The sequence below is a fragment of the Staurois parvus genome, unplaced genomic scaffold (genome assembly GCF_062004578.1).
Source record: "Staurois parvus isolate SC_StPar_1 unplaced genomic scaffold, SC_StPar_1.0 ptg000581l, whole genome shotgun sequence".
In the NCBI taxonomy this organism is placed as follows: domain Eukaryota; kingdom Metazoa; phylum Chordata; class Amphibia; order Anura; family Ranidae; genus Staurois; species Staurois parvus.
The window spans coordinates 9,374,971-9,504,903 of record NW_028318377.1 but is presented as its reverse complement, the minus strand read 5'-3'; the positions used below and the strand labels follow the sequence as shown (position 1 = coordinate 9,504,903).

Genomic DNA, 129,933 nt, shown 5'->3' with positions numbered 1-129,933 from the left:
CAGTCCACTAGTCACTTAAATGATATATTGCTCACACAAGCCATGGGTATATGTGGAATTACACCCCAAAATACATTCTGTTACTTCTACCGAGTATGGGGATACCACATGTGTGAGACTTTTTGGGAGCCTAGCCACATACAGGAGCCTGAAATCCAATGACCACTTGAAAGCTTGACAGTGCGTAACTTCCTCATTTCACTTCCTCAATACCTATCACAGTTTCGAGGCCCTGAAATGCCAGGATAGCACCAAACCCCCCCCCCCCCAATAACCCCTTTTTGGAAAGTAGACACCCCGAGGAATTTAAAAAGAGGCATGGTGAGTATTTTGCCGATCTAATTTTTTCTCACAAGGTTTTGAAATATAAAAAAAACAAAAAAATATGTTTTTGTTTTCTTCTTCATTTTCCAAAAACTTGTGGCAACAAATGAGATCTGCAAAATACTAACCATGCTTCTTATCAAATTTCTTAGGGTGTCTACTTTCCAAAAAGGGATCATTGGGGGGGGGATTGGTGCTATCCTGGCATTTCAGGGGCCTCCTAAATTGTGATAGGTAGTCAGGAAGTGTAATGAGTAAATAAAGCCCTTTAAACGCCTGAAGGAGCATATTGGCTTTTGGGGTCCTGTACTTGGCTAGACTGCTAAAGTCTCTCACATGTGGTACCCCCATACTCGGGAGAAGTAGCAGAATGTATTTTGTATATGTAATTCCACATATACCCATGGCTTGTGTGAGCAATATATCATTTAAGTGACAACTTTGTGTAAAAAAAAAAAAATGTTTTTGTCATTTTCCAGAAACTTGTGGAGAAAAAAATAAATCTTTAATGGAGTTTAACCACCTCCCGTCCGCCATATAGTAATATTACGGGCGCAAGGTGGTTCTCTCGTTCTGGGAGGACATCATATGGCGTCCTCCCATTCTCACTACGCATGCGCGGCTCAGGGGGCACGTGGCGATCGACGGTGCGTTGTGTACCTCGGACACAGCGGATCACCGATCACGGAAAGAGCTGAAGATGTCGGCTCGGTCATGTGATAAGCTGTGTCCAATCACAGCTGATCATATGTAAACAGGGAAATGCGGTTATCAAATCTATGGTTAGCTGGCAGAAACACCGGCTGCATTCTCAGGTTCCCCCAATGGCACGGGAAAGCCTGAGAAGGCCGTTGAAGGCAGCGGGGGGGGGGGGGGGGATCTTATCCCGCTGCATGTAAAAGCAATCCTGCAGCTAATTAGCCACTAGGATTTCTTTTACATGAAAACCGATCAGGCATCATCCTGATATAACCACTCAAAGTTTTGTGATGTACCAGTATGTCACTGGTCCTTGTTGGGTATGTGATGTACCAGTACGTCGCTTGTTGGGTATATATGCTATGTTCTTTTTTTCTTTTATGCAGCCTGTGTACTGAATGAAAAAAAGAGAAGAAATCTCTGCCAGAAAAAGTGTGTGGTATGCCTACTACTAGAATATACCTCCTTCCATCCACCCACTTTTAATGGTGGGCACACATGAAACGTTCTTTTATTGTCATTCAGCCCATGGGCTGAACGAAGAAAAAATAAACTAACAGATTCCTCTATTCACATCGGTCTATGTGGATGAAGAAATCTCGGCCAACAATTTTTTTTTTAAATATATACCGAAGCATGGGGGCCATCCACCCACTGGCCACCCCAGGCCCCCATGCTTCGGCATATACCGTATGCTCTTTTTTAACTGCGGATGAAAAATCTCATCCAACAGCACTGCCCACACTGACTAATGTATATTCTGGGAGCAAGTTCCTGTTGCTGTCAGAATAAACAGGTCGGTGCTGCAGCTGAATGACAGAAATATATATATATATATATATATTTTATTTTTTTTTTTTTTTAAAGCATAAAATATTATAACTACTTCAAGCCAGAACACATCTTAAAATATATCATCCTAATAATATTAATATAAAATAACAATATTTTTTTGTATTTGTTTTTAAATTATTAACTACTATGAGCAGAACATATCTTCAAATATATAATATTATTAAATAATAATAACAATAAATATAATAACAATAAAAGCGTCATCCCCCCGCCCCCTTAGCATTATTCCCCCCCTGCTCCCTTAGCATTTCCCCCCCCCGCCCCCTTAGCATTATTCCCCCCATCCCCTTAGTGTTATTCCCCCCTTCCCCTTAGTGTTATTCCCCCCCTGCCCCCTTAGTGTTACCCCCCCCCACCTGCCCCCTCATACCAATAATGGTATAATTTGTTTTGTTTTTTTAATTTTTGGGTTTTTCTTTTAAATTATTAACTACTACAAAAAGAAAATAGCTGTACCCAAACAAAATTTTCTTCCTTTTTTTCCACACAAACAGAGCTTTCTTTCAGTGGTATTTGATCACCTGTGCGCTTTTAATTTTTTTGTGCTATTTTTCTGCTACATGTTTTTGATAAAAAAAAATCCCAGTAAGTGAATATTGATTGCTATGTGTGAAAGTTATAGTATCTACAAACTATGGTATAGAGAATGGAATTTACACAGCTTTTACTTTCTTACTGCCCTTCACTTTTCTTGAGGTGCTAAAATACCAGTCACTAGTCACTTAAATGATATATTGCTCACACAAGCCATGGGTATATGTGGAATTACACCCCAAAATACATTCTGTTACTTCTACCGAGTATGGGGATACCACATGTGTGAGACTTTTTGGGAGCCTAGCCACATACAGGAGCCTGAAATCCAATGACCACTTTGAAAGCTTGACAGTGCGTAACTTCCTCATTTCACTTCCTCAATACCTATCACAGTTTCGGAGGCCCTGAAATGCCAGGATAGCACCAAACCCCCCCCCCCCCCCCAAATAACCCCTTTTTGGAAAGTAGACACCCCGAGGAATTTAAAAAGAGGCATGGTGAGTATTTTGCCGATCTAATTTTTTCTCACAAGGTTTTGAAATATAAAAAAAACAAAAAAAATATGTTTTTGTTTTCTTTCTTCATTTTCCAAAAACTTGTGGCAACAAATGAGATCTGCAAAATACTAACCATGCTTCTTATCAAATTTCTTAGGGTGTCTACTTTCCAAAAAGGGATCATTGGGGGGGGGATTGGTGCTATCCTGGCATTTCAGGGCCTCCTAAATTGTGATAGGTAGTCAGGAAGTGTAATGAGTAAATAAAGCCCTTTAAACGCCTGAAGGAGCATATTGGCTTTTGGGGTCCTGTACTTGGCTAGACTGCTAAAGTCTCTCACATGTGGTACCCCCATACTCGGGAGAAGTAGCAGAATGTATTTTGTATATGTAATTCCACATATACCCATGGCTTGTGTGAGCAATATATCATTTAAGTGACAACTTTGTGTAAAAAAAAAAAAATGTTTTTGTCATTTTCCAGAAACTTGTGGAGAAAAAAATAAATCTTTAATGGAGTTTAACCACCTCCCGTCCGCCATATAGTAATATTACGGGCGCAAGGTGGTTCTCTCGTTCTGGGAGGACATCATATGGCGTCCTCCCATTCTCACTACGCATGCGCGGCTCAGGGGGCACGTGGCGATCGACGGTGCGTTGTGTACCTCGGACACAGCGGATCACCGATCACGGAAAGAGCTGAAGATGTCGGCTCGGTCATGTGATAAGCTGTGTCCAATCACAGCTGATCATATGTAAACAGGGAAATGCCGGTTATCAAATCTATGGTTAGCTGGCAGAAACACCGGCTGCATTCTCAGGTTCCCCCAATGGCACGGGAAAGCCTGAGAAGGCCGTAGAAGGCAGCGGGGGGGGGGGGGGGATCTTATCCCGCTGCATGTAAAAGCAATCCTGCAGCTAATTAGCCACTAGGATTTCTTTTACATGAAAACCGATCAGGCATCATCCTGATATAACCACTCAAAGTTTTGTGATGTACCAGTATGTCACTGGTCCTTGTTGGGTATGTGATGTACCAGTACGTCGCTTGTTGGGTATATATGCTATGTTCTTTTTTTCTTTTATGCAGCCTGTGTACTGAATGAAAAAAAGAGAAGAAATCTCTGCCAGAAAAAGTGTGTGGTATGCCTACTACTAGAATATACCTCCTTCCATCCACCCACTTTTAATGGTGGGCACACATGAAACGTTCTTTTATTGTCATTCAGCCCATGGGCTGAACGAAGAAAAAATAAACTAACAGATTCCTCTATTCACATCGGTCGATGTGGATGAAGAAATCTCGGCCAACAATTTTTTTTTTAAATATATACCGAAGCATGGGGGCCATCCACCCACTGGCCACCCCAGGCCCCCATGCTTCGGCATATACCGTATGCTCTTTTTTAACTGCGGATGAAAAATCTCATCCAACAGCACTGCCCACACTGACTAATGTATATTCTGGGAGCAAGTTCCTGTTGCTGTCAGAATAAACAGGTCGGTGCTGCAGCTGAATGACAGAAATATATATATATATATATATATATATATTTTTTTTTTTTTAAAGCATAAAATATTATAACTACTTCAAGCCAGAACACATCTTAAAATATATCATCCTAATAATATTAATATAAAATAACAATATTTTTTTGTATTTGTTTTTAAATTATTAACTACTATGAGCAGAACATATCTTAAAATATATAATATTATTAAATAATAATAACAATAAATATAATAACAATAAAAGCGTCATCCCCCCGCCCCCTTAGCATTATTCCCCCCCTGCTCCCTTAGTATTTCCCCCCCCCGCCCCCTTAGCATTATTCCCCCCATCCCCTTAGTGTTATTCCCCCCTTCCCCTTAGTGTTATTCCCCCCCTGCCCCCTTAGTGTTACCCCCCCCCCACCTGCCCCCTCATACCAATAATGGTATAATTTGTTTTGTTTTTTTAATTTTTGGGTTTTTCTTTTAAATTATTAACTACTACAAAAAGAAAATAGCTGTACCCAAACAAAATTTTCTTCCTTTTTTTCCACACAAACAGAGCTTTCTTTCAGTGGTATTTGATCACCTGTGCGCTTTTAATATTTTTTGTGCTATTTTTCTGCTACATGTTTTTGATAAAAAAAAATTCCCAGTAAGTGAATATTGATTGCTATGTGTGAAAGTTATAGTATCTACAAACTATGGTATAGAGAATGGAATTTACACAGCTTTTACTTTCTTACTGCCCTTCACTTTTCTTGAGGTGCTAAAATACCAGGTCACTAGTCACTTAAATGATATATTGCTCACACAAGCCATGGGTATATGTGGAATTACACCCCAAAATACATTCTGTTACTTCTACCGAGTATGGGGATACCACATGTGTGAGACTTTTTGGGAGCCTAGCCACATACAGGAGCCTGAAATCCAATGACCACTTTGAAAGCTTGACAGTGCGTAACTCCTCATTTCACTTCCTCAATACCTATCACAGTTTCGGAGGCCCTGAAATGCCAGGATAGCACCAAACCCCCCCCCCCCCAAATAACCCCTTTTTGGAAAGTAGACACCCCGAGGAATTTAAAAAGAGGCATGGTGAGTATTTTGCCGATCTAATTTTTTCTCACAAGGTTTTGAAATATAAAAAAACAAAAAAAATATGTTTTTGTTTTCTTTCTTCATTTTCCAAAAACTTGTGGCAACAAATGAGATCTGCAAAATACTAACCATGCTTCTTATCAAATTTCTTAGGGTGTCTACTTCCAAAAGGGATCATTGGGGGGGGGATTGGTGCTATCCTGGCATTTCAGGGCCTCCTAAATTGTGATAGGTAGTCAGGAAGTGTAATGAGTAAATAAAGCCCTTTAAACGCCTGAAGGAGCATATTGGCTTTTGGGGTCCTGTACTTGGCTAGACTGCTAAAGTCTCTCACATGTGGTACCCCCATACTCGGGAGAAGTAGCAGAATGTATTTTGTATATGTAATTCCACATATACCCATGGCTTGTGTGAGCAATATATCATTTAAGTGACAACTTTGTGTAAAAAAAAAAAATGTTTTTGTCATTTTCCAGAAACTTGTGGAGAAAAAAATAAATCTTTAATGGAGTTAACCACCTCCCGTCCGCCATATAGTAATATTACGGGCGCAAGGTGGTTCTCTCGTTCTGGGAGGACATCATATGGCGTCCTCCCATTCTCACTACGCATGCGCGGCTCAGGGGGCACGTGGCGATCGACGGTGCGTTGTGTACCTCGGACACAGCGGATCACCGATCACGGAAAGAGCTGAAGATGTCGGCTCGGTCATGTGATAAGCTGTGTCCAATCACAGCTGATCATATGTAAACAGGGAAATGCCGGTTATCAAATCTATGGTTAGCTGGCAGAAACACCGGCTGCATTCTCAGGTTCCCCCAATGGCACGGGAAAGCCTGAGAAGGCCGTTGAAGGCAGCGGGGGGGGGGGATCTTATCCCGCTGCATGTAAAAGCAATCCTGCAGCTAATTAGCCACTAGATTTCTTTTACATGAAAACCGATCAGGCATCATCCTGATATAACCACTCAAAGTTTTGTGATGTACCAGTATGTCACTGATCCTTGTTGGGTATGTGATGTACCAGTACGTCGCTTGTTGGGTATATATGCTATGTTCTTTTTTCTTTTATGCAGCCTGTGTACTGAATGAAAAAAAGAGAAGAAATCTCTGCCAGAAAAAGTGTGTGGTATGCCTACTACTAGAATATACCTCCCTTCCATCCACCCACTTTTAATGGTGGGCACACATGAAACGTTCTTTTATTGTCATTCAGCCCATGGCTGAACGAAGAAAAATAAAACTAACAGATTCCTCTATTCACATCGGTCTATGTGGATGAAGAAATCTCGGCCAACAATTTTTTTTTTAAATATATACCGAAGCATGGGGGCCATCCACCCACTGGCCACCCCAGGCCCCCCATGCTTCGGCATATACCGTATGCTCTTTTTTAACTGCGGATGAAAAATCTCATCCAACAGCACTGCCCACACTGACTAATGTATATTCTGGGAGCAAGTTCCTGTTGCTGTCAGAATAAACAGGTCGGTGCTGCAGCTGAATGACAGAAATATATATATATATATATATATATATATATATTTTTTTTTTTTAAAGCATAAAATATTATAACTACTTCAAGCCAGAACACATCTTAAAATATATCATCCTAATAATATTAATATAAAATAACAATATTTTTTTGTATTTGTTTTTAAATTATTAACTACTATGAGCAGAACATATCTTCAAATATATAATATTATTAAATAATAATAACAATAAATATAATAACAATAAAAGCGTCATCCCCCCGCCCCCTTAGCATTATTCCCCCCCTGCTCCCTTAGCATTTCCCCCCCCCGCCCCCTTAGCATTATTCCCCCCATCCCCTTAGTGTTATTCCCCCCTTCCCCTTAGTGTTATTCCCCCCCTGCCCCCTTAGTGTTACCCCCCCCACCTGCCCCCTCATACCAATAATGGTATAATTTGTTTTGTTTTTTTAATTTTTGGGTTTTTCTTTTAAATTATTAACTACTACAAAAAGAAAATAGCTGTACCCAAACAAAATTTTCTTCCTTTTTTTCCACACAAACAGAGCTTTCTTTCAGTGGTATTTGATCACCTGTGCGCTTTTAATTTTTTTGTGCTATTTTTCTGCTACATGTTTTTGATAAAAAAAAATCCCAGTAAGTGAATATTGATTGCTATGTGTGAAAGTTATAGTATCTACAAACTATGGTATAGAGAATGGAATTTACACAGCTTTTACTTTCTTACTGCCCTTCACTTTTCTTGAGGTGCTAAAATACCAGTCACTAGTCACTTAAATGATATATTGCTCACACAAGCCATGGGTATATGTGGAATTACACCCCAAAATACATTCTGTTACTTCTACCAAGTATGGGGATACCACATGTGTGAGACTTTTTGGGAGCCTAGCCACATACAGGAGCCTGAAATCCAATGACCACTTTGAAAGCTTGACAGTGCGTAACTTCCTCATTTCACTTCCTCAATACCTATCACAGTTTCGGAGGCCCTGAAATGCCAGGATAGCACCAAACCCCCCCCCCCCCAAATAACCCCTTTTTGGAAAGTAGACACCCCGAGGAATTTAAAAAGAGGCATGGTGAGTATTTTGCCGATCTAATTTTTTCTCACAAGGTTTTGAAATATAAAAAAAACAAAAAAATATGTTTTTGTTTTCTTTCTTCATTTTCCAAAAACTTGTGGCAACAAATGAGATCTGCAAAATACTAACCATGCTTCTTATCAAATTTCTTAGGGTGTCTACTTTCCAAAAAGGGATCATTGGGGGGGGGATTGGTGCTATCCTGGCATTTCAGGGCCTCCTAAATTGTGATAGGTAGTCAGGAAGTGTAATGAGTAAATAAAGCCCTTTAAACGCCTGAAGGAGCATATTGGCTTTTGGGGTCCTGTACTTGGCTAGACTGCTAAAGTCTCTCACATGTGGTACCCCCATACTCGGGAGAAGTAGCAGAATGTATTTTGTATATGTAATTCCACATATACCCATGGCTTGTGTGAGCAATATATCATTTAAGTGACAACTTTGTGTAAAAAAAAAAAAATGTTTTTGTCATTTTCCAGAAACTTGTGGAGAAAAAAATAAATCTTTAATGGAGTTTAACCACCTCCCGTCCGCCATATAGTAATATTACGGGCGCAAGGTGGTTCTCTCGTTCTGGGAGGACATCATATGGCGTCCTCCCATTCTCACTACGCATGCGCGGCTCAGGGGGCACGTGGCGATCGACGGTGCGTTGTGTACCTCGGACACAGCGGATCACCGATCACGGAAAGAGCTGAAGATGTCGGCTCGGTTATGTGATAAGCTGTGTCCAATCACAGCTGATCATATGTAAACAGGGAAATGCCGGTTATCAAATCTATGGTTAGCTGGCAGAAACACCGGCTGCATTCTCAGGTTCCCCCAATGGCACGGGAAAGCCTGAGAAGGCCGTAGAAGGCAGCGGGGGGGGGGGGGATCTTATCCCGCTGCATGTAAAAGCAATCCTGCAGCTAATTAGCCACTAGGATTTCTTTTACATGAAAACCGATCAGGCATCATCCTGATATAACCACTCAAAGTTTTGTGATGTACCAGTATGTCACTGGTCCTTGTTGGGTATGTGATGTACCAGTACGTCGCTTGTTGGGTATATATGCTATGTTCTTTTTTTCTTTTATGCAGCCTGTGTACTGAATGAAAAAAAGAGAAGAAATCTCTGCCAGAAAAAGTGTGTGGTATGCCTACTACTAGAATATACCTCCTTCCATCCACCCACTTTTAATGGTGGGCACACATGAAACGTTCTTTTATTGTCATTCAGCCCATGGGCTGAACGAAGAAAAAATAAACTAACAGATTCCTCTATTCACATCGGTCGATGTGGATGAAGAAATCTCGGCCAACAATTTTTTTTTTAAATATATACCGAAGCATGGGGGCCATCCACCCACTGGCCACCCCAGGCCCCCATGCTTCGGCATATACCGTATGCTCTTTTTTAACTGCGGATGAAAAATCTCATCCAACAGCACTGCCCACACTGACTAATGTATATTCTGGGAGCAAGTTCCTGTTGCTGTCAGAATAAACAGGTCGGTGCTGCAGCTGAATGACCGAAATATATATATATATATATATATTTTTTTTTTTTTTTAAAGCATATAATATTATAACTACTTCAAGCCAGAACACATCTTAAAATATATCATCCTAATAATATTAATATAAAATAACAATATTTTTTTGTATTTGTTTTTAAATTATTAACTACTATGAGCAGAACATATCTTAAAATATATAATATTATTAAATAATAATAACAATAAATATAATAACAATAAAAGCGTCATCCCCCCGCCCCCTTAGCATTATTCCCCCCCTGCTCCCTTAGCATTTCCCCCCCCGCCCCCTTAGCATTATTCCCCCCATCCCCTTAGTGTTATTCCCCCCTTCCCCTTAGTGTTATTCCCCCCCTGCCCCCTTAGTGTTACCCCCCCCCCCCACCTGCCCCCTCATACCAATAATGGTATAATTTGTTTTGTTTTTTTAATTTTTGGGTTTTTCTTTTAAATTATTAACTACTACAAAAAGAAAATAGCTGTACCCAAACAAAATTTTCTTCCTTTTTTTCCACACAAACAGAGCTTTCTTTCAGTGGTATTTGATCACCTGTGCGCTTTTAATTTTTTTGTGCTATTTTTCTGCTACATGTTTTTGATAAAAAAAAATCCCAGTAAGTGAATATTGATTGCTATGTGTGAAAGTTATAGTATCTACAAACTATGGTATAGAGAATGGAATTTACACAGCTTTTACTTTCTTACTGCCCTTCACTTTTCTTGAGGTGCTAAAATACCAGTCACTAGTCACTTAAATGATATATTGCTCACACAAGCCATGGGTATATGTGGAATTACACCCCAAAATACATTCTGTTACTTCTACCGAGTATGGGGATACCACATGTGTGAGACTTTTTGGGAGCCTAGCCACATACAGGAGCCTGAAATCCAATGACCACTTTGAAAGCTTGACAGTGCGTAACTTCCTCATTTCACTTCCTCAATACCTATCACAGTTTCGGAGGCCCTGAAATGCCAGGATAGCACCAAACCCCCCCCCCAAATAACCCCTTTTTGGAAAGTAGACACCCCGAGGAATTTAAAAAGAGGCATGGTGAGTATTTTGCCGATCTAATTTTTTCTCACAAGGTTTTGAAATATAAAAAAAACAAAAAAAATATGTTTTTGTTTTCTTTCTTCATTTTCCAAAAACTTGTGGCAACAAATGAGATCTGCAAAATACTAACCATGCTTCTTATCAAATTTCTTAGGGTGTCTACTTTCCAAAAAGGGATCATTAGGGGGGGGGATTGGTGCTATCCTGGCATTTCAGGGCCTCCTAAATTGTGATAGGTAGTCAGGAAGTGTAATGAGTAAATAAAGCCCTTTAAACGCCTGAAGGAGCATATTGGCTTTTGGGGTCCTGTACTTGGCTAGACTGCTAAAGTCTCTCACATGTGGTACCCCCATACTCGGGAGACGTAGCAGAATGTATTTTGTATATGTAATTCCACATATACCCATGGCTTGTGTGAGCAATATATCATTTAAGTGACAACTTTGTGTAAAAAAAAAAAAATGTTTTTGTCATTTTCCAGAAACTTGTGGAGAAAAAAATAAATCTTTAATGGAGTTTAACCACCTCCCGTCCGCCATATAGTAATATTACGGGCGCAAGGTGGTTCTCTCGTTCTGGGAGGACATCATATGGCGTCCTCCCATTCTCACTACGCATGCGCGGCTCAGGGGGCACGTGGCGATCGACGGTGCGTTGTGTACCTCGGACACAGCGGATCACCGATCACGGAAAGAGCTGAAGATGATAAGCTGTGTCCAATCACAGCTGATCATATGTAAACAGGGAAATGCCGGTTATCAAATCTATGGTTAGCTGGCAGAAACACCGGCTGCATTCTCAGGTTCCCCCAATGGCACGGGAAAGCCTGAGAAGGCCGTTGAAGGCAGCGGGGGGGGGGGGGGGGGATCTTATCCCGCTGCATGTAAAAGCAATCCTGCAGCTAATTAGCCACTAGGATTTCTTTTACATGAAAACCGATCAGGCATCATCCTGATATAACCACTCAAAGTTTTGTGATGTACCAGTATGTCACTGGTCCTTGTTGGGTATGTGATGTACCAGTACGTCGCTTGTTGGGTATATATGCTATGTTCTTTTTTTCTTTTATGCAGCCTGTGTACTGAATGAAAAAAAGAGAAGAAATCTCTGCCAGAAAAAGTGTGTGGTATGCCTACTACTAGAATATACCTCCTTCCATCCACCCACTTTTAATGGTGGGCACACATGAAACGTTCTTTTATTGTCATTCAGCCCATGGGCTGAACGAAGAAAAAATAAACTAACAGATTCCTCTATTCACATCGGTCGATGTGGATGAAGAAATCTCGGCCAACAATTTTTTTTTTAAATATATACCGAAGCATGGGGGCCATCCACCCACTGGCCACCCCAGGCCCCCATGCTTCGGCATATACCGTATGCTCTTTTTTAACTGCGGATGAAAAATCTCATCCAACAGCACTGCCCACACTGACTAATGTATATTCTGGGAGCAAGTTCCTGTTGCTGTCAGAATAAACAGGTCGGTGCTGCAGCTGAATGACCGAAATATATATATATATATATATATTTATTTTTTTTAAAGCATAAAATATTATAACTACTTCAAGCCAGAACACATCTTAAAATATATCATCCTAATAATATTAATATAAAATAGCAATATTTTTTTGTATTTGTTTTTAAATTATTAACTACTATGAGCAGAACATATCTTAAAATATATAATATTATTAAATAATAATAACAATAAATATAATAACAATAAAAGCGTCATCCCCCCGCCCCCTTAGCATTATTCCCCCCCTGCTCCCTTAGCATTTCCCCCCCCCGCCCCCTTAGCATTATTCCCCCCATCCCCTTAGTGTTATTCCCCCCTTCCCCTTAGTGTTATTCCCCCCCTGCCCCCTTAGTGTTACCCCCCCCACCTGCCCCCTCATACCAATAATGATATAATTTTTTTTCTTTTTTTAATTTTTGGGTTTTTCTTTTAAATTATTAACTACTACAAAAAGAAAATAGCTGTACCCAAACAAAATTTTCTTCCTTTTTTTCCACACAAACAGAGCTTTCTTTCAGTGGTATTTGATCACCTGTGCGCTTTTAATTTTTTTGTGCTATTTTTCTGCTTCATGTTTTTGGTAAAAAAAATCCCAGTAAGTGAATATTGATTGCTATGTGTAAAAGTTATAGTATCTACAAACTATGGTATAGAGAATGGAATTTACACAGCTTTTACTTTCTGACTGCCCATCACATTTCTTGAGGCGCTAAAATACCAGTCACTAGTCACTTAAATGATATATTTCTCACACAAGCCATGGGTATATGTGGAATTACACCCCAAAATACATTCTGTTACTTCTACCGAGTATGGGGATACCACATGTGTGAGACTTTTTGGGAGCCTACCCACATACAGGAGCCTGAAATTCAATGACTACTTTGAAAGCTTGACGGTGCGTAACTTCCTCATTATACTTCCTTAATACCTATCACAGTTTTGGAGGCCCTGAATTGTCAGCATAGCACCAAACCCCCACCCCCCCCAAATAAACCCTTTTTGGAAAGTAGACACCCCAAGGAATTTAAAAAGAGGCATGGTGAGTATTTTGCTGATCTAATTTTTTCTCACAAGGTTTTGAAATATAAAAAAAAACAAAAAAAATATGTTTTTGTTTTCTTTCTTCATTTTCCAAAAACTTGTGGCAACAAATGAGATCTGCAAAATACTAACCATGCTTCTTATCAAATTTCTTAGGGTGTCTACTTTCCAAAAAGCGATCATTGGGGGGGGATTGGTGCTATCCTGGCATTTCAGGGCCTCCTAAATTGTGATAGGTAGTCAGGAAGTGTAATGAGTAAATAAAGCCCTTTAAACGCCTGAAGGAGCATATTGGCTTTTGGGGTCCTGTACTTGGCTAGACTGCTAAAGTCTCTCACATGTGGTACCCCCATACTCGGGAGAAGTAGCAGAATGTATTTTGTATATGTAATTCCACATATACCCATGGCTTGTGTGAGCAATATATCATTTAAGTGACAACTTTGTGTAAAAAAAAAAAAATGTTTTTGTCATTTTCCAGAAACTTGTGGAGAAAAAAATAAATCTTTAATGGAGTTTAACCACCTCCCGTCCGCCATATAGTAATATTACGGGCGCAAGGTGGTTCTCTCGTTCTGGGAGGACATCATATGGCGTCCTCCCATTCTCACTACGCATGCGCGGCTCAGGGGGCACGTGGCGATCGACGGTGCGTTGTGTACCTCGGACACAGCGGATCACCGATCACGGAAAGAGCTGAAGATGTCGGCTCGGTCATGTGATAAGCTGTGTCCAATCACAGCTGATCATATGTAAACAGGGAAATGCCGGTTATCAAATCTATGGTTAGCTGGCAGAAACACCGGCTGCATTCTCAGGTTCCCCCAATGGCACGGGAAAGCCTGAGAAGGCCGTGGAAGGCAGGGGGGGGGGGGGGGGTTCTTATCCCGCTGCATGTAAAAGCAATCCTGCAGCTAATTAGCCACTAGGATTTCTTTTACACGAAAACCGATCAGGCATCATCCTGATATAACCACTCAAAGTTTTGTGATGTACCAGTATGTCACTGGTCCTTGTTGGGTATGTGATGTACCAGTACGTCGCTTGTTGGGTATATATGCTATGTTCTTTTTTTCTTTTATGCAGCCTGTGTACTGAATGAAAAAAAGAGAAGAAACCTCTGCCAGAAAAAGTGTGTGGTATGCCTACTACTAGAATATACCTCCTTCCATCCACCCACTTTTAATGGTGGGCACACATGAAACGTTCTTTTATTGTCATTCAGCCCATGGGCTGAACGAAGAAAAAATAAACTAACAGATTCCTCTATTCACATCGGTCGATGTGGATGAAGAAATCTCGGCCAACAATTTTTTTTTTAAATATATACCGAAGCATGGGGGCCATCCACCCACTGGCCACCCCAGGCCCCCATGCTTCGGCATATACCGTATGCTCTTTTTTAACTGCGGATGAAAAATCTCATCCAACAGCACTGCCCACACTGACTAATGTATATTCTGGGAGCAAGTTCCTGTTGCTGTCAGAGTAAACAGGTCGGTGATGCAGCTGAATGACAGAAATATATATATATATATATTTTTTTTTTTAAAGCATAAAATATTATAACTACTTCAAGCCAGAACACATCTTAAAATATATCATCCTAATAATATTAATATAAAATAACAATATTTTTTTGTATTTGTTTTTAAATTATTAACTACTATGAGCAGAACATATCTTCAAATATATAATATTATTAAATAATAATAACAATACATATAATAACAATAAAAGCGTCACCCCCCCGCCCCCTTAGCATTATTCCCCCCCTGCTCCCTTAGCATTTTCCCCCCCCGCCCCCTTAGCATTATTCCCCCCATCCCCTTAGTGTTATTCCCCCCTTCCCCTTAGTGTTATTCCCCCCCCTGCCCCCTTAGTGTTCCCCCCCCCCCACCTGCCCCCTCATACCAATAATGGTATAATTTGTTTTGTTTTTTTAATTTTTGGGTTTTTCTTTTAAATTATTAACTACTACAAAAAGAAAATAGCTGTACCCAAACAAAATTTTCTTCCTTTTTTTCCACACAAACAGAGCTTTCTTTCAGTGGTATTTGATCACCTGTGCGCTTTTTATTTTTTTGTGCTATTTTTCTGCTTCATGTTTTTGGTAAAAAAAATCCCAGTAAGTGAATATTGATTGCTATGTGTGAAAGTTATAGTATCTACAAACTATGGTATAGAGAATGGAATTTACACAGCTTTTACTTTCTGACTGCCCATCACATTTCTTGAGGCGCTAAAATACCAGTCACTAGTCACTTAAATGATATATTTCTCACACAAGCCATGGGTATATGTGGAATTACACCCCAAAATACATTCTGCTACTTCTACCGAGTATGGGGATACCACATGTGTCAGACTTTTTGGGAGCCTACCCACATACAGGAGCCTGAAAGTCAATGACTACTTTGAAAGCTTGACGGTGCGTAACTTCCTCATTATACTTCCTTAATACCTATCACAGTTTTGGAGGCCCTGAATTGTCAGCATAGCACCAACCCCCCCCCCCCCCCCAAATAAACCCTTTTTGGAAAGTAGACACCCCAAGGAATTTAAAAAGAGGCATGGTGAGTATTTTGCCGATCTAATTTTTTCTCACAAGGTTTTGAAATATAAAAAAACAAAAAAAATATGTTTTTGTTTTCTTTCTTCATTTTCCAAAAACTTGTGGCAACAAATGAGATCTGCAAAATACTAACCATGCTTCTTATCAAATTTCTTAGGGTGTCTACTTTCCAAAAACGGATCATTAGGGGGGGGATTGGTGCTATCCTGGCATTTCAGGGCCTCCTAAATTGTGATAGGTAGTCAGGAAGTGTAATGAGTAAATAAAGCCCTTTAAATGCCTGAAGGAGCATATTGGATTTTGGGGTCCTGTACTTGGCTAGACTGCTAAAGTCTCTCACATGTGGTACCCCCATACTCGGGAGAAGTAGCAGAATGTATTTTGTATATGTAATTCCACATATACCCATGGCTTGTGTGAGCAATATATCATTTAAGTGACAACTTTGTGTAAAAAAAAATGTTTTTGTCATTTTCCAGAAACTTGTGGAGAAAAAAATAAATCTTTAATGGAGTTTCAAGTTATTTTGATTTTTTAAATTATTTTTACACTGTCCCTTTCATTTTTTTTATCGCTTTTAATGCTATGTCAGGGAATGCAAATATCCCCTATAACTGCGATGGGCATTGTCATACATTCATTTTTGAGAAATCTGGGGTCTGTCAGACTCTAGATATCTCCTCTGCTCTTACATTATCTAATCTCACCAAAATCGGTGTGATCAGATACTTTCCCAATTTACAAATGGCGCTGTTTATATCCTGCGGAACTGAAGTGATCAAATTCTGGTAAGCTTCCGATTTCTTAGACTATAGAGATGATTGGCTCCATTCCGGTCTCCAGTCAAATCTATGGTCAGCTGGCAGAAACACCGGCTGCATTCTCAGGTTCCCCCGATGGCACGGGAAAGCCTGAGAAAGCCGTGGAAGGCAGCAAGGGGGGGGGGGGGGGCATCTTCTCCCGCTGCTTGTAAAAGCAATCCTGCAGCTAATTAGTCACTAGGATTGCTTTTACATGAAAATCGATCGCCGGCTGAATAAAATTATACTAGGATTATGCCTGCAGCTGTGTGTGGTATGCCTACCATTAGAATTTACCTCCCTGTATCCACCCACTTCTAATGGTGGGCACACATGAAACGTTCTGTTTTTGTCGTTCAGTCCAACTAACAGATTCCTCTATTCACATCTTAAAATATATCATTATAATGATATTAATATAAAATAACAATATTTTTTTGTATTTTTTTTTAATCATTAACTACTATGAGAAGAAAATATCTTAAAATAAATATTAATAATAATAATAACAATAATAAATATAATAACAATAAATGTGATTTTTAAGCATAACTCACAACTCCTCCACCTAACCTCCTCTTTTGCACTCGCACAGTGCATACAGTCCTCCACCCACTCCGATGGGAACACCCTGGACCTTGTTTTCTGTCATCTCTGCACCCCCCACAACCTCACAAACACCCCTTTTCCCCTCTCTGACCACAACCTCATCACCTTCTCTGTATCCTCGTCCTCTTACACCTACCCACCCCAAACGTCAAACCTTCACCAGCCGAAATCTCCGCAACCTGAACCCTGCCCCCTTCCACTCTGCAGCTGACCAACTCTACGACAGTATCCTTCCCCTGTCCTGCCCTGACTTGGCCACTACTGTTTAGAACAACTCGCTGTCTGCCGCCCTTGATTCCTTAGCACCCCTAACCACACAAAACATTAGACCCCGACCGTTTCAACCCTGGCAGAATGACCATTCCAAAAACCTCAAGTGATGCTAGAGCGACTATGGCGCAAAACCAGATCCCAGCAAGCGTTCAACCGATATAAATCCGCCTTCCTCACCTACACTACCTCCCTCCATGCTGCCAAGCAAGCCTACTTTGTAACCCTCATCAATACCCTCTCCGCCAGCCCTCGCCAGCTCTTTTCCACCTTCAACTCCCTGCTCTCTCCTCCCCCACCTCCACCCAGTACCTCACTCGCCGCCCACAAGATTGGGCCAAATCACTAGCCTTCTGAATGAAATATCAGACTGGATGTCACTCCACTTCCTCAAATTAAACCTTTCCAAAACCGAGCTCCTAGTTTTCCCCCCAGCCCACGCCCCCCCCCCCCTGACCTCTCCATCACGACCAACAACACCACCACCATCAGCCCCACCCCGCAAGCCAGAGTACTTGGTGTCATTCTAGACTCCAATCTGTCTTTCAAGCCCCAGATCCAATCGCTGACAAATTCATGCAGACTCCACCTCCGCAACATCTCCAAAATACGCCCATTCCTAACCCCGGAAACTACAAAGCAACTCATTCACTCCCTTATCATATCACGACTTGACTACTGCAACTCCCTCCGCGCAGGCCTACCCCAACACAGGCTATCCCCGCTTCAGTCTACCCTGAATTCTGCGGCCAGACTCACCCACCTTATTAACTGCTCCGTATCCTCCACCCCCCTCTGCCATTCCCTCCACTGGCTTCCGATTGCCCAACGCATAAAATTCAAAATACTAACATTGACGTACAAAGCTGTTCATAACATTGCCTCAAAATACCACCCAAAATGTACTCTCCGCTCCTCACAAGACCTCCTACTCTCTAGTTCCCTGGTCTCCTCCTCCCATGCCCGCCTCCAGGACTTCTCCAGGGCTTCCCCATCCTCTGGAACTCACTACCCCAATCCATCAGACTGTCACCTACCCTCCTCACCTTTAGGCGCACCCTGAAAACCCATCTCTACAGAGAAGCCTACCCCGCCCTTACCTAACTGCTGATCTCCTCCGCTCCCCCCACCACTCCATCCCCCACAGCTATTTCCTCCTGTACCACTATCCCCTCCCTCCTAGATTGTAAGCTCCAAGGAGCAGGGGCCTCGAACCGCTCGTGTATTTTATTGTATTGTTACTGTACTGTCTCATGTATTGTCTCCCATTGTAATGTACAGCGCTGAGCTAACTGTTGGCGCTATATAAATACTGTGTAATAATAATAATGTTAGACTACTACAATAAAGAACATATTTTAAAATATTTAATACTTAGAATAATATTCAATAACTATATATTTTTTTTGGTTTTTTTTGTTTTGTTTTTTTTTTTTGTTGTTTTTTTTTTTTAAGCATTAAATACTAGAAATTCTACAAGACAGGAAAACTCTTAAAATATATAATACTTATAATAATATTCAATAACTATATATATATATATTTTTTTTTTTTTTTTTTTAAAGCATTAAATACTATAACTTCTACAAGACAGGAAAACTCTTAAAATATATAATACTTATAATAATATTCAATAACTATATATTTTTTTTGTTTTTTTTTGTTTTGTTTTTTTTTTTTTTTTTTTTTTTTTTTTTAAAGCATTAAATACTATAACTTCTACAAGACAGGAAAACTCTTAAAATATATAATGCAATAAATACTTCTAAGCTGGTAATATTAATAATAGATCTCTATAATACCATGCTCCTCATCGATCACGTAGTCGATTCCATTTTCATCAAGAAACTCTCTCATACGGTTGAAATCCTGGTGCCCTCGCAGGACAGGAATGTTCGCCCGGCACATGGGACAGGTAGCACTCTCTTCAACCCATTGTTGGAGGCAGCGGGTGTGGAATTGGTGATCGCAGGGTAGGGTAGTATTGGCGTCTCCATCGTCACAATCTGCCAAACAAATGGTACAGATTACCTGCTCGTCGCCGCGTGGCTCCATGGCCGGTGCTCCCTGTGGCTCCATGGCCGGTGCTCCCTGTGGCTCCATGGCCGGTGCTCCCTGTGGCTCCATGGCCGGTGCTCCCTGTAGCTCTATGGCCGGTGCTCGCTGTGGTTCCATGGCTGGTGCTTCCTGTGGCTCCATGGCCGGAGCTCGCTGTGGCTCCATGGCTGGTGCTCCCTGTGGCTCCATGGCCGGTGCTCCCTGTGGCTCCATGGCCGGTGCTCCCAGTGGCTCTGGGTGGTGCTCAGCAGCCCTGTTGCGGTCTCTTGGAGATCGGCTGCGGCTGATGGCGGCGTCCTCCCGTCTCTGCCGTTGTTGCGCTCTGGCCCTCGTCCGATGGGCTATGGGAGACTCTCCGCCCTCCTGACGTGATGGCCTTCCACGAGATGGACGTCGTGAAGATCGCGGCATCCTGGTAGTAATTGATGCCGGAGTACCTGAAAACAGCTTAAAAATATCTAATAATAATAATGTTATCAAGAAAACTAGTATGGTAAACGCAATGTAATAGAAAGGAGAAGAATTGCAGTCAGTCGCAGGAGATGCAGTCAGTCGCAGGAGACACAGTCTGAGGATGCAATCACCTCGGTTACCAGCGCAGGCCTCAGGCAGACTCAGCACCAACTGTCACCAACTGTCACCAACTGTCACTTTTCCGGCCTTGTCACTCTGACTGGCAATATGGCACTCATGTAACACTACAACCAAATCCATCTTCTATCATTTTATAGATTTAACATAGAATTACACAGGATTGGGGCCATTTATTGGTTATTCTAGAATTCCGCCACAAGATGGCATTCTCAGGTGTAATACCGCTCATCGCCATAGATGTCTCCCTTCCCAGTCGGCTCCATACAGAGAAAACGGCGGCCATCTTTAGCTATGTAAAGTCTATGGGAGGCGGAGGAGAGGAGCAGCTGACGGGGGAACAGCAAAGGAACGGCTGGGGCGGGGATGATGGCCTCCGAGGGGGGAGCAGAGCTGAGCAGGTGAGGAGGACAGAGGGCAGGAGAGCCGGGGAGGTGGATGGAGGAGGCCGGGGGGTGCATAGAGGAGGTCGGGGGGCTTTGTGGAGAAGGCTGGGGGGATTGTCTGTATAGAAAGGCTGATAGGTTATGTCTGGAGAAGGTGGGGGGGGGGGGGTAAAAGGGGCAGACATAGCTGGGGCTCCCCCACCTGCCCCCCAGTGTCCCTCCCCCACCTGCCCCCCCCCCTCAGTGTCATTCCCCCCCCTCAGCGTCATTCCCCCCAACCCCCACTCTTCAGCGTCATTCCCCCCCGCCCCCTCAGCGTCATTCCCCCCCCCCCTCGTCATTCCCCCCCCCCTCAGCGTCATTTTCCCCCCCCCTCAGCGTCATTCCCCCCATGCGTCATTTCCCCCCCCCCCCCCCCGTCCCCTCAGCGTCATTTCCCCCCCCGTCCCCGTCCCCTCAGCGTCATTTCCCCCCCCGTCCCCTCAGCATCATTCCCCCCCCCACCGCCCACTCTTCAGCGTCATTCCCCCCCGCCCCCTCAGCGTCATTTCCCCCCCCCCCGCCCCCTCAGCATCATTTCCCCCCCCCCTCAGCGTCATCTCCCCCCCCCGCCCCCTCAGCGTCATCTCCCCCCCCCGCCCCCTCAGCGTCATCCCCCCCCCCCCTCAGCGTCATCCCCCCCCCTCAGCGTCATTCCCCCCCCCCTCAGCGTCATTCCCCCCACCGCCCACTCTTCAGCGTCATTCCCCCCCCGCCCCCTCAGCGTCATTTCCCCCCCCCCCCGTCCCCTCAGCGTCATTTCCCCCCCCCGCCCCCTCAGCGTCATTTCCCCCCCCCCCGTCCCCTCAGCGTCATTTCCCCCGTCCCCTCAGCATCATTTCCCCCGTCCCCTCAGCGTCATTTCCCCCGTCCCCTCAGCGTCATTTCCCCCGTCCCCTCAGCGTCATTTCCCCCGTCCCCTCAGCGTCATTTCCCCCGCCCCCTCAGCGTCATTCCCCCCCGCCCCCTCAGCGTCATTCCCCCCCGCCCCCTCAGCGTCATTCCCCCCCGTCCCCTCAGCGTCATTTCCCCCGTCCCCTCAGCGTCATTTCCCCCGCCCCCTCAGCGTCATTCCCCCCCGCCCCCTCAGCGTCATCCCCCCCCTCCAGCGTCATTCCCCCCCCCAGCTCTTCAGCATCATTCCCCCCCCCCCTCAGCGTCATTTCCCCCCCTCAGCGTCATTCTCCCCCCCCCCGCTCTTCAGCGTCATTCCCCCCCTCCCCCTCAGCGTCATTTCCCCCCCGCCCCCTCAGCGTTTCCCCACCTGCCCCCCCAGTGTTCCCCCAGAACACTGGGGAGGCAGACTGTGGCTGACCCCCCCAGGCCTGCAGAGGGTACATGTTATGATAGGTGAACTTATCCTTTAACCCCTCCCTACCGAGGACTTATACCCCCTTCCTGCCCAGGACAGTTTTCAGCTTTCAGCGCTGGCGCAGTTTGAATGACAATTGCGCGGTCATGCAACACTGCACCCATATGACATTTTTATCATTTTTTTCACACAGATTTCCTTTTGGTGGTATTTAATCCCCTCTGGGTGTTTTATTTTTTGCACTATAAACAAAAAAATAGCAAAAAATCAAAATAAAAAGTCTTTCTTTGCAAAATGTTATAATAGAAACAAACAGGTAATTGTTCTCCTTCACTGATGTGCGTTGATGAGGCGTCACTGATGAGTCGGCACTGATGACGCTACACTAATGGGCAGCACTGCTGGGCACTGACTGGCGCCACTGCTGGGCACCACAGATGGGAAGCACTGCTGGGCACATGTGGGCGGCACTGCTGGGCACATGTGGGCGGCACTGCTGGGCACATGTGGGCGGCACTGCTGGGCACATGTGGGCGGCACTGCTGGGCACATGTGGGCGGCACTGCTGGGCACATGTGGGCGGCACTGATCATCAGTGCCAATCTGTTTTCAGACAATTGCCGGTTATCAGCAGGACTTTCCTCACACTGTGGCAGCGTGAGGAAGGTGAAGCCGACGACCAGCAACTGCATTTACCAAGCGATCTGCTGTGTGATTGGACACAGCTGATCATGTGGTAAAAGGCTGCTATGATTGCCCTTTTACCACATCACGTGATCAGCTGTGTCCATAGGACACAGCAATCACGGAGATTGCCGGATGCGCGCCGCTGGGGGCACGCGGGAGGGCGCGGTCTAGGAGGATGTTTGTATGACGCCCTCCCAGAACTGGACAACCGCGCTGTGGCCTTCGTTCGGCTATAGGCTGGTTGTCAAGTGGTTAAGAAGCGAGTACCTGATGACGTCCTTAACAACCAGCTATTCACCAATATGCTTTGTAATGCAACACATCTAACACACCACAAAACGCACAGCAACCGCGGTATAAACGTGTGAAATATGCATATGTGTTTTTGCCGCAGGTCAGCGTGAAAGTAGCCTAAGTGATGACACAGCCCCTGTGATGTTGCTTGTCACATGGTGTTTCAGGGAAGTAAACAGAGGAAGGCTTGTGAGAATGAGAACCTATACTGGAGATCTGTGATCATGTCATTAGAGCAAAGGTGTCTTCACATCGCAGCATATCAGGATACTGAGAATATTGGTTAGAATGCACATGTGCCAGAGGTGTCACCAGGAAGGTAAACATCAGTATTGTATTAACCGCTTCCCGTCCGCCCTATAGCAGAAGTACTGCTACAAGGCGGCACGGGTGCACAAAATCACGTGTATATACCTGATTGTGCATTGCCAGGTAGGGGACGCACGTGTGCCCTACCTGCGCCACCATTCACGGCCGTGGCTATCAGTCACCGGGTCCCGGTCGGTGATTGCCGAACATCTCCGACGGGGGGAAAGAATGGTTTGTAAACAAAACAGTTCTCTCCCCTGTCAGCTCCTGCACACTGCTTTGCATGGCTGTGCATAGCACAGCCATGCAAAGCAGTGTGCTTACAGTGAAGCACTAACACACAGCCCCATAGTAACACAGCACACAGGTTAACCCTTTGATCGCCCCACATGTTAACCCCTTCCTCCCCACTGCCATTAGTACAGTGTCAGTGGTTTTTATTAGCACTGATCACTGTATTGGTGTCCCTAGGGATGTCAGTTCCACCCAGTGTCAGAATGCCCACCGCAGTCCCGCTATAAGTTGCTGATCGCCTTCATTACTAGTAAAAAAAAAAAAAAACCCAGTATATATACCGCCATTTGTAAACACTATAAATATCACGTAAGCCAATTAATTTACACATATTGTCTTATAGCAAAGACATGTCACAGAATACATTTTGGATTAACCATTAGCTGCCCGGCCAGTGGCGGCCGGCCAAATCCCTTAGCGTTCCGGGTGGACGCCATATGGTGTCATCCCGGGCATGCGCAGTTTGCGCGCCTGCAGAGCCGCGCAGCGGCGCGATCTGTCACCGGCCGTGTACCTCGGACACGGCCGATGACAGATCTTAGTACCGGCTCGTTGCCGATACCATGTGACCTGCTGTGACCAATCACAGCAGGTCACATGACAGTTGTATACAATGGATGGCTTCATTCATGCCATCCATTGTATGCTAGTGTGTGTAGCTGTGATTGGTCACAGCGATCACATGCACAAGCTGGGCTAATCACAGCCCAGCTGTGTCATGTGATTAGCTGTGGCCAAATCACAGCTAAGCACAAAAAAAAACCCCTGAATGAATCGATGTCATTCAGGTAAATGCTTGCTTATGGCACAGTAATTCTTTGCTGTAAGCAAATTGTGTAAAAAAAAAATAAATAATACTGATCACTTCCCCAAAGTAGTACATTGTTACTATGGTAACATTGTACAACTTTGGTCATAGTGAAATATGAAAAAAAAATTGTAAAAAAAAAGTAATAAAAAATTAAAAATGATATATATATTTTTTCATACTGTCACCAGTCAGTGTCCCTGATCACCGCCATGCCAGTTATATGATGACGCTCTACTGCACTGGTGACAGTATGTAAAAAAATTGTGAAAATATTTTTTTTTTATTTTTTCATTTTCTGAAAAATTCTGACAAAAAAAATACAACTTCATGCCTCTTATGAAGTACGTCGGACTGTCCACTCTGCAAAAAGGGGTCATTTGGGGGATATCTGTACTGTTCTGACATTCTTGGACCTCAAGAAATTAGATTGGCTGTCAGTACTTCAGGATTGATCAATATTCAGATCTATACCATAGTTTGTGAACTCTATAACTTTCCTACAAACTAAATAATACATCCTAATTTGGGTTATTTTCACCAAAGACATGTAGCAGAATACATCTCGGCCTAAATTTATGAAGAACAATTATTTATTTGCAAACGTTTATAACAGAAACAAAGAAAAACGTGGGTTTTTTTCAAACTTTTTGGCCTTTGTTTTTGTTAATTTAGCAAAAAATAAAAACCCCAGTGGTGATTAAATACCACCAAAAGAAAGCTCTAGTTGTGTGAAGAAAATGATAAAATTTTAGTTTGGGTACAATGTTGTATGATTGTCATTCAAAGTGTGAGAGCGCTGAAACCTGAAATGTGTCCTGGGCAGGAAGGGGGTAAAAGTGCCCGGTATGGAAACGGTTAAATTTATGACGAAATGTGATTTTTAAATTTTTTTACTGGACATGTCTAATAGCAAAATGTCAAAAATATTGGGTTTTTTTTCTCAAAATTGTCAGTCTATTTTTTTTTTTATTGTGCAAAAAATAAAAACCGCATAGGCAATCATATCCCACCGTACCATTTACCAGCCGTAATGCAAAAAAATGGCCTGCTCAGGAAGGGGGGTAAATCCTCTGGAGGGCAAGTGGTTAAAGGCTAATTCCCCTTTTGTAAGATGTTACCCCCATATTCAGAGTGTAACATGTTATGAACGCACTGGCCCCCGCTCCCTGCAGATCACCAGCTTTGTCAGCTAGTGAGCGATCTTCTCCCCGATAGCTGTCAAATTTTTAAAAAATGTGGCCGTGTGGGGCTCCATTTGCCCAGCCGCGTCACTCCTCTGTGAATGGGAAACTACTAGTCCCCACAGACTTAGCGGCTGTCAGCTTGTAGTTCTCAATGAACTATCACGGCACTGTGGAGCACTGGGGTAGTTCATTCAGTCTTCCTGTCAGTATATCTGCTTGTGCGTACATCCTGTATGGGGAGAGCAGATGTGGCTTCACAGCTGGGTGCCCACTGCGCATGCACGAGTTGTACTGCGCCTCCCGAATGGTCCAGCAATCTTCTGGGACCTGTAATGTGTCCCAGAAGACTGCGGGGGGGAAAGAGGAGGGCATGCCAGAACCAGGGACCCGCTCCCTCCTCCTCCCCAAAAAAGTGCAAAATGTGGCAGTGGAGGGGGGAGGAGGCAAACCAGCAAAGGTTCCCCTTTTTGGTGGAACTCCACTTTAATATACCGTATTTTCCGGTGTATAAGACGACTTTTTACCCCTTGAAAATCTTCTCAAAAGTCGGGGGTCGTCTTATACGCCGGTATACGGCATACTGACACTTTTTAGGGGGGCGGCACGGTGAAAATCACGTGAAGGAGCGGCAGGTAAGTGTGCAGTGTAGAGGTGCTGCTGCAACCACATATGCTGGCTGCAGCAGCACCATACTAGAACAGGGTCAGCAAGTGTAATTGGTGTCAGTGGGAGGAATAGTGCCCCATCATTGATGGGACACCATTCCTCCCACTGACACCAATGATGGGGCACTATTCCCCCCACTGACACCAACGATGGGGCACTAGTCCTCCCCCCCCACTGACACCAATGATGGGGCACTATTCCTCCCCCCCACTGGCACCAACGATGGGGCACTATTCCTCCCCCCCCCCCCAACTGACACCAACGATGGGGCACTATTCCCCCCCCCCAACTAACACCAACGATGGGGCACTATTTCCCCCCCCCCACTGACACCAACGATGGGGCACTATCCCCCCCCCCCCAACTGACACCAATGATGGGACACCATTCCTCCCACTGACACCAATGATGGGGCACTATTCCTCCCACTGATACCAATGATGGGGCACTATTCCTCCCACTGACACCAATGATGGGGCACTATTCCTCCCACTGACACCAATGATGGGGCACTATTCCTCCCACTGACACCAATGATGGGGCACTATTCCTCCCACTGACACCAATGATGGGGCACTATTCCTCCCACTGACACCAATGATGGGGCACTATTCCTTTCACTGACGCCAATGATGGGGCACTATTCCTCCCACTGACACCAATGAAGGGGCACTATTCCACCCACTGACACCAATGAAGGGGCACTATTCCACCCTCTAATACCAATGACTGGGCAATATTCCTCCCACTGATGCCAATGATGGGGCACTATTCCTTCCACTGACGCCAATGATGGGGCACTATTCCTTCCACTGACACCAATGATGGGGTGCTATTCCTCCCACTGACACCAATGATGGGGTGCTATTCCTCCCACTGACACCAATGATGGGGCACTATTCCTCCCACTAATACCAATGATGGGGCACTATTCCTCCCACTAATACCAATGATGGGGCACTATTCCTCCCACTGATACCAATGATGGGGCACTATTCCTGCCACTGACACCAATAATGGGGCACTATTCCTTCCACTGACACCAATGAAGGGGCACTATTCCTTCCACTGATACTAATGATGGGGCACTATTCCTCCCACTGATACCAATGATGGGGCACTATTCCTCCCACTGATACCAATGATGGGGCACTATTCCTCCCACTGACAACAATGATGGGGCACTATTCCTCCCACTGATACCAATGATGGGGCACTATTCCTTCCACTGACACCAATGATGGGGCACTATTCCACCCACTGACACCAATGATGGGGCACTATTCATCTCACCGACACCAATGATGGGGCACTATTCCTCCCACTGACACCAATGATGGGGCACTATTCCTTTCACTGACGCCAATGAAGGGGCACTATTCCACCCACTGACACCAATGAAGGGGCACTATTCCACCCACTGACACCAATGAAGGGGCACTATTCCACCCTCTAATACCAATGACTGGGCAATATTCCTCCCACTGATGCCAATGATGGGGCACTATTCCTTCCACTGACGCCAATGATGGGGCACTATTCCTTCCACTGACACCAATGATGGGGTGCTATTCCTCCCACTGACACCAATGATGGGGTGCTATTCCTCCCACTGACACCAATGATGGGGTGCTATTCCTCCCACTGACACCAATGATGGGGTGCTATTCCTCCCACTGACACCAATGATGTGGCACGATTCTTCGCTCTGACACCAATGATGGGGCACTATTCCTCCCACTAATACCAATGATGGGGCACTATTCCTCCCACTAATACCAATGATGGGGCACTATTCCTCCCACTGATACCAATGATGGGGCACTATTCCTGCCACTGACACCAATAATGGGGCACTATTCCTTCCACTGACACCAATGAAGGGGCACTATTCCTTCCACTGATACTAATGATGGGGCACTATTCCTCCCACTGATACCAATGATGGGGCACTATTCCTCCCACTGATACCAATGATGGGGCACTATTCCTCCCACTGATACCAATGATGGGGCACTATTCCTCCCACTGACAACAATGATGGGGCACTATTCCTCCCACTGATACCAATGATGGGGCACTATTCCTTCCACTGACGCCAATGATGGGGCACTATTCCTTCCACTGACACCAATGATGGGGCACTATTCCACCCACTGACACCAATGATGGGGCACTATTCATCTCACCGACACCAATGATGGGGCACTATTCCTCCCACTGACACCAATGAAGGGGCACTATTCCACCCACTGACACCAATGATGGGGCACTATTCCTCCCACTGACACCAATGATGGGGCACTATTCCTCCCACTGACACCAATGATGGGGCACTATTCCTCCCACTGACACCAATGATGGGGCACTATTCCTCCCACTGACACCAATGATGGGGCACTATTCCTCCCACTGACACCAATGATGGGGCACTATTCCTCCCACTGACACCAATGATGGGGCACTATTCCTCCCACTGACACCAATGATGGGGCACTATTCTTTTCACTGACGCCAATGATGGGGCACTATTCCTCCCACTGACACCAATGAAGGGGCACTATTCCACCCACTGACACCAATGATGGGGCACTATTCCTCCCACTGATACCAATGATGGGGCACTATTCCTCCCTCTAATACCAATGACTGGGCAATATTCCTCCCACTGATGCCAATGATGGGGCACTATTCCTCCCACTGACACCAATGATGGGGCACTATTCTTTCCACTGACGCCAATGATGGGGCACTATTCCTTCCACTGACACCAATGATGGGGCACTATTCCACCCACTGACACCAATGATGGGGCACTATTCCTCCCACTGACACCAATGATGGGGCACTATTCCTCCCTCTGACACCAATGATGGGGCACTATTCCTCCCACTGACACCAATGATGGGGCACTATTCCTCCCACTGACACCAATGATGGGGCACTATTCCTCCCACTGACACCAATGATGGGGCACTATTCCTCCCACTGACACCAATGATGGGGCACTATTCCTCCCACTGACACCAATGATGGGGCACTATTCCTCCCACTGACACCAATGATGGGGCACTATTTCTCCCACTGACACCAATGATGGGGCACTATTTCTCCCACTGACACCAATGATGGGGCACTATTCCTCCCACTGACACCAATGATGGGGCACTATTCCTCCCACTGGTGTGCATTGGAAGAGGGGTAGTCTTATACGGCGAGTATAGCCCAAACACTACATTTTAGCAGGAAAAGTAGGGGGTCGTCTTATACGCCGGAAAATACGGTATCTATTAATTATTTTTTTGAAATGCACACAGTAGCTGAAATTTATTTATTATCAGCTTCTTGAAGTCCTTTGCAGCAGAGATCAGACTAAGGGGGGGGGGGAGAGAAGCAGTACAAGGGACCAGTTGATTGTGCTCATGTGCTGATAGGAGGAGAAGGGGACGTGACAGAAAGATTCGGCTTTCTGCTTCTCTCTTTACTGTTCAGTCCTAGGCTGGGGAAAGGCAAGACCTGTAAGTGTTCGTTAACTGCAGCAGAGAAAAATGGGGTTCCTGCCCTGCCAAACAGGACTGTGCTGTGTGGCAGAGCTGTGTAGATCTCAGGACTGGAGGGATAGAAATACAAATGCTTTTGTCAGCCATATGTTTGAGGTTAATATTATATAAAGGCTGGTATGTGTGAAATGTATTATATATTTTGTTGTTTCTTTTTTTGTATTTTTCTCCTGGTTTAAGGTTCCTGCTGGTTTCTCCTTGATCAGTGATGGTCCGGTGAGCTAAGCAGTGTGTGAGATGATTCAGTAGGAGTTGGGACCATGGGGCAGAAGAAAAAGCCATTTCTCAGGTTACTGGATTACCTGGGGATCATAGGCGCAAGGTAAGCCATGGTTCCTTTTCATGTTTTATCACTGGAGTACTACAGCAGGCATCACTCGGGCAGTTTAGTTCTATACCCAAAACACACATACATTGTCAGCAGCAATCCACTGCCTATCCAGAGCACCTTTTTATTCTTAGTAATTTCAGATCTTACACTAGAAGGATAGATGACATTTTGGCAAAAATCAATATTTCATCTCTCTGTTCTCTCCCTCCTCTTTGGCTCAGAAACAGCAGCGGGAACCATTGGCTTCTGCTGCTGTCAATCACAGCCAGTGAGGAGGAAGCCGGGCCATGCTGTGCTTTGTGAGTCAATGGACACTCAGAGCTGGCTCGGCAGTGAACCTGCACGAGTGCTCCCATAGCCAGTGGCTTGCTATGAGGACGCTTGGCAAAGAGGGAGGAGCCAGGACCACCAGTGGGGGGACCTGAGGGGAGTGCAGAGCAGGTATGTATGACATGTTTATTATTTTAAAGAAAATTAAATGGGTTTAGAATCACTTTAAGTTGCTGTTCTGAGACAATTACAGGGGATTGCCATATCTGTTCTCCTTTTGAAAATGTAAAAGTCAACATATTTTTCAGTATAAATCCGCTAAATACATTTAAGATGCATCAAAACAAAAGTACTGTAACAAAAAAAAACCCAAAGAACATTTTGTCCTCTATCTGCAATGCTGCTGAGAAGGACCCTTTCTCGCTGTGTGGAGGCAACGGTTGCCTTTCAGCGATCTGATACCCCACTGCTGAGTCAGAGACAGAACTCTCCAATCTGCAAGGTGCATGAGTGTCGCTGATCCCAAAGCTATAGGTCTGTCCTCTGCAGAACAACCGCTGCTTCCACAGAAAGAGCAAGGGTCCTTCACTGCACAATGCTGTCAGGGGACAGGCTTTTCTTCTCAGACTGTGACTGCTTACTATAGTAAACACACAGACGTTGTATACTTTTTTGTTTTGAAGCCAGCAACTGAATGTTCAGCTTGGTACACACTACAAGTTTGTTTGTTTTTTCCGTTCAGCTCAGCTGTGATCCTGCCAGTAGGGTTGAATTCAGGATTCTGTGTTGGCCACCTGAGTTATTTCAAACCAAACTCCATAAACGGTGTCATCATGGACCTGCCTTTGTGCACCTGGACTCAATAATTTGGCAGTGTTTAGCCATGTAGTGTATGTACTGTAAGATACAGCCAGCTAATTTCAGAAACCAGTTCACTGTGGTCTCTGGAAGGCTAAAGTCTGCCCATTTCATGCCACTTGTAGACATACATTATGCCATCCAGCACACTGATACAAGAAATGTTCACTTTTTGGTTGTCAGTGGTTTTTTATAAATATAACATTTTGATGGGTGTGCATAGACAGACTTGGGTCACTCTCTCCTAGTAGAAGAGAATTGGGAAGTTGGTTCAGCACATTGTGTAGGTACAGCTAAACCTGCATGGTCTCCATTTGCTGATATGCTTGCATCAGGTCTTGGGACCATAGAAATTCCAATCTGTTGGCCAGTCTCTGCGTCTTGTCTGGTTTTTAAAGTGGTAATAAAGTCTCCATTTTTTTGGCCTTTTTAATATATCAAAATCAACAAATAAAACACTCCTCTGTAAATCATTTAATTTACAAATATGAGGAAATACTTTTTCCGTTCTTGACATCTACCTTTTTTAGATCATTGAGAGTTGTCTGGGTTCTTGCAGCCCGCCCTTCCAGATCGGTCCTTCTCCATGTGGTGGTTTATGTAAGGATATATATTATTTATAAAGGGCGTGTCCCTTTCCCTTAGATGAAATATTACAGTGCCTCCAGCCGTTAAAATACGGCAAATATTTAGTAGACCAATAATTTGGACACCTTGATAATTTGATCACCACTTATTATTATACCTTGAATTCTTTTAGCCAATATGATTTCGTACCATACACACAAAATTTGCCTTATAATAGATAAATATAAAAATTTATTTATGTACAAAAATTATATATATATTAACACAAAACGCAAAAGACTGGTGATAAATGAATATTGGTACACACAATCAAAAATATATCCTACCAATGTAAGACACAATAATAAGGTCTCTAACTAATTACATCAATCACAAATTTTAAATGATATGATATTTATTAAATTTATTAATAATTAATAATTTCGAATATCTCAAAGGTTATATTCTTACAAGCCGTGGCCATAGGATTGCAAGAATCAAGCCCTTGATATATGATACTCTGGTTATTAATATTCAATAAATTATGAAAGATGAAAAATTTTATAATATGGCAATAAACAATTTTTAACAGTAACACAGTATCTTTCTACATATATCTAACTACCCAATATTGTTATGATACACTAAGGTAATTTTATGATTCCACACAACAAAGAAAATAATTAATACGAAAATCAAATAAATATCTCACCACACCCGGAATTCAGACTAGGCAACTCTCCCGTGGATTTAGCTGGCAGTGGAACGCCTTTAGACTGATATATAGGGCAAGTGATAGATTCAGTAGGGGAGAATGTAGGAAGTTATAAGATTAGAGGTTTAAAGTTTTAGGAAGTTTGAAAAGATGGAAGAGTAGTTATTCAGCAGAGATCTTCTTCCGATGTCAGGTCTTCCCATGAGGTCTTTATGAGGGTTCTTTTTTTTCATGTTAAAGCACATGGGCTTTTATATCCACTAGTCCATTGTTCTAAGATACCTTCCCACCAGGCTTCCTGATTGGCTAGTTGAGAAATGTGTGTACATAAGCTATTTCTCACCTGCCCGCCAGGTGGCGGTCATGTATCACAGAACAATGTGAGCATTTGAGATGACTCATACCTTGGGTGGAATCTTAAGGTAATTTCAGGAATAAAATATACGGCTCTTTCCAGATATAGCAGTGATCATACCTATGATATTCTAAATAGGGACCATGGAATATAGGTGTATATTCAGTTATTCCTTCTTGAAATACCATCCTGTTTGTTTCCTGATAAGACATGTAACTAATGCTAGTTTATAATACATCTTACTTCCCATCATCTCAATACTCAAGTTAGTGATATATAGTTCCCATTGCTGAGTATTTAGTGGTGTTTAAAATCTATAACATCTTATTTATAATCTGTTTTTGTAGTATATTTTTGTAACTATATACAGTGAACTTTTAGACTTAAATGTCCTGAATTTCACCTCTTTGTTTCAGAATCAACATTTTCTCTGTGTAGGAAAAAAAACTCTCTATTTGCCTGGTCCTTGTATTGGACTCATGGTAAACAATTGTTAATGCTTTCACCCTTGGTGAACAATAGTATATGGTAATAGTTTCAGAGGTCTGTTGGTTCATCACACTCTACAGGTTTTGGTTAAGCTTTCAACCAGTTGAGTTCCCGTCTCATTATTGTTGAAATGTTTACAAGTCAAAGTCCTATGTGTTTGACTTTCTGTATGTGCATTCTTCTCAACCTCCATATACAAATAGTCCTTGTTGACAGTTCAAACAGTCTTATTGTCTTGGAAAAGTCTTACTTCCCCCATTCTCTCCAGTTCTTTAACTAGAATTCTTGATGGTTCAACCAAGACAAAATTAACTCTTAGCATCCGGCTATGCTGAGCTGTTTGCCATATAATAGTATGTCTTGATAAAAGTCATATTCTTGAGACATGATTCAAAAGCCCACAACATCCAGCTGCTGTCTGTAGGCTGATGCCTCCTGTGATATCTGACGTGGATATCCCAGGAGGCAGCTGGACTGTAGTAGAAGTCATATTTGATAGAGTAAGGAGTTAATGCCCCTGTTGTTTGTTCCATCTATTTCCTTTTGGGAAATATCCTTTTACTTCCAGTTCTATGGAAAAAATCTGTCCAAAGTGAGATCTATTTGTCTATAAATTCCATTGAAAAGAATTTATTGTAAAGTAATATTGCCAAAAGAAGTTAAAAAAACCCCAATGAGCTGAAGTGGTTAATGCCCATGGTTTTGAAATTGGATGTTTAACAAGCACATATAGTGTGATGGTAAGGTGTCCACAGAACGCTGCCTGTATTATGTAACATTTCCTGTAATAGAAGTCTGCAAGTTCAAGCCACATATTTCTCTCAGTACATTTCCTTTATTTCTGTCTTCTTTAGGGAGATTCTTCCTTACCTTCTTTCTATTCAACAAATGTTAAGCTGGCCATACACGAGTTTACTTCAAACATTTTTATTTTAAGAACATGTAGCCTACAAATTTCTAACAGTGAATGTAGATTTTGTTTGGGAAAATCTATTTATTCCAGAATTGAATGTTAAAAATCAAAACAAAATATTTAAGTACTCTCGAACGATATTCGTCAAGTCATTGAATATACTAAGAATTTACATACGGATTTCCATACAATTGTTCAAATGAACATTCATTTGGAAATCTACTAGTTCATGGCCAGCTTTAGAATAAATGAAAGGGAAGATAAATTGTTTCTATCAGGGCACAGACAACATTTAAGCCTGACAAAAGGTTCAAAAGCTTCTCTACAGTGGTGGATTACCGTATTTTCCGGCGTATAAGACGACTTTTTACCCCTTGAAAATCTTCTCAAAAGTCGGGGGTCGTCTTATACGCTGGTATACGGCATACTGACACTTTTTAGGGGGGCGGCGCGGTGCCGCCGCCGCCCCCCCCCTTCCAACGGAAGGGACAATAAGTACAGGGGTGGGCAGGGGCTGCTGTTTCTTACCTGGCTCCGGTCCCACGACGATCCGGTCCAGGAAGCGTGGCTGCTTCTTCAGTTTGACCACTGGATGTTCGCGTGGCTGCTCGGCTCCGCCTCCTCACCGGTGATTGGCCGCGAGAACTGTAGCTCAGGAAAGGCACACAGGTGGACAATCACCGGCGAGGAGGCATAGCCGAGCGGCCCCGCGAAAATCGAGTGAAGGAGCGGCCGGTAAGTGTGCCGTGTAGAGGTGCTGCTGCAACCACATATGCTGGCTGCAGCAGCACCATACTAGAACAGGGGTCAGAAAGTGTAATTGGTGTCAGTGGGAGGAATAGTGCCCCATAATTGGTGTCACTGATACCAATGATGGAGCACTATTCCTCCCACTGACACCAACGATGGGGCACTATTCCTCCCCCCCTCTGACGCCAATAATGGGGCACTATTACCCCCCCCCACTGACACCAACGATGGGGCACTATTCCTCCCCCCCACTGACACCAACGATGGGGCACTATTCCTCCCCCCCACTGACACCAACGATGGGGCACTATTCCTCCCCCCCACTGACACCAACGATGGGGCACTATTCCTCCCCCCCACTGACACCAACGATGGGGCACTATTCCTCCCCCCCACTGACACCAACGATGGGGCACTATTCCTCCCCCCCACTGACACCAACGATGGGGCACTATTCCTCCCCCCCACTGACACCAACGATGGGGCACTATTCCTCCCATCCCCCCCACTGACACCAACGATGGGGCACTATTCCTCCCATCCCCCCCACTGACACCAACGATGGGGCACTATTCCTCCCATCCCCCCCACTGACACCAACGATGGGGCACTATTCCTCCCATCCCCCCCACTGACACCAACGATGGGGCACTATTCCTCCCATCCCCCCCACTGACACCAACGATGGGGCACTATTCCTCCCATCCCCCCCACTGACACCAACGATGGGGCACTATTCCTCCCATCCCCCCCACTGACACCAACGATGGGGCACTATTCCACCCCCCACTGACACCAATAATGGGGCACTATTCCACCCCCCCACTGACACCAATGATGGGACACTATTCCTCTCACTGACACCAATGATGGGGCACTATTCCTCCCACTGACACCAAAGATGGGGCACTATTCCTCCCACTGACACCAAAGATGGGGCACTATTCCTCCCACTGACACCAAAGATGGGGCACTATTCCTCCCACTGATACTAATGATGGGACACTATTCCTCTCACTGACAACAATGATGGGGCACTATTCCCCCCACTGATACTAATGATGGGGCACTATTCCCCCCACTGATACTAATGATGGGGCACTATTCCCGCCACTGATACCAATGATGGGGCACGATTCCTCCCACTGACACCAATGATAGGGTGCTATTCTTGCCACTGACAGCATTAATGGGGCACTATTCCTCCCACTGACACCAATGATGGGGCACTATTCCCCCCCCCCCCACTGACACCAACGATGGGGCACTATTCCTCTCCCCCCCCCCCCCCCCCCACTGACACCAATGATGGGGCACTATTCCACCCCCCACTGACACCAATGATGGGGCACTATTCCACCCCCCACTGACACCAATGATGGGGCACTATTCCACCCCCCACTGACACCAATGATGGGGCACTATTCCACCCCCCACTGACACCAATGTTGGGACACTATTCCTCCCACTGACACCAATGATGGGGCACTATTCCCCCCACTGATACTAATGATGGGGCACTATTCCTGCCACTGATACCAATGATGGGGCATGATTCCTCCCACTGACACACAAGATGGGGCACTATTCCCCCCACTGATACTAATGATGGGGCACTATTCCCGCCACTGATACCAATGATGGGGCACTATTCCCCCCACTGATACCAATGATGGGGCACTATTCCTGCCACTGATACCAATAATGGGGCACGATTCCTCCCGCTGACACCAAAGATGGGGCACGATTCCTCCCACTGACACCAATGATGGGGTGCTATTCCTCCCACTGACACCAATGATGGGGTGCTATTCCTCCCACTGACACCAATGATGGGGTGCTATTCCTCCCACTGACACCAATGATGGGGTGCTATTCCTCCCACTGACACCAATGATGGGGTGCTATTCCTCCCACTGACACCAATGATGGGGTGCTATTCCTCCCACTGACACCAATGATGGAGTGCTATTCCTCCCACTGACACCAATGATGGGGCGCTATTCCTCCCACTGACACCAATGATGGGGCACTATTCCCCCCCCCACTGACACCAACGATGGGGCAATATTCCCCCCCCCCCACTGACACCAACGATGGGGCACTATTCCCCCCCCCCACTGACACCAACGATGGGGCACTATTCCACCCCCCACTGACACCAATGATGGGACACCATTCCTCCCACTGACACCAATGTTGGGACACTATTCCTCCCACTGACACCAAAGATGGGGCACTATTCCTCCCACTGATACTAATGATGGGGCACTATTCCTGCCACTGATACCAATGATGGGGCACAATTCCTCTCACTGACACCAATGATGGGGTGCTATTCCTCCCACTGACACCAATGATGGGGTGCTATTCCTCCCACTGACACCAATGATGGGGTGCTATTCCTCCCACTGACACCAATGATGGGGTGCTATTCCTCCCACTGACACCAATGATGTGGCACGATTCTTCGCTCTGACACCAATGATGGGGCACTATTCCTCCCACTGATACCAATGATGGGGCACTATTCCTCCCACTGATACCAATGATGGGGCACTATTCCTTCCACTGACACCAATGAAGGGGCACTATTCCTTCCACTGATACTAATAATGGGGCACTATTCCTCCCACTGATACCAATGATGGGGCACTATTCCTCCCACTGATACCAATGATGGGGCACTATTCCTCCCACTGACGCCAATGAAGGGGCACTATTCCACCCACTGACACCAATGATGGGGCACTATTCCTTCCACTGATGCCAATGATGGGGCACTATTCCTCCCACTGACACCAATGATGGGGCACTATTCCTCCCACTGACACCAATGATGGGGCACTATTCCTTTCACTGACGCCAATGATGGGGCACTATTCCTCCCACTGACACCAATGAAGGGGCACTATTCCACCCACTGACACCAATGATGGGGCACTATTCCTCCCACTGATACCAATGATGGGGCACTATTCCTCCCTCTAATACCAATGACTGGGCACTATTCCTCCCACTGATGCCAATGATGGGGCACTATTCCTCCCACTGACACCAATGATGGGGCACTATTCCTTCCACTGACGCCAATGATGGGGCACTATTCCTTCCACTGACACCAATGATGGGGCACTATTCCACCCACTGACACCAATGATGGGGCACTATTCATCTCACCGACACCAATGATGGGGCACTATTCCTCCCATCCCCCCCACTGACACCAACGATGGGGCACTATTCCACCCCCCACTGACACCAATAATGGGGCACTATTCCACCCCCCCACTGACACCAATGATGGGACACTATTCCTCTCACTGACACCAATGTTGGGACACTATTCCTCCCACTGACACCAATGTTGGGACACTATTCCTCCCACTGACACCAATGATGGGGCACTATTCCTCCCACTGACACCAATGATGGGGCACTATTCCTCCCACTGATACTAATGATGGGGCACTATTCCTCCCACTGACACCAAAGATGGGGCACTATTCCTTCCACTGACACCAAAGATGGGGCACTATTCCTCCCACTGACACCAAAGATGGGGCACTATTCCTCCCACTGACACCAATGATGGGGCACTATTCCTCCCACTGATGTGCATTGGAAGAGGGGTAGTCTTATACGGCAAGTATAGCCCAAACACTACATTTTAGCAGGAAAAGTAGGGGGTCGTCTTATACGCCGGAAAATACGGTACCTAATAAAATTAAAAATCAAAATTAAATTGTTTACAAAATAAAATGAATCAACTCAAAGAAACAAAAAAACTTTGTTTTTAAGACTCAGTAGAGAAAATACTGTATCATTGTAATGTACCCAATAACAGCTTAAAGTACATAAACCGTAAACATGAGGCTGACATGAGTAAATCCTTCATACTTTTCACATTAAATTATTTTAAATAGTTGGAAAGGAGAGAAGGAAAGAAATGAAAGGAAAGATAGAGCTAGACTTTAACATACTGTAATTATACAATCAATAAAATTTACTTCACTACCCTAAATGTACTCCCACCCCCCCAAAATAATAAAAACATACAGCCGCTAAATAAAAAAAAGAGTAATAGTTCTATTCTATATGTTGCATATTTTCCAGCCTATAAGATATCTAAATAAGACCGCTTTGTGAACTGTTCTGTTCTTTCTAATAGCTGGGCAAGATTGCCATGCTTTGCGGCCCCTGAAAACATATCTCATGACCCCTTGGATTATTGAGTCTGCTAAATGCTAGTGGAGCAGAATGGTTTAGTTTTCAGTGCATGTGTTCTACGGTCTACAATGGAACAGATGGTATAATTCCAAAAGGTACATTAAGTATCAATCAAATTTAATAAGGTCTGGATACTTCTACTGTGCTTGCTTGATGTCTCAGAACAGATACACCACCTCCATTAAATCACTAGTTATTTCCTGAGACTCCATAGTCCACAGGCACTCAATCTTTCCATCATGCCACAATGTGCCAACAATTTTTTCCATCTCTTTTTTTTTTTATCAACTTCTATCTTCACCCCAGTCTGGAAAAATGTCCAAATGTAAAAAGGTTACAGAGTTTTGGTAAATCAAAAGGAAACATCGGCTAGTGTAAAAACAAATAAAATAATCAATTAAGACAGCATAGTAACTTTTTTACTGATCCTTGAAGGAAGAATTTCTCTGGTGGTCTGGGCTTTGGGCACGGATTTCACAAATGGCTAATAGTTCATTTTGTAGCCCTCACTCAACTCCACTGTAAATTGTCTAGGCTAGACTCTTGTTCCCAAGTAAATCACATCATACTGCTATTCTATGAGTAGCACTACCCCCGTAGGGGCTGCTGAATTTTTACTTGGGTCTCCCTATGCTCTGCACAGCCAGGCAACACACATTTTCCACACTTTGCACACTGGAGCCAAAGAACAGCCCTTGAGCTTTGTTTTGTGATTTTATTAAGGGGCTACGAACTTAGATGGGGTCTAGGGGTATATGGGATGCCCGAGGAACTGCAGAACTTGAGAACAAACTCCTTAGCAACTATGTACAGAAATGTGGATTTATTTATTTATTACAGGAACTTTTAGCAACAGTGTCTTTTCTGGAAGAGCACCAATGGCTCTTTGGTGTACCTCCTCACACCCCAGATGAATTCTCCTCTTCATCCATCTGCCTGAGGGTATCCATGGACAAGGGGGTCCAGGGCCAGAAGCTGCTAATTTAGCACAAGCAGTCCCAGATGAGGAGCTAATTGGGTCTTGCACCTGACGTCCCTTTCCCCTTATCCGGCTCATGGGGTGTAAGAGTACTCACACTGTCCTCTCCTGTTAGCTTGGTGGATTGGTGGCTGCATTGAGACCTTATGCTGGGCATGCTCCTTCCCTGCTGCTCAGGCTGTCCTCCCTAGGAGATGTTGAGGCAGTGGAGATCCTCTTTTTTTCAAGCAACCTGACTGTAGGTGAGATCCCCTCCCTGGGGCCCCCTTCCAGGCTCCACACTCCAGCCTTCCTCAATCCATTTTCCATCCGACATTGCACACCTTCCCCCAGGCTCTGCACATTTGAGGGTTTCCCTGGTCACCATGCTCAACCTCCTGCCAGGGTCCCTCAAGCATGCAGATCTAAGCCTCCTCCACCCCCTCCAGAAAGCTCTCAGGTTTCTGGAGAGGTGAGAGGGCCCCAGAAAGCTGTGACCTGTTAGACCCTCCCAGCCTTTCCTGAGGTAACCTCACTCCCAGGCTGACTCATTCCCTGGCTGCTACTCAGCCTCTTTCTAATACTATCTGACTAACCTGGAGGGTGTTACATACTGTATGTGCTAGCTGCAAAGAAGTTCCTGTTTGTTTAGATACAGCATATTCAGTCACCTTCAGATATCCCAAATTGTATTCTAAAATAGGTTCTCATCTTAAAATAATTTCATTATGGTGAAGAAGAAAGCAAATATTGTACATAAATAAAAGTCATTCTAAAAAAAAAAAAAAAAATCCTCTCATCCTTTTCCTGGTGTAGCCACCAGTCCTTTTCACTGCTGAAGGCAAAGAGTCTTGTTGAAGTCAGACTGTTATCAATCACCAAGCTAACTGACCACTAGCTACACCAGCCTCTCAACCAGGATTTATGGAACCTCAGTGTTCCTCCAGAGGTTGCTAGGGGTTCCATGAGCAAATCAATTCTGCCTTTCAGATACTGTATGTAACCACTGACATAAATGCACATTTTATCTGAAATGGCGGAATTCTTCACTCTCACCAAAACTGTAAGGAGCTTTCTTCCCACTGACCATCATTCAGATGTGCGGTGAGCTGTAGATATAGTACTTGTATATATTAGTGGGGGTTCCCTGAGACCTCACAGTTAATTCAAGGGTTCCTCAGTGTTACAAGAGATCAGAAAGGCCAAGTTATACCTAATAACTATTCTATCTGTATGTCATAGCAAGCCAAGAGCTGCCTCTATTCATCTATATGACCTGTACCCACAATCTCCTTAAGGGCTTGTTCACACTTGACTACATTTCTAACTCTTACACTCTCCTACAACATTGGTATTGGCAGTAGACAGACATTAAAGAGCTTTAGTGAGGGTGTTAGACTGGTGTTTTACTAGCGTTAAAAATGCCCCCTAAACTCCCTATGCACAGTTTTGAAGCGTTTTGTAAGCATTTTACAAGTGTTAAAACCACACCACAAATGTCTATAATAAACTGTCATGTTATTAACGTGCCACAACTGAACTGCAAACGCCCCGCAAATGCCTGCCAGAGCATCACCATACACTTGAATGGGAGTCTTTGAAAGGCTTCAAACTCCTCCAGACTCAACATGAGGCTTCAATTTTATAATAATGTGAACAGCACTGTGTGCTGTCAATAAAATCATTTGCATAGGCATTTGAGGAGCGTTAACAACATCCCTTAAATGCCTGCTTTCCGTGCCAGTGTGAACTAAGCCTAATAGCAGCACCGGCGGGTTGCAATGTCCTGGCAACCCCAAAGCAATCCTGAAATATGTGTGTGGATGCTTAGATGTGTGGCTGAGACCAGTTTGAATGCAATGCCCATGCAGGCTAGTTTATGGTTTCTGGAAAGCACATAACAAAGGTATTTTACTGATTTCAGGGGTTCCTGATGACGTAATCCAGAAAAGAAAAGATCTGAAGACCATCACAGAAATTGTCCAGACTGGAAACCATTTTGTGATGACAGTGACCACAGGGCCCAGTGTCCTACGCAATGATTCACAGTCAGTGAGGAGGTTGAACTGGATTCACCGACTCATGGGAAAGTTACGGTAAGAACACCAATAGGAGGAGTTGTTAGAGGATGAAATGGTCATATTAACTTGTAATTTTAGATAAAACTGAGCATCAAAATATCACAGTGTACTGGAACCTTGTTAGAAACACAATATTGTTTCTGTTTCAGAAAGGAAAGAACGTAAAAACTCCATGCCTATAGTGTCCTTGCGGGATTGAAACCCCGGACTTTAAAGCCTCGTTCACACCATGGTGCAGAGATGTCAGTTTTTCTGCAAGCGCGCAACAAAATCAGTTCTCTATGTGCCCTGTTCACACCACAACACTGGTATCACATGCAGTTTTTTTTTGAGCAGGAATCTGCAACATGTATAAAACTCATTGAAGCATGTATGAAAAATGTCTCTGCAAATGAAATCCGCACATCAGTTTCCATCAGTTTTTCTGCATGTATGGTGTGTATGTGGCCTAAAGCTTGACAATGTGGAATGAGATGCGTATCCTTACGCTCCATCTGGCCAATTGATGAATCTAAAATATAACCTTTAATGAGATATATATAAAATGTATGCTGAGTTGTAATTAATGCCTATTGGAGTGGAATGTACTGCGCACAACAGTATGACTGGAGACCATTACAATTGTTTACCTTCCATCCAAATGGTTAATAACACCAGACAAGATCACATACCATACCGTTTTAGATGAAGTGACGGCATAAAGAAGACACCGTAGTTTGATCATAAACCTATCAGATGGAATATATCATCTCTATTATGGAGATAAGGTTACCCAATGGACATGGAACAAAACAACAGAACAATCGAGTATTTTTAATACTTGTATACAGAGTTTGTTTTCTGTTCCATAAACTACTTTTATTCACTTGCAATGTGCCTTTGAATTGGTTAGCAACTTTGACTGCTCCTGCTAAGATCTCTCCTCTTCTGGGAATGTCTAATTACTATGTGTGCTGGCCCAGCTCCTCTACCCCTCCTCTCTCTTTCCTACATAACCCTTTATGTAGCAGCTGGGTGAGGAGTGAAGGGGAATACTATAGAGCAGGGGTGTCAAACTGGCGGCCCTCCAGCTGTTGCAAAACTACAAGTCCCATCATGCTTCTACCTTTGGGAGTCACACTTGTAACTGTCAATCTTGCAATGCCTCATGGGACTTGTAGTTTGGCAACAGCTGGAGGGCCACCAGTTTGACACCTGTGCTATAGAGTGTCACTTGAGAGTCTGCTGATATTACATCCTAGATGGTGGCACTCAGCAGCAGTCTCAGGGCTTTTGGCTGTCTATACAAAGGAAGCTTCTACCAGTAAATAAAAGGCAGACATTACATTAAATGCACATATATTCCTAAGAGATTTATTATTTAAATGGTGACAAGGTCTCTTTAACAAGTTTATTTAACCTAAGTTTTTTGATGGCAGAGCAAAGCCTGTACAAACCAAAGTAAAAGGCTAGGAAGATCACATAGAATGCTGAAGAAGCAGCTAATGTTCCTTCTTGTCTACACTGATTTCTCCACTGTACGTTGGAGGCATCAATGGCTGTCTCATAGGCTGGACTTCAGACGTCTGTCTTTGTTCATCTTCATTATGAAGATGAAACGTGGCTGGGTCTTCCAACATGACAATGATCCCAAACATACTGCCCAGGCAACGAAGGAGTGGCTTCGTAAGAAGCATTTCAAGGTCCTGGAGTGGCCTAGCCAGTCTCCAGATCTCAACCCCATAGAAAACCTTTGGAGGGAGTTGAAAGTCCGTGTTGCTCAGCGACAGCCCCAAAACATCACTGCTCTAGAGGAGATCTGCATGGAGGAATGGGCCAACATACCAGCAACAGTGTGTGCCAACCTTGTGAAGACTTACAGGAAACGTTTGACCTCTGTCATTGCCAACAAAGGATATATAACAAAGTATTGAGATGAACTTTTGATATTGACCAAATACTTATTTTCCACCATAACTTGCAAATAAATTCTTTCCAAATCAGCCAAAGTGATTGTCTGGATTTCTTTTCTCATTTTGTCTCTCATAGTTGAGGTCTACCTATGATGCCAATTACAGGCCTCTCTCATCTTTTTAAGTGGGAGAACTTGCACAATTGGTGGCTGACTAAATACCTTTTTGCCCCACTGTGTGTGTGTGTGTGTGTGTGTGTGTGTGTGTGTGTGTGTGTGTGTGTGTGTGTGTGTATATATATATATATATATATATATATATATATATAATTTGTCTGTGAAATACAGTTATATTCATTCTGTTATTTAAAAAAAAGGAATTTATTGAAAAGAAAAAAACATGAACCTGTACTATTTTTATTTTTTTACTATTCCAGGCTGTCGTTAATCTAGTGGATGGCAAGATGGTTGCGCAGCTTAAGGAGGTCCTCTCAGTCACTGAAGTCTCCGGAGATCTTCTCATCTCTGTAAGGATAATATGCTTCTTCTACCTGAACACCAAATGTACATTTAGGGATCATGCATAGAAAACGGTCGAACCTTATTTTTTAAACTGGGGGAACAGCCAGTAGCAACCAGTGTCAGTGGAGTGAAATACCAAACTAATGAATTGAGAGATGATCAAGAATATGTATATATTGCACACATGAATACCGTCATCTGCATCATTAATGTACGTGTTCCAAAAATGATAATTGTTGTATCTTAGTGCACGCTTTTGAAACAAATCAGCTGGCTGCAGATTGAGAGAGAAATGTAAAATAACAAAAAGTAGAATATTCCTTTAAGTAATTTTATTTGAAGGTCTTGTGCAAGCAGCTGTAAATTATGCTTGTTGCTGGGGTGCCACGGAGCCATAGCTAAAGTGTACGTTTGCCCGTTGAGATTTATAGAAAAACGCAAGACACCTAGTAACCCATTTTGTAACGGGGCTTGCAAATGGCTGTGGGATGGTGCCAAGAGGCACAAGTCCCTGCCATGCTTCTTCTTGCTACCAGAACAACAACCCTCCTGCTATATCCTAAGGAAGAAATGTCCACACAAAAAGTTAGGATTGCTGCGTTTTACTGATGTTACTTTAAGATGGCATTACAGTCACATCATGTGGACATACTATCCAGGGTCACTTGACAGCATATTGTCAATCACATATAGTGGACGAACCGCAGCAGTCACATGAGGAAGCAGCACACAGTACACTTTAGTATGCCATCTTCCCTACTTAGTCCTTTTCCTCCCGAGGTCATCAGTACTCTTGTTCTGGTTTGCCTTAGGCTGTCGGTATCCAGCTCACTGCTCCTTACAGGTAGCCTTCCTGAGACAGGACCACTGCACTCAACTCTGGCTTGGGCACATCTTCTACCAGGTCTTCCAAGGGAATAGCCTCTCCAAGGAACACTTGGCCTGGCCTAAAGGGCCTTTTGCAGCCTCTCTAGCCTCCCCATAAGAGTCAGGATTACTAAAGCCAGCTCTTCTGGGTGCAGGTCTACATTTCCCTGTCCTCCAGCCTTGTCCAGAGCCTCCACTTGCTGACTACATCTGACTGAAGGTGGGGTCTCTATCTCCAATGCCCCAACTGCACTAGGGCTGCTCCCAACCAGGCTTATATGTGGGCACTGACTCACCCAATACATCACTACAGGAGGGTTCTAGCTAAAAGGGGCCTAGCACCTGATGACACTATTCTCTGTAACCAGACACTATTCATGAACAGAGCCACTGCGTGGCAGACTAGCTAAGTGCACCTGCTTACACTTTTACTAAGGTTTTGCTTTATGTAGTTCCCCACGGAGAACATTTTTGCTAGGCCTCATGACATCCTGGTTTATTCAGAATATACATTGTAAAACCATGGTTGTGAACAAATAATGTACACATGTACAGTTGCAAGAAAAAGTATGTGAATTATTATTATGTGCAGTTTTGCATGAATTGGGCATAAAATGTGCTCTGAACGTCATCTAAGTCATAACAATAGAAGAACACAGTCTGCTGAACATAATACTACACAAACATTAGATGTCACCATGGTTTAATTGCACATAACATGTAAACATTCACAGTGCAGGGAGGAAAAAGTATGTGAGGCCCTAGCTTAATGACTTCTCCCAGAGCTAATTGGAGCCAGGAGTGAGCCTACCTTGACTCCAATCAGTGTGATGATATTGGATGTGTTGCTGACAGCTGTCCTGCCCTTAAAAAACACACACCTGTTTTGGGTTTGCTGGTTTCAAAAAGCACTGTCTGATGTGAACCATGCCTCGCAGAAAAGAGCTCTCCGAAGACCTACAATCAGGAATTGTTGACTTGCATGAAGCTGGAAAGGGTTACAAAAGTATCTCCAGAAGCCTTGATGTTCATGTGTCCACGGTAAGGCAGACTGTCTACACATGGAGAAAGTTTAGCACTGTTGCTACTCTCCCTAGGCGTGGTCGTCCTGTAAAAATGACTGCAAGAGCACAGAGCAGAATGCTGCATGAGGTAAAGAAGAATCCCAGAGTGTCAGCTAAAGACCTACAGAAATCTCTGGCACATGCTAACATTTTTGTTGACACATCTACAATAAGGAAAACATTAAACAAGAATGGAGTACATGGGAGGACACCACGGAGGAAGCCATTGCTGTCCAAAAAGAATATTGCCGCACGTTTGAAGTTTGCAAAAGAGCACCTGGATGTTCCACAGCACTACTGGCAAAATATACTGTGGACAGATGAAACCAAGATTGAGATGTTTGGGAAGAACATAACACTATGTGTGGAGAAAAAAAGGCACAGCACACCGACATCAAAACCTCATCCCCACTGTAAAACATGGCGGAGGGAGCATCATGGTTTGGGGCTGCTTTGCTGCCTCAGGGCCTGGACGGATTGTTGTCATTGATGAGAAAATGAATTCCAGAGTTTATCAAGACATTTTGCAGGAAAACGTACGACCATCTGTCCGCCAACTGAAGCTCCGCAGAGGATGGGTGATGCAACGGGACAATGACCCAAAACATACAAGTAATTCAATAAAACAATGGCTGCAACAGCACAGAATACGCCTTCTGGAGTGGCCCAGTCAGAGTCCTGACCTCAACCCGATTGAAATGCTGTGGCATGACCTTAAGAGAGCGATTCACACCAGACATCCCAAGAATATTGCTACACTGAAACAGTTTTGTGAAGAGGAGTGGTCCAAAATGACTCCAGATCATTGTGCAGGTCTGATCTGCTACTACAGGAAACGTTTGGTTGAGGTTATTGCTGCCAAAGGTGGTCAACCAGTTATTAAGTACAAAGGTTCACATACTTTTTCCTCCCTGCACTGTGAATGTTTACATGTTATGTGCAATTAAACCATGGCAACATCTAATGTTTGTGTAGTATTATGTTCAGCAGACTGTGTTCTATTGTTGTGACTTAGATGACGTTCAGAGCACATTTTATGCCCAATTCATGCAAAACTCCATGTAATCCCAAGGAGTTCACATACTTTTTCTTGCAACTGTATATGTTTGTTTCTTTCTTTCAGATTTTGACCTACAAAGGAATTGTCTACAAGACAGTTGGCAACAGACTCCAGTAGAAGAGCAGCTTCTATCTGTTCAACAGTTAACCAAATATAATAAATATCATGATGAAAAAAATAAAGTTCTCCTGCCTATCAATAGAAGTTTCTTGGAGGGTCAAGTGCTGACTGGTTTTCAGCTGTTTCCCCTGTGTCAAGAAGAGGGGTTGGCTCTGAGGAAGAGGCAAGTCCTCAAAACGCATTAGCCAGTTGGAAGTCCACAGTTCCCATTGTGGACAGACACGCAGTGCAGATCGGACAGAGCTGTTCCTTTATGATGTGCCTTTGAGTGTATTGCCATTTTGTGGGTACAATACCTACTTTTATTAAATACGTTTTTTAAGGTAATGCACTAGGCCAGTGCGCCCTCTGTTTGTTTCTTGCTTTATTCAGTACATTTGGACTCCCCCGGTCTTTTGAGGACAGCAAGGCGTGCATATTCCAGGACATTCAGGATGTGGTCATAATCTGTACTTCGCCCATCCTCTGGAACTCTCTACCCCAATCCATCAGACTGTCACCTTCCCTCCTCGCCTTCAGGTGCACCCTGAAAACCCATCTCTTCAGGGAAGCCTACCCCACCCTCACCTAATTGCTGATCTACACTCCTCCTACTACTCCATCCCCCACAGCCACTTCCTCCTGTACCACTATCCCCTCCCTCCTAGATTGTAAGCTCGAAAGAGCAGGGCCCTTGAACCCCTTGTGTTTTGTCTTGTTACTGTATTGTCTCATGTACTGTCCCCCACTATAATGTACAGCGCTGAGCAAACGTTTTGGCGCTATATAAATAATGTATAATAATCCCTAAGCGCAGGAGTATCTGGTTTTGCTGTTCCTTTACTGTTGTTTCCCGTGTCCTGTGCTATTCTTGTATGATTCCCTTGTTTCTGACCTAGCTTCGGATTCTGCTCCTGACTTGTTTCTAAGTTCCTAACCCAGCTCTGCTCATGAATCGGTACCTCGCTGCCCACCTGTTGATGACCCTGGCTATTCCTGTGACCACGCTCCTGTCTCTGATTCCGGCTTCCAGTCCTGCTCAAGTGCCTGCCTGCCTGGCTGTTTGCTGTACAAATTCTGTACACCATTGAGTGTTCCTGCTTCAAGTCTACCACTCATCCTGAACCTGCAGTGCAAGTGGAGTGCCCCTTTAATCTGGATTGGATTCCGGAGCATAGCTACCATTTCTGAACTGATGGTCCGCCAGTCTCTTCGGGAATGCATCCCCAACTGCAAGTTCTGTCAACATCTGCTGACACTTTTGTTCCTTCTGTCCCTCGGTACCCTCTGTTCCAATGCCAGTGAGATCTGGGCTGGAGATACAAGTGAGGCAGACCTCGTCATTTCCGTCTCCTATCAAGTACCAAGTATACAGATCAATAAAGTAAGAGTAAAGTCAGAACTTCTTATCTGAAAACTTGTTTTGAGTCTGCAATGAACTGAGGGTCAATGGTCAGCATGACAGCCAGACAGTTACCATTTCTAGGAGAGGTCAGCAATGGCAGTTTCTGCATTCCTCTCACTAAAAGGGTTCCTTTAAGAGCCATTATATTGGAGAATTTAAGAATGTTAAAGGGTTGTGTGTCTTCTATATGATTAGCCATCACCTGAGTGACATGGATACATACAGTAAAGTTAAGTGTTATTGACAGTCTTTGTTGATATAGAGTAAAGGTGACTTGTGTAAGCCATTTCACATAGGAAATGTCCTTGCTTTTATGAATTTCTTTTAGAAGTGTCAGACCAACTGTAAATCATGTCTGCCTCTTGCCCCTGTACTATGTTTAAGTACATCTTCTAGCCACCGTGCCATCTGACCAAAATCTCCAACTAAAGCTTCAAAAAGTCCTGTGAAAAGCTGACACTTTATTCTAACAGTATCAAATGATTATGTTTTTATTGAGCCGGGAAACACATTATTTTCAGGTTACTTGTCCCATTCTCAAAGTCCCATAGGCTGACTATTGATCTTGTAATCTAAAACAAGTGTAATTGAGCTGAACTGATAAAAGCAACTGGATAAAAGAAAAAACAGGAAGAATGTGAATGGAAGGTTAAAAGATAATAACGTGAGAATACAGAGAGAAGTACAGAGTACAGAATAGAGAGGAAGCAGGCAGACTTGGAAAACAGAAATGTTCCAGCCTGATTTGCCAGCAGATGACAGGACATAGTGGACTTCTTGTTTCATGAAAATCAAAGATCTTTTATAAATGTGACAGTTATTCTGGAATTGTCACTGGAAGCAAGAGGCAGACCCCAACTGGCCTGAATCTAGCTCAAGCTGCCATTGACCCTTCTCAAATCTTTAGGTACACCAACACTCTCAGCTCTGGGCAGGTTTTGTGCTCTCTTCCAAAATTTGTTTTCACAAGTTAACACATCAGAGGGACCAGAAGTCATTTGGAAAATTTTCGCAAAGCAGACAGATCTAAAATTTGTTCACAGCCTTCCAAAATTATCAGGCCTGGGCAGGGGCGAACTGACCATTCGGGCACTGCCCAAGGGTCCGGGGTCAGTAGGGGGCCCCATGAGATGCCCCTGCTACCGTTCATTGGCTTTTTCATAGGAGTTTTTGAGTGTGGGCAAGGACACGGGGCCGCATGATCCCCTATTGCCCGGGGGCCCCATGAGTTTTCTGTCCGCCCCTGGGTCTGGGTAATGATCAGCTAATATATGCTGAAGTGTTTCAAAAACTGTAGTCATGCCCTGCAGAACTGAAGATGTGTGTGAAGTACAGTCCATGGCAAAAATACAGTCATGGACAAAAATATTGGCACCCCTGTATTTCTATCAGATAATGCACTACTTTGCACAGAAAATTATTGCAATTACAAATGTTTAGGCATTCTCATATTTATTTCTTTTGTTTGTATTGGTATGGCACAAAACAGTGGAGAAATGACTGCTACTGTCTACTACTGTTGTCGGCTAGTACCAAACACAAGCAAACATCTCAGGTTGATAAGCAGACTGGATGGGTCTCCACTCCAATGGAGAACTGAGGCTTCATGCACACTGGGGCTTTTGTAAATGCTCTTCTCTTGACAGGAGGAAAGCAGCTTCAAAAATGCTCCAAAGCCTTATTTTTGCAAATGTGTTTAGGCGTGTCAGGCACTTGGGCGTTTATTCATTTAATTGACCAGAATATAAATTTATTCTGGCCACTGAAATGAAAAAACGATTGGGGGGGGCATAGGTTGAGTTCCCGCATGTATTTGCTGAGCAAAAAAAGCCCTGTGTGGATATATTCTATATTTGCAGAGCGGTGCAGGATGGGTCAATATTGCATTTAGCAGCTGCGTTACCAGAAGGCGGCTTCGGCTAACGGTTCCAGAAGAGGTATCTAGGATGAAGCAGCACTTCCCACCAGCTCCAAACACCGGAAGATTTACAATAACCAAGGAGCCTACCCATACATGGTCCTACTCCTGCTCAGGAACTTTTCCCTATGTTTTCCATTCTCTCTCTCTCTCTCTCCCTCCCTCTCCCTGTCCCTTACCATTCACTTGCCAGAAGCATGCCAAAGTGGTGCAGGTTCTCTTATTTAAAAAGGTTCCCTATTCCAAATTGTTGACATTACTACATAACCTGTATGCTTTAGCAAACATTGTTAGGTGTGCAGTTTTTTTTTTTTTTTGAATGATTGGAATGATTGATGGGTTTGTCAGTTGTCTGACTATTTCACTAGTGTCTGTTTGGGGTCATAGGAATTGTCCCATATTGAATGCTTAGCACCATCGAAGCTGCTTCTGTGCTGTGAAGGTTTGCAAGTGAGAAACTAACCATTTTTATCACAAGAAGTAATGTCATTGTGCTTAGCATAACTAGGGCACATCAAGGCCTCCATTAATGTTGTAAAGCAATGACATCACCCTATTGCTGATCAAAGAGATTACAGCAGACACTTATATGGAGAACTGATGGAAGAGGTGAGAAAGTTTCTCTCCGACTCTCCGCAGGAACACAGTATCTCCTTCTGAGATGGCTTTTTGTGGAACCCATGAGCTGCAGTCACAGGAGAAGGTTGAGCCTTTCATGAGAGCCATTTGTAATACCAAAAGGTTCTTAACCGTTTCAATACCGTGCAATTTTACACCTTCCTGCCCAGGCCATTTTTCAGGTTTCAGCGCTCTCACACTTTGAATGACAATTCCGCGGTCATACAACACTGTACCCAAACTAAAATTTTATCATTTTCTTCACACAACTAGAGCTTTCTTTTGGTGGTATTTAATCACCGCTGGGGTTTTTATTTTTTGCTAAATTAACAAAAAAAGACCAAAAATTTTGAAAAAAAAACACATTTTTCTTTGTTTCTGTTATAAAAGTTTACAAATAAATAATTGTTCTTCATAAATTTAGGCCGAGATGTATTCTACTACATTTCTTTGGTAAAAATAACCCAAATTAGGATGTATTTTTTAGTTTGTAGGAAAGTTATAGAGTTCACAAACTATGGTATAGATCTGAATATTGATCAATCCTGAAGTACTGACGGCCAATCTAATTTCTTGAGGTCCAAGAATGTCAGAATAGTACAGATATCCCCAAATGACCCCTTTTTGCAGAGTAGACAGTCCGACGTACTTCATAAGAGGCATGGCGAGTTTTTTGAAGTTGTATTTTTTTGTCATAATTTTTCGGAAAATGAAAAAATTAAAAAAATTATTTTCACTTTTTTTTTACATACTGTCACCAGTGCAGTACAGCGTCATCATATAACTGGCATGGCGGTGATCAGGGACACTGACTGGTGACAGTATGAAAAAAAAAATATATATTTTTTTTTTTATTTTTTTTTATTATATTTAATTTTTTATTACTTTTTTAAAATATTTTTTTAAGATTTTTTTTTCATATTTTACTATGACCAAAGTAGTACAATGTTACCATAGTAACATTGTACTACTTTGGGGAAGTGATCAGTATTTTTTTTTTTTTTTTTACACAATTTGCTTATAGCAAAGAATTACTTTGCTATAAGCAAGCATTTACCTGAATGAAATCGATTCATTCAGCTTTTTTTTTTTTTTTTTTTTTGTGCTTAGCTGTGATTTGGTCACAGCTAATCACATGACATGTGCATGTGATTAGCTGTGACCATTCACAGCTAGGCACTAGTATACAATGGATGGCATCATGAATGAAGCCATCCATTGTATACAACTGTCATGTGACCTGCTGTGATTGGTCACAGCAGGTCACATGGTACCAGCAACGGGAGCCGGTACTCGGATCTGTCATCGGCCGTGTCCGAGGTGCACGGCCGGTGACAGATCGCACTGCTGCGCCGCTCTGCATTAGCGCAAACGGCGCATGTGCGGGAGCACGCCAAATGGCGTGCACCCGGAATGGAGAGACACATCTGAAGCCGCCAAACGGCCATTGGCCGGGCGGCTAATGGTTAAACTCCAGAAATATTTCGCTGGCCATACACTAGTAGAATTTTGTTCAAAAATGTTCATTGTAAGAACATTAGTTCGATTTTCTACCGTCAAAACAACATTCATTTTCGACTACAGTGACTAGAAAATTCAGAGGAGCAGAATGGAAAGTTTTTCTCAAACTAGCAAATTTCTAATAGACTCTGGTTTTTATCCATTGTCCATTAATTTCAAAATCAAATGTTAAAAGTAAAAATGTTTTTTGAAGTACAGGCGGTCCCCAGGTTACAAACAAGATAGGTTAAGTTGAATTTGTGTGTAAGTTGGAACAGGCACATTGAAGTGTAACTCCAGCCCAAAAATTTTTTTAAGATTTCACCTCACTTTTTGTTCCTGTGACAATTGGATTTTGACAATTTTGGGTTGTCATGGAAACAAGGATAGGTGATAAAGCTTCAGTGGAGACACCTTTTTTCCCCACCATAATTCTTACAGGACTGAAGGGGTAAATTTCCTCTCACTTCCTGTTGTCTCTCTCTGTTTGCAAGTATGAGCTGTATGTAAGTCGGATGTACTTTTGAACAACAGTCATCACATCATCAAATGCACTGAATACTTGTACGAATTTGTGTATGAACGTTCGTTCGAAAATCTATTAACTTTATTTGTATGTTTTCATTAAGCTGCATGTGAAATGTAGTAGAAAACAAACACACAGACTGAAATTGACGTTGTTAGCTGCAGCCTCTTTGGTTATAGTTCTAGTTGGTAAAGCGTTTTGCAGCTGCATTATTTTTTATGTTTTTCCATTTGGTTTCTACAAGTTGGAAATGCAACAGAGTCAGCATTGTTGAAAAAAACTTTAGGCATGTTAATGATCAGTTCACATTTTGTTGCATGTTTATCAGGCGTTCATCATTGGTATCACTGAAATCTATTGGGCCCCAAAACACATGATCATGCCCCAAAGAAGCTCCAGTACTTTTTCTGAGCATTGAGCGACAGCTCTTTGCTTGGATGTGAATGGGCACAACAGAAGAACATGGAGTTCTGGTGTTGAGCAATTAGTTCCTTCTGAAAACACACTTCAAATCATTGTGAAGCCCTCTTTTGGAGGGTGGGGGGGGGGGGGTATGAGAAATGGCACTAAACCTATAGATAAATAGTAGAACCAGAACCTTCACTAAGTGATAGAGTGGGTTTAGTTATAAAGTTGGCAGTGCCTCCACCCAGGACAGGGCCTTTGTGAACCGAGGGGATTCCCATCCTGGGAAATTAACCAGTAATCTAATCAAAGTAATTGAGAACACAAGAACTACTGCAACCAGCATATACAGGTGAAACTCAAAAAATTTGAATATCGTGCAAAAGTTCATTCATTTCAGTAATGCAACTTAAAAGGTGAAACTAATATATGAGATAGACTCATTACATGCAAAGCAAGATGGTTCAAGCCGTGATTTGTCATAATTGTGATGATTATGGTTTACAGCTCATGAAAACCCCAAATCCACAATCTCAGAAAATGAGAATATTGTGAAAAGGTGCAATATTCTCGGCTCAACGTGTCCCACTCTAATCAGCTAATTAAGCCATAACACCTGCAAAGGGTTCCTGAGCCTTTAAATGGTCTCTCAGTCTGGTTCAGTAGGAATCACAATCATGGGAAAGACTGCTGACCTGACAGTTGTGCAGAAAACCATTATTGACACCCTCCATAAGGAGGGAAAGCCTCAAAAGGTAATTGCAAAAGAAGTTGGATGTCCCCAAAGTAATGTATCAAAGCACATTAATAGAAAGTTATGTGGAAGGGAAAAGTGGAAAAAAAAGGTGCACAAGCAGCAGGGATGACCGCAGCCTGGAGAGGATTGTCAGGAAAAGGCCATTCAAAAGTGTTGGGGACTTTCACAAGGAGTGGACTGAGGCTGGAGTCAGTGCATCAAGAGCCACCACACACAGATGGATCCTGGACATGGGCTTCAAGTGTTGTATTCCTCTTGTCAAGCTACTCCTGAACAACAAACAACGTCAGTAGCGTCTTACCTGGGCTAAAGAAAAACAGACCTGGTCTGTTGCTCAGTGGTCCAAAGTCCTCTTTTCTGGTGAGAGCAACTTTTGCATCTCATTTGGAAACCAAGGACCCAGAGTATGGAGGAAGAATGGAGAGGAACACACTGCAAGATACTTGAAGTCCAGTGTTAAGTTTCCACAGTCAGTGTTGATTTGGGGAGCCATGTCATTTGCTGGTGTTGGTCCACTGTGCTTCATTATGTCCAGGGTCAACGCAGCCATCTACCAGGAGATTTTGGAGCACTTCATGCTTCCTTCCGCAGACGAGCTTTATGGGGATGCTGACTTCATTTTCCAGCAGGACTTGGCACCTGCCCACACTGCCAAAAGCACCAAAACCTGGTTCAATGACCGTGGGATTACTGTGCTTGATTGGCCAGCAAACTCGCTTGACCTGAACCCCATAGAGAATCTATGGGGCATTGCCAAGAGAAAGATGAGAGACATGAGACCGAAACAATGCAGAGGAGCTGAAGGCCGCTATTGAAGCATCCTGGTCTTCCATAACACCTCAGCAGTGCCACAGGCTGATAGCTTCCATGCCACGCCGCATTGAGGCAGTAATTGCTTCAAAAGGGGCCCAAACCAAGTACTGAGTACATATCCATGCTTATACTTTTCAGAGGTCCGATATTGTTCTATGTACAATCCTTGTTTTATTGATTGCATGTAATATTCTAATTTTCTGAGATTGTGGATTTGGGGTTTTCATGAGCTGTAAGCCATAACCCATCACAATTATGACAAATCACGGCTTGAACTATCTTGCTTTGCATGTAATGAGTCTATCTCATATATTAGTTTCACCTTTTAAGTTGCTTTACTGAAATAAATGAACTTTTGCACGATATTCTAATTTTTCGAGTTTCACCTGTAATAGTAACCATGAGTATATTGATGTACATCAGTATGGAAATATGAGCTCTGTGCAGGAAAATATTAATAGTACATACTGTACATCCAATCAATGTGTAAACCGGTAATATCAACAAAGGGCCCAACAGGAGTTCTGGTGGAATTGTGCAAATATGCCCAGTATACAGTTATTAATAAAGTCGCCTCCAAACAAATGTTGCAACAAAGTCCAATTGCAGGGGCCCCTGAGGATGGTTGCGATGCTCCAGCTGCGCTGGCTGTCTTGTCATTGAAGAACTAAAGACAGGATAAGTGATGATGGGGAGATCCTCCAATCGCTGTCCAAGCAATCTGGAAAGCAGCTTCTCACCACTAGATACTATGGTGTGACAATGGAAATCAGTCAGCCTATCCACTCTGCTTCCTAGTCCCTAGTAAACTTCTAATCTGCCATGCAGCTGAACCTCTAACTACCTATGGGCCATCGTTTGACAACCTGGCTTTAGCCAATGCCGGTTACTAGGCTCTGAGCTAAAACTAGCTATGGAATCCCAAGCAAGAAGAGACAGAGTTAATTAAAATAACAGGTGCTGCATATAAATGTAGCGCTACCCTCATAAGGGCCCCTGTAAGAAATGGGACTCCAAAGGTTGCCCTGACCTTTAAAAGCCACCCAACACTTCTGACAGCCTGGGTTCAGACATAATGCACACAGGAAACGGTTGCACAGGCACTTGAATGCAGTAGTGTAATTGAGTATTTACTAAGAATTATTCAGTCAGTAAACATTTATGAGGATACCTCTTGAGGAAGTGAACACCTTACTGGAAACTCAAACTGTGAACACGTGTGAACTTGGCAGAGCTAAACACAATAAGTCATACAGGGTTTCACATATGGTCAGTAAGGGGTCTCTGACTTTAGGTAGAGAAAGGGAAGATGAAGACTTTGTGTCAGCCTGCTCCCTCAGAATCCTGATGCCACAGGCCCTGAATACATCACACTCTGTATATTAAATATATGAGCTATGCTACGAACAGCTTTAAACAGAGTCCCCCTTTAACATATGTACAGAGATAAGTACAGAGTCTTGGAATTGAGAAGTATAAAGGAGAGTCCTGGTGGAAAAGATGTCCTGGGTCTTCAGCTAGCTCAATAAGGGCAATGGTGACCAGCAATATTAGTTATCTTCTGTAGATGCTTCCAGGTAAAGACCTCAAACTTGTAAGCAGGTGTGAGGTATAAAGTTTCTGCATGCAGTGTCCCTTAGTGAAGAGTGTACACAATGTGGGCTTCTGCCCGTTCACCAATTCTGATGATACTACGGCTCAAGGATTGGGGGTGTCCTGGGAAGCTCCTGCAGAGTCTCTAGGCGCCAACACTGAAATGAGGTGCGTGCACGATCTTACCGACCCGGGTCTGCTTTGCATATGCTGGTGACTCTGAACAGAACAAATGTCTCTCCAACAAGCATGCGGTATCGCAGTGTATGTTGCTTTGTTCCTCTGCTCTCAGCATTCCTGGCAGCAATCTTCCTTTCTCTGAACAGGATCAGTGTCTTGGACACGATCAGCTTCACTTAGCTGCAGCTCTGGTTACTGATGGATGTTCTCACACCTGGATGCCCTCAGATTCTCTGCTCACACAGCTCCTGCATTCACCATCCTCCAAAACATGACTGCTGTCTCTCTCCTTCCTGTTCTCTAAACTCTGTGTGAAAAACCCCACCTCTTCATGAATATAGAAATATCTATGCAGTCTGAGGCTGTGTTAGGAAAACAGTGGCATCTTGTGGCTAAACCGCAGAATGTCACTCCAGAACATTTAATTTACTCCACACAATTTACTGCACACAGTGTTCAAACAATGAGAGCTGTTTCCCCATCTCACACTTCTGACCCCGGGCCCTCGAGCGGTGCCCGAGTTTCCATATGGTCATTTTGCCCCTGACTGTATTTATGTACTCCAGACTGACATCCATCCATCAAAGCACTTTGATATTTCCATAACTCCATCCTACTGCTTGCAGAATCAGGGCTGACAGCACTTGAGAGGGGTACTGAGGCAGAGTACTGCAATTTGTTTCAGGTAGCTACATGCAGCACCTTGCTGGCCTCTCCCACCAGCCATGCTCTGCATAGAGACCTAGTAATAATATCAGCATGTCTAAAACAAGTTATGTAATAAAAATTTAAGTTTTTTTTTTTAATTAGCGCTTTGAATGGGGGGGAGGGCAGTGAAGACAAAATATAAACATTTCAACTTTAAGATTAATAAACTTTAAATTATTTTATTATTTAAAAAAAAGAAGCTTCTCGTGAGATTGGGCGGGATACTCAGCATTCTCATGATTTTGCTGGCAGGACCATGTGTTATGCTGGATGTAAAATATATGTTTTTCTTTTTCTCTACAGGTGTTTTATTTTTTTTTCTGCTACAGCTGTAATGTGGCACTTGCACATGGAGAGGTGGGCCAGTGTTAGAGAGTTACTGCAAGATCTCCTTATTGTCTGAAATATCGGATTGGTTGTCTGAAATATCGGATTATGTGAGTGAAAATCTAAACGAAGCGCTGGAACATTGTGTTATTAATATAATAACCATTATTAATGCTATAAAAAGGTGAAATACTTGTTCTGGTTGCTGTCGGTTTGTTGGTAATGGTAAGACACCCCAACCGCAGAGTGGGGGCAGAGCTGGTAATGGTTCTCCTTCCAGCAACGTTTGATCGTCCTAAGAATGTCATCGTCCTTAACAGAGCAGGATATCATCATTCCCATCAGCTGTGGAAAATTGGAACAAGATACTAAATATCAGTGAAGCAATATACCAACTGGTTTCAGCAAAAGCGTTTGCTTCAAAATTAATATTTTTTTTTACTTTGAAGCGCAACTCTTGGAAAATCTGAAAATCCTCCCTTGTAATGGGGGTGTGCTTTCACTACTCCTTTAGCCCTGGCTCACATTTGAATGGTAAACACAAATACAACACCTCCTGCGCTCAGAGACCCAGACCAGTGGAGGGCCGATAGATCAATAGTATAAAAATTATAAAGATGTATGGAAGTTCATCACAAACCGATCAAAGGCTGTGCAGCTCCAACACAAAGCTGGGGAAGCTTGATACAAACTGTAGTGAAGAACAAAAACAGAGCGCACCAACCTTGCGCATTACCTCAGGAAACAGTTAGTAAATGTATTCATTTTGGAGATATCCTCACAAATGTAGTAATAAAACAGGCACATAAAATCCAAAAGTGCATCCTATAATGAGACACATGCGGATCCCATCTGTGGGGGAAATTCTCAGAATGATGCTGACACATTTCGAAGGGGGGGTCCCTTCTTCAAGGATGGGCTGCCATGCCTGCATTTTCTGCACAGAAAAAAGTGCATGCACCTTTTTAAAAACACAGCTGTGGGAAAATTGCATGATCTTTTTGACCATGAGATTTTCCCACGGTTCCCACGCCAGCAGATGCGCTGTGGGCGGAGATGTGTGAAGGCACCATTCAGAATAAAGGCATCCCTGCGCGTCTTGTAAGAGCTGCAGGTGGTTGCGGGTGTGGGAACAGTAGCAATTCCCACTATCATACCGTTCGAGACCGATCGGAGCCTTCAGTGCTTACGTGCCCCAGAGGGGAAATGCGATTTTTGACTTTTTTTTTGTCATACCCTGAAGGTGAGCAGGTAATTTCCTCTGGTGACGGGGAGGGTACACTATCTACACTTGGATATTTCTGCACATTTTACTTTCATTCACAGATTGTGTCCTGTTACCCTGCAACGGAATATTTCTCTGGGGGGTTTTCTGTGGACATTTTTGTCTCTTCTTCTGTATATACTTTTGCGATGCACTCTGTTTGTCTATTTTTAGGTATTGTGGAATTTGCCTTAGTGTCCAGTTTGCAATTAGTATCTATTCTTTCTATATTTTGTTTGCTCTGATTTGCTTTTTCTTTTATTGAGTATAACAAGCATGCATTACTTCATATACAGACTGATTTTACTGTTGTGGGCAGGGCGGACTGACAACTTAGGGGGCCCCCGGGCAATAGGGGACCATGGGGCCCCTGTGTCCTTGCCCACACTCAAAAAAGCCTATAAAAAAAAGGTACCAGGGGCATTTCATGGGGCCCCCTACTGACCCCGGGCCCTCAGGCAGTGCCTGAGTGCTCGAATGGTCAGTCCGCCCCTGGTTGTGGTTTTAGTAACACCTTAAATAATATACGATCCACATTTAATTCCCTATGAAATTTTTTCACCACATAAGTCTGGCATTGGGTAGATTACTCTTTACCTGCACAGGATAATCTACATACAAAATCTGACCCACTGAACCTATATTGGGTATGAACGCATTTATCTTCCAATTAGTTAATACATTTGTATGTCACCTGAATACAGTAACATCATTAAAACAGGAGGGATCATTTAATTTTTTTGCCACGGCAGGGAAGTAAAGCATCACAGCTGCAGCTTGTGAATGCTCCTATCCACTGCCTTTGCCAGGTATAGGGAGGGAGGGATAAAAACGCGCTCAACCATGTGCCTCTTCTCCCCCTCCCCCAACCACAAGTGTAAATGAGGCCTAAGACTCTGAAACCACCGGTAGCGTTAGCTGTATAAAGTCCAGAAAATATTTTAACAATTCTGAGCTATGGTATATATGTGTCTACCTAACATAAATAAATGAATAAACTAGTTAAACATGAGCAGCCAACATGATATTGCAGGCAACAATACATATAATAGGAAAAAACATAAGGGTGCGGCACTTCAAATATCAATAAATAAACTGAAATAAAATAAATAAAAGTCCAATTTGCATGTGGTGAAGGAAAAATAAATCCCTCTTCATTAGGACACCAATACTGTCATGATGCTTCAAATTTGATCAAGAAGATAAGAAGAGTTCACCGTCACCAACGCTCAAAAAATTCAGCCTCTTACCAGACCAAGTGGACCCCCAGTTACGGATGGGTCAAAATGTGCAACAGGAATCCCAAGCACTAAACTGCGGACCTGGATGCTATATGGCTCCAAAAGGATCGAGCTGTCCCCCAGTAGAGAGTGGATAAACATCCGATGAATTGATCCCAAAAAATAAGCAGTAATTCAGATAATAAAAATGTCTCCAAACGTATTGCTTCAGAGGATGGACCTACAGGAAATGAATTCTCCACATAGAGGACAATCGTGATTCTCTGAGGAAGACCCGGGGTGCTCACAGCTCAGCCACTACTGACACCAACAATTTCTACCAACAAAACGGTCCGTCCAGGATTTTCCTCTTGCATTTTTAAGGCGACTTTATACATGTCAGTTTTTCCACGTTCTTTACATTAGTGTTGTTTTGTCGCGTTTAGACACTTTTTTTTTACACACAAAAAATGTTGGCTCAAAAACACCAGTTTGCTGCGTTTTACTGCATTTACCGGCGTTAGAGCATTTTTACAACTAAAAAACTCCTCTTGAAACCCACTAGTTCTGGGGTTTTTCCAGCCAGAAAATTCCCCTTCCAAAAAACGCTGAGTAAAGCCTATGGGGTTGATTTACTAAAGGCAAATAGACTGTGCACTCTGTAAGTGCAGTTGCTCCAGAGCTTAGGAAATGAGCAGCAGCTCAGCTGACTTCCATCATCCAATCATGTACAAGCAAAAGTACTGTTTTTTTTTTTTTTTAGTTTCTTTGCATGTAAGGCTGGCCATAGATTTACCTTCAACTATGTAGTGCATGGGCCTGCCTAATTGGATACAATTGAAAGTGTTGTTTAGGTTTGACCTCATATTATATGGTTTTTGGTAAATCTAAAGCAAATTTCTCAAGAAAATTGTATAATGTATGGCCAGCCTTAGGTAGGCTCTTGCACTACATAGTTAAAGGTAAATCTAAAGGAAATTGGGGAGAAATTGGACAGAAAATTGTATATTATATGACCAGCCTAATTGGGTATTCTTGGCAAAGGGAAGCTTTGCCTCATTTTCTAAGCTCTGGAGCAACTGCACTTGCAGAGTGCACAGTCTATTTGCCTTTAGTAAATCAACCCCAATGTGTCACATAGGAAAATTGTCATAGGATAACATGCTGGGGAGTTTACTGGGTGTAAAAAAAAAACACCAAAAACAGCAGCACACACCCAAGGTGCATGAGGCCTGGAAGTCAAAACCATGTAAAAACCAAAATGTTGGCAACCCAGTGAAGTGGATTTACTAAAGACAAATACCGTATTTTCCGGCGTATAAGACGACCCCCTACTTTTCCTGTTAAAATATAGGGTTTGAGCTATACTCGCCGTATAAGACTACCCCTCTTCCAACGCACACCAAATAAAAATGAAAAAACATCAGATTTGATTTCAATATGGTATGCTATTTCAGTATGGTATTCCAATGATGGGGTGCTATTCCTCCCACTGACACCAATGATGGGGCACTATTCCTCCCACTGATACCAATGATGATGCACTACTCCTCCCACTGACACCAATGATGGTGCCCCATCATTAGTGTCAGTGTGTGAGGAATAGTGTCCCATCATTAGTGTCAGTGGGAGAAATAGTGCCCCATCATTGGTGTCAGTGGGAGGAATAGTGCCCCATCATTGGTATCAGTGGGAGGAATAGTGCCCCATCATTGGTGTCAGTGGGAGGAATAGTGTCCCATCATTAGTCTGAGTGGGAGGAATAGTGCCCATCATTGGTGTCAGTGGGAGGAATAGCGCCCCATCATTGGTGTCAGTGGGAAGAATTGTGCCCCATCATTGGTGTCAGTGGGAGGAATAGTGTCCCATCATTGGTGTCAGTGGGAGGAATAGCGCCCCATCGTTGGTATCAGTGGTAGGAATTGCGCCCCATCGTTGGTGTCAGTGGGAGGAATAGCGCCCCATCGTTGGTATCAGTGGCGGGAAAAGTGCCCCATCATTGGTATCAGTGGGGAGAATAGTGCCCCATCATTAGTGTCAGTGGGGGGGGGGGAATAGTGCCCCATCATTGGTGTCAGTGTGGAGGAGGAATAATGCCTCATCGTTGGTGTGAGTGGGGGAGGAATAGTGCCTCATCGTTGGTGTGAGTGGGGGAGGAATAGTGCCCCATCGTTGGTGTCAGTGGGGGAGGAATAGTGCCTCATCGTTGGTGTCAGTGTTGGAGAGGAATAGTGCCAAGAGTGTCACAGCATGGTGCTGCTGCACACTTACTGGCCGCTCCCTCACTTCGATTTTCACGGGGCCACTCGGCTCCGCCTCCTCGCCGGTGATTGGTCACCTGTGTGCCTTTCCAGTGCTGGCGCTCAATCACCGGTGAGGAGGCGGAGCCGAGCGGCCGCGCGACCATCGAGCGGCCGAACTGAAAGAAGGAGCAGCCGCGCTTCCTGGACCGGATCATCGTGGGTCCGGGACCGGAGCCAGGCAAGGTACAGCAGCGCCCTGCCCGCCCCAGTACTTAGCGTCCCTTCTGCCACCGCGCCGCCCCACGAAAAAGTGCTGCCCTGAGACCGGCTCGCCGTATAAGACGACCCCCGACTTTTCATAAGATTTTCATGGGTTAAAAAGTCGTCTTATACGACGGAAAATACGGTAGACTGTGCATTTTACAAGTGCAGTTGCTCCAGAGCTTAGTGAATGAGGGGAAGCTCTGCTGACTTCCATCATCCAATCATGTGCAAGCAAAAATGCTGTTTTTTATTTTCCTTGCATGTGATTGGGTATTCTTTGCGAAGTGAAACTTCACTTAATTTACTAAGCTCTGGAGCAAATGCAATTTCAAAGGGTACAATCTATTAGCCTTTAGTAAATCCACCCCAATATGTAAAACAGAAGCAACTAAATAACAAATGTTTAATTATAATGCCTATAATCTACCTTTTGGTGAAGGTCTGCTGGTAATCGGAGCTGTTTTTTAGCGTTGAATTTTTCCATCATGGCTTTAATTTTTCGACAGTCCCCATCAGCAACTAGCCACAATATCCTTTCCATGTTGTAAGGCTCCTATAAAAGATAAAACATGAATTGATGTTCTTTTTAGTGGACCAAGAACAGTGTCAGTCAATAAGTGATTGGCGTCTTCTGTTCCCAGATTAATCACAGTTCTAGCAGCAAGACTTAGACCCTTTTCGCACGGGCAATCAAATCAGGTCCACCTGTCAGTTTTTCCTGTAGACCTGGCACCTCGTCAGAAGGTCCATGTATGCCTATGGACAGTGGGGGTAAAAATGGACTTGTGTCCATTTACACCCACCTACCTCCTGGTCCAATCGGGTCAGAAGGGAATCTATCCTCTTCCATTTAGACAGAGCGGATCGGAGGGAAGTGGGGTGTAAAAAGGACCGTGGAGTCTATTAACTACCAGTTGCCCATAGAGCAGAGCAGGTTCTGTCCGTGTCTGCTCTGCAGAAACTGAGTGGTCACTCTGCAGATAGTGAGTGGACATGGATGTGTCATCTAGTGCAGAAAAAATATTTGTGCGGAAAATTTTTTTTTTGTTGAGATAGTCCCACTCCAAATATATTAGATAGGATAAAGGGCGAGCAAAGATCACTGGTCGAGGGTCTTGGAATAAGGACTTTATCCTATCTATTATATCCTATCTAATATATTTGTAACCATCTCAACGAAAAAAATATTTCTGCACAAATATTTTTTTTTTAGCACTAATTGAGTTTTTGTGAGTTAATATATATGTATGTCTAATATAATGATCTGCTGCTGGTTGTGGGATTTCTAATCAACTATCCTAAATCTTATGGAGTTTATGAACGCCTGTGGAGGCAATAAGACATGCTGTTTTATATTTTATACAATGTGAGTGGCCTGGTGTTTTGTTAGTATTTTAAGCCAGGAGTTGCAGTATTACACTATGTGTTTTTATCTCTCCTACATTACCTTGAGTTTTTCTGGGAAGAGGAGCCTGGTGGTGTTGGAAGTTGGAGGAAAGTTCTCTTGTGTTGGAGTGGAGTCCTGGAGGTTTAACATAATGGTCTAGGATCCCTAAAATACTTAAAAGGCGTATATTTCACCAGAATCTGGCGGGTGCGGTATATTTTGGTTTAAAGCACTGATCTTTGGTGAAAGTACACTTTCTTGGAACAAGGACTTTTTTTGAAAAATATATATTTTTTATATTTTTTTATTTTATTCTGGCACTTGTGATTTATATACATATAATTTTTTTCACATTTATTCACAAATTTTGGAGTGGAACTATTTATAATTTATATAATATTTAATATTTTATTTTTATTGAGTTAGTATATATTAATTAATTTGTGATGTTTTTATATCTAATATTTGTTTGTGCTGTTTTATATATATATATTTTTTTCTTATTTCTATTAGTGGTACCACTAAGGAGCAGCAGCATTTTACATATTAGGAATTATGTCACAGTATTTTTTGGAGCTGGTGATTTTCTTATGAATGTGTCATCTGCCCGCTTTGCAACAATCAGCAGGGAATCCACCTCATATGAAATGGGGTTTACAGCAAAAGTCTGGAAAGGTGGTTGTGCCTTCAACTTTGTACTGGGTGACAGGCAGTAAAATATTAATTGCATTCTGCTATTTCTCCACTAGATGTCAGCAGTGAACAGATTTTTAAAGCTGAATTCAAGGTATGGGCTGAGTAGTGCCATTGATCCAGCTTGGACTAATGTATTGTATTATTATTATTATTATAATACCGGATTTATACAGCGCCAATAGTTTACGCTGCGCTTCACAACATAAGGGCAGACAGTACAATTACAATACAAATGAATACAGGAGGAATCAGAGGGCCCTGCGTAAGCATGTAAGTGCCATTTCTGGAAAATCCTCCTGGAAGCCGGAAATCACTGTAGTAGGCACAGCTACTACAGTGATTGCTGCTAGCTCCTGGATCCCGTGCCAAGTGGTTGCCGTGCTGCTTAGTGAACACAGGAGGCTTCCACCTGTTGCATCTTGTGAAAAACACAAGATTTGTATGCACAGGTGGAAGCCACATTTGGTAGTTCACACATATGAATGGATGTTTTATAATTAATATAAGTGTGTTTACAATTAGCACAAGACACTTTAGGATTTGCACTATATAGCATCCAAGGGGGTAAAACAGATATTTATAGAGCTGTCCACCCAATCCACGCTCATAAAAAAATTGAACGGGCTAAAAGGATAAGTTCACTTTTTAACAAAAAATAATAAATGCGCATTTTTTTGCAGGTAAGAAAAATGTGTGTTTACTATTTTTGGTTCTGTGAGCCTGGAAAGCATTGCACCAGCAGATCGCCGGTGCCATGCAGAACTCCTGCAGACTGCATTGCACCAGCAGATCGCCAGTGCCATGCAGAACTCCTGGAGACTGTCAGTGTATCTCTCTACTCATACAACGTATGGGTAAGTAGATACACACTGACAGGAAGAATCAATGAACTACCAGAGCACTCAACAGCGCCGTAGTAGTTCATTGAGAACTACAAGCCGACAGCCGCAGAGGAGGTGGGGACTTGTAATCTTCCCATTGACAGCATACTGTGAATGAGTGATGTAGGCGGGCAGGTGGGTGGAGTCCTGCACAGACACTTTTTTTTAAAATTGTGACAGCTAGTGTTGGAAGGGGAGGGGGCTGTCACATTGGGGGAGTGGGGGCCAATCCTTCAATAACATGTTAAACCCTGAATATGGGTGTTATATGTAATATGTTACAAAAGGTGAACTTATCCTTTAAGATGTATGAAAACCCTAATAATGAACTTCTCCTATTTGCTCCTTTTTAATTTGTCAAATATACAATTGTAAGTGTTTTGTTATATCTGTTTGATAATATCACTTGATCCTGGAAATATTCAAGGTTGTCCTGTGCATACTTCCTCTGTTATCTTAAAGTGCTACTAAACCCCGGACCCTGCATTCACTATATCTGGTCTCCCCGGACCCTGCATTCACTATATCTGGTCTCCCCGGACCCTGCATTCACTATATCTGGTCTCCCCGGACCCTGCATTCACTATATCTGGTCTCCCCGGACCCTGCATTCACTATATCTGGTCTCCCCGGACCCCGCATTCACTATATCTGGTCTCCCCGGACCCTGCATTCACTATATCTGGTCTCCCCGGACCCTGCATTCATTATATCTGGTCTCCCCGGACCCTGCATTCACTATATCTGGTCTCCCCGGACCCCGCATTCACTATATCCGGTCTCCCCGGACCCTGCATTCACTATATCTGGTCTCCCCGGACCCTGCATTCACTATATCTGGTCTCCCCAGACCCTGCATTCACTATATCTGGTCTCCCCGGACCCTGCATTCACTATATCTGGTCTCCCCGGACCCTGCATTCACTATATCCGGTCTCCCCGGACCCTGCATTCACTATATCCGCTCTCCCCGGACCCTGCATTCACTATATTCGGTCTCCCCGGACCCTGCATTCACTATATCTGGTCTCCCCGGACCCCGCATTCACTATATCTGGTCTCCCCGGACCCTGCATTCACTATATCTGGTTTTCCCGGACCCTGCATTCACTATATCCGGTCTCCACGGACCCTGCATTCACTATATCCGGTCTCTCCGGACCGTGCATTCACTATATCTGGTCTCCCCGGACCCTGCATTCACTATTTCTGCTCTCCTTGGACCCTGCATTCACCATTTCTGCTCTCCCTGGACACTGCATTCACTATATCTGGTCTCCCTGGACCCTGCATTCACTATATTTGCTCTCCCCGGACCCTGCACTTACTATATCTGGTCTCCCTGGACCCTGCATTCACTATATCCGGTCTCCACAGACCCTGCATTCACTATATCCGGCCTCCACAGACCCTGCATGTACTATATCTGGTCTCCCCGGACCCTGCATTCACTATATCTGGTCTCCCCGGACCCTGCATTCACTATATCCGCTCTCCCCGGACCCTGCATTCACTATATCCGCTCTCCCCGGACCCTGCATTCACTATATCCGCTCTCCCCGGACCCTGCATTCACTATATCCGGTCTCCACAGACCCTGCATTCACTATATCCGGCCTCCACAGACCCTGCATGTACTATATCTGGTCTCCACAGACCCTGCATTCACTATATCTGGTCTCCCCGGACCCTGCATTCACTATAACCGGTCTCCACAGACCCTACATTCACTATATCTGGTCTCATTGGACCCTGCATTCACTATATCTGGTCTCCCCGGACCCTGCATTCACTATATCCGCTCTCCCCGGACCCTGCATTCACTATATCCGCTCTCCCCGGACCCTGCATTCATTATATCTGGTCTCCCCGGACCGTGCACTCACTATATCTGGTCTCCACCGGAGTCTGCATTCACTATATCTGGTCTCCCCGGACCCTGCATTCACTATATCTGGTCTCCCACAGTACACAGAACATAGAGATGTAATTATTGTAGTAATTACAATGCAGTTAACATGAACCAGTGCTGACAGAGTGGGGCGGGGAGGAAGGGTTAAATAAAGATGCCGTGTAGGTGTCTGATGTTCTCCTTATCAACCAATGATGTCAGCGATTTGTTAGAATGCTGGTGACTGGCCTGCACAGTTAATTAAAAACGATGGCTTTGTGTAACAAAAAACAGGCTTAATCTACCCACTGGGTTGTACACAATTTTGGGGGAGTTTTTAGGCATTTTCAAAGGCACCCTTGAAGAACCCAAAAGGCACCCTGGTTGAAAAAGGCTGGGGTAGAGCATGGGTGCTGAGCAACTTAAGGTGGAGTGCCGACTTTAAAGTGGAACAAAACCCATTAATGTAACGGTTTTCCAGAACTGTTGTATTCAAATCATGCCATGAATGACAGCTCTCAACCGAACTGACAAGCCATAAATTGTCTGGTGTCATAAATTATCAAAATTAATAACCAAGTTACACTTCCCAGTGTTAATGAGGAGGTGGAAACTCAGCTCCTTGCACAGATCGAAAGGGCCGGGACAGTGATAATAATGGGGGATTTTAACTACCCGGAAATTGACTGGAGTAATGGTACTGCAGGAACAGTTAAAGGGCAAACATTTATAAACCTACTACAGGACAATTTTATGGTCCAGTTCATAGAGGCCCCTACTAGGAACGATGCTCTGCTGGACCTGGTAATCTCAAACCATATAGAGCTTATTACTAATGTCCATATAAAAGAACATCTGGGTAGCAGTGACCATTACATGATTTTATTTATTGTTAGCTGTAAACAGCAAGCACATACGGGAAAAATAAAAAGGATCAATTTCAAGAGAGCTAATTTTTCAAGGCTGAGAGCTACTCTCCAAGCCTTAGACTGGGAGGGAATATTGGCATTGATGAACACAACACAGAAATGGGAGTTCTTCAAAGACTGTATGTGAACACACTGCAAGATATATTCGCATGGGCAACACGGTTAAAGGGCTAAAAATCAAATCTATGTGGCTTACGGCCAAAGTTAAAAAGGCTATAGATAATAAGAAAAGAGCTTTTAATAAATATAAAAATGGTATACTTGGATTTTGCAAAAGCGTTTGACACACACGGCTAATGTGTAAGGTAAAGTCTACAGGCTTGGAAAAATCTGAATGTAAATTGATAGAAAACTGGCTAAAAGATCGTATTCAGAGAGTAGTGGTTAATGATTCATACTCTGAATGGTCTGGGGTCGTCAGTGGTGTACCCCAAGGTTCAGTGTTGGGACCCTTACTTTTTAATATATTTATAAACAATATAGGGTCTGAGATTATAAATCCCATTTCAGTGTTTGTAGATGACACCAAGCTGTGCAGTGGAATAACGTCCTTACAGGATGTCTCCAATTTACAAGCCGACCTCAATGCACTGTGTAATTGGGCAACTATGTGGCAAATGAGGTTTAATGTTGATAAATGTAAGGTTCTGCACTTGGGGGCTAAGAATATGCATGCATCATACATACTAGGGGGGGGTACAACTGGGGGAATCAATGGTGGAGAAGGATCTGGGAGTTCTGGTAGATCACAAGCTTAATAATGGCATGCAATGCCAAGCTGCGGTTTCTAAAGCGAGCAAAATCCTCTCTTGTATTAAAAGAGGTATAGACTCCAGAGAGAGATATCATATCCCCCGGTACAAATCATTAGTAAGACCTCATCTGGAATATGCAGTTCAGTTTTGGGCATCAATTCACAAAAAGAACATTGGGGAACTGGAGAAAGTACAGAGAAGGGCAACCAAACTGATAAGAGGCATGCAGGAGATCAGCTATGAGGAAAGATTAGAGGAACTGAATTTATTCTCTCTTGAGAAGAGTAGATTAAGGGGGGATATGATCTCCATGTATAATACATAAGGGGGGATATGATCTCCATGTATAATACATAAGGGGGGATATGATCACCATGTATAATACATAAGGGGGGATATGATCACCATGTATAATACATAAGGGGGGATATGATCTCCATGTATAATACATAAGGGGGATATGATCTCCATGTATAATACATAAGGGGGGATATGATCTCCATGTATAATACATAAGGGGGATATGATCACCATGTATAGTACATAAGGGGGGATATGATCACCATGTATAATACATAAGGGGGGATATGATCTCCATGTATAATACATAAGGGGGGATATGATCTCCATGTATAATACATAAGGGGGGGATATGATCTCCATGTATAATACATAAGGGGGGATATGATCTCCATGTATAAATACATCAGTGGTTCATATAGTGAACTCGGTGTAGAGTTATTCACCCTGAGGTCATCACAGAGGACAAGGGGGCACTTTACATCTGGAGGAAAAGAGATTTAATCTCCAAACACAGAAAGGTATCTTCACAGTAAGAGCTGTGAAAATGTGGAATAGACTCCCTCAAGAGTTGGTTCTGGCCAGCTCAGTGGATTGCTTTAAAAAAGTCCTGGATTCTTTCCTAGATACACAGAATATAACTGGATACTAACATTTATAGGTAAAGTTGATCCAGGGAATATCCGATTGCCTCTCGGAGGATCAAGAATGATTTTTTTTCCCAGCAGGAGCAAATTGGATCATGCTTTGCTGAGGTTTTTTTTTTTTTTGTCTTTTTCCAGCCAGACTACCGTATTTGCCGGCGTATAAGACGACTTTTTGACCCTTGAAAATCTTCTCAAAAGTCGGGGGTCGTCTTATACGCCGGTACACATGTTTAGGGGGGCTGCGGCATTAAGTACAGGGGTTTGCAGGGGCTGATGTCTCTTACCTGGATCCAGTCCCACGACGATCCGGTCCAGGAAGCGCGGCGTCTCCTTCAGTTCGGCCACTGGATGTTCGTGCGGCTGCTCGGCTCCGCCTCCTCACCGGTGATTGGCCGCCAGAACTGTAGCTCAGGAAAGGCACACAGGCGGCCAATCACCGGCGAGGGGGCGGAGCCGAGCGGCCCCGCGAAAATTGAGTGCCGGAGCAGCAGGTAAGTGTTCTGTGTAGAGGTGCTGCTGCAACCACATATGCTGGCTGCAGCAGCACCATACGAGAACAGGGTCAGCAAGTCTCAGTGGGAGGAATAGTGCCCCATCATTGGTGTCACTGATACCAATGATGGGGCACTATTCCTCCCACTGACACCAACGATGGGGCACTATTCCTCCCCCCCACTGACACCAATGATGGGGCACTATTCCCCCCCCCCACTGACACCAACGATGGGGCACTATTCCACCCCCCACTGACACCAATGATGGGGCACTATTCCACCCCTCACTGACACCAATGATGGGACACCATTCCTCCCACTGACATCAATGATGGGGCACTATTCCTCCCACTGACACCAATGATGGGGCACTATTCCTGCCACTGATACCAATGATGGGGCACCATTCCTGCCACTGATACCAATGATGGGGCACCTATTCCCCCCACTGATACCAATGATGGGGCACTATTCCTCCCACTGATAGCAATGATGGGGCACTATTCCTCCCACTGACACCAATGATGGGGCACTGTTCCTCCCACTGACACCAATGATGGAGCACTATTCCTCCACTGATACTAATGATAGGGCACTATTCCTGCCACTAATGCCAATGATGGGGCACTATTCCTGCCACTAATACCAATGATGGGGCACTATTCCTCCCACTGACATCAATGATGGGGCACTATTCCTCCCACTGGTGTGCATTGGAAGAGGGGTAGTCTTATACGGCGAGTATAGCCCAAACACTACATTTTAGCAGGAAAAGTAGGGGGGTCGTCTTATACGCCCAGTCGTCTTATACGCCGGCAAATACGGTAACTATGTTACTATGTAGTAGAGATCTCTTGTGGTGGCTCAAGTAACTACAACAGGAATCTCCACTGCACCCCCCTATGAAACTTAGCCCTGAAGTCTGGGAAGTCACACTTTAAAGCGGAACTTACCTGTATCTAACCACTGAAAACACCATTTAATTCATAAAGCATGCTCACCCATCCATCCATTTCTCCATGCTTTACTTTGTTGAGAAATTATTTTGAAAACCATCCCCCAGCATTTCTAGCCACAGCCTTATGTAATGGCCAGGGGCGGACTGGCCAGTTGGAAACTCGGGCACTGCCCGAGGGCCCGTGGTCAGTAGGGGGCCCCCTGAGATGCCCCTGGTACCTTTTTCATAGGCTTTTTTGAGTGTGGGCAAGGACACAGGGGCCCCATGATCCCCTATTGCCCGGGGGCCCCATGAGTTGTCAGTCCGCCCCTGGTAATGGAAGATGATTCATGTAACATTTACTTCCTGGAATCCATCTGTCCTTAGTTCAGGCATGCCTGCAGGAGTGTGTGCTTACTGAGAAAGCTCCTCCTCCAGATGAAAGAAAACAAAATGCTCATTAAAACTCCTGGGATGTATGGCATCATTTTGGTCTAGGCCAGAAACCAGGAGGTAACTGAAGAAATTAAAAAAAAAAAAATTAAAAACAGTAAGTATATTAATATGATCTATTTACTAATGCTAGCAGCATAAGGATTAAAATAGTTAAAGTGATTCTAAAGGTTCGTTAGTTTTTTTTTTTATAACAAACATGTTGTACTTGTGAAGAGATGGACGCTGATCAACCGACCCCAATGTTGAGGAATAGCCTCTACTGCTTCTGGCCACACTCTCTGATGCATTTCACCCTACCCAACGGGGCTTGGTCACAGAGGTTATGACAAACATGTTATGCTTATCTGCTCTGTGCTGGTTTTGCACAGAACAACCACGATCCTCTTTTTCCCCCCGCCAGCGCTCCTGGCTCCTCCCCTTGACCAGTGCCCCCCGCAACAGCAAGCCATGTTGGGGTACTGGTGCGTGCTCGCTCCTGAGCCCTGCCATAAGACATACTCTCCTTATTGGCTCATTGGCTGTGATTGACAGCAGCGGGAGCCAATGGCTCCCACTGCTGTGTCTCAGCCAATGAAGAGAGGGAGACCCAGGAGAGCCAAGGCTCTCATGCACATCGCTGGATCAAGAGGAGGCTCAGGTGAGTATAAAGCAGGGGCTGTGGGGGGAGCAGTATACAGAAGCTTCTTTACCTTCATGTATAGAATGAATGAAGGTAAAAAAACCTTCACCCTTTACAACCACTTTAATATTGATTTATTTAAGAGAATTTAGTTCAGCTTTAAATAAAAGGAATAACAAAGTTAGAGCTGAACTGAGCCACCCAGGGGCCCCGGGAGCACTCGTCATTATGTGCACGTATGTATGGCACACTTGCACTTTTTGGAAAAGGTTATCCTCCTCCAGTGGTGACAGGTCCCTTCCATATTCTCTCCTTCTCCTGGATGGGTCTTTCCTTCCTTCAGCCATTGCATTGTGACTGTTTACATGATTCCCATGCATACATGTTACAGTTGCAATATTTTAACACGTGGCTGAAGCCTCAATTGTGTACTCTCTGCTGAACATGCTCCCCAGGCAGTTCACATATAAAAAAAAAAATTCCGCCATGTAATTCTACCTACTGGCATTTTTTTTTGGTTATTGTTTTTTATGTTAAGTTCAGTTCCAAAATGGTACTGGGGGGGGACTTGTGGTTCCTATGCTTGCAGAAAAGTCTAACTTTTAAAAGCTGCAAATAACTGACATTTATTCTAACAAGCAGGGCCCACTGATTCCTGCTGTATTGAATTGTATTGTAATTATACTGTCTGCCCTCATGTTGTAAAGTGCTGTGTAAACTGTTGGCGCTATATAAATCCTATAAAATAATAATAATATGTTGCAACAGCTTCATGTTACCCATCTCTTACCTGTAATATTCCCTGCTCCACCTGTTGGTACGACTATCTCCACTGGGCGCAGTATGTCTTCCTCTGATGCTGGAGCACATCGGAAGTACCCGTAGATGAAATGGGCTACCTGGACCATCACTCGAGCCCAGTTTACAGAATTAGTGCTCATTAAGTTATGCTTGCTTGCAAAACTTGTGTCTGCGAAGAGTTTTCTTACAGGTACATCCAGCTCATCCGATGTTCCTTCAACTGCCAAGGAACAGGAGAAAATTTAGAAGAGTTGCATTTTATATGAATTATTAGGTTGCTCATGCGTATGGAGGATGTACAATATCTCACACATTCCAATGTAATCACTTATGCAGGCCATAGATGGGTCAAAAATTGGCAGATTTTTTTGGCGAAAAAAAATCAGCCGATTTTCGCACCGTTAGTGGGTTAATTGGTCGGCTGTTTTTCGGGGTTTTGGCACTTTTTTTTTATCGGTAAAGATGGAAAATTTACGGCCAATTTTCCCGGCAATGATGGGCAAATCGGCCGATTGTTTTACCGATAAAAAATCTGCATATGAGCTGTGACCTGCAAGAAGAAGAAGAATAGTCCACTTTTATATTTTATATTAAAAGTCTTGCAGTTGCAACAATGTATCTATTTGTATCCGAATAAAAATATCTGTATCTGAAATAGAAACAATGTTGCAACCGCAAGACTTTTTCATGTAACATATAATAGCAGAGCTCTCTGCAAGGGACAGAAGTAAAAATGCCGGCCGTAGACGGGACGAAAAGTGGCTGATTTTTTACCATTGGTAGTAATGTCGGCCGATTGAACAACCGATTTTTTTTTTTTTTTTTTTTTAAACGGCCGATTTGCAACCCGTCTATGGCCTTCATTAGTAATCAGATTGTTTCTCATCCCCAGGTCTCCCCTACATGCAGATCTGCATTGTGAAGCTTCTGGGAGTCGTGCTGTAGCACTCTGTTCCCCGCGGCCCCTACTCCCCTCCTGTCCATCCTAGGTGCATGTATGTGACATCACCTGGGATGGAGAAGAATGGAGGGGCTGGTGAGGACCAGGACTCCCAAAACCTACTCTACAGTATACTGCCATCTCCGCTTGCTGTGCTCGGCCGCTACAGTCCCTCATGTAATGTGCCCTTCTGCTCCCTCCCATGTAATTATTATTATTATTATAATGCAGGATTTATATAGCGCCAACAATTTGCGCAGCGCTTTACAAAATGAAGGTAAACATTACAGTTACAATACAATTTGGTACAAGAGGAAATAGAAGGCCCGGCTCGTTAGAGCTTACAATCTAGGAGGAAGGGTTGAGTGATACAAAAGGTAATAGCTGTGGGGGGATGAGCTGATGGAGGAAATAAATGGTGGTTTACTAGTTAGAAGCAAGATAGACTTATTTAAAGAGAACGGTTTTCAGGGATCGCCTAAAGGTGGATAGATTAGGAGACAGCCGGACAGATTGGGGTAGGGAGTTCCATAGGATGGGAGAAGCTCGGGAGAAGTCCTGGAGGCAAGCATGGAAGGAGGTGACACGGGAACAAGACAGCAGAAGGTCTTGGGAGGATCGAGAGAGCAGTTTGGTTGATATTTTGAGACCAGGAAGGTGATGTAGCTGGGGGCAGAGTTGTGGATGGCTTTGTAAGTTGTTGTTAGTATTTTGAATTTTATTCATTGAGCGAGTGGAAGCCAGTGGAGGGATTGGCAGAGAGGGGTAGCAGACACTGAATGGTTGGTAAGTTGGATGTTCCTGGCAGCAGTATTTATGACGGACTGGAGGGGGGATAGTCTATGTAAAGGTAAGCCAATGAGGAGGGAGTTGCAGTAGTCAAGTCGAGAGATAACCAGGGAGTGAATTAGGAGCTTTGTGGTATCCTTGGGTCATAAGGGGCGTATTCTGGAGATGTTGCGGAGGTTGAGGCGGCATGATTTGGACAGGGATTGGATGTGAGCCTGAAAAGATAGTTCAGAATCCAGGGTTACCCCTAGCACCCTGGTATGCAGGGATGGGATAATAGTTGTGCTATTGATCCTGACTGAGAATCGGGAAGAGACACGTGGGGGAGGAAATATTATGAGCTCAGGTTTGGATAGATTGAGTTTTAGGAAGAGGTGTGACATCCAGTCTGATATATCTGTTAGTAAATCGGTGATACGTGAGGAACTCTGATGGGGTGAGCTGAGGAGTAGAGAGATAGATTTGTGTGTCATCAGCATAGAAATGGTGTTGGAAACCATGGGAAGCTATCAGCTGACTCAAGGAAGAAGGAAGATGTAATATAGCCTGCTGCTGACTCCATGTACAAAATAATATATCCTGGTGCTACTCCTCCATGCAACGCGCCCTGCTGCTGTCCCCCATGTAACGCGCCCTGCTGCTGCCCCCCATGTAATGCGCCCTGCTGCTGCCCCCCATGTAATGCGCCCTGCTGCTGCCCCCCATGTAATGCGCCCTGCTGCTGCCCCCCATGTAACGTGCCCTGCTGCTGCCCCCCATGTAACGCGCCCTGCTGCTGCCCCCCATGCAATGTGCCCTGCAGCCTCCCCATGCAATGTGCCCTGCAGCCTCCCCATGTAATGTGCCCTGCAGCCTCCCCATGTAATGTGCCTACACTGTTAAAGTGATCAGGCAGCTATACAGCTGCCCGGATCACTTTTAAATTACAGCTGGAGGCCAGCTTTGACCAGGGGCGGACTGACAACTCATGGGGCCCCCGGGCAATAGGAGATCATGGGGCCCCTGTATCCTTGCCCAAACTCAAAAAAAGCCTATGAAAAACGTACCAGGGGCATCTCATGGGCCCCCTACTGACCCCGGGCCCTCGGGCAGTGCCTGAGTTTCCAAATGGTCAGTCTGCCCCTGGCTTTGACTGAAGAAAATAAATACAAAGCACATGGCTGCTACTGCCACAAGTATGCTTTGAGCACTTTGCTCTCGGGACGTACATAGTGGTTAAATCCTGACTAATAGTAATGTACCGGCTACCTACCCCCTAACAGGTGAACATTATCCTCAAACACTGTGATCATCTGCAGCTCCTGGATCTTAGTACAGCGTCCAAGTGGGAACAGAACAATGATATCAATATTCAGATTTTCTCGAACACCCTCAATTGCAGCACTTCCAGTGTCTCCAGATGTTGCTGAAACATAAGATACACAGCGCTGAATAATACAGAGAGCTCTCTGAAAGCTTCTGGTCAGTAATTAAAATAATCAGTCAGTAATAAATGTGAGATATAAACACGGGGTTAAAGTGGACCTGTCAGTAACATAACAAGTCTGCATGAATAAATTCCTGATATGTCACAATACAGAGTAACAGTATCATTTTCTTTTCAGAAAAGCTCCAACTTTTATCGTTAAAAGGAAATCCTCAAGATTCAGTCAGTCTTTGTCTAGGCTCAAATGATGTCACCAGTGCGCTGCAGGTAGGAGGATCAGACTGTACATTGTAACACTGCAAGGTGAGAGGATGCAGCAGAGGCTGATTTGTGTAAGGCATTTGTGAACACAGCCAAGAATTGCACAAGCACTAAAATTTACATGACTGTCACCTCAGTCCAGAAAGTAGATGCTGACCCTGGATGGTGGCTGAACAAAGATGGTGCAGTCCTTCAGGAGAGGAAATCAGATAAATACATTGTTGGGGGGAGTGCTGTGATCTCAGTGAGAGGTAATAAATAGCTGGAAGTTTTACACATTAGACACATTACTGCATACTGCACACAGCAAGAAAACATGTAGCTTGTGTTAAGTCTGATTTACTCTCCAAAGTACCACACTTAAAGGATTTTCAACCGCTTAAATGTGCTTTCATATATTTTATGAACGATATGAGAAAAGTCAGCCATCTGTGGGATAACAATGATATATTGGTGACAACGTACCAACCAGGATGTTCACATGCCGCTTGCTTTTCTTCAAAAAGTAATCCAGAAACTGCCCCACACAGGACATAGCGAGGTCTTTAAAAGCGTATGTTGGACCGTGTCACATCTCCATCACATTCAACCCATTTTCCAGTCTGGTAATTGGAACGATGTCTTGGTGTCTGAAGCGCAGTAAAGCTTTGTCGATCAGATCTATGCAGAGAAGAGTTATTACTGCATTCCACATATCTAAACCCAAAAACCATAAATGTAATATACTGCAACTTCCCAGTCCTTAGATGTGGTGGCTGCATTAGTTTTCTTTTTTTTTTCTTTTATCTTTACCTGGTGATCTGGCAGCAATCCACCTCCTGTCTTAGACCTCATGCACACAGATGCAGAAAACGCCACTTTCAAGGTGTTTGGGGTTTTGTTTCACCTCTGAACACCACTGCATTTTAGGTAATGGGCCCATGTACATGCAGGTGTTTTTGTCCAGTGGCGGAAAGAAATTTCCCAAACATGCATTCCCCAAGAATCGGCTTTTGCGGTTTCTCCACACAAACGCATATACATGCCCCTAAACACATGTAAACACGTGTGTGTATTTACAGTGAAGGAAATAAGTATTTGATCCCCTGCTGATTTTGAATGTTTGCCCACTCACAAAGAAATGATCGGTCTAAAAATCGAATGTTCGGTGTATTGTAACACTGAGACAGAATAGCTACAAAAAATTCAAAAGAAATGCATGACTAACAAATGATGCACTAATTTGCATGTTCATGGTAAGTATTTGATCCCCTATCATTCAGCCGAATTTCTGGCTACCAGGTGTCTTCCATACAGGTAACAAGCTGAGATTAGAAGCAGTCTCTTAAAGGGAGTTCTGCTAATCTCATTGTGTTACCTGTATAAAAGACACCTGTCCACAGAAGCAATCAAACAATCAGATTGCAAACTCTCCACCATGGCAAAGACCAAAGAGCTGTCCAAGGATGTCAGGGACAAGATTGTAGATCTACACAAGGCTGAACTGGGCTACCAAACTAACGCCAAGCAGCTTGGTGAGAAGGTGACAACAGTTGGTGGAATCATCGCAAATGGAAGAAACACAAAACAACTGTCAGTCTCCTAGGTCTGGTGCACCATGCAAGATCTCACCTTGTGGAGTGTCAATGATCATGAGAACAGTGAGGAATCATCCCAGAACTACATGTGAGGATCTTGTCAATGATCTCCAGGCAGCTGGGACCACAGTCACCAAGAAAACAATTGGTAATGAACTATGCCAACAAGGATTGAAATCCTGCAGTGCCCGTAAGGTCCCTCTGCTCAAGAAAGCACATGTCCAGACCCATCTGAAGTTTGCCACTGAACATCTGAATGATGCAGAAGAGGACTGGTTGAAAGTGTTGTGGTCAGATGAGACCAAAATCGAGCTCTTTGGCATCAACTCAACTGGTCGTGTTTGGAGGAGGAGGAATGCTGCTTATGACCCCAAGAACACCATCCCAACTGTCAAACATGGTGGTGGAAATATTCTGCTTTGGGGGGGGGGGGTTCTGCTAAGGGGACAGGACAACTGCACCGCATCAAAGGGACGATGGACGGGGCAATGTACCGTCAAATCTTGGGTGAGAACCTTCTTCCTTCAGCCAGGGCATTGAAAATGGGTCGTGGATGGGTGTCCCAGCATGACAATGACCCAAATCACACGGCCAAGGCAACAAAGGGGTGGCTCAAGAAGATGCACATTAAGGTCCTGGAGTGGCCTAGCCAGTCTCCAGACCTTAATCCGACTGAAAATCTGTGGAGGGAGCTGAAAGTTCAAGTTGCCAAACGTCAGCCACCAAACCTTAATGACTTGGAGAGGATCTGCCAAGAGGAGTGGGCCAAAATCCCTCCTGAGATGTGTGCAAACCTGGTGGCCAACTACAGGAATCATCTGACCTCTGTGATTGCCAACAAGGGATTTGTTACCAAGTACTAAGTCATGTTTTGTGAAGGGGATCAAATACTTGATAATTTGTTAGACATGCATTTCTTTTAAATTTTTTGTTGCTATTCTGTCTCAGTGTTACAATACACCTACCATTCGATTTTTAGACTGATCATTTCTTTGTGAGCGGCCAAACATTCAAAATCAGCAGGGGATCAAATACTTATTTCCTTCACTGTATTCTAATGGATAGAATGCATGAATATTCTAGCCAATAGAATGAGTTTGCGCACAACCGCTTCTAAACACCATATGCATATAAATGCGCATAAAACGCACCTAAAAGTGAAAAAACACAAAATCAGTGGCATTTTTTTTTTTCTGCCACCTTTTTGGCAGCATAAATTAATTCACCCATGTGCATGAAGCCTTAGGGTGGCTACACTCAATCATCAGCTGTATCTATGGAGCAGCCATGTAGCCACCCTTGGACAGCAGTGCTGTCATCCTAGGGTGAGGTTAGTGTTAGATGGACTAGTAGATTTAGATGGACTTTACATAAATGACTAAGAAATTAAAGCCTAACTCCAGCTATCACATTTTAGGCATTTTAAGCAGTTACAATGTATTTTTCCTTTTGAAATAAGGGTCTATTCACAGCAGATGCTGTGGCACTGTGATGGGCGGCTATTGCCACAAAACAAAGGAAAAATGCCTGAACATTTTGAAAAAAGTTTTTCTTAGTTTTCGTTATGAAAATTTTTCTTCTTCACCGATGTGCTCTGATGAGGCTGCACTGATGTGCCCTAATGAGGCTGCACTGATGTGCCCTAATGAGGCTGCACTGATGGGCACTCATGAGGCTGCACTGATGGGTACTCATGAGGCTGCACTGATGGGCACTCATGAGGCTGCACTGATAAGCCGGCACTGATAGGCTGCACTGATAGGCACTAAGAACCTGCACTGATGGGGCTGCATTGATAATTGGGGCACTGAAGATCAGTGCCCTGATTATCATTGTAGATGTGTCCTGTCAGGATTGCCGTTATCAGCTCTCCTTTCCTCACGTGCTGTCACTGTGTGAGGAAAGGAGAGCCGATATGCTGAAATGCTGATAACTGGCAGATTTGTTTACATGTGATCAGCTGTGATTGGACACAGGTGATCACATGGCAAAGGGCCGTTGTGATTGAGCCTTTACTTTGATCTGTGATCAACTGTGTCCAAAGGTGATAAGAGATCGTGCCCAATGCGCACCCGGGGGGCATGCAGGGGGCAGGGTTCTGGGGAGACATCTATAGACACCCTCTCAGAAGTAGAAGACCGCACTGTAACCGTCTTTTGGCTATGGCACGGTTGAGAAGTGGTTACAAAAATGTAAAAAAAAAAAAAAAAGTCTGATCTCACCCAAATTGCACTGCACACCAGTTGCTACGCTGAAATGCACCCGTGTCAAGGAGTGACATGGCGCTTATAGTGAGTTAGGGACCTTTTTTTCCTTAGTGCTTTTCCTCAACTAAAGAGCTAAATAGTGCCGTATACTGTATATCGACTTGCCCTTACTAAGAACTGGAGATACTTCTCCTGGCCACCAATCAACCTTTGTGAACACTTTAGCAGTAGCAATTTATACATTTCTCTCACTTTTCGTTAATGTGTAACTTACCATGTAGATCATTCCTGGGGATGAGCTCCGAAGGAATAAAGAGAGAGCACACTTCCTTCACCAACTCCTTGTAGGAGAGAGCGCTCCATGATCTGAGAGTCTGCTCATCCAGCTTCGGGATCTGCTCCGGCATATACAGACCATCATCTGCAGCAAATCCCGAAAATAAGACCTCATCAAACCCCACACCAGACACAGCTCCTCTTGTGCTGGTGTACTTCATTTTTTCAGCTATAAAGGGTAGAAAAACACTCATATGTACAGACGACATGCATCAGGATTTACAGTGTATTTACTCTAGGCACAAAATAAGGATGACACCTTAAAAAGACTTAACCCTTAACATATTTAGTAATTATTGCTGCAAAAAAACTAAATCTAGGATCCACTATTGTAAGCAGCATTATGTCAGCTGTAGATATAGCTAAAACTGTGCAGTCCACCAAACAACGGCCTAAGTAGGGTCCCTCAGTCAGGTTTTTATTACCATTTGTGTCTCCATTGGAGAGATTTCCCATCACTTTCTGTTTTAGTAACTAATGCCATAATGTACAGGAAGTAACAGGGAATAGAAAGCATGCAGGAATTCAAATCGTTTCTTAAGAGTGGACAAGGTTCAGGAAGCTGGTGGTCAACTTACTTGATATAGGGGCCCACTGCTATACAGCCATCCACCATGCTCATTGTGAGAGACCAGCTGAGTGGAAGGAGAAAGACCCCCTGAGCTGAAATGGATGTAACCTACCCTAAGCAGCTAGCACCCTCTTTTAACCACAAAGTATACAAATATTATGAAGAAAATGGTGTAGCGCTAAATTAAATACTAAACAGAAGTATCAATAACACATATAAACATAAAAGACATAGAAACATATAGGTGAGCTGTCACAAACTGCACAAGTGACCCCCCACATAAAATAACCCCAATCAGGGGGAACAAATAACTGTGAGGCAAGTGATTCCCAATAGGGGAACGCAACTAATACACAAGTGCAAGTGTCCAACACATAAAAAATCACATATAAAAAATCATTCCAGATGAAAGTCCATTGAATCAACCTGAACACAAAACAAAAAAGTTTTTTACTTGTGGAAGTTTCTCATTATTTGTGGGAGTTTTTAAAAGACATATTTATGGACACTTTGTTTCTTAACAGTTATAATTGTTCAACACATATATTTTCATGTCTTCTCCTGTTTATAGTGTGGAAAGTAAAATAATAAACCTCCCAGTAATGCTATTACTAGGCTGCAGCTAGAGGGAGCTCTAATGATTTGTAGAGTGACTTCAGGAGACTATACCAATAAGCTCGCATTAAACTCGTAATGCAAGTGAGCAACATGTTTTTTCTTTTCCTCTTTAAATACAGGTTAGTCACACTTTGGGGGTTGATTTACTAAAGTCAAATAGACTGTGCACTTGCAGTGCAGTTGCTCTAAGGTTTTGTAAACGAGCAGAAGCACAGTCTATTTGCCTTTAGTAAATCAACCCCTATGTTTATGCTATCTTTGGTCATTGTGTGTTTGTTCTGACACTCACTTTCTCTGTTTAGCATCCTATATGTTAGTAATGGTAATTCTCTAATACAAATTAATGTGCTTTTCCATGTGGCCTGCACTGCCACTGCTGCTGGCCTGAATCACACTAGTGAAGGCCGTGCGGCCATCGTTTTTCATTTGAATGACCTGCTGTGCCCTCGTTTCACCAAGCAAAATCACCATGCAGTTTCCTGCACCCACGATCGCGCTGCGAGATGAGATGCGTGGGGGTGCCATTCAGAATTAATGACACCCCCACATTCTTCACAAGACAAACACAATGTGCCTGTGGGTGGTTGTGGGTGTGGGAACAGGTGCAATTCCTGCACCTGCAACCAGCCTGAAGCATGCGGGCTAGTGTGAACCAGTAATTAGCTGTATAATGTTATCCATTTCAGTTTAACACAATAAACTTGGACTGCAAGTGAGCAACATGTGTTTTTTGCTCCTGTTTAAATATAGATACTGCAGGCTGCATCTTTGTCATATCTCAAACACAGATCACTGATAATCCCTTAACAATGGCACACATGGCATTGATTATCACAAGAAGCTGGTGAATATGAATAATAAAAAGCACTAGTGGCTTGTGGCACAGTTCAGCACAGAGTTGATTATATTAGCACAACATGTGAAACCAAAAATAGCACACAAACCGCTCTTAGTGTAAACCATACAAAAAATATACATATGAAGGTAACGGCAGCACTCACTGATCTCTGAATACCCAATAACCAGACTAAACATAAATAATGGGGTTGATTTACTAAAACTGGAGTGTATAAAATTCAGTGCAGCTCTTCATAGAAACCAATCTGTTTCCAGGTTTTATTGTCAAAACGTAATTGAACAAGCTGAAGTTACATAGTTAGTCTGGCTGAAAAAAGACAAAAGTCCATCCAGTTCAACCATATAAAAAAAAAAAATTATAATCCTATACCCACAGTTGATCCAGAGGAAGGCAAAAAAAAAAAGAATGAGCCAATTTGCTCCTGCAGGGAAATAAATCCTTCCTGATCCCCGGAGAGGCAATTGGATATTCCCTGGATCAACTTTACCTATAAATGTTAATATGTTAGTATAGAAGTTAGAAGCTGATTGGCTACCATGCACAGCTGCACCCAGGGGCAGACTGACCATTTGGAAACTCGTGCACTGCCTGGGGTCCCGGGGTAAGTAGGGGGCCCCATGAGATGCCCCTGGTACCTTTTTCATAGGCTTTTTTGAGTTTGGGCAAAGACACAGGGGCCCCATGATCCCCTATTGAGGTCCCAGGGTCAGTAGAGGGCCCCATGAGATGCCACTGGTACCTTTTTCATAGGCTTTTTTGAGTTTGGGCAAGGACACAGGGGCCCCATGATCCCCTCTTGCCTGGGGGCCCCAGGAGTTTTCAGGCCACCCCTGGCTGCACCAGATTTTGCACTCTCCAGTTTTAGTAAATCAACTCCGATGTGTTGCACTGCAACAATTAAGTGCATAAATACAAAACGTTCTGATGTAATATAAAAAAAACTATAAAGTACACTACAGTCCAGGGTGATGCGTATCCTTTGTACCACCTCCACCAATTACAGTGCACGCAGCCACCACCACACCACATGGCTTACCAGGACATTAAACATACAAGGTCTAATACAGCTCTATGCAGCCTATGGATAGATGGATGGCTATCCACTTGTACCACTCATGGTCATCACTGTCACAGTGAATAGATCTGGTCCATCCCTGAAGCACTGCATGGAAAAGAGAGAGAAGAATGGGATTTCAAATTCTCAGAACACTGGAGTGGCTGTGGGGGTGCTAATAGCTTGGCAACCCCAGAGGTAAGTACACCGGTGACTGGGGGGTGGGAGTAGGAAGGGTGCATGATGTAGAAGTCGACTGAACTTTTAAAGATAAACTTTCCTGAGAAAAATATATAGACTGCTACTACTGACCCCTTCTGAAAATGCAGGTTTCCTGGCTGTTACGCTGACGCTCTGGCTTCTGTGCTTTCTGAATGGCTGATGTGAGGAGCAGAAGACTTCTTCGTGTTTTTTAGGATTTTCTGTTTAGCAAAAGTCAAATTAGTGACCATGTTCTTATGTAAGAACATTCTTGTATTAGATTTTGTGGCCCTTTAAAAGCACTTGAAGACCAAGCATTTTCTGGCACGTTTTACTTACAAGTTTAAATCAGTATTTTTTACTAGAAAATTACTTCTAACCACCAAACATTATATATTTTTTGTTAGCAAAGACCCTAGATAATAAAATAGCGATTGTTGCAATTTTTTATGTCACATGGTATTTGTGCAGCAGTTTTTCAAACACAATTTTTTTGGAAAAAATAAATTTTAATCTGAAATTGAAATCTGAAAAATATGTTACGGTGCTTTAAAATTGGACACACTCGTGGAATGGTGACAAACTACTGAAAAAATCTCCATAGGCGACGCTTTAAATTTTTTTCGAAGTTACCTGTTTAACGTTACAGAGAAGGTCTAGCACTAGAATTATTGCTTTAACGTTCAGGGCAATACCTCATGTGTGCTGCGAACACCGTTTACACATGCGTGCATGACTTACATATGTGTTAACTTCTGCGTGCAAGCACGGAGGGATGGGGGAGCTTTACATTTTTACCACTTTTATATTTTTTTTACCACTTTTATTCCTATTACAAGAAATGTTAACATCCCTTGTAATAGAAATAAGCAATAGGTTCTCTTTAACCCCTGGATGCCGAGCGCATGCAAATATGTGACGTCTCGGTGTCTGGGCCTTGCATATTTGCGTGCCATTAGAAAATACATATGTGCTGAGAGTGAGCACCCTGCGCACTACCAGCACATATGTCCGTGACTCACGGGAAGGTCCCGATCAGGGGCGGACTGACCATTTGGAAACTCGGGCACTGCCCGAGGGCCTGGGGTCAGTAGGGGGCCCCATGAGATGCCCCTGGTACCTTTTTCATAGGCTTTTTTGAGTTTGGGCAAGGACACGGGGGCCCCTTAATCCCCTATTGCCCGGGGGCCCCATGAGTTGCCAGTCCGCCCCTGGTTCCGATCTCCCCTTGCGATCGGGACCTTTTCCGATCATGTGACCACCATGATGGTGAATCACGGCGGTCGCATGACCCTAAAACCCCGCCCGGCTTCTGAAACTTTTAAAGCGCCAGGAGGCGCCGGCGCAAAGTGGTTAGGGAGAGATCTGGGGTCAAAAAGACTCCAAATCTCTCCTTTAAAAGCAAAAGATTAAAAAAAAAAGTTTTGTTCTTTTTCTTTAAAAAAGAAAACAATTGTTTACATCTGTCCTGGACTGGATGTGACATCATGATGTCGCTTTGGACCTCCAACACCATAGAGGTGATCAGAGACCATAGAATCTCTCATTGCCTCTAGCAGCAGCGAGCCGCACCGTCGGATCTTTTCTCGTGGACGCTGGTTTTAACAGTGAGCCCGAGAAACACCGGTGAGCAGCAGGGGGGGGGGCACAGGTACAGAAAGTGTTCCAGTGGCTAATGAACTGCTCAGACCACTTTCATCAGAAATCCAGGCTGAAAAAAAGGTTATGGCTGATATCTTCCCCACTTCTGGAACGTATATATACGTATTGCAGTCTTCTTAGAATCTGTTCTGAGCTAGGCTGTAGAAGCAGAGTAATAATGGAAGATACCGCTTCATATGCAGGACAAAGAAAACAAACATTTCTACTCTTCTCTAATAGTGATTGTCTCACCCCGGCGGTGTATGATGAGTATTGTGCAGGGGATCCTTTGCTGCTCTCACAGGCTAGAGAATTATCATGTACAGAAATGAAGTCTCTTGCTTGTGATTTGCGTTTCCATAAACCTCTTCCTTCCAACGCTGAAGTGCCCTCTGCTCCCAGAATCATGTGACCGGCTTCTTAAAGGAGCAGCTGTGCTGACAACGCTCACCGTCAGCCGTCCAGCCTGAGTACACACATGTCCTGTCTGTGCAGATCCATCTCTAGACCAGCTTGAGCACAGTATAATAAATAGTCATAGTATTCGATTTTCTAATAACGTGAAGAATGCTCATACTGCTTAAAATATAACTTAAATAAAAATAATATATATTAATAAAAAAATAAAACTTGTGTTTTTAGTTAGAGTGTAGAAGAGTTAAAGAGTTATAAACATGTGCAAATATATCATATTAAATTTGTGTCGTGCTCCACTGTGAATAAATAATTAATATTTTTGCAAAAATCAGTTTTTAAATACAAGTGAAATTTAATAAACCTTAACCTCCTTGGCGGTATGATTCTTTCCGATTTTTGGTGCTGAAAGCGGTACCATTTTTTTGCATGGAAATATGTAGTTTTTTATTGTAGGCTGTAATTTTTAGGAATAACTCACTGAAATCTGTACGAACAAATTTTAAAGATCCCGGGTAGGATAAAATTTGAAACACAAAATCATAAATTATAATTTAATAAATAATCATAAAAAATAATAATATAATAAATTTAATTCAATAATATAATCAAACCAAAAACACTGAAATTTGAAATACAATACGAGGCAAATTCGCACATCGCTGAGCAAAGTCGCAAAATCGTTTTCAGTGTCTGATGAAGAATTTCCCCATGAATCATTATCACTCAATTCTGCAAGTGGTTCTGATTTACTATCGCTGTTCTAAAACCGCTTTTGACGTAAAGGGACACTTTTTGGACGCCATGGACTTTTCTAAGTTTCCAGGCAGAAAGAACATTCAAAATGCAGGCAGGGCACAGGACAAAGCAGTAGGGACAAAATATATGTGAAATGCATTGAAACAGCAATGACAGCAAAAATGACATTTTTTAAAAATTTAAAATTTCCCGCCGGTTCCGGCACCCGTACGTCCCGACGTCACAGGGACCGGAACACAGAAGCCGGATGTCGGCATCGGCTGGAGGAGATGGCTGGGGACGCTGCAGGGGACACACCGCGGGAGCGAAGGACAAGGTAAGTGCTGCAGGGACCCCCTGAGCAACGCCGCATGGTAAGCCCGAGTGTAGCTCGGGGTTACCGCTCTTGGTATAGAAAGTTTACCCCGAGCTACACTCGGGAATACCGCTAAGGAGGTTAATATATTTTTAAAGTGCAATATGTGCTCTAGCAAAATATATTATTATAAATTATCAATTTAAGATACCCAAAAAATTGTATTTTATAGTGATACGAAAAATAAAATATGAATAAAAAATAAATAATTACATAAAAATTACAATATATATCAAGTGTATAAAATATTTAATGTTCAATTTACAAAATAGTGTCTAAATCAAGAAACCCAAAAAAGTCCACTCCATGATGGCAATCAGAAAATGAATGGATCTTTCTTATTTATGTTCTCACCTTTAATTTTAGCCAAACCGTGAAGTTAGGCTAAAACAGCTTTGTGTCCTTATGTGGACAGGTAGGTGATTTTCAAGCTTTGACCATATTCCAAAAACGATGGGTAGTTGAATGTAGTAATGCACTTTTCCCACAGGGGGTCTCCTGGACTTGCTGATTCCTGTTTGTATTATGAATGGATGGATTTTCTTCCTCTGTCCTCCAGGGGTCTTTGCACTTCCTCCACCTCTCCTCTTTATTCCTCCATATTGTGGGTTATCATGCAAAAGAATCTATATATAGTGCCCAGGGGCGGACTAACAACTCATGGGGCCCCCGGGCAATAGGGGATCATGGGGCCCTCGGGCAATAGGGGATCATGGGGCCCCTGTGTCCTTGGCCAAACTCAAAAAAGCCTATGAAAAAGGTACCAGGGGCATCTCATGGGGCCCCTACTGACCCCGGGCCCTCGGGCAGTGCCCGAGTTTCCAAATGGTCAGTCCCCTGATAGTGCCTTATCCTTTTTTTAAATTATTTATTAATGCTGCATATATATCCACTCACATTTTTTTTAAATTAATTTTGCTTTTTAAAACATATAATTCCTCTGTGTATGCTCTGCACACTGTCTGTACTCGCCATGTGTGTTCTGAATAGCGTTGTGACGTCACAGCCCCTCCCCTACACGTTACGCCACCGGGTCACGTGGCTTCATCAGGGGGATTCCTGAGATTAGAGACATTTTTCCTACCAATTTCTGGTGGCATATTTGGAGCGTACATGTGTGCATGAGGCCTTATTCCCCTAAATGCTACACATTAATACACACATAAACGCCTGGTTGTACATGGCCACAATAAATAACATGCAGCTGCATTCATAGGCATAAAAAAAAATAAAAATAAAGAAATTCAGAAGCCCAAAGCAGCTGCATTTTTCTGTCAATGTACATGAGCCATTAACAAACTAAAAAAATCCCAGCGCCAATCAAAGAAAGTATACAATTATGCAGCTGTGCACCAGTGAAAACCACCAATAATAAACACAAAAAACAGCGCAAAAATTAAATAAATAAAAATAATCACAAATAAATAAATATCCGTGCAAAAGTATATATATATATATAATATTTCAAACATAAGTCCTTATTTTCCCAAAAGGATTTTCAAGACAATGTTCCAAAATGTGCTTCCACCTAATCACCACGTGAAAAATAATATTGACCGCACTCACCAGATGGAGGTGAGTAATAAGCCTCATAGGATATAAGGGATCCTATAGCCCCTCAAGAGGAACTCAAATCACCTTCTTCACCCTGCTTAGATACAGCAATCGACTCCACTCTACTTCTCCATGGAATCCTCAATAGTGTGCAAGGAAAGAAAGGCTACATAGTGTAATACTGCCACTCAATACCATATAAATCGATAGAATAAGGACACTCACATGTTTCAATAAAATAACAGGCCTTGTTTAATAGCCTCAAAGGCTTCAAAGGAACAAGTTTCCAAATTGTAAATATAGGGATCTCACGCTTTAAGGATCACTGTAGAGGATGACCAGCTTTCCACCTCAAAAATGGCCGCTTGAACCGCAAAAGTCGGCGTGCGTTCCAAATACCGGAAATGACGTAGGCCAAGATGACGGCAGACCGGAAGTGCGTCAACGTGTTTCGCCCCACCCACAGGGCGTTCTCAAGACCTGGTCTTTGGAAACTTGTTCCTTTGAAGCCTTTGAGGCTATTAAACAAGGCCTGTTATTTTATTGAAACATGTGAGTGTCCTTATTCTATCGATTTACACATCCATTTCAATGGGGAGGGTACATTTTTTGGTGTGCTTTTTTTTTTTCCACTCCACCAAACCTGCTCCAAAAATGCAGCAAGCGGGATTTTAACACCTTCCCGCCTGGCCTATAGCAGATTGACGGCTGGGCAGGACACTCGCCATTGCGACTGGGAGTCATATGACGACCTGTCAAAACGAGTCACGCAGTGGCGCGCTCTGTCACCGGCTGTGTCCATGGGACACAGCCGATGACATATCACTACACCGGTCTATTGCCAGTGTCATGTGATTGCTGTGACCAATCACAGCAGATCACATGTCAATTGTATACAATGGATGGCTTCCTGTCATGCCATTCATTCTATACAATTGTGTTGTTAGCTGTGAATGGTCAAAGCAATCACATGATACAGACAGGGCCATTCACAGCCCATCTGTATCATGTGATCAGCTTTACCCAATCACAGCTAATCACAACAAAAGACTGAATGAATCCGTTTCATTCAGTAGCAATGATTGCCAATATCAATGAAATACATTGATATTAGCAATGTGTTAAAAAAATAAATCCTGATCACTTGCCCAGAGTAGTTCAATGTTACTAAGGTAATATTGTATTGCTTTGATCACAGTGTGCTGAAAAATAAAATACTGTATTTTTCGCTCCATAAGACGCACCTGACCATAAGACGCACCTAGGTTTTAGAGGCGAAAAACAAGAAAAAAAAATATTCTGAACCAATGGACTGCAGACAGTACAGGGGATGACCAAAGACTGTGGACACAATACAGGAGATGACCAGAGACTGCGGACATAGTGCAGGAGATGACCAGAGACTGCAGACACAGTACAGGAGATGACCAGAGACTGCGGACACAGTACAGGAGATGACCAGAGACTGTGGACACAGTGCAGGAGATGACCAGAGACTGCGGACACAGTACAGGAGATGACCAGAGACTGTGGACAGTGCAGGGGATGACCAGAGACTGCGGACACAGTGTAGGAGATGACCAGAGACTGCGGACACAGTGCAGGGGATGACCAGAGACTGCGGACACAGTGCAGGGGATGACCAGAGACTGCAGACACAGTGCAGGGGATGACCAGAGACTGCAGACAGTACAGGGAATGACCAGAGACTGCAGACAGTGCAGGGAATGACCAGGGACTGCAGACAGTGCAGGGAATGACCAGGGACTGCAGACAGTGCAGGGAATGACCAGATACTGCGGACCTTTGGGGAGGGAGGGGGAGCGGGTACCTGAATTTGACAGGTACTCACTTCCGCGGAGTTGTCCTTCTTCCCGGGCCGGCTTCTGTGACAGCCGGGTGCCCACTGCGCATGCACGAGAAACGCTGGGCTTTGTGAATGGCCCGGCGCCTTCTGGGACCTGTCATGTGTCCCAGAAGACACCGGATCATTCACAAAGCGCAGCACATGCGCAGTGGGCACCCGGTTGTCACAGAAGCCGGCGCGGGAAGACTGTGCAGCGCTGAAGCGAGGAACACGTAAGGCCCTGCAGGAGCGAACAGCTGAGCGGCCAGCCCGGTATTCTGACATGGTGGCGGCAGAAATACCGGACCGGCCGCTTTATATTCGCTCCATAAGACGCACTGACATTTTCCCCCCTTTTTTTGGGGGGAAAAAAGTGCGTCCTATGGAGCAAAAAATACGGTAGTAAAAAAAAGAAAAAATTTAATAAAAAATAAAAAAATAGAAACATTTGAAAAAAATTATAAATTCAATTATTATTATTTTCACCAAAGAAATGTAGCAGAATACATTTTGACCTAAATTTATGAAGAAATTTTATTTATTTGCAAAATTTTATAACAAACAAAGAAAAGTGCGTTTTTTTTTCAAAAGTTTCAGGTGTTTTTTGTTTTATTTAGCAAAAAATAAAAAACTCAGTGGTGATTAAATACCACCAAAAGAAAGCTCTATTTGTGTGAAACAAAATGATAAAAATTTAATACGGGTACAGTGTTGCATGACTGCGCAATCGTCATTCAAAGTGCGACAGCGCTGAAAGCTGAAAATTGGCCTGTGCAGGAAGGGGGTATAAGTGTCCGGTATTGAAGTGGTTAAAAGACACAACTGACCCAAAAAGGATCAGTGTGAAGAGTTCCATAGGATTACATGGTCACATGCGTAAAAAAACAAATCGGTGTGAAAGCAGCCTTATAGTGGTTGTAAAGGCTGAAGTTTTTTTTCACTTTCATGCATTTTGTGCATGAAAGTAAAAAACCTTCACTGTGCAGTTTCTCCAGCACCCCCTTAACTGTGCCTGATCTCGATCCTGAGATGGGTACTAGAGCAGCAGCTCTCCTGGCTCTTCCGCTTCTCACTGGCTCAGACAAAGCAGTGGGAGCTATTGGCTCCTTCTGCTGTCAATCACAGCCAGTGAGGAGGGACGGGGCTGAGCCCCTCTCTGTGTGTCATTGGACACACAGAGCTGGCTTGGGAGTGAGCATGCACAAGTGCACCCATAGCAAGCAAGGGACGCCAGTAGGGGACCCAAATAGAGGAGGTTCGGGGCTGCTCTGTGCAAATCCATTGCTCAGAGCAGGTTAGTATAACATGTTTGTTATTTAAAAAAAAAATTTGTATTAGGGCAAAAAAAAACCCCATTGGAATGTGTTGCATTGCAAGTACAAAAACATACCGTACTTGCTGGTCTATCAGAAATCTTGCTGGACATGATATTTAGGTACCAAACACAGTCATGTGACTTTATACATTTAATATATTCAAAAGGTTTAGCATTAGCATTTTTTCAGACAGCTTCTAGATATCCCATAAAAGTGATCTATGTGGCTGTAGAGTCACCCAATCACTTCTACAGCACTGTAAAGTTGGCTTGACATGTTTTGCATCTATTTACTCGATAGAAAATCAACTTTTAAATATTTTACAAAAAAAAATTGTGTTTCTGTGTACTATTCATTTTGGCTCAATTTTTTTTATATCGATTTGATAAACAATTGCATAATTATCTTGCAGTATAAACATTTTCAGCTACCACCATTTTATTCATCGGGCCTCTGCTTTCAGAGAACATAATTGTTTGGGGAAGGTTTAAGTAATTTTCTAGCTGAAAAAATTAAAATTTTACCATGAAAATTTTAAAAAGGTGCTCCAGAAGCAAAGTGGTTATTTAAATGTATTTATTATTATATGCTATGATTTTACAATGCAAAAAATATTAGAATGTTTCTACCTAATACTATGAGACAGGATCTGATTTCTTACTTTTGTATTGACCTGAGGTGATAGTAATAGGATTTCATTTAAAACTATTTTAAAATCTAGAACTCTGATTCAGCTGGGTTAGTGTTAGGATGGGTCACTCTTCACCAGGATTCAGGAATGCAGGCAGATATGTATAAATACGGCAGATCATCAGCTTCTATGAATTCCTCCTTCCTATGTAAAGCTAATAACATCCCGGCCGGCAGCTCGAGGATACCATACAAGGCAGCAGCTCAGCTGAATCCTCACCAGCATGGAGAGGATGGTGGGATGATGACTAGAGATGAGCGAAGAAATGAAAAATTCGATTCGACTGATTCGGCGAATTCGTGGACAATATTCGATTCGAGTCGAATAAATTCGCTGTGAATTTAACTTAAAAAAGGGTGTTTCTAGGCTTCAGAGAGACTTAATATTAGTGCAGAACACTGTACCTTTAATTTAAATGCCCTTGGAGTCTGCTGGGGAAGAGAAATAATACTGTCAGTCAGTATGACATGCAGATGAGTGCCGTCGATCTTAGAATCACCGCACACTTCACTCATTTGGGCAGTCACGGGGCCAAAACCAGAGTGTGGAGCCACAGTGTGGCGGTGGAGGCAGCAGCAATGGGAGGCCATACAGCACCCTATGACAAAAATGGAAACCACCAGCAGTGTGAGGAGACCTGAAAGTGGCACATGGCAGAGTGTGGCGATAGAGACAGCAGCAATGGGAGGCCGTACAGGGACCCATGACACACTCTGGACCTGGCAGCAGCATGAGGAGGCGGTACAGGGGCCCATGACAGATTACGGGCCTGGCAGCAGCATGAGGAGTCGGTACAGGGGCCCATGGCAGATTACGGGCCTGGCAGCAGCAATGGGAGGCCGTACAGGGACCCATGACACACTCTGGACCTGGCAGCAGCATGGGGAGGCGGTACAGGGGCCCATGACAGATTACGGGCCTGGCAGCAGCATGAGGAGTCGGTACGGGGGCCCATGACACACTCTGGACCTGGCAGCAGCATGAGGAGGCGGTACAGGGGCGCATGACAGATTACGAGCCTGGCAGCAGCAACTTGGACAGGAGGACGTTCAGCTTCTGCACCGTCGGGTGCGTGCTCGCAAACTGTTGTCTCTTGGAAACGGATTCCAAGAAAGACTGCTGACGGAATCCGTGAAGAGGAGTAGCAGGAGAAGGAGCATCTGAACGAGCGGAATATGCCAACAAGCGACAACAGTGGCCCATGACAGATTACGGGCCTGGCAGCAGCATGAGGAGTCGGTACGGGGGCCCATGGCAGATTACGGGCCTGGCAGCAGCTATGGGAGGCCCGTAATCTGCCAGCACCCTATGACAAAAAATGGAACCCACCAGCAGTGTGAGGAGACCTGAAAGTGGCACATGGCAGAGTGTGGCGATGGAGACAGCAGCAATGGGAGGCCGTACAGGGACCCATGAGAGACTCTGGACCTGGCAGCAGCATGAGGAGGCGGTATAGGGGCCCATGGCAGATTAGGGGCCTGGCAGCAGCTATGGGAGGCCCGTAATCTGCCAGCACCCTATGACAAAAAATGGAACACACCAGCAGTGTGAGGAGACCTGAAAGTGGCACATGGCAGAGTGTGGCGATGGAGGCAGCAGCAATGGGAGGCCGTACAGGGACCCATGAGAGACTCTGGACTTGGCAGCAGCATGAGGAGGCGGTATAGGGGCCCATGGCAGATTAGGGGCCTGGCAGCAGCTATGGGAGGCCCGTAATCTGCCAGCACCCTATGACAAAAAATGGAACACACCAGCAGTGTGAGGAGACCTGAAAGTGGCACATGTTTGGGGCATGATTCATGGCGGATTTAGTCAGTTGTGTCAGGAACTGGTGGTTTGAAATCCAGACTAATCCACGCCTGATTCATTTTCACAAACGTGAGTCTCTCCACACTTTGGGTGGACAGTCGTGTCCTCCGCGGAGTTGCAATACCTCCTGCCGCACTAAACACGCGCTCCGATGCCACGCTACTGGCCGGGCATGACAGCCTTTCAAGGGCAAATTCAGCTAGTTGGGGCCAAAGGTCAAGTTTCGTTGCCCAGTAGTCAAGGGGATTGTCTACCTCGGTTGGCAGGGTGCTGTCCAAGTAGGCCTAAGCCTGTTGTTTGAGGTCCTGCTCCAGGTCCACCTGATGCTGCTGCTGCTGCTGCGGCTGGTTAGTAGTTTCCTCACTGCGCTGGTGAAGAAAGCTACTCATCATCGACTGCAGACTGAGGCAGCCGCTGCTGGTGGAGCTGCCACTGCTCCTACCACCCCACCCCTCCCCTGCTGCCATGGCAGCGGAACACGAGCGCACAGGGCCCACAGTGTCTGAGGATGGACGTTGGCGCAGACAGGCAGAGACCAGCTGACTACATAGGTGTTTTTTATAGTACGTTATTTTGGCCTCCCTCTCAGCAGGTGTGAAAAAGGCCACCATTTTTGAACGGTAGCGAGGGTCCAACAAGGTGGACAGCCAAAAGTCATCCCTCTGTCTGATGGTTATTATTCGGCTGTCGCTACGCAAGCAACCGAGCATGCTATGGGCCATTTGTGCCAAGGAATGCGAGGGACTCCCTGCCTCCATCTCCACAGCATACTGCCACGGTGCGTCTAGGTCCTCTGTCTCCTCTTCCTCCTCCTCTACCAGATGCTCCTGCTCCTCCACTCCTGTCCGCTGAGTGGAAAAACCACCCATTTCACTCAATAATTCCTGAGCACCAATGTCCTCCTCTACCTCCTCCTCTTCTTCCAGTCCTGCCCCCACAGGGGCCATGTGGCGTTGAGATCTGTGCGCCACGTCTACCGCACCCTGACCAGCCATTGTTAACAGCATTTGTTCCAGGACGTGCAACAGAGGAATGACGTCGTTCATCCCATAGTCCTGCCGACTCACGAATAGCGTGGCCTCCTCAAAGGGCCTGAGCAAGCGCAGGTGTCACGCATGAGCTGCCAATGGCTGACATCTAAGTTACACAGGGAGTACCTTTATCTGCTTTTAACATCAGGAAATCTGTGATGGCCTTTTGCTGTTCGTAAAGGCGGTCTAACATATGTAGGGTTGAATTCCACCTTGTTGCAACGTCACAGCATGAGGAGTCGGTATAGGGGCCCATGGCAGATTAGGGGCCTGGCAGCAGTTATGGGAGGCCCATAATCTGCCAGCACCCTATGACAAAAAATGGAACACACCAGCAGTGTGAGGAGACCTGAAAGTGGCACATGGCAGAGTGTGGCGATGGAGACAGCAGCAATGGGAGGCCGTACAGGGACCCATGAGAGACTCTGGACCTGGCAGCAGCATGAGGAGGCGGTATATAGGGGCCTACGGCAGATTAGGGGCCTGGCAGCAGCTATAGGAGGCCCGTAATCTGCCAGCACCCTATGTCAAAAAATTTAACACACCAGCAGTGTGAAGAGACCTGAAAGTGGCACATGGCAGCAGAGTGTGGCGATGGAGACAGCAGCAATGGGAGGCCGTACAGGGACCCATGACAGACTCTAGACTTGGCAGCAGCATGAGGAGGCGGTATATAGGGGCCCATGGCAGATTAGGGGCCTGGCAGCAGCTATGTGAGGCCCGTAATCTGCCTGCACCCTATGTCAAAAAATTTAACACACCAGCAGTGTGAAGAGACCTGAAAGTGGCACATGGCAGCAGAGTGTGGCGATGGAGACAGCAGCAATGGGAGGCCGTACAGGGACCATGACAGACTCTGGACTTGGCAGCAGCATGAGGAGGCGGTATATAGGGGCCCATGGCAGATTAGGGGCCTGGCAGCAGCTATGTGAGGCCCGTTATCTTGCAGCACCCTATGTCAAAAAATTTAACACACCAGCAGTGTGAAGAGACCTGAAAGTGGCACATGGCAGCAGAGTGTGGCGATGGAGACAGCAGCAATGGGAGGCCGTACAGGGACCCATGAGAGACTCTGGACCTGGCAGCAGCAGGAGGAGGCGGTATATAGGGGCCCATGGCAGATTAGGGGCCTGGCAGCAGCTATGTGAGGCCCGTAATCTGCCTGCACCCTATGTCAAAAAATTTAACACACCAGCAGTGTGAAGAGACCTGAAAGTGGCACATGGCAGCAGAGTGTGGCGATGGAGACAGCAGCAATGGGAGGCCGTACAGGGACCATGACAGACTCTGGACTTGGCAGCAGCATGAGGAGGCGGTATATAGGGGCCCATGGCAGATTAGGGGCCTGGCAGCAGCTATGTGAGGCCCGTTATCTTGCAGCACCCTATGTCAAAAAATTTAACACACCAGCAGTGTGAAGAGACCTGAAAGTGGCACATGGCAGCAGAGTGTGGCGATGGAGACAGCAGCAATGGGAGGCCGTACAGGGACCCATGAGAGACTCTGGACCTGGCAGCAGCAGGAGGAGGCGGTATATAGGGGCCCATGGCAGATTAGGGGCCTGGCAGCAGCTATGTGAGGCCCGTAATCTGCCTGCACCCTATGTCAAAAAATTTAACACACCAGCAGTGTGAAGAGACCTGAAAGTGGCACATGGCAGCAGAGTGTGGCGATGGAGACAGCAGCAATGGGAGGCCGTACAGGGACCATGACAGACTCTGGACTTGGCAGCAGCATGAGGAGGCGGTATATAGGGGCCCATGGCAGATTAGGGGCCTGGCAGCAGCTATGTGAGGCCCGTAATCTGCCTGCACCCTATGTCAAAAAATTTAACACACCAGCAGTGTGAAGAGACCTGAAAGTGGCACATGGCAGCAGAGTGTGGCGATGGAGACAGCAGCAATGGGAGGCCGTACAGGGACCATGACAGACTCTGGACTTGGCAGCAGCATGAGGAGGCGGTATATAGGGGCCCATGGCAGATTAGGGGCCTGGCAGCAGCTATGTGAGGCCCGTTATCTTGCAGCACCCTATGTCAAAAAATTTAACACACCAGCAGTGTGAAGAGACCTGAAAGTGGCACATGGCAGCAGAGTGTGGCGATGGAGACAGCAGCAATGGGAGGCCGTACAGGGACCCATGACAGACTCTAGACTTGGCAGCAGCATGAGGAGGCGGTATATAGGGGCCCATGGCAGATTAGGGGCCTGGCAGCAGCTATGTGAGGCCCGTAATCTGCCTGCACCCTATGTCAAAAAATTTAACACACCAGCAGTGTGAAGAGACCTGAAAGTGGCACATGGCAGCAGAGTGTGGCGATGGAGACAGCAGCAATGGGAGGCCGTACAGGGACCCATGAGAGACTCTGGACCTGGCAGCAGCAGGAGGAGGCGGTATATAGGGGCCCATGGCAGATTAGGGGCCTGGCAGCAGCTATGTGAGGCCCGTAATCTGCCTGCACCCTATGTCAAAAAATTTAACACACCAGCAGTGTGAAGAGACCTGAAAGTGGCACATGGCAGCAGAGTGTGGCGATGGAGACAGCAGCAATGGGAGGCCGTACAGGGACCATGACAGACTCTGGACTTGGCAGCAGCATGAGGAGGCGGTATATAGGGGCCCATGGCAGATTAGGGGCCTGGCAGCAGCTATGTGAGGCCCGTAATCTGCCTGCACCCTATGTCAAAAAATTTAACACACCAGCAGTGTGAAGAGACCTGAAAGTGGCACATGGCAGCAGAGTGTGGCGATGGAGACAGCAGCAATGGGAGGCCGTACAGGGACCATGACAGACTCTGGACTTGGCAGCAGCATGAGGAGGCGGTATATAGGGGCCCATGGCAGATTAGGGGCCTGGCAGCAGCTATGTGAGGCCCGTTATCTTGCAGCACCCTATGTCAAAAAATTTAACACACCAGCAGTGTGAAGAGACCTGAAAGTGGCACATGGCAGCAGAGTGTGGCGATGGAGACAGCAGCAATGGGAGGCCGTACAGGGACCCATGAGAGACTCTGGACCTGGCAGCAGCAGGAGGAGGCGGTATATAGGGGCCCATGGCAGATTAGGGGCCTGGCAGCAGCTATGTGAGGCCCGTAATCTGCCTGCACCCTATGTCAAAAAATTTAACACACCAGCAGTGTGAAGAGACCTGAAAGTGGCACATGGCAGCAGAGTGTGGCGATGGAGACAGCAGCAATGGGAGGCCGTACAGGGACCATGACAGACTCTGGACTTGGCAGCAGCATGAGGAGGCGGTATATAGGGGCCCATGGCAGATTAGGGGCCTGGCAGCAGCTATGTGAGGCCCGTAATCTGCCTGCACCCTATGTCAAAAAATTTAACACACCAGCAGTGTGAAGAGACCTGAAAGTGGCACATGGCAGCAGAGTGTGGCGATGGAGACAGCAGCAATGGGAGGCCGTACAGGGACCATGACAGACTCTGGACTTGGCAGCAGCATGAGGAGGCGGTATATAGGGGCCCATGGCAGATTAGGGGCCTGGCAGCAGCTATGTGAGGCCCGTAATCTGCCTGCACCCTATGTCAAAAAATTTAACACACCAGCAGTGTGAAGAGACCTGAAAGTGGCACATGGCAGCAGAGTGTGGCGATGGAGACAGCAGCAATGGGAGGCCGTACAGGGACCATGACAGACTCTGGACTTGGCAGCAGCATGAGGAGGCGGTATATAGGGGCCCATGGCAGATTAGGGGCCTGGCAGCAGCTATAGGAGGCCCGTAATCTGCCAGCACCCTATGTCAAAAAATTTAACACACCAGCAGTGTGAAGAGACCTGAAAGTGGCACATGGCAGCAGAGTGTGGCGATGGAGACAGCAGCAATGGGAGGCCGTACAGGGACCCATGAGAGACTCTAGACTTGGCAGCAGCATGAGGAGGCGGTATATAGGGGCCCATGGCAGATTAGGGGCCTGGCAGCAGCTATGTGAGGCCCGTAATCTGCCTGCACCCTATGTCAAAAAATTAAACACACCAGCAGTGTGAAGAGACCTGAAAGTGGCACATGGCATGAGAGACTCTGGACCTGGCAGCAGCAGGAGGAGGCGGTATAGGGGCCCATGGCTGATTAGGGGACTGGCAGCAGCTATGTGAGGCCCGTTATCTTGCAGCACCCTATGTCAAAAAATTTAACACACCAGCAGTGTGAAGAGACCTGAAAGTGGCACATGGCAGCAGAGTGTGGCGATGGAGACAGCAGCAATGGGAGGCCGTACAGGGACCATGACAGACTCTGGACTTGGCAGCAGCATGAGGAGGCGGTATATAGGGGCCCATGGCAGATTAGGGGCCTGGCAGCAGCTATGTGAGGCCCGTAATCTGCCTGCACCCTATGTCAAAAAATTTAACACACCAGCAGTGTGAAGAGACCTGAAAGTGGCACATGGCAGCAGAGTGTGGCGATGGAGACAGCAGCAATGGGAGGCCGTACAGGGACCATGACAGACTCTGGACTTGGCAGCAGCATGAGGAGGCGGTATATAGGGGCCCATGGCAGATTAGGGGCCTGGCAGCAGCTATGTGAGGCCCGTTATCTTGCAGCACCCTATGTCAAAAAATTTAACACACCAGCAGTGTGAAGAGACCTGAAAGTGGCACATGGCAGCAGAGTGTGGCGATGGAGACAGCAGCAATGGGAGGCCGTACAGGGACCCATGAGAGACTCTGGACCTGGCAGCAGCAGGAGGAGGCGGTATATAGGGGCCCATGGCAGATTAGGGGCCTGGCAGCAGCTATGTGAGGCCCGTAATCTGCCTGCACCCTATGTCAAAAAATTTAACACACCAGCAGTGTGAAGAGACCTGAAAGTGGCACATGGCAGCAGAGTGTGGCGATGGAGACAGCAGCAATGGGAGGCCGTACAGGGACCATGACAGACTCTGGACTTGGCAGCAGCATGAGGAGGCGGTATATAGGGGCCCATGGCAGATTAGGGGCCTGGCAGCAGCTATGTGAGGCCCGTTATCTTGCAGCACCCTATGTCAAAAAATTTAACACACCAGCAGTGTGAAGAGACCTGAAAGTGGCACATGGCAGCAGAGTGTGGCGATGGAGACAGCAGCAATGGGAGGCCGTACAGGGACCCATGAGAGACTCTGGACCTGGCAGCAGCAGGAGGAGGCGGTATATAGGGGCCCATGGCAGATTAGGGGCCTGGCAGCAGCTATGTGAGGCCCGTAATCTGCCTGCACCCTATGTCAAAAAATTTAACACACCAGCAGTGTGAAGAGACCTGAAAGTGGCACATGGCAGCAGAGTGTGGCGATGGAGACAGCAGCAATGGGAGGCCGTACAGGGACCATGACAGACTCTGGACTTGGCAGCAGCATGAGGAGGCGGTATATAGGGGCCCATGGCAGATTAGGGGCCTGGCAGCAGCTATGTGAGGCCCGTAATCTGCCTGCACCCTATGTCAAAAAATTTAACACACCAGCAGTGTGAAGAGACCTGAAAGTGGCACATGGCAGCAGAGTGTGGCGATGGAGACAGCAGCAATGGGAGGCCGTACAGGGACCATGACAGACTCTGGACTTGGCAGCAGCATGAGGAGGCGGTATATAGGGGCCCATGGCAGATTAGGGGCCTGGCAGCAGCTATGTGAGGCCCGTTATCTTGCAGCACCCTATGTCAAAAAATTTAACACACCAGCAGTGTGAAGAGACCTGAAAGTGGCACATGGCAGCAGAGTGTGGCGATGGAGACAGCAGCAATGGGAGGCCGTACAGGGACCCATGACAGACTCTAGACTTGGCAGCAGCATGAGGAGGCGGTATATAGGGGCCCATGGCAGATTAGGGGCCTGGCAGCAGCTATGTGAGGCCCGTAATCTGCCTGCACCCTATGTCAAAAAATTTAACACACCAGCAGTGTGAAGAGACCTGAAAGTGGCACATGGCAGCAGAGTGTGGCGATGGAGACAGCAGCAATGGGAGGCCGTACAGGGACCATGACAGACTCTGGACTTGGCAGCAGCATGAGGAGGCGGTATATAGGGGCCCATGGCAGATTAGGGGCCTGGCAGCAGCTATGTGAGGCCCGTAATCTGCCTGCACCCTATGTCAAAAAATTTAACACACCAGCAGTGTGAAGAGACCTGAAAGTGGCACATGGCAGCAGAGTGTGGCGATGGAGACAGCAGCAATGGGAGGCCGTACAGGGACCCATGAGAGACTCTAGACTTGGCAGCAGCATGAGGAGGCGGTATATAGGGGCCCATGGCAGATTAGGGGCCTGGCAGCAGCTATGTGAGGCCCGTTATCTTGCAGCACCCTATGTCAAAAAATTTAACACACCAGCAGTGTGAAGAGACCTGAAAGTGGCACATGGCAGCAGAGTGTGGCGATGGAGACAGCAGCAATGGGAGGCCGTACAGGGACCCATGAGAGACTCTGGACCTGGCAGCAGCAGGAGGAGGTGGTATATAGGGGCCCATGGCAGATTAGGGGCCTGGCAGCAGCTATGTGAGGCCCGTAATCTGCCTGCACCCTATGTCAAAAAATTTAACACACCAGCAGTGTGAAGAGACCTGAAAGTGGCACATGGCAGCAGAGTGTGGCGATGGAGACAGCAGCAATGGGAGGCCGTACAGGGACCCATGAGAGACTCTGGACCTGGCAGCAGCAGGAGGAGGCGGTATATAGGGGCCTATGGCAGATTAGGGGCCTGGCAGCAGCTATAGGAGGCCCGTAATCTGCCAGCACCCTATGTCAAAAAATTCAACACACCAGCAGTGTGAGGAGACCTGAAAGTGGCACATGTTTGAGGCATGATTCATGGCGGATTTAGTCAGTTGTGTCAGGAACTGGTGGTTTGAAATCCAGACTAATCCACGCCTGATTCATTTTCACAAACGTGAGTCTCTCCACACTTTGGGTGGACAGTCGTGTCCTCCGCGGAGTTACAATACCTCCTGCCGCACTAAACACGCGCTCCGATGCCACGCTACTGGCCGGGCATGACAGCCTTTCAAGGGCAAATTCAGCTAGTTGGGGCCAAAGGTCAAGTTTCGTTGCCCAGTAGTCAAGGGGATTGTCTACCTCGGTTGGCAGGGTGCTGTCCAAGTAGGCCCAAGCCTGTTGTTTGAGCTCCTGCTCCAGGTCCACCTGATGCTGCTGCTGCTGCTGCGGCTGGTTAGTAGTTTCCTCACTGCGCTGGTGAAGAAAGCTACTCATCATCGACTGCAGACTGAGGCAGCCGCTGCTGGTGGAGCTGCCACTGCTCCTACCACCCCACCCCTCCCCTGCTGCCATGCCAGCGGAACGCGAGCGCACAGGGCCCACAGTGTCTGAGGATGGACGATGGCGCACAAAGGCAGAGACCAACTGACTACATAGGTGGTTTTTATAGTACGTAATTTTGGCCTCCCTCTCAGCAGGTGTGAAAAAGGCCACCATTTTGGACCGGTAGCGAGGGTCCAACAAGGTGGACAGCCAAAAGTCATCCCTCTGTCTGATGGTTATTATTCGGCTGTCGCTACGCAAGCAACCGAGCATGCTATGGGCCATTTGTGCCAAGGAATGCGAGGGACTCCCTGCCTCCATCTCCACAGCATACTGCCACGGTGCGTCTGGGTCCTCTGTCTCCTCCTCCTCCTCCTCTACCAGATGCTCCTGCTCCTCCACTCCTGTCCGCTGAGTGGAAAAACCACCCATTTCACTCAATAATTCCTGAGCACAAATGTCCTCCTCTACCTCCTCCTCTTCTTCCTGTCCTGCCCCCACAGGGGTCATGTGGCGTTGAGATCTGTGCGCCACGTCTACCGCACCCTGACCAGCCATTGTTAACAGCATTTGTTCCAGGACGTGCAACAGAGGAATGACGTCGTTCATCCCATAGTCCTGCCGACTCACGAATAGCGTGGCCTCCTCAAAGGGCCTGAGCAAGCGGCAGGTGTCACGCATGAGCTGCCAATGGCTGACATCTAAGTTACACAGGGGAGTACCTTTATCCGCTTGTAACATCAGGAAATCGGTGATGGCCTTTCGCTGCTCGTAAAGGCGGTCTAACATGTGTAGGGTTGAATTCCACCTTGTTGCAACGTCGCAGATCAGGCGATGCTGTGGAATTCCGTTCTGCCGCTGCAGCTCAATGAGGGTGTTCTTTGCGGTGTAGGAATGGCTGAAATGCATGCACAGTTTACGTGACATTTTAAGGATGTCTTGCAGTGGGATGGTGGATTTTAGGAACCGCTTGACAACCAGATTGAACACGTGAGCCATGCATGGCGCATGGCACAACCTTCCTTGACGCAGAGCAGACACCATGTTCTTTCCGTTGTCAGTCAACATGGTTCCGATTTTTAGTTTGCGCGGAGACAGCCATCTGTCGATTTCTCTGTTCATTACACTCAGCAGTTCCTCCCCTGTGTGACTACGTTCGCCAAGGCATACCAGGTGCAGCACAGCGTGACACCGTTGCGCCCTGCACATGTGATATGCCGGTCGGGTAATGGGACTTGGCACGGGGGTGGCGGCTGAGGACACGGCGGAAAAAGAGGTGGTAGAGGCGGACATGCTTGCTGGACCAAGGACGTGCAAACGTGGAGGCAAAAGCGTCGTGACCTGTCCAAGTTGCTGGTGCGGCTGTGCCGGCACCACGTTCACCCAGTGGGCCGTAAATGACATGTACTGTCCCTGACCGTAGTTACAGCTCCACACGTCGGCGCTGCCGTGCACTTTGGCAGAGACCGACATGCTCAAAGACTGGCCCACCATCTCTTCTACATGTGAATGCAGGGCTGGCACTGCCTTTTGGGCAAAGAAATGACGGCTTGGCACTCTCCACCGCGGCGCGGCACAAGCCATCATTTCTCGGAAAGGTGCTGAGTCCACCAGTTGGAAAGGGAGGGACTGCAGCACCAGCAACTTGGACAGGAGGACGTTCAGCTTTTGCACCGTCGGGTGCGTGCTCGCAAACTGTTGTCTCTTGGATACGGATTCCAAGAAAGACTGTTGACGGAATCCGAGAAGAGGAGTAGCAGGAGAAGGAGCATCTGAACGAGCGGAAGATGCCAATGAGCGACAACTCCCCTCAGCAGAGGTGTTGGAGCCTTGACTGGCTGATAGAGGGCGATTGACGACGTCGGGTGACGGAGCAAGTAACGGAGCGGGTGATGGAGCGGGGGCTGGGGCAGGCAGAACCGCCGTATGTTTATCACGGTTTTCCCAGGCCACCGAATGGTGACGCTGCATATGCTGACGCAACGCTGTAGTCCCAACATGGGCCCCCTGGCCACGCTTGCATTTCTGGCCACATAGTCGACATACGGCTACGTTTACTTCCTCGGGCGGCTTGAGGAAAAATTGCCACACCACCGAGTAGGAAACTTTGCCCCCGCTACTCTTCACTGGCTGACTGCTACTTCCTCCGTGCGCACCGGCACCACTACTGGCCGTGGTGGTAGGCTGCAGTGGAGCTGGTGCTCTACTCCGTGGACGTTTGGCTCCACTGACACTGATGCGACCCTGCTGCTGTCTCCTGGGCAACCCACCGACTGTTTTGCTCGCTGCCAAGCTGCCACCCTCTTCTCCTGATGATGCGGAAGAAATTGCCTGATGACGACGAGGCTGCCAAGTGCGATCAACCTCCTCATCATCAAGTAGGGTCTCCGCCTCACTACTAGCCCCCTCGGCTGCGTCTGGGTCAGGAGACAGACCTGTCTCTAGACCGGCTACCGAGCCACTCTCCTCGCCAGTACTTGTTCGCTTGGCTGCTGAAAAGGCCGATGTCTCCCCCCGTTCCTGACCGCCCTCTGTTAGCTCTTCCTCACTGTACAGTGGGGCTGAGCCCACAGCATGCGATACTTCGCTTGGTGAGGGAACAGCAAAGGACAGGGGCAGGTAGAGGACACGTGATTTCAGTGGGCTTGGTCCCGGGCCATGCCAACTAACGGTTGTGTCTGACGTACCCACCGACCGTTGGCTGTAGGTGTCAGAGGTGACCTGGGAAGAGGAAGACGACCGAGCCAACCAATCAATGACGGCAGGGTTGTCGGTGGAGACACGACCGCTGGATGACACCGGGAGCACTGGCCTCTGGCTGCGAATACTGCTGCCTCGACCCCTTCCTCTGCTGCCACGTCTGCTCGCTCCTAAAACATTGCCTCCTCTGCCACTCCTCTGCATGTTGTCTGACATACTATTTAATTCAACGATTAGGTGTCCCTGAGTAACAATTCTCTGGCACTCAGTAACAATTCTGTCTGTCCCTGAGTATGAATTCTGTGGCCCTGAGTAACAATTGTGTGTCTGTGCAAGTAACAATTCTGTGTCTGTGCAAGTAACAATTTTGTGTCTGTGAGAGTAACAATTCTCTGGCACTCAGTAAAAATTCTGTCTGTCCCTGAGTAACAATTCTCTGGCACTCAGTAACAATTCTGTCTGTCCCTGAGTAACAATTCTGTCTGTCCCTGAGTATGAATTCTGTGGCCCTGAGTAAGAATTCTCTGGCACTCAGTAACAATTCTGTCTGTCCCTGAGTATGAATTCTGTGGCCCTGAGTAACAATTGTGTGTCTGTGCAAGTAACAATTCTGTGTCTGTGCAAGTAACAATTTTGTGTCTGTGAGAGTAACAATTCTCTGGCACTCAGTAACAATTCTGTCTGTCCCTGAGTAACAATTCTCTGGCACTCAGTAACAATTCTGTCTGTCCCTGAGTATGAATTCTGTGGCCCTGAGTAACAATTCTGTCTCTGTGCGAGTAACAATTCTGTGTCTGTGCAAGTAACAATTTTGTGTCTGTGCGAGTAACAATTCTCTGGCACTCAGTAACAATTCTGTCTGTCCCTGAGTAACAATTCTCTGGCACTCAGTAACAATTCTGTCTGTCCCTGAGTAACAATTCTCTGGCACTCAGTAACAATTCTGTCTGTCCCTGAGTATGAATTCTGTGGCCCTGAGTAACAATTGTGTGTCTGTGCAAGTAACAATTCTGTGTCTGTGCAAGTAACAATTTTGTGTCTGTGAGAGTAACAATTCTCTGGCACTCAGTAACAATTCTGTCTGTCCCTGAGTAACAATTCTCTGGCACTCAGTAACAATTCTGTCTGTCCCTGAGTATGAATTCTGTGGCCCTGAGTAACAATTCTGTCTCTGTGCGAGTAACAATTCTGTGTCTGTGCAAGTAACAATTTTGTGTCTGTGAGAGTAACAATTCTCTGGCACTCAGTAACAATTCTGTCTGTCCCTGAGTAACAATTCTATGGCACTCAGTAACAATTCTGTCTTCCCTGAGTAACAATTCTCTGGCACTCAGTAACAATTCTGTCTGTCCCTGAGTATGAATTCTGTGGCCCTGAGTAACAATTCTGTCTCTGTGCGAGTAACAATTCTGTGTCTGTGCAAGTAACAATTTTGTGTCTGTGAGAGTAACAATTCTCTGGCACTCAGTAACAATTCTGTCTGTCCCTGAGTAACAATTCTCTGGCACTCAGTAACAATTCTGTCTGTCCCTGAGTATGAATTCTGTGGCCCTGAGTAACAATTGTGTGTCTGTGCAAGTAACAATTCTGTGTCTGTGCAAGTAACAATTTTGTGTCTGTGAGAGTAACAATTCTCTGGCACTCAGTAACAATTCTGTCTGTCCCTGAGTAACAATTCTCTGGCACTCAGTAACAATTCTGTCTGTCCCTGAGTATGAATTCTGTGGCCCTGAGTAACAATTCTGTCTCTGTGCGAGTAACAATTCTGTGTCTGTGCAAGTAACAATTTTGTGTCTGTGAGAGTAACAATTCTCTGGCACTCAGTAACAATTCTGTCTGTCCCTGAGTAACAATTCTCTGGCACTCAGTAACAATTCTGTCTGTCCCTGAGTAACAATTCTCTGGCACTCAGTAACAATTCTGTCTGTCCCTGAGTAACAATTCTCTGGCACTCAGTAACAATTGTGTGTCTGTGCAAGTAACAATTCTGTGTCTGTGCAAGTAACAATTTTGTGTCTGTGAGAGTAACAATTCTCTGGCACTCAGTAACAATTCTGTCTGTCCCTGAGTAACAATTCTCTGGCACTCAGTAACAATTCTGTCTGTCCCTGAGTATGAATTCTGTGGCCCTGAGTAACAATTCTGTCTCTGTGCGAGTAACAATTCTGTGTCTGTGCAAGTAACAATTTTGTGTCTGTGAGAGTAACAATTCTCTGGCACTCAGTAACAATTCTGTCTGTCCCTGAGTAACAATTCTATGGCACTCAGTAACAATTCTGTCTTCCCTGAGTAACAATTCTCTGGCACTCAGTAACAATTCTGTCTGTCCCTGAGTATGAATTCTGTGGCCCTGAGTAACAATTCTGTCTCTGTGCGAGTAACAATTCTGTGTCTGTGCAAGTAACAATTTTGTGTCTGTGAGAGTAACAATTCTCTGGCACTCAGTAACAATTCTGTCTGTCCCTGAGTAACAATTCTCTGGCACTCAGTAACAATTCTGTCTGTCCCTGAGTATGAATTCTGTGGCCCTGAGTAACAATTGTGTGTCTGTGCAAGTAACAATTCTGTGTCTGTGCAAGTAACAATTTTGTGTCTGTGAGAGTAACAATTCTCTGGCACTCAGTAACAATTCTGTCTGTCCCTGAGTAACAATTCTCTGGCACTCAGTAACAATTCTGTCTGTCCCTGAGTAACAATTCTGTCTGTCCCTGAGTATGAATTCTGTGGCCCTGAGTAAGAATTCTCTGGCACTCAGTAACAATTCTGTCTGTCCCTGAGTATGAATTCTGTGGCCCTGAGTAACAATTGTGTGTCTGTGCAAGTAACAATTCTGTGTCTGTGCAAGTAACAATTTTGTGTCTGTGAGAGTAACAATTCTCTGGCACTCAGTAACAATTCTGTCTGTCCCTGAGTAACAATTCTCTGGCACTCAGTAACAATTCTGTCTGTCCCTGAGTATGAATTCTGTGGCCGTGAGTAACAATTCTGTCTCTGTGCGAGTAACAATTCTGTGTCTGTGCAAGTAACAATTTTGTGTCTGTGAGAGTAACAATTCTCTGGCACTCAGTAACAATTCTGTCTGTCCCTGAGTAACAATTCTCTGGCACTCAGTAAAAATTCTGTCTGTCCCTGAGTAACAATTCTCTGGCACTCAGTAACAATTCTGTCTGTCCCTGAGTAACAATTCTGTCTGTCCCTGAGTATGAATTCTGTGGCCCTGAGTAAGAATTCTCTGGCACTCAGTAACAATTCTGTCTGTCCCTGAGTATGAATTCTGTGGCCCTGAGTAACAATTGTGTGTCTGTGCAAGTAACAATTCTGTGTCTGTGCAAGTAACAATTTTGTGTCTGTGAGAGTAACAATTCTCTGGCACTCAGTAACAATTCTGTCTGTCCCTGAGTAACAATTCTCTGGCACTCAGTAACAATTCTGTCTGTCCCTGAGTAACAATTCTCTGGCACTCAGTAACAATTCTGTCTGTCCCTGAGTAACAATTCTCTGGCACTCAGTAACAATTCTGTCTGTCCCTGAGTAACAATTCTGTCTGTCCCTGAGAATGAATTCTGTGGCCCTGAGTAAGAATTCTCTGGCACTCAGTAACAATTCTGTCTGTCCCTGAGTAACAATTCTCTGGCACTCAGTAACAATTCTGTCTGTCCCTGAGTAAAAATTCTGTGGCCCTAATAACGTTTCTGTGGCCCTAAGTAACAATTCTCTGGCACTCAGTAACAATTCTGTCTGTCCCTGAGTATGAATTCTGTGGCCCTAACTAGCGTTTCTTTGTCCCTAAATAACGATTCTGTGGCCCTCATTAACAAGTCTGTGTCCCTGAGTAATGGTTCTCTGTCCCTAAGTAACTTCTCTCTGTCCCCAATTCTCGTTTCTGTGGCCCTAACTCTGTCCCTGTCCCTAGTACAGAGCGGTCTGCCTCTGTTCAATGACTGCAGGCAAATGAAGATTTCCAAAATGGCCGCTATATATACCTCGACCATTACACAGTGCTGGCTGGCTGGCTGCTGATTGGCTGATGCGATCACATGTCGTTGAGGAATGCATTATGGGGCAGCGCGCCTTGTCTGCGCGCCTTCCCCGACATCCCCGCTCCGTCGCCGCACATGTCAGCCGCCATTTTCGGAAAAATTTCGATTCGCGCGTCCGAATTAGGCTGTTTTTCGGATTCGGCACGAATCGAAATTTTTCCGAAATTCGACTCGAATTCCACTTCGGATACTTCGATTCGCTCATCTCTAATGATGACAGCTGGATCCTGTATAGAGCGGGCTGCAGGGCTGAGGACGTTCAAGTTCAATGACCATGGACTTTGTCACGCATTAAACACTTATTACTGATAAGGGAAAAGCAAAACTCAGCTTACACAGGTGACTACATCAAGAAGACTTGTTGCCAATGTTACCTTACATGGCAGCAAATACATGTCCAGGGCTAGCGGCAAAGTCTTTTGGGCATTATACTGCAGATGACTGGCGAGTTATCCAATCTTTGGCTTTCCTTTGACTTTACTGTTTTACATTTGCCTTTATATGGCCCTTTATGGATATATTATAGTTACATAGTTAGTCCGGCTGAAAAAAGACAAAAGTCCATCCAGTTCAACCATAGAAAAAAAAAGTTATAATCCTATACCCACAGTTGATCCAGAAGAAGGCAATAAAAACCCAGCAAAGCACGATCCAATTTGCTCCTGCTGGGAAAAAATTCCTTCCTGATCCCCCGAGATGCAATCGGATATTCCCTGGATTAACTTTACCTATAAATGTTAGTATCCAGTTATATTCTGTGTATCCAAGAAACAATCCAGGCCTTTTTTGAAGCAATCCACTGAGCTGGCCAGAACCAACTCTTCAGGGAGCCTATTCCACATTTTCACAGCTCTCACTGTGAAGAAACCTTTCCGTGTTTGGAGATTACATTTCTTTTCCTCCAGATGTAAAGAGTGCCCCCTTGTCCTCTGTGATGACCTCAGGGTGAATATCTCTACACCGAGTTCACTATATGAACCACTGATGTATTTATACATGTTGATCATATCCCCCCTTATGTATTATACATGGAGATCATATCCCCCCTTATGTATTATACATGGAGATCATATCCCCCCTTATGTATTATACATGGAGATCATATCCCCCCTTATGTATTATACATGGAGATCATATCCCCCTTATGTATTATACATGGAGATCATATCCCCCCTTATGTATTATACATGGAGATCATATCCCCCCTTATGTATTATACATGGTGATCATATCCCCCCCTTATGTATTATACATGGTGATCATATCCCCCCTTATGTATTATACATGGTGATCATATCCCCCCTTATGTATTATACATGGAGATCATATCCCCCTTATGTATTATACATGGAGATCATATCCCCCCTTATGTATAATACATGGAGATCATATCCCCCTTATGTATTATACATGGTGATCATATCCCCCCCTTATGTATTATACATGGAGATCATATCCCCCCTTATGTATTATACATGGTGATCATATCCCCCTTATGTATTATACATGGAGATCATATCCCCCCTTATGTATTATACATGGAGATCATATCCCCCCTTATGTATTATACATGGAGATCATATCCCCCCTTATGTATTATACATGGAGATCATATCTCCCCCTTATGTATTATACCTGGTGATCATATCCCCCCTTATGTATTATACATGGAGATCATATCCCCCCTTATGTATTATACATGGAGATCATATCCCCCCTTAATCTCCTCTTCTCAAGAAAGAATAAATTCAGTTCCTCTAATCTTTCCTCATAGCTGATCTCCTCCATGCCTCTTATCAGTTTGTTTGCCCTTCTCTGCACTTTCTCCAGTTCCCCAATGTTCTTTTTGTGAATTGGTGCCCAAAACTGAACTGCATATTCCAGATGAGGTCTTACTAATGATTTGTACCGGGGGATATGATATCTCTCTCTGGAGTCTATACCTCTTTTAATACAAGAGAGGATTTTGCTCGCTTTAAAATCCGCAGCTTGGCATTGCATGCCATTATTAAGCTTGAGACCTACCAGAACCCCCAGATCCTTCTCCACCATTGATTCCCCCAGTTGTACCCCCCCCCCAGTATGTATGATGCATGCATATTCTTAGCCCCCAAGTGCAGAACCTTACATTTATCAACATTAAACCTCAGTTGTCACATAGTTGCCAGTTACACAGAGCATTGAGATCGGCTTGTAAATTGAAGACATCCTGTAAGGACGTTATTCCACTGCACAGCTTGGTGTTATCTGCAAAGACTGAAATGGGATTTTTAATCCCAGACCCTATATTGTTTATAAATATATTATCTTAACGTGTTACTAAACCAGGACCCTGCAATCACTATATCTGGTCTCCCCGGACCCTGCATTCACTATATCCGGTCTCCCCGGACCCTGCATTCACTATATCCTGTCTCCCCGGACCCTGCATTCACTATATCTGCTCTCCCTGGACCCTGCATTCACTATATCTGGTCTCCCCGGACCCTGCATTCACTATATCTGGTCTCCCCGGACCCTGCATTCACTATATCTGGTCTCCCACAGTGTGGCAGGCGCAGCACTTGTAGTGCCTTGTGCGCTGTGGCATCAGAAAAATTATGCAATTGCTGTTTCTTTGTTTGATTAGACTGACTTTACTCTGTAATTCCTCCAATGCCGCTCTATAGATGCAGTAGGTTTAAAGAGCACACCAAATACTTTAGTTAACTTCTTTAATAACTTCAATCTTCTTCATATACAGTTGTGACCAAAATTATTCAACCCCCACTGAAATTGAGTGTTTTGGCCAGTTTGACATTGCTTTTGATCATTCAGTCATCTTGCTTACATTTACATTAAAGAGGCACTTGTAGGTCAGACAAATATAACATAACAGTTATAATGAAATAACCACAAATGTCTTTTCTGTGCTCACAGCATTATCAGTTTTATTCAACCCCCAAGTGACATTCAATCTTAGTACTTAGTACAGCATCCTTTTACAGTTATAACAGCTTTTAAACGTGAAGCATAGCTTGACACAAGTGTCTTGCAGCGATCTACGGGTATCTTCGCCCATTCTTCATGGGCAAAGGCCTCCAGTTCAGTCACATTCTTAGGCTTGCGCACTGCAACTGCTTTCTTTAAGTCCCACCAGAGGTTCTCAATCGGATTTAAGTCTGGTGACTGCGATGGCCACTCCAAAATGTTCCAGCCTTTCCTCTGCAACCATGCTCTAGTGGACTTGGAGGTATGCTTGGGATCATTGTCCTGTTGAAAGGTCCAACGTCTCCCAAGCCTCAGGTGTGTGACGGACTGCATCACGTTTCCATCCAATATCTCCTGGTACTGAAGAGAATTCATGGTACCTTGCACACGCTGAAGCTTCCCTGTACCTGCAGAAGCAAAACAGCCCCAAAGCATGATTGACCCTCCACCATGCTTCACAGTAGGCAAGGTGTTCTTTTCATCATAGGCCTTGTTCTTCCTCCTCCAAACATAGCGTTGATCCATGGGCCCAAACAGTTCTAATTTTGTTTCATCAGTCCACAGAACACTATCCCACAACTTTTGTGGTTTGTCCACATGGCTTTTGGCATACTGCAGTCGACTCTTCTTATTCTTTGGAGACAGCAAGGGGGTACGCCTGGGAGTTCTGGCACGGAGGCCTTCATTACGCAGTGTGCGTCTTATTGTCTGGGCTGAAACTTCTGTACCCACATCTGACAAATCTTTTCTCAGTTCCTCAGCAGTCACACGGGGACTTCTCTCCACTCTACGCTTCAGGTAGCGCACAGCAGTCGAAGTCAGCATCTTCTTTCTGCCACGACCAGGTAGCGTTTCAACAGTGCCCTTTGCCTTGAATTTGCGAATGATGCTTCCTAAGGTGTCTCTTGGTATGTTTAACATCTTTGCAATCTTCTTATAGCCATTGCCCTTCCTGTGAAGAGAAATCACCTCTTCTCTTGTCTTCCTGGACCATTCTCTTGCCTTCACCATGTTTGTAACCACACCAGTAAATGTCTAGAAGGAGCTGAGTATCACAGTCATTTTAAAGCTGCCTAATTGGTGCTTATTATGCTTGATTGCTGCTCGGTGACATCCACAGGTGTTTTCAATACCTGATGGAAAGCACCTGTATGAACCTCTGTTCTTCAGAGTGGTAGTCTTTAAGGGGTTGAATAATTGTGGCAATGAAGAAACCACATAAGAACCATTTACTACTGTATTACATAAACAATTGATGTCATTTTAGTTGCATTTGGGTAGTTACAACGTCCTTGTAGGATTTGATTCTGAATACAATTCCAAATGTACACTATAGTCCCTAAACCCCTTTACAGCATTGGGGGTTGAATAATTTTGGTCACAACTGTAACACTGCTTACAATGGCTTATTTCTTTCATATTACAATGGTTTAATTCGTATTACATTGGGTTGATTCAATAGCTTATCTCGATAGATTCATTAGCTTATGTTGTTAGATTAATTTGTTAAATTCGTAAATTCAATAGGTTCGATTACTTATCTCGGTACATTCGGTAAATTCGTTCGATTATGATTACTCTACAGTGACTTGATTCGGTGGAACTACAAGTAAACACACACAACAGTTTTTAGACACAGATCTACCTGCACTGTTAAACCATAGAGGAACACACAAGTGCATTAAATACCTATTTGGCCTTCTCTGCTTCCATGGAGCTTCTCTGACTGGAACTTGTCTGTTTCCTCTTCTGTCTGGTGAACATGTGTCTCTAGAACAATCTAGCAGGGAGTTTTACACAGGCATAAATGTGAAACTGGCTGGGATTGGTTAAGGCTCTGTACAGTGTGAGGCTGGCTGTGATTGGCTCAGTTCTATACTAACTCTTAAAGGCATATTTTCCTTTTCTGCTTCTGCTAACACAATGAATATATAAATGTTATATAACATTCAAAGACATAAATCACAGCAATGATTCTGCATTTGGCTTTAACTTATGCACATATACACTGTACTGAGGTTATTGGCAGGTTTGGTATACACATATATGTGAACCATATTAACAACCTAGGACTGGTCTTAGCTGGCCAGCTACACACAGTACACAGAACATGGAAATGCAATTATTTTAGTCAATATAAACTGCTAAATACCTTTTCTTATCAGCAGTATATAGCAGTCTCGTGACTTCTAACAGTGTCCAGCACAACACTGGTTAAAGCTTGTTGGAGGAGTTTTCATTCTTCCCTGATTCTCCTATGAGGCGTCATAACCCCTGACCCTCTGTCTCTACAGTGCTGATTGGCCCTGTGCTGATCACATGCACTCTCCCAAGAAAGAAAAAAAACTCTCTAGCAATACACACCAAACTGAACATGTGCAGCTTGTCCTCAAGGCTCTGTTCTATCAGCAGATGGATTGGGGACAGCAGAAGAAGGGGAGGATCAGAGAAGACAGAATGAAGCATCTTTTTTATACAATGTGGAGGATTAACCCCGAGGTTCCACAGTGAGTATAACAAGCATGCTTTACTACATATACAGGCTGTTGTGGGGTTTTTTTTATAATTTATTTTTTTTTAGTTTTTTATTGAGTTTCGAAAGACATACAACAGACAAAAAGTTGCACAGAGTTGTGAGATAACAGTCACAAACCAACAAAAGGAGAAAAGAAACAAGAACATCGAGTGATATGCATATACATGCAATGTCAGTGTATAACAGTGGGTTAGCCAGCAATATCAGACATCTGGGTAGACATATTGGAAATCAAAAGATCCCATGGTTCCCCAACCGCTTCAAAAGGGGGACAAGATTAGCATGCATAGCAGTGAGGTACTCCATTCTTCTAATCTCAGCAATGACCTTCACCAATTCCGACCGAGTAGGAGGTATAATAGATAGCCAATGCATGGGAATGGTTCTCCTGGTCGAGACAGGAGAGGATAGTTTCTTGGCAGATTTGGAGAGGCCTGTAAAAGGTAGGCCTAATAAAAAGTAAATGGGGTCAAATGGAATATGGGCCTGTAGAAGTAGCCGCAAGAGGCTAAGGACCTCTCTCCAGAAAGATGCAATGTGTTGGCAAAGCCAGAAAATGTGAAAAAGAGTGCCAATTTCCACGCCACATCGCCCCCAGACAGGAGAAACACTCGGATTGTGATCATGGAGAACCTCAGGAGTCTTGTACCAAAACTTCAAAATGTTATAAGTGTTTTCTTTATATACCACACATATAGAAAATCTAGAGGCGGCCTCCCAGATCCTGCTCCATTGATCTAAGAGGATATCTCATTGAAGGATTCGGGGCCACTTTCACATATAAAGGTGTGTATCAGTAGAAAGGGGACAAGTGTCTTGAAGTAACTTATAGATAGAGGAAATTAGGCCCCGTTGGTATGGACCCTGAATGCAGATGCATTCGAAAAGAGTAGGCTTCTCTAGATTTACGGAGGGAATCTTGGAGGAGAAAAAATGTTGTATCTGTAGATAAATATAATACTGATGAGGAGGCATATGCGATGCTGCCCCTGTCCTAGGGGCAGATAGGACTTTGGATGTTGGGAAGGCTCTGGGGCACTGCTGGTCTCCTCCACTTCCTCTTCATCTGACTCCATGTAGGGAGGGCACTAGGTCTCCCATGAATTGAGCCCACTCTCAGGTGTCACAAATGGGCACTGATGCGGGAAACGCAGGTCAGGCAGTGAGAGCCCACAAAAATCCCAGATCTCTGCTGCAATAGTACCATTAGGGGCATCCCATGAGGCCCCAGACCACTCCCAAGAAGCTGAAGACACACAGTCCACCACCAACTGTGGTGGCTGCGTAAATGATAGAGCAGGCTGTGGGTCTCCAGATGGTATATGAGAACTACTAGCCTCTGCTGCATGTACTTGTGCTGTAGTAGGTGGTGGCTGCACAGAGACCTCTGCCAAAAGTACCTCAGGGACAGTGTGAAGACAGAGCTCGACCCCGCTGGTACTGGGAGATAATTTTGGGCTTTATGTTCGAGTCGAACATAGGATCGACTCGATCATCAGCTATTCTGTGTTTGGTGAACACACTAATAGTAATGGTGTTCAGCAGGGTGTTTGCCCACCGTGCCCCACAATGCACTGCGCCCTTATAGTGCATTGCGATTGGCCAAACCAGTGAGTCTGACCACAGGTCAGGTCATAGCTCATGTGACGTCATCACAGTTTTAAAGAACTGTCATCCCGGCACAGCTGTCAGAGGGCCAGGAGCCAGTGTCAAGAGCAGAGCATTTTTTACTTATTCACATGGGAGGGGGGCCTGGGATCTGGGGGCCCCCTTGTTCAACCAGCAACGGTTGTGGGGAAGAGGCCCTTGTCCCCATCAATATGCGGACAAGGTGCTTTTGGGGGGCCTCACACCCCAAAGCACCCCCCCATGTTGAGGGCATGTGACCTGGTATTGTTCAAGAGGGGGGGGAGCATGCTCACCCCCCCCCCCTTTCCTGATCTGTCGGGCTGCATGCTCGGATAAGGGTCTAGTATGGATTTTGGGGGGGGGCCCCACATCATTTTCTTTTTAAATTTTGACATGGGGTTCCCCTCAAAATCCATACCAGACCCGAAGGGCTGGCAGCTGAAACATTAAAGAATGTTTTCACTACTAAAATACTGCATGACTTAATAATATAACTCATGCAGTATTTTAGTGGCTGTGCTGTATAAGATACCGCTTAGTGAATTGTCCCTGTTCAAAGTTCACGGTTGAACTTTCATTTTAATGTTCAACTACGAACCAAACGGGGGTGTTTTGCCCATCACTACTGGGGCAGCACTCAACTCTGCGATTGTTGGGGAAGCCCTGGTGGGGGATTCCTCCACCAGGTCTGGAGAGTCCGATTGCCGTTCTGCCGATGACAGGGTCCCGTTGATGACTCTCCACCAGGGGCGGTCTGACCATTTGAACCTCGGGCACTGCCCGAAGGCCCGGGGTCAGTAGGGGCCCCATGAGATGCCCCTGGTACCTTTTTCATAGGCTTTTTTGAGTTTGGGCAAGGACACAGGGGCCCCATGATCCCCTATTGCCCAGGGGCCCCATGAGTTGTCAGTACGCCCCTGTTCTCCACCCAACTATTATGCATCTTCTTGGCAGGGCCCTAGATGGTGACATGCCAACTCCCCAACTGGGAGCATCTCAAACAGGAAAGCCTGGCACTCTCCACAACAGGCCCTTACCAGCTAGCCTGCAAAAAATGCTAGGGTGCTCACTCCTCCTAAAGGCACAGAAACACATTTTTAAGTGTGCTGGGAAATTTTTGTCTGTGATCCGCATTGCCCTTCCATGTGCACCTTACTGCAAACCATAGTTATGAATTAGGGTGGTTGCCATCTTTTTGTTTAGCTTTTGTACTTGATTAATTCCTTTGTCAGCCACAGCAGCCATGCAAAGACAGTGCTCTATCTCATCAGTTCCGGCTTCATTCACTATAGGAATGATCAGTAAGCAGGAACTGATGTTCGCTGTTCTCCATCCACTCAACCAATAGGAGGGCCAGGGGTGAAATTGGTCAGGTGGGGGGAAAGAGCACATTCCAGTGTGCATGGAAGTGATCAAGCAGCTTTACAGCCACTAAATCGCTTTCAGCAGAAAGCAAAACAGTGGACAGTTGGTTTTTGGGATTGAAAAGAATGGTGAGGAAACAATATAATCTCACTGCCTCTCAAACATCTTCTAAAAAGCAATCCACAGTGAATCTCTCTTCAGAGGGCTAATGCTAGTGTAAACAAGCCTTAGTGGTCTGTGTCAACAGGATTTTGTTTGCAGGTCAAGCACACCTGACATGAAATTCTGAATAATTTCGGGAAACGTCTTAAACTGATGGATCAACACAAGCCCAAAGCCCGTCAACACAGTCCCTAAGGCTCCTTGCACATGAGGGCATCTAGCTGCTGTGCATGTAGCTCTGCATTTTAATGCAAATTGGAGGCACTGGTACAGTAGACCCATTGCTTGCAGCAAGGTCTATGGCAGGCTGCGGCTAGACAGGGCTAAACACTGTACCAAGTGGTATCGGTGTTAGGTCTTGAGCGTTCAGGAATGAATTCCCAAAATGCAGGCACAGTGATGGGATCCACTAGACACCCTCGTATAATGGGGATTAACTGTCATGAACTATGGTATTACCAGTAAACAGATGAATTGTGGAGAGTTACAGTAGAAGAAGGTTATGGTGAGAGCCTTGGAGTTGAATATCTGATCACCAAGCCAAGTGATAGTTAGGTCCCACTCACACATGAGGGTTTTTTAGTTCAAAGTTCCAAACGTCTCAACATCCCAAATCCCATGTATTTCAATGGTGGCTGTCCACATGTAGTGCCCTCTAGTGTTAGACAGAGTGAGGTCAATTTATTGCTGACTCACAGTAGGTGTGAGAGTCTGAATTTACCGTGGGTTCAATGTGATGTCAGGCAGGAAGACTGGAAGGCTGTGCAAACCAGGCCTCTTTCTCCTCCCCCTGGTTTCTGGAAGGGAACTTCTAGAAACTAGTGGGCGGAGGTAAGGAGGCAGGATCTGCATACTTAGGGGAATTTGGCCAGTTCTGAGGCAGGAGGTCTGTCAAGGTGGCTAGGTAAGCCCTTAAATAGGAGAGAGCATGGCCAGCAATTGGAAGGAGGCAGGTGGAATTACTAAGTTGCTGTCGTGTGGTCTGGGAGGGGACCCCAGGAAAGGGAGGCTTCACCTCCAGGCTGGAGAAAGGAGGCTGGAAGGAAAGGAAGCTGGAAGAGGGAGCTCCACTGATCTACAGTCTATGGGAAAAGGACAGCCTGCACAGCCTGGAAGAACTAGCCCAGCAGAACGCCTGAAAGCAGTTTTATCCTCAGCTGCAGGACACACGGGACAGTGTGAACACCTCTACACCCCCAGGACCTGCAAGAGAAAGGGCTGCCAGGTGCAATACCCAGTAATTTCTCCCGGGGCCAATACTGATGACTGTTCTGGAATCCCTTGCTCTGGGATACTCTTCAAGGCAGCCAATTGGGTGGGTAGTTTACTGCTGAGGTCTGAAGATATTCATCCAAGGGCTCTTAGTGCTCCTTAACCACTAGCCTACAGGGCACCTATACCCCCTTCCTGCCCAGGCCAATTTCCAGCTTTCAGCGCTGTCACACTTTGAATGACAATTGCGCGGTCATGCAACACTGTATACATATGAAATTTTTATCATTTTTTTGAGACAGATAGAGCTTTCTTTTGGTGGTATTTAATCACCTCTGGGATTTTTATTTTTTCTTAAACAAACCAAAAACCACTGAAAATTTTGAAAAAAAAAAAATTTTTTTCTTACTTTTTGTTATACAATTTTGTAAATATGTGATTTTTCTCCTTCACTGATGTGCGCTAATGAGGCTGCAGTGATGGCCACTGATAGGAGGCACTGATGGACACTGATAGGTGGCACTGATGGGCACTGATGAGGCACTGGTAGGTTGCACTGATGGGCATTGACAGGCATCACTGATGGGCACTGAAAGGCAGCACTGATACATGACACTGATATATGGCACTGATATATGACACTGTTAGGCGGCACTGACTGGCACTGTTAGGCGGCACTGACTGGCACTGATGCGCACTGATAGGCGACACTGACTGGCACTAATAGGTGGCACTGATTGGCAGCACTGATAGGAGGTACTGATTGGCATTGATAGGTGGCACTGACTGGCACTGATGGGTGACATTGAAAGGCAGCTCAGATGGGCACTGATATGTGATATTGATGTGCACTGGTATGCACTGATATGTGGCATTGATGGGCACTGGCACGTGGCACTGATGGTCACTGGCACGTGGCACTGATGAGCACTGACAGGTGGCACTTCTGGGGCCACACTGATCATCAGGGCACACTGATCATCAGTGCCCTGATGATCAGTGTACATGTCAGCGTGACAGCTCGAGAGGAGAGAAATGCCTATAACCGGCATTTCCATGTTTACATGTGATCAGCTGTGATTGGACACAGCTGATCACATGACAGAGCCTACATCTTTGGCTCTTTCTGTGATCCGCTGTGTCCGAGGGACACAGCGCACCGGCGATCAATGGAAGTAAATTTACATCTGGAATATGGTATACCTCTGGATGAGCTGATTGTGGTGATAGGCACTGATCAACTCACTTGTATTCAGGTACAATGTAAATGTTTTCTTTATTAAAGTGGTTTTAGCTGCACTCTCCAGTGTGCTCTGCTTCTGTCATGTATAATTGGCCCTTGGAGATATATATACAGAGCTTGACTGGATCCAATGTAGCCCGATACATTTGTAAGATTAGAGATACAGTATATATAAATATAGCCGGTAACACAGGCTCCAAACTGTCACATAGACCTATCAATCCAGGAAAGTCGTTGCATTCCAAAATGTCTCACTCAATATGTTTAATTCATTTCAGGTTTAACAGTTGCACAACCGTTTCAAGTGTCCCCACTCTTCACCAGGTGCAGGTAAGCTCAACCATTGTTGTGCAGTTATTACCTGGAATAAATTCAACATATAGAGCAAGAGGTATGACTTCCCTGAATTGATGTGTGTGTGTGTATTATACCACCACCACCCGCCTGAATCGTAGATACAAGGCAGGATGGATTCATGCTTTCATGTTTTTTACGCCAAATTCTAACCCTACCATTTGAATGTCGCCACAACTAGTCTGCCCATACTCCTCTGACATCATCAAGGTATGTTCGCCCACACAACTGCCGCTCACTAGATATTTTCTCTTTTTCAGACCATTCTCTGTAAACCCTAGAGATGGTTGTGCCTGAAAATCCTAGTATGTCAGCAGTTTCTGAAATACTCAGACCAGCCCATCTGGCACCAACAACTATGCCACGTTCAAGTCACTTAATTCTCTTTTTTATCCCATTCTGATGCTCGGTTTGAACTTCAGCAAGTCGTTTTGACCATGTCTAGATGCCTAAATGTATTGAGTTGTTGCCATGTGATTGGCTGATTAGCAATTTGTGTTACCAAGCAATTGAACAGGTTTACCTAATAAAGTGGCCATTGAGTGTATAATTAGGCTTAAATATCTAAATGAATCACCCGACAAGATCTATAGAAGATATATATCTTTGTTATCAGCCCCCACCCTGTCTGCCTTTAGGCGATCTTTGAAAACTCACTTCTTCAGGGAAGCCTACCCCACCTCCACCTAAGAACTGTACTTGAATCACCTCCACCAGATCATCCCCCGCAGCTATCACCATTTGTACCACCTCCTCCTTCCTTTAGATTGTAAGCTCCACGAGCCGGGCCCTCCTATTCCTTCTGTACTGACCTGTATTGTAATTGTACTGTCTCCCTTATATTGTACAGCGATGCTCAAACTGTTGGCGCTTTATAAATCCGGTACAGTAATAATAAAAATAATAATTTCTAAAAAAAACAACCCTCAACATGATAGAATATGAGACCCTAGAATAAAAAACACTATTAAAGCAGTGTTTTTTTTTTTTTGTTTTTTTTTAAGAAACATTTTCCTGTTTTCGCACTTAAAATGGAGCTAACCTTACTGTTCCTTCAATGGTCTCGTCTCTCAATGGCATCTCCTCCTAGGTGACTGTCACGTACCTGGTCAAGGCCAAGCTGACGAGAGGGCTTTCCCTTACACCTCCTGTCCTGTTTCACCTGGAGTCGATGACAGGTGATAACAGGGCATGGAGAGGCATGGGTGCCTTGCTGGAAATCCTGGCTGGAAGGGATGCCGGACAGCAGGCAGACTGGTGAACTTACAGATACAGGAGGCACTGTAGCAGGTGCAGAAGAGCAGGCAGTAGTCAATCTGGTGAGCAGGTGGATGCAGGATCTCAGGTGGGCAGAAGTCGGTAGTAGCCAGGTAGCCGAGGTACAGAGACGAGAACCAGAGCGTGGTCAGAGCCAGGCCAGGGAAAGTAAAGTTTAGCAGAGAAGGTATGGGAAGAAAAAATCAGGCCTTCTCCTTCCCTTATAGCCATCCAATCAATCTCTTTTTTGCAAGATGCTTAAAAAAAAAAAAAAAAATCGGTCTCCTCCCCTTATAGCCAGCCAATCACGCTCCTTTCTCTTTTTTGCAAGTTGCTTAAAAAAAAAAAGTGCAGCCTCCTCATCCCCTTACAGCCAACCAATCATGCTTCTTTCTGTTTTTTTGCAGGATGCTTAAAAAAAAAAATCTGGCCTCCTCCTCCCCTTATAGCCAGCCAATCACACTCCTTTCTCTTCTTTGCAAAGCACTTAAAATGTATTGGCAGATTTTAGGGAAAGGTGAACTAACCCTCTAAAGTCTAAGTTCCTTTTGCACCATGTTACACCTGTATTTCCCGGCACTGCGCTTATTAGCAAACCCAGCCCCAGCATAGCTGGTAAAAGGGAGGGAGTTCTCCCTTTAAAGCGGTTGTAAATTCTGTTTTGTTTTTTTTTTTTAAATTAAAATAACAAACAAACATGTCATTCTTTCCTTCTCTGTGTAATGGTACTGCACAGAGTGGACCCAAACTTCCTCTTCTGGTGTCCCCTACTGGCAATCTTGGTTCCTCCTCCACCAGATTTCCAGGCTCCATGCCTGATCCCGGTTATCCTGGGACGAGCATGGCAGATGCCACCATGTAGATGTTAGGGAGATCTGTGAATGTCCATTTGCTGATCTCCCCTTCCCGTTAATGACTCAGAAGGGACATATAAGAGTTACTTCTGAGTGGTGGTGTCCCTTTTCCCAGCCAGTACGGGAACTGCACTCTATTAGTTTCATTGCAGAGCAGGTGAGACATCAAGAGTCAGTCACCAAAAATGCATCACATGAGGGACTTTATGTCCCCTATGTGATGGGGAAAAAAAGACTTAGAAAAAATTGTGTAAAAAATTTAAGTTATACCCAAGCACTTCTGCTGGATTTCTTCCACATGCCCCCAAGAATGCCTGTTAACCCCATGCACCCTCATTATTTTGTCCGGACTTTTTGTGCCCATCTGAAACTCAGGACCAGAATGTTTGATGTTGCTGGGTAGAGGGGAGGTAGATCAGTGAATAGGTCATGGCCTGAGGTCAGGCTCAAAGACCCGTAGCTATAGCAGTAGAGAGGTGCCCACAGACCAGCAGGATAAGTACACTGGCAGGTTATCTTAATGGATGATGCAGGCTTACCCGAGGTGCAGGGTCTAAGTACCAACCGGTCTTCACCAGAGCTCCTGATGGTGGAGATAGTATTTAAGATAACAGTCTTTCGACGTGTGTGATATCCTCAAATCAATGTGAATTTGTGCTCCTAAAATGAGTTCACCTTCATAAAGGCATTCTTTATATCCATGTGTTCCTCAAAAAGAAAATTCTACATAGTGCCTTACCCCACAAAACATTAGGGAATATAATAACCACCCGGTGCTAATAAAGTGTCACGCCACTCAGTGTCCACTTCTAAGCGGCTGTATTAAACACCCTTAAAATGTAACAATAGTGAGCGCTCTCCAATAGCAGCTGATACACTCAGGTAACCACATAAAACCTTAAATATAATATAAATAGTAATTAAGTGCAGCGCTAGAAAAATAGATGAGATTATAGTCCCAAAAAAGGTTCAATATAGAGCAATATTGTGAATCGTGCCAGTGAGCGTATCCTTATCTTGTGATGATCCGTGTAAATGATAAAGTTATGCGCTTACCAGAAGCACAAAGGGAATGCGCATTGATATCTCAAATTGGTGAGGTATGCGTCTGGGACATCCGTCTCCCATAGGGCAGCTCCCAGTGGTTGGTATCTGCTCCGTTTTAAACCACTGGAGCCTTATACAGGTCCGGTGGTCACCCACATTACTGGTCAGTGTACCTGTTTTTACCTTTTCATCATTTTACTTTGAACCTTGTTTTCTGAATAAATTCAAACTTTTTGGCAATATTACGCTATGAGCATTTTCTATGGCTCCTGACACTGAGCCTTTTGAGAATGCAGAACCTGGGAAGCTCTTCAACATCCAGAGGGGGGGAATTCCTGTAACCAGGTGGCTTGACCCCGCTGACCCATATAGGAGACCTCTGGAGCAGATACCAACCACTGTGGAGCTGCCCTATGGGAGACGGATGTCCCAGACGCATACCTCACCAATTTGAGGTATCAATGCGCATTACCTATGCGCTTCTGGTAAGCGCATAACTTTATCATTTACACGGATCATCACAAGATAAAGATACGCTCACTGGCACGATTCACAATATTGCTCTATACTGAACCTTTTTTGGGACTATAATCTCATCTATTTTCCTAGCGCTGCACTTTATTACTATTTATATTAAACACCCTTACCCTATCAAAACTTGTAAACGACTTTCAATCTCATAATAATCCACAAAAACTGGTGCTCTACGCCGTTCTTTTTTCCCATCGGTATTACCTCCGACAAAAAACATATAATAATGCAATATCCTTTGGGATACCAAAAAGTGCTCCCCTTATTTTTCACGGCATTAGTGAAATGTGAATCCACTCCCCGTCACCTTACACACCATGCACCTTACCGGACTAAACACTTCCACAAGTATAAATGGCTCTCCTCATCTGATAATCCTTGCCCTGTTCAATCTCCATATGGCATCACGACATGGGTCAAAAAACAAGAACCTTATAGTGTAGTAAGTCTTAGAAAAAGGGTCTGGTTTATTAAAGTTATGCTTACAATTAAAACAGTAGTAAAACGCATTATCCTCCATTGTGGGGAACATGAATCCTCAGAAAAAACGGCAATCAGTGAATAAACCTCAATCAAGATGGCCACTCCGCAACTTCCGGTCTATGTCTATGTCCGACGTCAAGTCCTTGATGTGTTTCGTCACTTCCGACTTCTTCACAAAGGGTGTGTACGTCAGACCGGCGGCCACTTATATACTCTCACTCCTCCCCTTAGCACAGACCGATAGCGCCATCTTGAAATAGGGCATTAGCCCACTGATAAAATAAATGAAAACCACCAACTCAAATGGGCCAGTATATAAATGCAAGTATGTATAATGCTCTATATACATATCATGGGGGCATAACACTCTATACCCGCACATATATACTTCTTACATACAATAGCAGCAATGCATAATATTACACCCAATGCCATCTAAATTGTATATGCACTATCCATCCATTATTCAAATAAATATTGGATAAATAGATAAATAATAATAAATACACAATTTTAAAAAAAATCTCCCGACTAGCTCATAAATAAATATGAATAAATTAATTAATAGTTATTAATATACAATATCCAGAACACTATATGCAAATTAATCCTATAAATAATCCCCATAGCATATTATACCTCGTAAATCTATTAGTGGACAAATAAATGGGAATATTTTACCCCTATATAAAACTATACAATTTTTGTTAAAAATTAATGAGTTTAAAAATACAAATAAGGTACCTAGACACAGTTATAATAAAACCCAATTACCATGTATTAAAATACCAAAAGTTCATCTAAAATATCTATAATCCAGCGGAAAGGCAACTACTCCTAATCCCCTAAATATCTATTCTAAAATAGACTAGAAACTAATAGAACTCGTCATCCAAACGGTATCTCTGTACTGAGCTAAAAGCCCATCTAGAATATAAATTGTAATTACCATTACACTACACCAGTATGCTAATATCCCAGAGCTGGGTATGGGAGATGAAACGTGGACAACTATAAAATTTAGACTTAAATCCCTATTTAATATAATATATAATAAAACTACCGTATTTGCTGGCGTATAAGACGACTTTTTAACCCATGAAAATCTTCTGAAAAGTCGGGGGTCGTCTTATACGCCGGTATATGGCGAGCCGGTGTCAGGGCGGCACTTTTTCGAGGGGCAGCGGAAGGGACACTAAGTACAGGGGCGGGCAGGGGGCTGCTGTACCTTACCTGGCTCTGGTCCCGGTCCCACGACGATCCGGTCCAGGTAGCGCGGCTGCTCCTTCTTTCAGTTCGGCCGCTCGGCTCCGCCTCCTCACCGGTGATTGGGCGCCAGCGCTGGAAAGGCACACAGGCAACCAATCACCGGCGAGGAGGTGGAGCCGAGAGGCCCCGCGAAAATCAAGTGAGAGAGCAGCCAGTAAGTGTGCAGCAGCACCATGCTGTGACACTCTTGGCACTATTCCTCTCCCCCACTGACACTAACGATGGGGCACTGTTCCTCCCCCACTGACACTAATGATGGGGCACTGTTCCTCCCCCACTGACACCAACGATGGGGCACTGTTCCTCCCCCACTGACACCAACGATGAGGCACTGTTCCTCCCCCACTGACACCAACGATGAGGCACTGTTCCTCCCCCACTGACACCAACGATGAGGCACTGTTCCTCCTCCCCAATGACACCAACGATGGGGCACTATTCCTCTCCCCCACTGACACTAACGATGGGGCACTGTTCCTCCCCCACTGACACCAACGATGAGGCACTGTTCCTCCCCCACTGACACCAACGATGAGGCACTGTTCCTCCCCCACTGACACCAACGATGAGGCACTGTTCCTCCCCCAAGGAGTTTTTTCTTAGTCAGGGTCAGATCAGATACAGGCAACAGAATCAGGTTATGGAGTACAGGATGTTGTAGACCAGAAGGCATAGGCTAAAGTGTGTTGGTGATTTAAATAGCCAGCCTTGCGATGACGTGCACGCCAGTACGCATGCGTGTAACCGCACGCTCCCATGAGCACTGCCACAGCTGACAGGGATCCGGCGCAGGAGCATAGATGTGCATCGGCGAGGGGATGATCCCTGACAGTGCCCCCCCAAGGGCAGCCTCCAGATGCCCAACTGGGCCATTTTCTCTGGATGCCTGCGTCTGATTGCCAAGATTAAGTCTTTACTGTGGATGTTGGATTCCGATTCCCATGAATTGTCTTCAGATCCATATCCTTTCCATTTAATTAAATATTGGAGCTGGTTCCTCTTCTTTCTACAGTCAATAATTGTCTCTACCTCATATTCCTCTTCGCCATTGATGATCACTGGCTCAGGTGGCCCCAATTCCTGGCCAGGAAAAGGGTTAGAGACAGAGGTTTTGAGCAGTGATACGTGGAATACCGGGTGAATCCTTAGTGATTCTGGTAATGTAAGCTCGTATGCTACGTCATTAATCTTTCTTTTTACTGGGAAGGGTCCCATGAGCTTGGGACCTAGCTTCTTTGAGGGATAAGTGAATTTTAAATTGGCTGTTGACGACCATACTTCCTCACCAGGTTCCAGGACTAGGTCCCCCTTCCTTTTCCTGTCAAAGAATCTTTTATTGTCCAGTTGAACTTTTGTGATTTTCTCCTGTAGAACCTTGTTGTTTTGCTGCAGGAATTCAAAAGTGTTTTGGACCGCTGGAATTGATGATTCAGGCACTATATTGTATAGAAACACAGGATGAAATCCATAATTAGAGAAAAGGGGGGACTGTTTCGTGGCCGAGTGTTTTGAATTGCTATATACAAACTTGGCCAAGGGTAAAAGTGATACCCAGTCATCTTGGGAAAATTACGTAAAACAGCCAAGGTATTGTACCAAGGTCTGGTTGGTTCTTTCCGTTTGCCTGTTGGTCTGAGGGTGATAAGTGGAAGAGAGAGTCCCATTTTCAGCTTCTCACAGAGTGCTTTCCACAATTTTGAAGTGCATTGTACCCTTCGTCCTGAGACAATGTTCCCTGGAACACCATGGAGCCTCACCACCTCTCTTATGAAGATTTGGGCAGTCTCAGCTGCAGAAGGTACTCCCTTCATGGCAATAAAATGGTCCATTTTAGAAAAATGATCCACTACGACAAAAATGGCCGAACATCCCTCTGATGGTGGCAGTTCTACAATGAAATCCATTGAGATAATTTCCCAAGGTCGAACAGGGACTGGTAGGGGCCTCAGTAATCCCCAGGTCTTGCTTCTGTTGCCCTTGTTACGTATACATGTGGGGCAGGAATTTACATAAGCCTTGCAGTCCTTCTCCCAATCGGGCCATCAGAACAGGGGCAGCACTAGGTCTAAAGTCTTGTGGACCCCAAAATGTCCTGCCAGGGGATGGTCATGACATAGCCCCAAAATTACCAATCGGATACTTTCTGGTGCAAAGATCTTGTCTCCTGACCAGAGTAAACCTTCTCTAATGGATAGAGTTACTCCTGGTGGGGAAGGAGCCCCTAAAGATGCCAGCTGAATTTGTTAAAAAATGTCTGTTTGTAAAAGACAGAAGTTGCCTGCTGAGAGCACCGTATCGGGGTAGGAGGATCCTTAGGATCATTGGACATCCTAGACAGGGCATCGGGCTTGATATTCTTAGAGACTGGTCTGTAGGTAATGTGAAATATAAACCTGGTGAAAAAAAGTGCCCACCTGGCTTGTCGGGGTTTTAGACGTCTCGCAGTCTTCAGGTACTCCAGATTCTTGTGATCGGTATAGATCAAAATGGGGTGTGCTGCTCCCTCTAAAAGGTACCTCCTTTCCTCCAAGGCTGACTTGATGGAAAGTAATTTTCGAT

General features: G+C 44.9%; 2 pseudogenes across 2 annotated transcripts; one reads left to right on the top strand and one right to left on the bottom strand.

Moving 5' to 3' along the window:
• The first annotated feature begins 20,338 nt into the window (after positions 1–20,338).
• Positions 20,339–58,641, top strand: LOC149450187 (fatty acid-binding protein, liver-like; annotated as a pseudogene). Its single transcript, XR_016315291.1, has 7 exons — positions 20,339–20,536; positions 29,858–29,893; positions 31,667–31,736; positions 42,038–42,209; positions 44,523–44,612; positions 47,662–49,081; positions 58,424–58,641. The product of XR_016315291.1 is annotated as a fatty acid-binding protein, liver-like (transcript).
• LOC149450186 (threonine synthase-like 2) lies at positions 58,273–87,115 on the bottom strand (annotated as a pseudogene). Its single transcript, XR_016315305.1, has 8 exons — positions 86,964–87,115; positions 85,182–85,291; positions 81,706–81,936; positions 78,113–78,307; positions 77,213–77,365; positions 74,221–74,451; positions 63,866–63,991; positions 58,273–58,792 (listed from the first exon to the last, which is right to left on the bottom strand). The product of XR_016315305.1 is annotated as a threonine synthase-like 2 (transcript).
• Between the last annotated feature and the right edge of the window lie 42,818 nt (positions 87,116–129,933).